The sequence below is a fragment of the Haliotis cracherodii genome, unplaced genomic scaffold (assembly GCF_022045235.1).
Source record: "Haliotis cracherodii isolate W230 unplaced genomic scaffold, xgHalCrac1.p SCAF_14, whole genome shotgun sequence".
Classification (NCBI taxonomy): domain Eukaryota; kingdom Metazoa; phylum Mollusca; class Gastropoda; order Lepetellida; family Haliotidae; genus Haliotis; species Haliotis cracherodii.
This window is the reverse complement of record NW_027266269.1, coordinates 17,375,363-17,519,541: the sequence shown is the minus strand read 5'-3', so window position 1 is coordinate 17,519,541 and position 144,179 is coordinate 17,375,363. Positions and strand designations below refer to the sequence as shown.

Here is a 144,179-nt window from a genome sequence, read left to right as displayed (position 1 = left end):
GGCTCACTGACTTGGTTGATGCATGTCATCGTATCCCAAATGCATGGATCGATGCTCATGATGTCTATCACTGGTTTGTCCGTGTTGTCTGGTCCAGACTCGATTATTTACAGACCGCCGTCATATAGCTGGAATATTGCTCAGTGCGGCGTTAAACAACCAACCAACCATCGATTGTCGCCTAACATGACAAGCGAAGCGGTGGGTATATTTTAAGCAATGCCCAACATAGACATACACAATGCACTGTCCATGGATCATCGTGATTTTAGGCTAGATATATAAATATATTAGTTCGACTTGCTTCAATATATCTTTCCTTTATTACAAATTGAAGCTGCCTGGTTCCTAAAACACTATGGAGTAACTATATACTCCTTTCTGTTAGGTCTGGTTTACCGGTGCATGCATGCATGCATGATGAGTCATATCCGTCTTACCGCTTATATCTTTTAGTTATATATTTATATCTATACATTTATTATAAATTTGCACACCAAACTTCTGAGCTTGCATTACCTGCATCATGTATATGTGATAGGGTTAAGTTAAGGAGGTATTTGAGGTTACCACTAACTTGTATATGTGGGTAGAATGCCATTCTGAAACAATCGTCAATATCCAGCTTGGATATTTCTTAGCATGTTTCAAAGCTTACATTGGTCTGCATCTACAGCATTCTGAAGTATGTAAAATATAATACATCCGATACAAACCCTCTATCGTTATCTATCGTTCTGAGTGATGTATAGTTTATATCCGATATACATACTCCCCCGCGTCTTTCATTTATAATGATGTATATAACATGTCTGATATACAACACCCCGCGTTTCATTCTGAGTAATGTATATTTTATGTCCGATGTACCTGTGTACTTCCCCGTAACATTGTAAAGAAGAATTATAAAACACTTTCATCTTGTGTAATTTTCGCCTCAATCTTCTGGCAAACCATATACAATTAACCCATCGAACTAATTAAAAGAAGTGGAAAGAGCTTGTCTAAATACAGAGGCAAGTGAAATAATTGTTTTGAAATTATATAAATATGATTTCTCACATCTACTCATGTGTGAATTACAAGGATTCCCTTCAGCACAGTTACATTAAATAAATTAATGAGGATACATGTTTTGCATTTCTATTCAGATCGTGGGATTGGAGGAGACCGCACGTTAAATTGGGCCACAAACAACAGAATACGGAAAATTGTGTACAGTTACAAACAAAACAAAATCTAAATGGAATGCATAATGTGTCGGGGCTCTTTTATTAAACGGCCACAATCCGAAATATTTCAGAAACCCCTCGAGTTACCGCTTTTACTTTTGTAATATGGCCGATTCCATGACCACAATGTGATGTAGAAACACATCCTTGATTTCAATTATTGATCTAATTATAACATAATTTGTTAAAAGAAATATCGCACAGACACTGTGACATTTGTGCATAAATGTGAATTGCCGCACAGAAAGGCGTGTGAATATTTGTCTAGTACAAAATAACAAAAAAATAATAATAACTAAAGATGTTTCCAATTTATTGTGAAGAATTTAATGTGCGTTATTTATTTGGAATGGGACATGGAAATATACAAAAGATCATATTCAGTACGGTCCCCCCCAAAATATAAACTAAATCATATTCCGCATATATATCGCCATGTGTTTTAGAGCTAACCGAAAGCATTACCGCAGTAAATGGGGTTTTGCGAAATTGTGGACTGTTTATCCCAGTTCTGGTCGTATCCCAGTTCTGGTCGCTACAAGCGACGCTTACACACAGATCCACTTTCCGAATTACTTATTTATGGTGCATTTGTTTTTATGGTGATCGTTCATTAATGTCATGTGTTTATGTTGCATCAATTATATGTAGGTATGATCGCCGATAATGAAGTAATTAGCCATTTACACTTTGGTCCGTCTTGGCCCGGCCCGGTCCGACTTTTAGGCAATGCCCACACTCAACACCCACAGCGGCGTGATCACAGCTTATAAGAACATCCATAACCACGTAGCTGACGATGCAAGGGCTGTTATTTCCACTTTGGACAGTGCATTTGGCGAAAAGTGCAGAAGTTGGGTTGGAAAATTCGTCCAAGAAAGCGAAAGTACAGACAACTTGATGACAGACTGCAGATAGAGAAGCACCACCTGCAGAATGGCACCAAAACCATTCAACAGTTTGCTGAATCCGTGCACATCATGACATTAAGTAAATAACATGTACATGTAGAATGATTTTGTAAACATAATTGTACATGTAGAATGATTTTGTACTCATAATTGTACATGTAGAATGATTTTGTACACATAATTGTACATGTAGAATGATTTTGTACACATAATTGTGCTTGGATTGTTGTACAATATGTTTTTATTTTGCCAATAATAAATCATTATTTACATTCTTGTGTATGCTTATTTCAATATACTAGTATATTCATTGGCCTATACATGCACTGTGGCATAGTTGGCACTGCAACCCTGATGGTGATACGGCCTAATCCCTTAATCCTTTGTTGTTATAAGATCCAAATTCAAAAGTGGGCACAGTGGGGGTAAACCCTTGCCCTGCAGTGTCCGTTGCTGTAGCAAATCGATTCCGAAAGGTGTAGCATCCGGATGTACCGATCCCGAGCAGGGATGGTCACTCTTGGTTTTCCACTTCTGGGATGATCTTGAGTCAAATTAGTGCGGGGTATATCGATCCCATAGTCGAGATATGGTGCTTTGGTGAACGTTGAGGTGGCAACGGCAGACTGGGACTCCCCTGCTTCCAAACGACCAATGACGATATTTCGGTGACCTGAGTTAATCTTGGCATTTTTCGATCTCTGTTCACGTCAGAAGATTCGTAATGATCTGATGAATTTTGTACGGTCTTTTAGGGCTGCCTACTTAATTTTGAGAACAGATCTGGAATTTTGAAATAAAAAAAGTGCGTGAAATGGATGTTGCCTCAAAGTTTATTTAGCGGTCATAACAGACAAGAGCCCAGTCTCTTGTCACGCTCGACTCGCGCGTTACGGCAGCCCTAATGGACAGTGTCAGACAGCCGAGAAGAAGCCAGAGATTAGTGCCCCTATTAACATTGGTCCTCCTTTGGTCAAACGTTTGTTCCCTCTCTAATGAGTGTGTAGCGCGTTGCCCATGCGTGTAAGGGGAATAAACTTCTAGGCAGTAGTGTACCTGCCATTTTTAAAAATTCCGATAAGTAGACACAATTTTCCCAAAGCGCACATTTTATCTCCAATATAAGTAAGTAAAGACCTTTGCGACCGGTCTCACTCTCCAACCAATGCCCCCACAGACTATCACTCACCCAACAGGCCAACAAACATATAGACATAAACACGGCCAAAATCCAAACCAAAGAACCCACACTGCGAGAATACAAACCGCTACTACCAACACCACCCACAAACAACAACACTCACGCACGCAAAACAGTATACCCAGGCTCCGTATTGGACCAAAATCAGCAAGACGCATACATCGCAAACGAAACAAACGCCCTACACATCCCACAAACCCACACTCCCCGCCTCTCTACCCACAATTACCACATCTACACCCGCAAGAAAAACCCAAAGCAAAGGGCCACCACACAACCAGCACCACTGAACACAAGCCATCACAGCCACAAGGGCAACAACACCCAAAAACCTACAGGCACAGTAAAAAACTAGAAATAACTGCCTTTGTTCTGTAAATCTCACCAAGTTTCAGCTTTCGTCTCTTCCTTTGAGGAATGAGGTTTCACATTTGTAAAATGATCTCTGTTATCTGTCTGTACCATCAACTTAACTGCCCTCACCCACTGCAGTTTTCTCGTCCCATGTTACCAGGGAGGTGACCCACAAGGAGGAATACTAGTGTCTAGTGAGTTGTTCCCAATAGACGTAGCTGGGGAAGGTAGATAAATTCAATGCCGGTGTCGCCAAATATATTCGCCCCCAGAATAAAATCTCCCCCCGGCGAATTTATACCGGTACAGTTCCGCCCCTCTCGAAATAAACTCTCCCCCACCCTACGAAATAAAATCTGCTCCCAGAATATTTCCTCCCCCGGTCGTTTCCGGGGGGAGAATTTGTACGGGGGAGAGTTTATACCGGGACACCGGAACAATCGCATCCGAAAGTGCGAGCGAAATGACAATCGGTATTGGAAGAAAAGGTACATATAATCGACGAGAAAGTGTGAGAATATGCGGGAAAGACCAAATTCAAACCCTCCTGTTCATAAAATGGATGTATCTGGCAATGACGCGGTCGGAATCTATTCAGAGAGTCATCATAATTTAAGTACGGGTAAATATCTATAAAGCATGTAATTTTTCCTAATATAACAACCTTAAAGAGGCTGTACGAAATGTTGATATCTCATATAAGAAATAAACGAGTCGTGGTCTTTGTTTATCGTACAATAAACAACTCCCACTCGCGGTTTGTTTCTTAATTACATGACCATATACACTGACATAATATCACATGTGTATCAGTTGACGAAAACGACATAAGCCGTTCCATCATCACAAGAAACCCTTGCCAACAGTAGCGCCAACTGGAAACAGCACGGAAACACACGGTACAAGTCAAAATAGAGAATTGCATCAGACATCATTTTGGTCATAGATACGTCAAACCTGGAAATGCCGTCTACACGTCCAACACAAAGCCCAAGCCAGGACCCGAATCCTTTGAACCCGCCAAAAATAACCCCCTGAGCACTAAGCTTGCCGAAATCCAAAGTTCTATTAATAACAGACATTTTCCCCTAACCTAAAGTAATCTATACTAGTTCTGAAGTTAATCGTATTTACCCGCATGAATCGCCTTATGTCATTTATTGCCGATAAACAGAATATAACACTTTCTGACAGTAATGTGTGATAAGTCACGCACCAAACCTTTACTCTCGATGTACATGTTGCTCTTACTTAAAACACTATTGGGCTAACAAGATACGTATATTAAAGTGCCATGTTTTCCTGATGTGCTATCATTCTAATTTGAAATGATGACATAAATAGTTACCACTCATCCTTCAATATTTTCAGGGTCGGTTTAATCACAAACATATTTGAATATACAATATACAATACTTACTTATCTTTATACTTAAAAGCATCAGGCTTGTCTGTCATACAGACCCCGAAACAAATATACAGCCCCAAATTTGACAAAATGAAGAAAGTCTCTTGGCTCCTTTTCTTCATATTTTATAACAATTGTTTAACAACTTTTTTTTTTCTGTAAAATATGTTCATCTCAAAGAGTAGATGTTATTCTAGCATCAGGTCTGTGGTACGTTCACTGCATCAGCGTTGACATAAAAACGATATTTACATAATTATATAGATGCATACAGAGGAAATGCTTAGCATTTATCCTTTAAGGAAAAGTGTGGGACTTGCTGAATACATATGTATGTGGACATATATGTATGGACATTTGGATGAATATAAATATACCTCCTTATGGATAGTGATCGTAGATGATTGTAGAAAGTGCATGAAGAAAATGGAATATTTATGTGAGTAATCGGGTAAATACCACGTTTAGCAATATTCAGCCATATTGCGATATTAGTTTCCAACATACAAGACGGACAATGAAAGTATTACTTTAATTTGGACCTGGTTTTCTGGTGTGATGTAACACCCAATAATCTCCTGTAGAAAAAGAGCTAAACACACGAATATAGATCACGAGATGAAACTGATGTATACATCTGGACATATATTTGCGTAGTATTACAACGTTAATTCATCAGTATATATGTATTTTGCGCAAAAGGATATTGTAGGATCGACGCTGACATGCGCATTTAACCTATTCACCAGTACTGTAATATTAATTAATTTGTCTTTTGATACATATCGATAGGAACATGGAGAGTCTGTCTGAAGAAATATAGACATGCTTTGGATCTTTTGGATAGTTGTACTTCACGGTTAGACAAACGCTTAGTCTCTGAAAATGTATTATTTTGGTTAAAACGAGAAACTATATTTAAATTTAAAAGGAGCCCAAGTGAGATGGAAATTTCACCCTGAATCTGTTTAACATCTAGTCTTGTTTCATTTGGGGCTACAGCATTGCAGTAAGGCCTGGGCGGAAGGGAAAATAATATGGTTCAGGGATTGTGAGACAAACTACTTCACGATCTGTATCGCCGTCGTGATGTTTAGAGCTACGAAATTAGAGCCATCTGAGACAGCAACTCGACACCTGTTTGCACCCATCAGATACCAGTCACTACTTCTCTCTCCAAACGAAAAAAATACGAAAAATGTCGGTAGTGTATAATTTTAATCCTTCTAATTTACTATTTAGATACATGATTTAACTTTAAAGTAATTAGATGTATCTCATGTTCAAAAATGTATTGTAGGTATATGTGATGCTTGTACCGTTTTGTCGCCATTGTGTAGAGTTATTATGAATATCAAATACATGTCTGCGACTGGAAATATAGACTTGTAAAAGAGTTCATCAATGTACCATATGCAGTCTAACCCATTTAATTGGCATGTATGGATATATTATCCATTTACTTATAAACACTCATTATGGACATATACAGAATTTCATTGTACCTTATTATTAAAAAAAATCCCCATGAAGATCCAGGTTAGAACAGGCCTTAACATCTCATGCTTGTGTACGAAGGCGACTAACGTAATCGGGTGGTCAGGCTCGCTGACTTGGTTGATGCATGTCATCGTATCCCAATTGCGTAGATCGGTGCTCTTGATGTCAATCACTGGATTGTCTGGCCCAGACTGGATTATTTACAGACCGCCGTCATATAGCTGGTATATTGTAGAGTGCGGTGTATAACAACAAACAATTAAACAAAAACTATTATTAAACACCTTCCAACAATGAGAAATTAAACTTTTAATTTCTACATACTTAGTTTTATTTATAAAATAATTTGATTCATAATTTAATCATTGTGTTGCTTTCTTGTCTGTCATTCAATGCACAGGTTCAAACCCCTAAACTTTTAATATTTGATTTTTCACAAATGATTACGTCAGTGAGTTGCCTCGATCTTTTGTTTGTACTATCACATTTCAATTTATTTAACTCATAATACGAAATTAATAATTCATTTATCACAGTATAGATCATATTCGTATACATCACTATCTGATGTTAGGGGTTTATTGCAGAAATTATAATGAATTCAAAATGTAAAAAGATACACAATTTGCCATGATTTGAAAAGCAATATTTCTCAATTTATAAACTATACAAAGTATAATATAATGATTAGCATGACTGTAACGGACAGTGTTTAAGAAAGAAATATTAGTCGATTAGTCCCATTTTTCAGATATGCCCTTCAGTTGTATTATTGTATATCTCCAGATAGATGTTTACATTGTAGTTCTCATTATTTGTGGATAATTCAAAAAGCAACGTAGAAAATATATTTTCTACCATGACGAAAGCATACAGAATAAACAATGAATCGCAACTGTTCCAAAAAAGAGATTTCAAATCACAATAACATATCTGATATAAACAGAGGTGGTGATGCTTTAATCTCTACATTGTGCCCTTGTTTGTGAGCCATTATTCTATTCAGCAAACAGCCCAACCCCGAAACTCCACAACATATCCGATTACACTGACCTAGCCTGGCCCCAAACGTCAGTTCTCCATGCGATACTGACACCCTGGTACGTCTCCCAAACCATAGAGAATAAATTTAAAACGAATCCAGCTAAAGTCTAGAACGATTTGGCAAGCCCAGATTGCCTCAATTCTATCCATGGAAGTAAGCATTAATAAAACAGTATTGTTTTTGGCTCCTTTAGATTATATTTTGTAGATACATATTTTTAACTACGAAAATTTTACTGACACCGGTACTGTCCCTGTTGAAGCTATTTATAGCTCAAATAAGAATTTCGAATTATCGTTAACTTTGAGGCAATAGAAAAATGTAAGGCGGGATGTTTTGTAGTAAGGTGGTAGACGATGATTATCTATTAATTAATTTTGTATGGCCTAAAGTGGCGACTATGGTGTCGTGTAAAAACATCGGACAATTTCAAATTAGCCGAAATTGGTCTTTGAGAATTTTGTTTTGATGAACATGCTAGCCGTGTATAATATTGCCTCACTAACCTGTGATTATTCCTGTAATTGACAGTGCAGCCGTGAATAGCTGCAATACTGCTGATGTGGCTTTAAGCAATATTTACCCTCTCGCTGACAGTGATATATATTGTTTCCTTACACTTTAATGTTTTCACTATCCATGAACATTCATGTACACAATTTCTTTTGTTAAATTATGTTTAGCATGTTGAGGGTTTTAAGTTAAAGTACATAGAAAATAGCACCAAAGGGAGAGGAGTCTACTCTACTCTACATGGGTCTTTGTGAATGTAAATTAGATAGCATTTTCTAAACGCTACTTGGAGAATGAAGAGCATGAAAGAAGCATGACCAGTGTGCAGGACTACTAATGTGCGCATGCGCTTGACCTTATGATATCACGCAAGCGCACGGACAGCGTCTAAAAAACGAGAACACGAGAACGCGAGATCGCGAGAAAATAAAATGTCGCATTCTCGCGTTCTCGCGATTTTGTGTTTTTGTGGCCTAATTTGACAAGTCGATATTGCGAGATTGCGAGATTTTTCATCATGTCAAAATGTTGCATTCTCGCGTTGTCGATTTTTGACAAAAAGTGCAATGAATCAAAAACACGCATTCTCGTGTTTTTGGCATATTTAGCTCGTTTCCAAAGGTCGAGATCGCGAGAATGCGAGATCGCGAGAATGTCCCTTATATTATTCCATAACTACCTTTAGGAACATATTGTTTATACTCGTCCATGTTTTTGACGGACAATATAATTTACATGCTCGGTTATAGTGAGGATGGGCATCATTGTCTGTTTCCCTTCTTTGTTCAGGTGAACAATTGACTTGTCGTTGCATGTGTTTGTGATGGATGCCACCTGTCTGGCAGAATACGCTAACCTTTTCGCGAACACCCTTTGGATTGCCTGAACCACTTCGGATTTTTATCCCACATCAGTCTGATACACCCTGATATAACTGTTCAAAGTGGTGTTTAATGCGATCACCGTAGTGTGTTACTGCACCTGTCCAAATTTTGTGTAGTGACTGTGATGTTATGTAATATGTAAAATAAAGCATATTCAATTATCGAATTGATTAGAATATACTTGCGTCAGTGTATTTTATTAACGCCCAAAACCGTATTTGTTAAACACATATAATAACAGATCATATACGCGCATGGTGCTTTGACTTACTATTAGCTTTAATGGGCCATTCCGGAATAAAATAGTTCCCCCAAAAGCGAAGAACATCTGTTTTAGTTTGTTTACAAGAAATACGTTTCAAAATATATCCTCATTAGCTGAAAAGGTCTGTTAAGAACTACCCCAGTAAGTCAATCACAATGACAGAGCGTCGTAATACATTACATTTACATCAAGTACAAGACGTCAAAATGGCCGACACGATAAACATGACGGGAGATATTTCCGAAGTTGTTAATTAACCTCAGGCGATTTCAAGCCTTTGTGATCACTGATCAATTTGCCGATCATTGAAAGGTGATTGTAAAGATGTGTCAAATAGATACTAAGGTAATTTCATAGATTGCTGTAGATTGTCACTACGATAGTGTGGATTTTGGGGTTTCATTTCTCTAGTCTTGGTCAAAGGTATTTACAAAAATAAGCATGATGTTTTCATGGGAACATACTAAGGAAGAAAAAATGAAAAAAAAAAGTTTATAAACTCAATATTTTCACCATCTCGACCATGGGCCTGCCCATGGGCGAAGATTGTCCCATTGGCGAGAATATTTTCATTTACACAAAACTCATGTTTTTGTTTCGCAAATACTTAACTTGTATTCCATCAAGTATCATGACACAAAATGTAACTCATTTTAACTTAATTCAACGATTTTATAGCGATATTAAAATAGTTCGCCCATGGGCGAGAAAAAGGTTTGGCCAATGGGCGAGAATATTTTCCATTAAACAAAACTTATGTGTTTGTTTCGCAAATATATTTTAATGCATTCCTTTACGTATCATGACACAAAATTTAACTCATTTTAATTTAATTCAACGATTTTAAAGCGATATTGAAATATTTCGCCCATGGGCGAGAAAAGGGCTTGGCCCATGGGCGAGAATATTTTCCTTTACACAAAACTCATGTTTTTGTTTTGCAAATACATAGATGTATTCCTTCACGTATCATGGCACAAAATGTAACTCATTTTAACTTAATTCAACGATTTTAAAGCGATATTGAAATATTTCGCCCATGGGCGAAAAAAAGGCTTGGCCCATGGGCAGGCCCTTGGGCGAGGATATTTTCCTTTACACAAAACTCATGTTTTTGTTTTGCAAATACATAGATGTATTCCTTCACGTATCATGGCACAAAATGTAACTCATTTTAACTTAATTCAACGATTTTAAAGCGATATTGAAATATTTCGCCCATGGGCGAGAAAGAGGCTTGGCCAATGGGCGAGAATATTTTCCTTTACACAAAACTCATGTTTTTGTTTCGCAAATACTAAACTTGTATTCCATCAAGTATCATGACACAAAATTTAACTCATTTCAATGATTTTATAGTGATATTGAAATATTTCGCCCATGGGCGAGCATATTTTCCTTTGCTCAACAGTTTTAGTTTCGCAAGTACATTAAGGGATTATAAGCATGACACATGATTTAACTCATTTTAACTTAATTCAACTAATTTTTGGCGTTATTAAAATATTTCGCCCATGTTTTCGTCAGTCCCTTTAAAGAATTAACTAATTGTTTACAAAGTATATTGTATCATGTGAAACACACTTTGTATCATTACATCACATTACTATTTTAAAAGGGCCTTTGGTTGGATGTTTCTCCTGTAGAAGTTTTACAAATATCACCTTTTTACATATTGCAACGATCTTTAATGAACCCGGCCTTATCTCTCAAAACGTTTTCACAGTTTATCATACAAATTCATGTGCGTGTACACCAATTTATTGGCATTATTTTTCAACAAATTAAAGTTTAGTTTGTTTCGTTTTCACTTCCCATTTTATGTCTCGTTAGTAGATCACATTGGGAAATTAAGTGACAATAGATATGCAATACACAGTTACACGTGCGCGTATTTTAATGGGGAAAAACCGATTCGTCTTTCATTGCATAACGTCTAGCTGAATATCTCACATTCTAACTAAATCTCGAAATAATTATTTCATTATATGCGGTGCGATGTTTAGAGGCGATTGAGTGAATATTATGACACTAAAACAACTTATAAATGCATTGTCACTTTTGGTACGAAAATGGTAAATGTTCAGAAAAAAACAGCCTTCTTATGATAATTCTCATATTCTCATTAGTACGTTGTATCTAATTACAGTGTCGGCATTATTCACAGGTGATTCTACAATACCTGCTCTCAGTCAATTACGATCTACCACACCACGCGCGAATAAACAGTTATGCAGGTGTTGCTGTGGGCAAATACCTAGCCTGTATATGTATTTTTTTTTTTGTCGATACACGTATTACATATTTTCGTTGATATGTGGATATATTAAGCACAAAGACAAAAAACGGTTTATGAAAGATGAATTAGTGCCTTGATATATTCAACGAGATGTGTATCATCGTTTAAGGGGTCATTCAATAAAACTATGTTAATATACACAATGTCGTCCGGAGAACTACCACCCCACCCTGTCCGTAAGAGTTATGTAATCGGTACACAAATATATTTGATGCGGTGTCAGGGTGGAAGGAGTTTGAATTACGTCCGCCACTGGCCACAGAGGTAATCCTTGATAAAAAAAGTAAATACGTCAACTGGGAATTCAACTGGATGTTACCTTCCTTATATCAGCTAACAGTCCTGTTTGTGAAAATATGTACTAGACATAAGAATTATAGACTAATAAAATCAATTGTAAGACCGCATGGACCATAAAACCGAATTAAATATGTCTTTGTATCACCTCTTGTGTATTAGATGATGGTAATGACCTGAAATGTTTTAGCGTTAGATTAGGAAGGAGAGACATTAAAGAGTTTCATAATACTTGGGAACATGAGCAATAAGATGTAGCAACATAAACATGCATGGAATGGAATAGGGAAAATGGTGAAAACAAATTGAAAAGGATTTTAATACAAAATTATTGAATTAAATAACTTGCCTGAACACAAGGGGTACCCAAACTTGTTTGACAGTTATTCGGGTGTTGTAGACTGTCGAATGGGACTCGTGTGTGTACGTAGGGTACACATATCTATTGCAAGTTTTAGTACTCATACACTTTCTCTTTTTGTGTTGAAATGATTTCTATTTTCGTATGACATGATTTATTTTTTATCTTTGGCTGTTCTGTTTATATATGTTGGAGTAGTTGTCTGTCCCTCATAAATTGACATTGCTGCCTCGGTATTGCATCTCTTGACTACAGGAGATCTACAACATGTAGCGGATCTAACTGCAATTCTTGTTTTAACCAAGCCCGGGTTTGACATTCCAGTAACTGGATTCATGTTGATTGCAAGATATGCATACCTCGTCATAGTGATTGTTGTGAATTCGTCAAAGTTTTGTTTGTTTGTTAGTTGTTGAACGCCGCACTTAGCAATATTTCAGCTATATTACGGCGTTCTGTAAATAATCGAGTCTGGGCCAGACAATCCAGTGATTGACATCATGTGCATCGATCCACGCAATTGGGATACGGTGACATGCATCAACCAGGTCAGCGAACCTGACCACCCGATCACGGTAGTCGCCTCTTACGACAAGCGCTGAATGTTTTTTTGAAGATCTGTTCTTCCCCGGATCTTCACGGGTCCATTGACGCAGGGATTTGCGTAAAGTCTTTCCGACAGCATACAATGCCTACTCAATGTCTCCTCAAAGTAATATAGTATGGTACTTAGAGTACATGTGAGATTATACTCAGGTTAGGGAGATGTTTAATCTATATAACGTGTTATTATTCTACCTTACAATGTATTTAATGAAATGAATGCAAAACAAACTCAACGGTTGAAAGGTTTCATTGAAAAAACTACCCCTGGTCTTACCTAATAAAACAACTGCAACCCGACACAGATCAAACGCAACGTACAAACACAATCATAATCTGGTTAATCTCTATCACTCAACGAGTTGGAGCAGCTTATTCTGCCTACAGTATGACAGTATTGGGCAGCTTAGTAATTAGGAGGTAAGACCAGGCAGGTACACAGGTCACACTTGACTGGTCTGTCCGATGATTAGGTGCTGGAAGACAAGTTATACATGTACATCCCATATGGTGACTGTTTTTCGCTATTGATATTCTAAATTCATTCATAATACCACAACATTTAAGTACGCCTTGAAACTTTACAATCACTTCAATATGTACAACAGATTAAACGAGAACAAATGATATATTGCAGATTATTAAGTCATTGTCTCTTTTATCAGCCGCTACGTTTCTATCGTTTGCATTGTACAAAGAAATATTTTGTCTATCCTTTTGCAGATTTAGCCCCAGAATGTACTCATTCGAATTAGGAATGAATTGCTTATCATGAGTATATATGATACTGTTAAATGTTACTTGTACACTGTAGATGTATTCACTTTAAAGTCGTATACGACCTTCGCGAGCGAGTTATATGATCCAGGTTAATTGGAACGAAGTCTAGAAAGGGTTATAAAGTTTTGTATTTGGTAATGTGTAGGTTTGTTAAATATGATTTGTTTAATCACGTTTATTCAAATTGTAAAAAAACAATTATGCGCTGAAAAATAGAACTGACTTGATGGGAGATATGGCGTTAGCCACCTGAGATTGTCTGGTGGACACGGTTTAACCTTACTGTGCCCTCACCCTGGAGAGAGATATTTGCAGATTTTACGAGCGCTTCAGGCTCTGGCTATTTCGCACTCGGGGCAGACGGTTCTTGTAAAATATAAAATAATGGGAATAAGTATAAACGTCTAGCCCAAAAAACTATAAGTGAAGGGGGATACAGTAATGAGAAGAGAGGTTGAGGTTTTAGTGGCCATAGAGAGCCGAGGAGGGATAAAAAGTTCTACATTAGCCAGGTTTATTTGGGGTATAGTAACTAGGATAGGTAGAGTGACAGAAGTAATCAGTTAAGCTGATGTATAGCTACTAATAATAAGAATAAAATAATTTATAAGGGGGAAAAGGTAATGGATATGTGTAAGTAACCTAAGTTAAAAGCAGGGGCCTAGCGCGGGGGGTGGGTGGTGGGGGCAAGGCTGTGTGTCAGCGTGATTGGTAGTGGGCTTGTTGTTGTCGGCTATGGGTGGATGGCTGGTTAAACGGCTATAAAGATACTATGAATGGATATGTGGGTTTGTGGCGCGGACGTCGGAGTAGACAATCCGCGCTATGGGTTGAGTGCGCGGACGTCATTGTAGACAATCCGCTATAGAATTTTGAGGCGCGGACGTCGTAGAAGACAGCCCGCGCTGAGAATTTCGATCCCGATTCGAATCTAGAGTTTTGCTGTTAATGTTAGAGTTACTTGCTGAGTTTTATAGAAGTCAAACCCTATATAAAGCAGGTTAAGCAATGTTCAAAGTGCCTCAAATACAACCACACTGCTTCCCAATGCACCTACCCTAAAACTAAATGTAAAAAATGCGCACAAACAGACTGCCCAGGCACATGCACACCCTGGTGCATCCACTGCAAATCCACCCAACACACCTCACTTTCAAACCAATGCCCACACAGACACACACTCACCCAGCAGGCCAACAAACACATAAACATAGAAACGGCTAAAATCCAAACACGAAAATTTGCTACACCTGCATCTAAACCACTCCTCCCTACACCACACCCAAACACCATCCCACAAACAAACACCACACCCATAACCGACAGCTCTGTCTGGGACCCCTACCGAGAAACCGCACACACCTCACACACACAAGCAGCCACTCAACCAACCATGAACCCTCCCAAAACATCAACCCCCGCATGCAAAACAAACCTCAAAATGACCACCACAACACGACCCTCATCCAAGCACCCTACAGCCCATATGGCAACAACGCTCTCCCACGCTTGACCCCCTCCCCTCCAACCCACGCCCAACTTTTTCCATATTATTGAATATTTTATTACCTCCCACACACCCCCAGCCAAACCCCCTCCCCCGGCAGCTTTATTAGATTAGGTCCGTAAAAGTTACATTTTTTTGGGTCGCACTTCTTTATTTATTTATTACACTTTTTTTCACCCAATAGTATAAAGTGCTTCCACGTGTGCGAAATACGCTTTGAGTCGGAAAGCGCACGTTAAATCTCCTAGGTACCTAACCTAACCTGCTGAGTTTGTTTGGTAGGGTCTAAATTTTTTCTATTAAGTTGGTGTCCTTGAGAAAGGTGGCTATTTGTAGGTAAGTGGCTGGTGGATTGTCGGGTTTGAATAGCATTGTAATATTGTTGTTGTATTTGGGTGGGAGAGAGTTGTATAGTGTTAGCTGTTGTTGTTTATATTTGCTGCAGGTGGTGAATATGTGTTTTATGTCCTTTATTGTATTGCAGTGAATGCAGTTTGGACTTGTATGTCTGTTTTGCTTATATAGTGTTGCGTTTAAGTTGGTTTGGTTGCTTTGTATTCTGTTTATGACTTTGTCTGCTAAGATGGAGTTTGTGTAGTTTTTGCATTTTGTTGTTGGTTTGGTGAATAGTGTTTTGATCCATTGGGACTTACATTTTTGGATGTTATTGTTAAAATTTTGTTGTATTATATTGTGTTTTATTAGTGTTTTCGTTTCGGTTTTGCTTGTGTGAAATTGTAAAGTGGGTATTTGTTCAGTTGTAGCTATTTTTGCTGTTTGGTCTGCAATTTGGTTTCCTGGTATGCCTGTATGGCTGGGTATCCATACTAATGTTATTGTTTTGTTGGCTGTTTTGAGTTTTATGTGGGTATTTATTATTTGTTTGATTAAGTCGGGTCTGCATTTGGAAGATTTGTCAGTTATTTGTTTTATTGAGTTTAATGAGTCAGAAATGATGATGTTTTTGTTATGGTTTGATGTTTCTGCTTGTTTGTAGGCTTGGAGAATGGCTAATAACTCTGCTGTGTTTGTATGTGTGTAGTTTGCATATTGGTATTTCTTTGTGCTTTGTGTGGGCTGTGTTGTATGGATACCCAGCCCTGTTATTTGGTTTTTACTGTTGTATGATGCATCTGTATAGATGTGTGTATGTTCCGGCAGTTGTCGTGGATATAATTAAGTGATATTGTTCCCTTTTCTATGTTTGTGAGTTTGTTATGCTTGTTGAATATTTTGGCTAGGGGTGTGTCTGTTTCGGTGGTGTGTGTGTGTGTGTGGGGGGGGGGGGGGGGGGGGGGGGAGGTCAAGAATGTATGAGTTGTCTGGGGGGGAGGGAGTTATATGTTTTAGATTGTGTGTTTTAATGAGATTTTGTAGATGTGTTATGAAGGGTGCTATGTTTGTCTTGTTTTTTAACTTTTTTTAGGGTAGCTGGTCTTGAGTTTTTGTATTTATAGAGTATTTCGTTGTAAATGGGGTTTTGTTGTGCCCCAGCCCAGTAACTAAGTATAGATTGATGTCGTTTAAGTTGTATTGATGTAATGCCTGTCATGATTTGGAGTGTATTAAGGGGGGTGCCATTTCTAGTCCCAAGGGCTATCTTGAGGGCCTTATATTGTAATGAATTGAGCTTTTTTTCCAGTTTATCTGTTAAAGAGTGGAGAACGGGAGCGGCATAATCTATTTTTGCTTGAATAAGAGTTTTGTATATGTTTAATAGTGTTTGTTTGTCAGCTCCCCAGTGAGAGCCGCTGATGGCTCTCATTAGATAAATATCTTTTTGGCAGGAGTTGACCACGTTATTGATGTGGGGAGCCCATGTAAGATGTTGGTCAAATGTGACTCCTAGGAATTTTGCTTCTTTTTGGAATTTAATATTTTCTTTAAGAAGTGTAAGTTTGGTTGTTAAATTTGGCATAAAGGGTTTTCTGAAGACAATGCCGATGGTTTTTGGTGTTAATTTTGAACCCCCATTGGGAAGCCCAGTTTTCTAGTTTCGAAAGAGTTGGTTTGATTCTATTTTCAATTTGGTTTATGGATGTTGATGACGACCAAAATGATATATCATCAGCGAATTTTGCTGTGGTGGTATTTTTTGGGGTAGATGGGAATATGTCGTCAATCATTAGATTAAATAGGGTGGGGGACAGGATACTTCCCTGGGGGGTGCCGTTTTCAAGAGTGTGAGGGTCTGATAGGGTGTTGCTTGACTTTACTGTTATGTTTCTGTTATTTAAGAAAGAATGAATGAAATTTAGAATTCTCCCATAAATTGCTTTATTTATTAATTTTTGAATTAGGCCTTGTTGCCAAACCATATCAAATGCTTTAGAAAAATCTATAAAAATGGCCACAGTGTATTGTTTTTGTGCTTGAGCTGTCCTGACATCATGTTCCAAATTTAAAATATGATCTAGGGTCTGTCTGTTTGCTGTATAGCCACTCTGGTCCTCTTTTATAAGGCTATTATTTAGTATTTTATGCTTTAGTCTGTTGTTTATTACTGTTTCCATTATTTTACATAGATGAGATGTGAGAGAGATAGGGCGATAGGAGTCAGGGTCATTTGGGGATTTCCCTGGTTTTAGAATTGGCACCACTAGAGCATTTTTTCATGTTTTGGGGAGGTGGCCAGAAGTCCAAATTTGATTATATAATTGAAGTATTAATTTTTGAATTTTGATGGGGACATGATTGAGAATTTTGTAACTTATATTGTCTAATCCTGTGGCTGGGGCTGTGTTTTTGCTTTTAAAGCGTTTTGAAGTTCGTGGATGTTGATGAGTTTATTTATGGCAAGGTGTGAGAGTGGTGATCTGTTTTGAAATGCAGGTTGAGTGTTTATAGTGTCTTGTATGTGTTTGGAGTGGTTGGCGGAGCTGCTTACGGCCGAAAGATGGGCAGCCATGGCATTAGCCTTTTCTTTGTCTGTTTTAAGTAGGGGAAAGTTGGGCGAGTTGAAAGATTTGGCAATGCCCTTTATTGCTTTAAGTTTATTCCATAGAATTTTTGAATTTTGTTTGCCCATCATCAAGGATGATGTAAAAGTTTGCCAATGGTTTCTTTTTGTTGCCATGATTAGTTCTTTGGTAAGATTTCTTTGTTTATGGGCCAAATGGAGTTTAGTTCGATCATGTTTAGCCTTATTGAGAGCTTTTTTCCTAAGTTTTCTAGATTGAATAATTTCAGGGCTCCACCATGGTACTGTATTATGTGTGGGTTTTATTTTGATTGTAGGAATACATTTAATGGATATGTTGTATAGAGTATTGCTGAGGTTTGTGTTGAAGGTATCGATGTCAGTACTGTGTATGCTGTGTGTGTCTATTTGGTTGCATAATGTGGCGAACTCCTGCCAGTCAGCTTTAGTAAAGTTGAATTTAGTTTGTTTAGGGAAGTCAGAATTGGGATTGGGGTCAGATAGGGGCTTGTTGGGGAGGATATTTATAGAGATTTTTATGGGGAAATGATCAAATAAACTAGAAAACTTCAAGGCCCTAGGCGTATTCCTAATCAAAACAGATCTAATTAAGCGCATCTAAAAATTAATTAATCTACCAATCCAAAATCCAATAAACATACAAACACCCACCTCACCCGGCTCCCTTAGTTCCCTCCTCCACCCACCTCGGCATTTATTCCAAATTTAAAAATTTCAAAAAATCAATATAAGCAACCCCTAAAAGCTCCCTCTTGGGTTGCACACACCACTTTCACCCTTCTCGGAATACACTAAATGGTCCGGCCAGGCCCGTGTGCGAAATACGCTGTAGTCGGAAAGCGCACGTTAAATCTTCTATATCAGTCAGTCAGTCGGGAAATGATGACTACCCCAGGTGTCATTGTGGGGGTCCCATGTGAGTTTTTGGAAGAGTTGGGGGGTGGTAATGGATAGGTCCACTGCAGTGGGAGATTGTAGATGGCTGGTCGGGAATCTTGTGGCTCTATTGTCGTTTAAGCATATGAGATTTTTGGTGTCTAACCATTCTATTATGTATTTTCCGAATCTATCCTGATAATTTCTAGTGCCCCACAGTGGGTGATGTGCATTAAAGTCTCCTAGAATGAGGGTATTTGGGCCTATGAATTTGGAAAGAGTTTCTAAATCTTCAGGGTTAAACGGTTTGGTTTTGGTGTGGTAGCAGTTAATTACAGTTATTTTAGTGTCATTGATGGTGATGTTAGCCGCCAGGACTTCTAGATTAGGAGTGAGGATCGATAATTCTTTGTACTGGATAGTGTTTTTGATAAACAGGCCTAGTCCTCCATGGGGGGGGGGGGGGGGGGGGAGCTGGTTTATTGGGTGGTCTGGCTCTATCTTGTCGAATAAAAGTGTAGCCTGGCAATTTGAAGGCTTTTTTGGGAGATAGTTTTGTTTCTTGTACTGCTATTACATATGGGGCAATTTTGTTTAGGGCGATGAGGGCCTTAAGTTCATGCCCATTAGTATTGAGACCATTACAGTTCCACTGCAAAAACACCATGTTCTGTTTTGTAGATTTGTGGGGATGTTACGGCCAAATGCATGGTGCTATGGGGCTGATTTGGAAGAGGGGTTTGGGATTGATTTAGCTTATTATTTGAGAGCTTTTATGGCAGTTTGGAAGTGGTGATATGGTTTTTGATATAGGTTAGACACCAAGGCTATGTTGTGGATTTTTTGGGGGGTGGGATTTTTGATAAGGAGAACTGCTGACAGGAATTCTATGATCTTGTTTGTGTTGGAGTGTAGTTTTTGTGGGGTGATTGGTTTGGGTGTAGTTGACCTGAGTGGTTGTATTTTCTGGACGAGTAGTGGTTTTCTAGATAAATGTGCTTTGGCTTTGTGTGTTTTGGATTGGATTTGTAGTTGGGTGGCTAGGATTTGTATGGCAGATCTGAAGGGTGTGTGAATGGGGGTTTGGATGGGTTGGGAGGTTGGTTGGGGGGGAGGTAGGATGGACGGGGGGAGGGGTGTGTGGTTGGGTTGGGATATGGGTTGGGGGGGAGGTAGGATGGACGGATGGGGGGTAGGGGGAGGTAGCAGGGGGGTGGTGGCCTTGGGGAGGGTATTGTGTGTTGTGGGTGGGGGTACTGTTGGAGGGGGGCATGCTTGAGTTGAGTTGTCTGTGTGGGGTGGGATGGTGTTTATTGGGTGGGGGAGGGTCTGGTGGGTTGGGACTGGTTGTCACCCTGGTTGTTGTTGTCGTTGTTATAAGGGATTGGGAGCTACAGCTCATTGTATTTTTGGTTACAGTCTGTCTCACTAAAGTGGACTTGTGCAGGTGAACTCTGTTCAATTAGTATATGGAATGCCAGGTCATTACCATCATCTAATACACAAGAGATGATACCAAGACATATTTAATTCGGTTTATGGTCCATGCTGTCTTACAATTGATTTTATTAGTCTATAAATCTTATGTCTAGTACATATTTTCACAAACAGGGCTGTCAGCTGATATAAGGAAGGTAACATCCAGTTGAATTCCCAGTTGATGTATTTACTTTTTTTATCAAATATGAGGACTGTATAGGACATACGTTAATCTCTCAACGACGTTTTTACAATTAATATTTTGAATAAGCCGTTGATATGCCAGTTGTGACAGGGATGATGGTATGGTAGCTGTAGCAGACAGATTGACAGTCGTTGTTACGTGCGTCACTAGGTAATTAGTACGGCATTGATCTTGTTTATTGTTACATGACTTTGAGGATTAGCTCTGTGGCCAGTGGCGGACATAAGTCAAACTCCTTCCACACTGACACCGCATCAAATATATTTGTGTACCGATTACATAACTCTTACGGACAGGGTGGGGTGGTAGTTCACCGGACGACATTGTGTATATTGGGCGGCTCCTTTGATATCTCCTCCAAACATACTTTTATTGAATGACCCATTTAACGATGATACACATCTCGTTGAATATATCAAGGCACTAATTCATCTTTCATAAACTTTTTTTTGTCTTTGTGCTTAATATATCAATATATCCAATATCGATTCACTCAATCGCCTCTAAACATCGCACCGCATATAATGAAATAATTATTTCGAGATTTAGTTAGAATGTGAGATATTCAGCTAGACGTTATGCAATGAAAGACGAATCGGTTTTTCCCCATTAAAATACGCGCACGTGTAACTGTGTATTGCATATCTATTGTCACTTAATTTCCCAATGTGATCTACTAACGAGACATAAAATGGGAAGTGTAAACGAAACAAACTAAACTTTAATTTGTTGAAAAATAATGCCAATAAATTGGTGTACACGCACATGAATTTGTATGATAAACTGTCAAAACGTTTTGAGAGATAAGGCCGGGTTTATTAAAGATCGTTGCAATATGTAAAAAGGTGAAATTTGTAAAACTTCTACAGGGGAAACATCCAACCAAAGGCCCTTTTAAAATAGTAATGTGATGTAATGATACAAAGTGTGTTTCACATGATACAATATACTTTGTAAACAATTAGTTAATTCTTTAAAGGGACTGACGAAAACATGGGCGAAATATTTTAATAACGCCAAAAATTAGTTGAATTAAGTTAAAATGAGTTGAATCATGTGTCATGCTTATAATCCCTTAATGTACTTGCGAAACTAAAACTGTTGAGCAAAGGAAAATATGCTCGCCCATGGGCGAAATATTTCAATATCCCTATAAAATCGTTGAATTAAATCATTGAAATGAGTTAAATTTTGTGTCATGATACTTGATGGAATACAAGTTAAGTATTTGCGAAACAAAAACATGAGTTTTGTGTAAATGAAAATATTCTCGCCCATGGGCGAAATATTTCAATATCGCTTTAAAATCGTTGAATTAAGTTAAAATGGGTTACATTTTGTGTCATGATACTTGATGGAATACAAGTTAACTATTTGCGAAACAAAAACATGAGTTTTGTGTAAAGGAAAATATTCTCGCCCATGGGCCAAGCCTTTTTCTCGCCCGTGGGCGAAATATTTCAATATCGCTTTAAAATCGTTGAATTAAGTTAAAATGAGTTAAATTTTGTGCCATGATACGTTAAGGAATGCATTAAAATATATTTGCGAAACAAACACATAAGTTTTGTTTAATGGAAAATATTCTCGCCCATGGGCCAAACCTTTTTCTCGCCCATGGGCAAACTATTTCAATATCGCTATAAAATCGTTGAATTAAGTTAAATGAGTTAGATTTTGTGTCATGGGCAGGCCCATGGGCGAGATGGTGTAAATATTAATTTTTTAAACTTTTTTTTTTCATTTTTTCTTCCTTAGTATGTTCCCATGAAAACAGCATGCTTATTTTTGTAAACACCTTTGACCGAGACTGGGAAAAGACCGTAGAGTTTCTTGACTTTTGGGTTTCCAGAATTAAAATGGGACGTGTTAGAGTTATTCTCCCGAAATCTATTTCATTCGGAAAATACCGTAAATATCCGGAGAATGGCATCTCAGATAATCAATTGGAGGTACAAAGTTGCAGCTGGTATGTTTCAAATGTGATGCCAACAGTTCGGCAATAAGAAATGTACCTAAAGTGTTATCGGCGCACATTGAATATAATATCATGGGTCTCAGCCAATCAGAATCCGACATTCGCGTGTAAGGCGAGATACATCATATGCCGATTCCAATTTTCAGCGGCCATTTATATTTCTGCACGGTATTCGTCTGTCATATCAAAAGGAATGTGTACCAAACGATGCTTGTATTCAAAAACTGTCTATAGATCAAAAGAGGTACAAATTAAATGTCTGGCATATAGAGCCAATTCATCTTTTCACAAGCAGTAGCGTAACAATGCCTCTTAACTGATACTATTTTCCCCACGCAACTGATGGATTATACATATCAAGAACTTGAATGGCATTTAGAAGTGATACACATAAAAGAGGGAATGTATAGATCACAACGTCTTTGTTATGAAGAACACAAGGTCTCGGGGCATATGCTTACTCCTTCATCAGTTGAATGAATGCTAGGAATACAAAAAGCACAAATATGTACATGTGAAAACAAAACCCCTGCCATCGATATGTCCATTGCCTATTACCAACTCCTGGCTTACACGTGTTTCCATTCGGCTTGTTCCGGAATGGCACGAGTTAGTCACGAATGCAGCAAACCTTGAGTTTATAACCAGTTCCATCCTGGTAGAGTTCGCCTGATTGGAGCTCGGCGCGCTGTGCACAGGACCACGTGTCACCAGGTATCACTCAATAACATTCTAAAGAAATATTCAAGATAATAATGCTTTTAAGGAACCTATCACACCTTCTAGGTAAAACATTATTAGTTTATAATAAATCGATGTACTTGTGGACGATATGAATTAAACTTTACACTCAAAATAGTTTCAAAGACACATGTATACCAGGTCTTGACGCATTCTGCCTGAGGTTATCTTGCCACCCTTGTGCGATTGCAGTTATCTAACATATACCCTGAGTGGCTCATTGATGAAAACTGCTAACCAGTTCTATCGTTTGCGTATTATTATCAAAACTGGACTTTCCAAATTTGGATATATCACATGTCAGACACTCAGCAATGTGCCAGCTATATGACGGCGGTATGTAAATAATCGAGTCTGGTTCAGACATTCCAGTGATTGATATCATGAGTATAGACCCACGCAACTGGGACACGATGACATGCATCTAACAAGTCAGGGAGCCTGACCACCAGATCCCGTGAGTCGCCTCTTCTAGGCCTATTCTAACCCAGATCCCGTGAGTCGCCTCTTCTAGGCCTAGTCTAACCCAGATCCCGTTAGTCGCCTCTTCTAGGCCTAGTCTAACCCAGATCCCGTGAGTCGCCTCTTCTAGGCCTAGTCTAACCCAGATCCCGTTAGTCGCCTCTTCTAGGCCTAGTCTAACCCAGATCCCGTGAGTCGCCTCTTCTAGGCCTAGTCTAACCCAGATCCCGTTAGTCGCCTCTTCTAGGCCTATTCTAACCAAGATCCCGTGAGTCGCCTCTTCTAGGCCTAGTCTAACCCAGATCCCGTGAGTCGCCTCTTCTAGGCCTATTCTAACCCAGATCCCGTTAGTCGCCTCTTCTAGGCCTAGTCTAACCAAGATCTTCACGGAGAAACAAACGTCTAGAACCACACGATTACAACATGACAATTTGGGTTACACATAATCAGTTGATCATGTGGTGATGGACTAAGGTCCATTGTCAGTCACCTCACAGCACTAATTACCTGTTGGCTTCCCTCGTTTCCACCTTTGTTATATCATTACTTTTGTTTTCCTTACATGTACATATGCTAGTATATGCTCTCTGTTTCTTTGCATTTATTCACCTGATGAAGGAGTAAGAATGCACTCCGAAACGTTGTGTTCCTCATAATATAAGTTGACATCCATAAATTATCTTCCTTATGTGTATCACTCCTAAATGCCATTCAAAGACTTGACAGTCGTTCAGTCCATGATAAATTCATTGAAACAAGTCTCCAGATTTTGATGATTGACCGTATTTACCTGACCGTATTTACCTGACTGTATGCAACTGTATGGCCATGTCGACCCTGGCTGCAGTATGACAAACAGCCACAAGTACCGAGTTGCACATGGATAGCACACCTCTTTCTACTGCGTGATATAGGAACAAGAGTTTTCACATCCCCGACAGATAAGAAACCGAGTGTCCAATCGCTATCAGTTACGAGTTATCAACATACACGTGCGTTGGAGCGTTGATTATCCTGTCACTTTACCAAGCAGCCAATGGTATCAACAACGTCGCTGTAGGGTTGAAATAGTGCCGGCGCGACGTTACACCTGAACTCACTGGTATCAACAACGTCGCTATAGGGTTGAAATAGTGCCGGCGCGACGTTACACTTGAACTCACTGGTATCAACAACGTCGCTATAGGGTTGAAATAGTGCCGGCGCGACGTTACACTTGAACTCACTGGTATCAACAACGTCGCTATAGGGTTGAAATAGTGCCGGCGCGACGTTACACTTGAACTCACTGGTATCAACAACGTCGCTGTAGGGTTGAAATAGTGCCGGTTCGACGTTACACTTGAACTCACTGGTATCAACAACGTCGCTGTAGGGTTGAAATAGCGCCGGCGCGACGTTACACTTGAACTCACTGGTATCAACAACGTCGCTATAGGGTTGAAATAGTGCCGGTGCGACGTTACACTTGAACTCACTGGTATCAGCTTCATTTGCCGAGGCCGTAGATATCAAGTTTGGCGACACGTGTCTTGACAAAACTCACAGACTGTTCAGCGCTGTGTACATATTCAAACAATTAAAACAATTAGTCAAGCTTGACTATTATGTCATTTGGTACCAAATCAATCATGCCATTCATGAATCACAGCAACGACCAAATACATCCCCAAAACGCTACAATACAGGACACACACACAATTTACCCATGTTGGGAATCGAACTCGGCCATTCATCTTAACAAGCGAACGTTTTGTCTGCTACGTTACCCCACTCCCAAACATGGCTGGTTGGCAAACTATTCAGATAGGAGTAAAATAATGGCATCGCATACCTGAACGGCGAAGATCGATGTTGGAACTGTCAAGCACGTGTTTGTCTGGCCCCGGCTTGTTCTACAGGACGATGTGATATAGGTGTAATGTTGATTACTATCACAGGAACTTCTTGTTCTGAGGTCTGACTACTGTTCCGAAGGCTCAACAGTCCACTGTTAGCGCAGGCATGTCGACACTGGCGCATACATCAACAGCTGGTGTGGCCGGGCCATATCATAGCGGCCCCAGATGGATGGGCAACACACTCTCTGTATGATGAGTGTCAACAAGTGTCTTGTACACCGACCACTGGATTTCATGTTCACTTGACACAGGCTTAACTGCCAGGCCAAGACACTATACACTTGAACCTTGGATTTGACGTTACTGGGCTGAACCGTTACAAGGCGGAAAACAGTTGCCCAAACACTGCAAACTTTAGACCAAAACACACGTATGATACCCGTAGCATCACCATGGAATTACTATTTCTTGTTTGTATCACCTTTAGCCACCATCAAACATGGGGATAGTTTTTTTCCGACAGTTTATTTATTTTGTCTCAAACCAAATCCTGCTATCCACGATACCCACCGACAACCCCTGACATCAGATTGCCCCTTTTCCTGTAAGGATGTGACTATCATCCCGGTACTCGATATGGATGACATCCAACTATTGTGACCTGCATAGCAAGAATGAGTGAGTGGTTTATTTCAGTTATATTCAGATCACAACAACGCTTGAGTAAAACCCACGAGCACCAGCTTGGCCCTGACAAGCCAAGAATCATAATCACGGCGAATCTGAAATTCGAATCCACGGCCACAGGGTTCTGGCTCGCCAAAGGGACGCAATTCTGCACAGCGAACTGCAGGGCTGTCAGGCGGGAGAGTGTTGTGGCGCCCCATTTGAAAGTTTCCGCGTGACGTGAGGCGAGAGTGTATCTTGGTCGCTTTAAAAGAAAGCCCCAACCAATATGTACCTGGATGATATTGTGCCCGATCTGCCTGGTAGATGTCATAGATTATGTTTACACGAGAGCTTCAGAATATAGTCCATGAATGCCTGAATGTATATGACTGCATATTATTGGAGTGAGTGGGTGAGGTTTAACGCCGCTTTTAGCAATATTCTAGCAATATCACGGCGGGGGATACCAGAAATGGGCTTCACACATCTTACCCATGTGGGGAATCGAACCCGGGTCTTCGGTGTGACGAGCGAACGCTTTAACCACTAGATTACCCTACCGACGCACATATTATTGGACAGTGATCGATTTCTACACATACACTCTTCAAAAAACGAAACGCACAGGTAATATGTAGTTCATTCAACCTGACTGCACAAAACACCCGCTGTATAAATTGGATATATGTTATTTGAAACTGTTGGTGGCCTGATATTCGACAAACGGTATGTCAAAACGCAGCCATTGTCGATTTGCAATGTCTTAAACGGCATTGTTTTCACACGTGTTCAAAATTGTCATGGAGGAAAACAGTAAAGAAAAATGCACGTGCAAATTATGGCATTCGTAACTCGTTGTAGTGGCTATTAAAAGACAAGCATAAGCCAACAATTTGTCATTCAATTGTCCACATTTATCAAGCTCGAAAATCCCGAGACCCTGCGCTGCAGATCGGAACATCGCCATAGGACGTATCCAAAGAGGGGAATAGCAGTCTTCTGTTGCACGCCACTTCAACGTCCACCACAGCACCATTTGTCGCCTTTGGTACCTATACACACAGTTAAATTCCACTGCAGATAGTCCGAGAACCGGCCGACCAAGAGTTACCACCCCTGCACACCATCGCTACATTCGACGTCACCACGTCATCGCAGTGCCACAGATACGGAGACTGCAGGACGCATCCCTGGGTTGAGGAGGATATCGGACCAAACTGTCAGGAACCATCTAAGAATCCGACCCAGAAGACCAGTTATCGTCCCTGATTTGCAACAGATCCATCGATAGCGAAGCTTGCGTTGGTGCCATTTCTTACAGCCTTGGAATTTGAGAAACTGCAGACGAGTGTGGTTTAACGATGAATCACGATTTCTTCTTCACCGGCGAGATGGAAGACAACATGTTTATCGAAATAAGCGTTTTGCCTCACATTGTGTACGTGAATTGAAAAATTCAAATTCGGTGTCTTTGGTCGCAAACCAGTTCGGTACCGTCATGTTGTGGGGGGCCATATCCTACACCACGGGATCTGACTTGGTTGTGGTTCAGGGAAATTTGACAGCATATTGCTACATGAATCAACATCTCATTCCAATCATTGACCGCCAGAGGGAGCTGTTTCAATAGGACAACGTTCCATCGCACACAGTTCGTGTCAGGGTAGACTACTTTTATAATGCCAACATCAACTTTCTGCCCTGGCCGTCGAAATCTCCAGATCTCAACCCAATCGAACACCTCTGGGATGAACTCGATCGACGTGTACGTCACCGTAAGATCACGCCACAGACACTCCCACAACTGGCCAACGCGTTACAAGCAGAATGGCGCAGAATTCCGCAGGACAGAATTCGTACACTTATCTAGTCAGTGCCGAGGTGACGCAGAGCCATGAATGCTGCCCGGGGCGGTCACACGAGATACTGAGTTCAGCGCAACCTTGTGGCCTTATGTGACATGACAAAGTACGATTTTCAATGCCTTTGTACAACGACAACATCGAGCTTCAAAATTTTATATTTGTATCTATGATATTAAATTAATAACATCGACTTCATTAGGTACAATAAATTTACTAATAATCTACCTGCATGTGCGTTTCTTGTTTTTGAAGAGTGTATTTGCAACAACTCTTCTCGTTAAGACAACACCAACGTATCTCATTACGTATACTCATGTGCTTACCACGACCTCACCCCGGCCTCGGTATTCCTGTATGGCGCAGAATCTCACATCCGGGCCCTGGGTCGGGGCGTGTCAGGACAGTGTTTCTGCTAACCCTAGGCACCAACTGTTCATAACGGTATTCACACGTACTTTTGTGATATCGGTTGACCAACTGTTCCTTTAAGTAGACACTGGCTACCTACAATACTCCCTAAGTGTTGGACCGCCTCCGACGTGTCTGAGTGGGGTATTCATGTCAAACTGCGACACGGTATCTCAGTGAGCTGGCACTATAAATCTGCATCAGTCCGGACTAGTACAAGCAGCCACACACACACGCACACGCACGCACACACACACACGCACGCGCGCGCACACTCACACATACACACACACATGCATGCACGTCGCTATATAAGTGCAATAATCTTGGACGCGACGTTGAACCCCACCTCACCTCACCTCACCTCACCTCACCTCACCTCACCTCACCCCACCTCACCCTTAGTGTTGGGTCGTGACGCCATGGCAGACATATATATATATATATATATGGAGCTTCCATGATTGCTAACCTGCTGTGATACACGCTTCATGACCACCTGTTGTGGGTCTGTGTCGTTACACCCAATTCAAATGGCGCATCGGTCGAACCCATCGCGTGGTTAAACCGTGCAACTGTTCCTCGCGGGTTTGTGCAGTCAATGATAATACCTAAAGATAAACACGGCCAAATGAAGCCAACTTTCTTCAAGTCAAGACGTGTGCATACATGACACCATATATGGACATCATGTTACTTGTAAGTCGATTTTATGACACCCTATATGTTTTTCGGAAGTAAAAACAATCAGAAGACGATGACAAACCTCAAAATTAACATGCTTTGCGTATTACAATATAGATCGGTGCTTTTTATAATAGTTTCTGACAAGCCATTAGAACTGTACATGTTCGATCAGAACGACAGCTTGTCAACCATGATGACATCTAATTGAGAACACACAGTTAAGTAAAGCAGACCTGCCATATGTGTAGAGGCCATACTTCAGGCTGGTCCCATTGGCCATGAGATGGGTACAATGTTAAGTAAAGCAGACCTGCCATATGTGTAGAGGCCATACTTCAGGCTGGTCCCATTGGCCATGAGATGGGTACAATGTTAAGTAAAGCAGACCTGCCATATGTGTAGAGGCCATACTTCAGGCTGGTCCCATTGGCCATGAGATGGGTACAATGTTAAGTAAAGCAGACCTGCCATATGTGTAGAGGCCATACTTCAGGCTGGTCCCATTGGCCATGAGATGGGTACAATGTTAAGTAAAGCAGACCTGCCATATGTGTAGAGGCCATACTTCAGGCTGGTCCCATTGGCCATGAGATGGGTACAATGTTAAGTAAAGCAGACCTGCCATATGTGTAGAGGCCATACTTCAGGCTGGTCCCATTGGCCATGAGATGGGTACAATGTTAAGTAAAGCAGACCTGCCATATGTGTAGAGGCCATACTTCAGGCTGGTCCCATTGGCCATGAGATGGGTACAATGTTAAGTAAAGCAGACCTGCCATATGTGTAGAGGCCATACTTCAGGCTGGTCCCATTGGTCATGAGATGGGTACAATGTTAAGTAAAGCAGACCTGCCATATGTGTAGAGGCCATACTTCAGGCTGGTTCCATTGGCCATGAGATGGGTACAATGGCCGCAGCAATCTTTGTTTCTCGGGTAAAAAGCCTTACACTTGGTCTTGCTCAATGTTATGCAAATAGCTGATACGTCTTTTAGCGACTATAGTAACTAGTTCAATTTTGGAGACAAGAAGTGATTATTATAGACTTCAGAAGTAATTTCTCGGCGCTATTTGTATAGTTCTTTATTAAGCAGGAAAATGTTTTTTATTCCAATGTAATTTCAGGACCAAATAGTTATAACTGTCTACAAGTTCGAATTCTTTATCTCCAAATAATCAATTCAATCAATCATCACGTTCGTTGTGTGTTCTGCTATTGCGTTGATCGTGTTGACTGGGTCCAAGTGTGTCCGTGTGTACTTCTGTATGGCCGTGTGTACTTCTGTATGTCCGTGTGTATTTCTGTGTGTCCGTGTGTACTTCTGTATGTCCGTGTGTACTTCTGTGTGTCCGTGTGTACTTCTGTATATCCGTGTGTACTTCTGTGTGTCCGTGTGTACTTCTGTATGTCCGTGTGTACTTCTGTGTGTCAGTGTGTACTTCTGTATGTCCGTGTGTACTTCTGTATGTCCGTGTGTACTTCTGTGTGTCCGTGTGTACTTATGTATGTCCGTGTGTACTTCTGTGTGTCCGTGTGTACTTCTGTATATCCGTGTGTACTTCTATATATCCGTGTGTACTTCTGTATGTCCGTGTGTACTTCTGTATGTCCTCGTGTACTTCTGTATGTCCGTGTGTACTTCTGTGTGTCCGTGTGTACTTCTGTATGTCCGTGTGTACTTCTATATATCCGTGTGTACTTCTGTATGTCCGTGTGTACTTCTGTATGTCCTTGTGTACTTATGTATGTCCGTGTGTACTTCTGTATGTCCGTGTGTGTCCGTGTGTACTTCTGTGTGTCCGTGTGTACTTCTGTTTGTCCGTGTGCACTTCTGTGTGTCCGTGTGTTCTTCTGTATGTCCGTGTGTACTTCTGTATGTCCCTGTGTACTTCGGTGTGTCCGTGTGTATTTCTGTATGTCGTGTGTATTTCTGTATGTCCGTGTGTACTTCTGTATGTCCGTGTGTACATCTGTGTGTCCGTGTGTACTTATGTATGTCCGTGTGTACTTCTGTGTGTCCGTGTGTACTTCTGTGTATCCGTGTGTACTTCTGTGTGTCTGTGTGTACTTCTGTATGTCCGTGTGTACTTCTGTATGTCCGTGTGTACTTCTGTGTGTCCGTGTGTACTTCTGCCAGACGTGTCAAGACGCTGACGTCAGGACAGCTGGGATTTATTTGATGGGCAATGCTTGGGACTAAACGGTCCACTGGACTGCTCATTGACAAGGTCCCATTGTAAACTGGACAGTGCAAGTCTGAATACAGGGGATTAAAGTCAACTATTTCCATATCATTTTGTATCCTCACATTATGTGAAATCGTTCGAAATCTGTTTTCGGTTATATCAAATTCTAATGTCAGAAATTTCCAGTGTGAAACAATGTAATCTGTTTCGTAATCACAGGTTGAAAACTCCGATGGCACATGTTTACACCTAGCTATAAACAGCAGGTGAAGAAATAAGTGGGCCATTTGTTGTTTCAGTAAAACTGGAAAACCAAACAACAAATACTACTTATTTTGTTTTTCGGGTTTGACGAATGGTCAGTCGACTGAGAGAGAGAGAAAAAAAATGTCCTTCTGTGACTGTAGACATTGCGTATAGAGTTGTACTGGATGGAGTGTCGGAGAGGAAGGCTGCACCAGCCCCTGTCTGCCTTCCTGCAGATGGTGAAAGCACTGGGCCCTCGGGGGCATGCCTTTATATCTGAAATCACATTACCTAATCGTCATGGATGTCCAAAACAGGGATGCGTATACACATCATGGTCTCACAGCAAGTGACAGACAGACAGTCCAGTGATTGACATCATGAGTATTGATCAACGCAATGGAGACAAGGATGGGTTGCTGAAGACGTGTTCCTTCACGTGTTCCTTCACAGGGTATTTCACAGTTTGTGCCCATGTGGGGAATCAAACCCGGGCCTTCAGCCTGACGAGCGAACACTTTAACCTTTAGGCTTTCCCATTATTTCCACCGCACCTCTCTCACACGATAGCATATTGGATTTGGGTTAATGATCCAAATACTGGATGTGGGTGAATGATCCAAGTACTGGATGTGGATGAATGATCCAAGTATGGGATGTGGATGAATGATCTAAGTACTGGATGTCGATGAATGATCTAAGTACTGGATGTCGATGAATGATCCAAGTACTTGATGTTGGTGAATGATCAAATCATGGGGACGTGGATGAATGATCCAAGTACTGGACGTGGATGAATGATCCAAGTACTGGATGTGGGTGAATGATCCAAGAATTGGATGTCGAAGATTGATCCAAGTACTTGATGTTGGTGAATGATCCAAGCATGGGGACGTGAATGAATTATCTAAGTACTGTATGTCGATGAATGATCTAAGTACTGGACGTGGGTGAATGATCCAAGTACTGGACGTGGGTGAATGATACAAGTACTGGATGTGGATGAATGATCCAAGTACTGGACGTGGGTGAATGATCCAAGTATTGGATGTGGGTGAATGATCCAAGTACTGGATGAAGATGAATGATCCAAGTATTGGATGTGGATGAATGATCTAAGTACTGGACGTGGGTGAATGATCCAAGTACTGGATATGGGTGAATGATCCAAGTATTGGATGTGGATGAATGATCCAAGTACTGGACGTGGGTGAATGATCCAAGTACTGGATGTGGGTGAATGATCCAAGCATGGGATGTGGATGAGTGATCCAAACACTGGATGTGTGTGAATGATCCAAGTACTGGATGTGGATGAATGATCCAAGTACTTGATGTCGATGAATGATCAAAATATTGGATGTGGATAAATGATCCAAGTATTGGATGTGGGTGAATGATCCAAGTACTGGATGTGGATGAATGATCCAAGTACTTGAAGTCGATAAATGATCAAAATATTGGATGTGGATGAATGATCCAAGTACTGGATGTGTGTGAATGATCCAAGTACTGGATGTGTGTGAATGATCCAAGTACTGGATGTGGATGAATGATCCAAGTACTGGATGTCGATGAATGATCCAAGTATTGGCATGTGGGTGAATGATCCAAGTACTGGACATGGGTGAATGATCCAAGTATTGGGATGTGTGTGAATGATCCAAGGATGGGATGTGGGTGAATGATCCAAGTACTGGATGTCAATGAATGATCCAAGTATGGGATGTTGATGATAATCCAAGTATTGGATGTGGGTGAATGATCAAAGTACTGGACGTGGGCGAATGATCCAAGTTATGGATGTCGATGAATGATCCAAGTACTGGATGTTGATGAATGATCCAAGTACTGGATGTTGATGAATGATCCAAGTACTGGATGTTGGTGAATGATCCAAATATGGGATCTTGATGAATTTGGGTGAGTTATTCAATCCTCGGTGTGGGTGAATGGTCAAAGCGCTGGATGTAAACAATCTGCTGAAAGAATTCCCAACATTTCTGTTGATAACGTGGATAGTCAAGTTCGACTCATATTTATATCAGATTTCAATTATACTGCGAAAACAATACATGATTCTGTGTCGAATAGACACCCGCTGAGTTATGATTAATCAGCACCGATACGTACACATTTAGCATGGGAGCAGCTGGTCGAACAGATGGGGCATGTCCGTTCAGTATTGGACATATAGCCAGTATCTAGCATCTGGTAAATCACTTCCACCGTTTGGAGACCATGTGTTGGATGGGGACACGTTGACGAGTACATATATATTTCTCTCTCCTTCTCATATCATGCTATCTAAACCGACGGCCAAAAGAATATTTACCATAGTTCTGAATCCCTCCAGTTAAATATCAACGAGATCACCATTTAAAATGACAGTCACACAGCATCCGATATTGGCACGAAACTTGCCTTAATTGAGGTAGGGTAGCAAAAACACGCTTTCAACGAAATGGACAAAGGACACACACACACACACACACATCTAAAATCGCTCAAATTCAATGACACATCACTATACAGCGTGTATGACCAGGCCTTACTTCAACACATGCAACAGGATGCATGGGCCTGGATCAGGATGTGGCTGGTGCCGAGCTCGACATGACATCCCGGAGGTGTTCTGTGCACGATATGTCTGGGAAACACGTTGACGTGGTTGGCTGCAATGAAGTTATGTACGATGCTGGTTGTGTGGTGGCAGCTTTTGTAGAAATGGTAGGTCAATCGGACGAAGAATGTCATCCATGTAACGGCGAGCTGTCAAATTTCCGTTAACGAAAACCAGTGAAGTTCCTCTCCAAGCCATAACACCCCTCCCACCATACGACACGACCTCCTGAACGCAGCATGCCGCTGTTCCCAGGGGATCAGAACGACCAGACTGAAGACAAGAGCGGATCTGTCAGATCAGAGTAATATCAACTATTATATGGGGACCTGTTCTGTTTTCAGATTTGTAGGTGTATATGACGTCCAGCTTTTGAGTCCAGGGTCAGCTAGGGTGCCTCATTCAGAGGTTGCGTTGACACAGGGTTAGTAAGATGATAACTGGATAGGACCATTAATACTCATCAAGGCAATGCTCCCGCAGTTAGACATTCCTGATATCATATATACGTTTTTCGCGGACGACCCTTCCCTAGTGTTTGGACAGTTTCAAAGACAAGCCACATCAAGCTTTGACAACTGAAGACTCACGGAATACCACCCATACAGCCAACACTAAAAATGTCTACAATGCTTGGTATATACACTGTACAAAAAAATCCGCAAAAGTGATATCAACAGATTGTAATCGATCATTCCAAACTGGCACACACCATTGTCCCTGGACCAGGATCCATATCGCACACATGGAACAGTAAATGTATAAGGTGAAGGTTATCTGTGCTCAGTATCTTATATGGCCACCATTAGAGTCCAAAACTGACTCGCATCGTCGTCCAATGGAAGCAACCATATCCCGAATTGTGGCCTGGGGAATAAACACTCACTCTTCCTGCAGTGCCTGTGCCAACTGTCGGGGCTTCTGTGGTGTTCAAAGTCGTTGATCCAGTGCATCCCATAAATGTTCGATTGGGTCTAAATCTGGAGACCTGGAGGGCCATGGCAGGACCTGGCGGGTATGTTGTGTTTTGTCAAAGAGGCTGTTGTCAGTCTTGGCGTGTGAGGTCTGGCGTTGTCTTGTTGTAAAATGACGTTCGCTTGTTGCATAACGGGAAGGACGTGTGGCCGAAGAATCTCATCTATGTAATGGTGTGTCGTTAAATTCCCAAGAACTTGCACCAAGTCTGTCCTACCAGTGAAGGAGATGGTTGCCAAGATCATCACACTACCACCACCAAATCTGTCCACTTCAATCTGTCAAGTGGCTGGGTTTTTGCGACTTTTCCATCTTTTCACCAAAGTCCTTTCCTCACAAATCGATCCCAATACATGCAGAAATGACCAATTTATTCTGCGTATATATTGTGTATGGATGCCGGTGTCACGGAATATATTCGCCCCCAGAATATAATCTCCCTCCCGGCGAATTCATTCCGGTACAATTTCGCCCCTCTCGAAATAAACTCTCCCCCACCCTACGAAATCTCTCCCCCCAACCCTCCCTCCCTTCCTGACCAGGACATCACACCCCTACACGCTAAGGTCGGTGAGAAACATTCTCATCAAAGAAAACACACAGTCAAGACTGTAGATTCCCGTCCTCTAGCTACAAATCATGTGATGTATTAAAGGTTGAAGAATTTTGAACTAAACTACTACCCTACTCCAAAAATCTCTTAATAAAATACAACAATGGGCTGACAAATGTGGCTTCTCCCTTAACTCAGAAAAAAACAACAGGAATAGTATTCAAACATAAAAACATGAAACGCGCCTCCCCAATCCTCCAGCTAAAAAACCAAACAATCAAACTTCAAAAACAAACCAAATTCTTAGGACTTATTTTCGATGAACATATCACCTGGGATGCTCACATCCAAAACCTAACAACTAAATGCAGTAAAGACCTAAACACCCTAATATGCCTAACTGGCTCTAACTGGGGAGCCTCCAAAGATACCCTCCTCTCTCTCTTTACATATCACTTATTAGATCAAAACTAGACTATATATACAACCATATACAACACCCTAAACAACTCTCTATCTAAAAAACTGGACTCAATACAATATCAGGTTCTCAAACTAATTACACGCACCCAACATGGCACCTCCTACACTCCACTTCAGGCCTTAACAGGAGAAATGCCACTAAGTCTACGCAGGGAACAGCTAAGCTTAAATTTCTGGGCCGCGTCCCAATCAAACCCTCTAATCCAAAACTTAATAAACCAAAATATCAGCCCCCAAAACCAAGCTCTAGCTCGTAAACACCACTTACTTACCCCAATATCCCAAAGAATAACAAACTACCTCAATGAACACCAAATTAAAAATCTTAAACAAAACTGCAAACAATCAAATATCTTCACCCCTAAACTTAAAATACCCAAAATAGACACAACACTAGCTAGCCAAATAAATAAACAAACCGACCCAAACATAGCTTAAACCACCACACTAGCATACATACACGAAAATTGGCCAAATTGGTGTCACATTTACACGGACGGATCTTCAGATCCGACCTCCAAACACACAGGTTTCGGAGTCCATACCACACAACCAACTAAAACCACACAATCCTTCCGACTCCCAAACAACCAATCAATATTCACGGCAGAACTAATGGGCATGGCCTCAGCCCTCCATAATCAAGAATCCAAAAACCACAAAAAAAAATCCTAATACTTACCGACTCCCTAAGTGGACTGCAAGCCCTCCAAAACAAAAATACCAAAAACCGACCTAAATGAATAAATCTAATACTTAAAAGCTCCAACGACCTAACTAAGGCAGGCAAACAAATAACCTTCTTGTGGATACCCGCCCACGTAGGAATATACGGTAATGAAAACGCCGATAAGGCAGCTAGACTATCCCTCAAAAATCCCAGAAATAAGCTTAAACTTACCCATCTCAAAATCAGAAATTAAAAGCGTAAATAAGCCAAAAATCACAAAAAAATGGCATGACCTATATCTAAACTTAAATAGCCAAATCAAAAAAGTACTCAGCAAACCACCAACCAAACCAAAAATTCTCCATCCATCAAAACAAATCGACAGAGTAATCACTAAACTCCAAACAGGACACACCAACCTAAATAACCACATAATTTTTTTAAAAAAAAACATACTACAGGTAACTGCCCACACTGCAAACAACTAGAAACCCCAGAACACGCACTCATCCACTGCACACACTACCTAACACATCGAACCGCATTACAAACCACCCCCTTCAATCTAAACAAGGCTCTCACTCTAGAAGCAATACTAAACCCACAAAATAAACTAGAAAACTTCAAGGCCTTAGGCGTATTCTTAATCAAAACGGAACTAATAAAACGCATCTAAAAACATAATAACCTACCAAATCAAAATCACATAAACAAACAAACATCCACCATACCCAGCTCCCTTAGTTCTCCTCCCCAACCCCATCGGCATCTATTCCAATCTCAAAATTCCCAAATTCTATATAAGCATCCCCTAAAGCCCCCTCTTGGGTTGCACACACCACTTTCGCCCCTTTCGGAAACACATTAAATGGCCTGGCCGGGCCCGTGTGCGAAATACGCATCAGTCGGAAAGCGCACGTTAAATCTCCAAAGTAAGTAAGTAAGTGAACTAAACTGTCCGAAAGTTTATACCTAAAATTTTGGAATTGGATACAGTGATAAAGTCTTATATCAATATGTAGACTCATAAATATTGGTTTTATGTTTCAACGGAGATATGATATTTTCTTATGAAATATAGCGTACTAGTGTAATTTGCATGCTTTAGCATTCATTGTACCATTCTAAACCATGTGAATGTTGTAATATCAGTCAATCGGGTGGGAAAACACCCCAATCCTCGCTCTATAAAGGACTATGTCAATCATTTTGAAAGTTGAAATGACCCCTGATACTTTATGAATACTTTATGACTTGCTTTGCTTTGCTTTGGAAAATCTGCAATCGAACCGGATGTCGATTTCGTTACCCGATTTTGATTGAGCTGTGCAAAGACCCGTTAGACCAGCCAAAATTTAACTTCGGAATTCCAGCCTAGTTCGGCAAGGAAGAGAACTAGACCTATATTACACACGATTATTGGCAACAGAGGGCGTCTTCTATGTTGTTTCTAATTACTGGCATAAATGATGGACACGTAATCAAACAGATGCGCAGACCGAAAAGCACGGTAATGCAATTAAAAGATCCGAAATGGGCAGGCTGGGTGCCCCTACACCTGCAAGACACTCTTTTTCACTCTATGCAAACCTTACTTCCGAGGCCTTGATGGTGCGTGAACAGAAGGCAACTAGGCGTAATAAATCTCCATGTACATGAAACAGTGCTCATGAGCAATGTTTTGATGTTTAACTTTTGATTTGATCAGTTCTGTTTCTCTGGCCATGTGTATTGCCTGATCCAATTTACAGTAGTAGAAGAAGTATATTTCAGTATAAAAGCCCAAGTACAATCGTATAAACGGCTCCCGCTAATGAATTACAATTCGTTTTGGCATGGTATGTCAACCGTACTTTTTCAACACAACTAAAACTTGCTATCCTTGCCTTCTCCAAAAGTGAAAGGGTTAAAGACATGTACTGCTTCCGTGCCCATGGCATACATGAGGGAATTCAGTTGGACAAGATCAGATTCCTTGTATTGGTGGCGGGACGATACCACATGCATCTCTGTCGCCATGCCGGCCACTCGCTCTGCCTCGCGATGTCACAAATCTCAAGAGAATTAAACTTGGCCATGATTTGCTGTAAAATGTCTAAACCGGCACCTACTTCACTTCTGACACCATGTGATAACACGAGGGGGCTTCAATACTCACGCGTTTAATGTGCGATGTGTATAGCATGACACGTGACACTAGGCTGACACGGGCGCCGGCCGGGGAGCTTTGTTTGAGCTCCGTAACAGGTACCAACCTCATTTAGATTCACTTATTATTTCTCTGAACAACTACAACAACAACAACTACCATATATAATATAATAAAAATTAGATACCTTAACGTAATAATGTGTTCAAATGTACGATGAATCTGGACAGATGTTTCAAAGTGGATATATTTTTAGGTGATAACGTTTTACGCAATTTACACATATTTGGCCAGATATAAGAATTATTTGGGATGTAAAGAAGTCATACCTAAAAAGATAGTGAAATTCGTCTCCAATAGCAGATGAAATGCATAGTGTGCAGACACGGTCTTCTCTCAGTAACCCTCTCCATCGGCCGGTTTCAATGGGCAAATGATGATTAGATGTGCGAAATTGTAAAATTGGCAAGTAAATAGTTATTGGAAGTAATAGACATTTTTCGAATTTTGGTAATTCTTTTTAATGTTGGTAGTATAAACCTTTGGAACTTGATATTCTCGCCACTGTTGAATAAATTGGTCTTTAAGAGTTCTCTCGACCTTTGAAACCAGCCATGAAGCAGAGCAAATAGACGAATTTATGAATACTTTTGACAGTCCGACATCATTAAGCTATCCACTTAAACGATTTTGCGTTTGCATCATAGTCTTTTATCAAATAATTATAGAAAATATTAGATAACTTTGTGGGTCCGTTAAAATTCAAAAGATTATAGCCAGAAGGAAATCATCCGTTTAAACACTTTAATTTTGAGAGGTTCGCTGCCAAGTTCCCCATAAACAATAAAATTGGGTGTTGAATTCCTGAGACCAGTTACTATTTTTTTTAAATCAATTGCATTTTCTCTATTATTTCTAAATTTTCAAAACCCCATATTTCAGAGCAGTAGAGGAATATTGGCACTACCATCACATCAAACGCCTCCAATAAACAGTCTAATGGTAGGATAACATTTGGTGCTCTTTTTATTAGGCAGTACTTGTACATTGCTTTTGTCACGTTTGCTCTTTAGTGATTTCATACAAAACACAAGTTTTTTTTATTTCTGTGAAGATTTATACCTAAATATGTATAATTGTCAACAAACCAGTATCTTTCCCCCAAAATGATACATTGATTTGGTTGATTTGGCTTGGTCCCTCCATAGATTATTATTTTTGTTTTTGAGATATTTACATTAAACAACCATTTTAAGCAATATTGATTGAAGGAATCTAATGATTTTTGTAATCCAGATAGGGCATCGCTAAATATGACTGTATCGTCTGCGTAGAGTAATAGACTAAAATATGTAACCATACTGTGACGTCATTTCCTGATATACAAATCAAATGAGATCCCTTGGCATCCCTGTTTTGTAAGATACGATTCAAGATCTATTAAAAATTTGAAAACAGTAGTGGTAATAGATTTTCGCCCTAACACCCGTTCGTTTAGTAAACTGGTGAATAGTTTTCCGAAACAGCTTAATATCGTAATAGGTCCATACGAATTAGGATCAGATGGGTCGCCTTAATTTTGAAGATGAGTTTTATAATTCCCGAGAGCCACGTTTCAGGGATTACACTGCATGAGAATACAAGATTGAAGAATTCCGTATATAGTGGGGCAAGTACTCCATTGCTATCTATTATATGATCATTCTCGACAAAATCTAGATCGGAAGCCTTATTTCTTTGAAATTTCTTTGCAGCCTTTATAATTTCTTCAGTCGTTATATCATCGTTCAAGATTATACAATCAAACACCAGTGTTGCAGTTGCACATCTTTCTAATTCATCAATTTTGTTTTCATTTAAGTTTTATAAAAATTATAGAAGGGATATATATAAGGAGCTTTCGGATTTGTTTCTTTCTTACATCCTGTTAGGATCTGCCAAAATTCTTTAGGTGAGTGGTAAAGGTTAGGTCGAAAAGTCTTATTTAAATTGTCTGTATATTTACGTCTATTCTTATCCATACATTTCTTGTAAGCCTTTGCTTCTTGATGATATGCCAATTTATTAAATAATGTTTTTGATTTTCTTAAGACGACGTTTTGCTTTATTAAATTTCTTACGGGATCGTCTGCATTCTATTCCGAACCAAGGTTTATTTTTTTCGCGTTGTCTGTATTTAACACTGCTTTCTCTGACTCCGAATGTTGATAATGCAGCGAGTTTGTTTACACTCGACGGGTCGCCGTGACCTTTCCGTGCTTCGTGCACTTTCTCAGTTTATTTATCTGTTTAACATTTATATTCTTTATGTATATATCTGATTTATCAAGGTTGTAATGTTTAGGTTTGTTAGCGGCATTTGTATAGACGCATGGTAGGCCTTTACATGGATTACTTACAGGAGGTTTGACTGCGCTAAGTGTAAAGGTGAGAGGGCAGTGCACGTCTGTGTAGAGGGGTGAGTAGTCAATTATATTAAAATCAGAAAAGAGCGGAAGGCACATCTGCGATACAATAACATTGTCGATAACGCTTTTATCTTTACATGTTGTTTTACATGTCATATAATCATTTCCTGCCATTACCAATAAACAGATTTAATTTTTACAGATTAAATAAGTTTAAAGCAACAGTTTTTTATTCTTGTTTTGTCCTGTGTTGCTCTCACGCGTGGCAACCCAAGTTCATCGAGCACAGATTCAGGGTTAAGTTCTGATCTAATTTCATCCATTACCAAATTACATTCCTCAATGATGTATTCATCAAGAATTTCGTATTCGCATAGATTATTTTTCTGGGCATTAAAGTCCCCAGTTAAGTGATATTCTCACTTTTTCACATAATATTAATTATTGATTGCTCAATTTCATAAAACGTATCGTTTGGAATATACTTTGATCCTTCGGGTGGGATATAAACAGTCCTCAAGTGCAGATCCTGATCAAACTAAATAGTATTTTACATACTTTAGTCAAAAGAATATAATCGCATTCTTCTCCAGCTACGGATATATAATCTCTATATTTACTTTTATATGCTACACCTATACCTCCTGATCGTCTTACAGTACCCAACCTATTCTGAAGAAAAAGAGTATATCCGGGTATATTTAACTCCAAACTGTTTGTTTTCGTTTCTTGAAATCCAATTATATCTCTTTTAGCTATTAAGTCAAGAAATTCCTTATTTCTAAGCATGTCTGAGGCCACATACATTTAGATTTAAGAAATTAAGACTAATATTTTGGTAATGATCAGTACAGTCGACACCATGATCATCATCATCATCATCATCATCATCATCATCATCATTGTCGTCGTCGTCGTCGTCATCATCATCGCCGTCTTCATCAACAACAACATCATGTGCAACAGCATTGGCAGCATTATCACAATTACTAGCAAATTCAGAACCATGATTATATATTATCAAGTACAGATTTGTTTTTCAATAATTTACATGGAATCTTTGCTTCATGGACTGTGTTAAAAATAACTGGGGTACAGTAAAAATATTTTCCCTATCTGAGGAAACATGGTGATTCAAAATATTCCATTGTATCATAAACATTGTGAACACAATCTGTGTTTTCATTTGCCTTGCTTAGTACATTTACATCAAAGTCTTTCTGAGGATTATTTGTTGACAGAGTGTGATCTATGGTATTCAGAATACCAGATACATTGTGGGCATGCTTTGTGTTTTCTGTTGAATTCACTATTACATCTGCACCAGAACAATTGTCAAAATTACATACAGCATGAGCACAATTAATCAGTACGTTTGAAACGTTCACGTTATCGGGTACTTGGTCGAGAACATTACTGTTTACAGTTGTTTGACTTGAGATATTTACCTCAGAATGTGAATAGTTATTTGGGACATCTGTTATTTTATCAGCTGTGATACAAGTGTGATTATCCAAAGCTACTGCAACAAGCATATCATCACATATATTATCAGCATATTTGTGTGCAATTGATTGGGTTAAAACAACATAATCGCCATTATCATTATCATCATCAACATTGACATAAATATCACAATGAATAGTAAACTCTTGTCATGACCTACAGCATTTAAATTATTAGGAACGAATGTGTTTGCCATTGGTTTGCATGAAATACTTTCTTCATGAACTCTGTTAACAGTAACTGGGGTACAGGCGGGAAAGTTCAGGACATCTGTGACATCAATGTTGTAAGGTACATCTGTGTTTGTGTATGTTTGAGTGAAAATATTTACATCAGTAAAATTGTTTACCTTTTCTGAGGAAACATGGTAATTCAAAATATTCACAGAGTCCATTATGTCATAAACATTGTGAACACAATCTGTGTTTTCATTTGCCTTGCTTAGTACATCTACATCAAAGTCTTTTTGAGGATTATTTGTTGACAAACTCTGATCTATGGTTTTCAGAATACCAGATACATTGTGGGCATGCTTTGTGTTTTCTGTTGAATTCACTATTACATGTACCTCAGGGTTATATTGAATATGTCTTTTCAAAATATTTGTTGAGCTTTTATATGGTAGATATATCATTGCTAATTCCCTCTGCATGAACCTCTTGGTTGATACCTGGTGCATTTTGACCATTTAGTTCGGCATCCGTATTTTATCATCTGTGATAGAATCATTAAAATCAGATCATAGTTCTCGCTACCGCTAAACAAAGATCTGAGGACATCCCAATACGGGTCACGTCAGACCGACCTTGCGCGAACTTTGACCGAACAATGGAATGACCAATCAGAAGGCAGCTTTCTCGTGCTTTACGGTACTATTTTCAAATTGGCGACAACGCTTCGAAACATATTTTGACAAATTCTCCGATCAAAAATTTGAAACCTGAACAAAAGAACATTCTGGAATCGCATAGTATGTATTCAGTCGTTTAACCTGTAACTATCGTTCGGAATACGCCGTGTTCAAGTTTTCGAGGATGCATGATAAGAAATCACATACCGACTGTCACTTTCATGTTATGTAAGCGACGCTCTGATTGGTCGGACGAAAGGTCGTTCTGACGTGACCCCAACTGGGATGTCCTCAGATCTTTGTTTAGCGGTAGCGAGAACTAAGGTCTAATTTTAATGAGATTGGAGATTGGGACTGGCTCATTATCATGTTATATACACACACTGACATGTTGTAACCTAGGTCAAACAACCTGGGAGCAAGAATTGTATGATGCTGTTTGAAATCTTGGTAGGGAGGGCATGTTGGGTTGGACCCCAAAAGTTGTGAAATGTAGACAGCAAGGACTGACGCTGCAGGAGTAGAACTGGACACAAGGGGACAGCTGACAGTTGGAAAGTTGAAGTCCTCCCTCTTGTCATACAGTCTTGTCATACAGTCTTGTCATAGTATTGTCATACAGTCTTGTCATACAGTCTTGTCATACAGTCTTGTCATAGTCTTGTCATACAGTCTTGTCATAGTATTGTCATACAGTCTTGTCATACAGTCTTGTCATAGTATTGTCATACAGTCTTGTCATACAGTCTTGTCATACAGTCTTGTCATAGTCTTGTCATACAGTCTTGTCATAGTCTTGCCATACAGTCTTGTCATAGTATTGTCATAGTCTTGTCATACAGTCTTGTCATACAGTCTTGTCATAGTCTTGTCATACAGTCTTGTCATACAGTCTTATCATAGTCTTGTCATACAGTCTTGTCATACAGTCTTGTCATAGTCTTGTCATACAGTCTTGTCATACAGTCTTGTGGAGAGTGTTTTTATAGTTTTAATCTTTAACAATATAAAAACATTTGTCAAACTGACGACCCGTGGAGTTATTGATTAATTTTCACTGACTCATACAGACTGCCCAACAGAGCCGACGGAACCCACGGGACCGACACCTTTAATAGTTGATAGTATAGCAAACATCATTCATATGACTGTGTTCATGAAATGACTTAATGATATATAAACGGTGACAATGTTAAATACAACAAATAACTTCGTTAGATAAATGTGCCCAAAGCACGCATATGTATTATCAACGTTTGGCTTCACTCTAAAACTCCATTCTCGTTTATACTGGATTCAAAAGCTCCAGACAAATCCATTTGTCACTAGACGTGATTAACATAGATGTGGTTGCATCTCAGTCTTCGGGGTTTTAGGACATGTGTTGAAGATTGGGACGGTAGTGAGCAGAGGGGTGCTTGGAGGACACAATGTGAAGTGCTGAAAGTCCTCATTGGTAACATGTATGTACAATTTGGGGATAGGATATTTAGGCAGAAGTGGGCACGCCCATGAGCACTGATTGTGCAGCAGCTCCAGCCTTGGGTGTCTACATTTCACAACTTGTTTGGTACATTTGAGCATATTTAAAGAGCGTCATACCACACTTGCTCAAATGATGTTTGATCAGGGTCACATTCAAAGTCTAAGTAAAGCTTTCAAAACGTGTGAAGGTAGACGTGTGGGGGGCATTTCCAATTGTGATGCATCAGTGACAAAAATAATGTCCGATGCAATTCCCTGAGTTACATTAAAGGTTCCCGTCTTTTTCAGGTGAACAATTAACTTTCCTTTGCATGTTTTTTGTGATGGGTGTCACAATTGGAACAGGATACGTTCATCTTTTCGCAAACACCTAGCAACAGCATGACAGACGAAATATTTACAAACTATTTGACAGTGAATCATAAACACATGCTCATAATGAAGTCGGAATCGTTCATGGATTTCTTCTGAATATGGAAAGGGTTTCGTCGCGTTTATTGTTTAAATTAAAAACCCTATCTTTTTTCTCGGTAGTTCTCACATTTTAAATACACCACCAACCTTTTCTGTTGATTGCCATGTTGCACATAGTCCTTCTTTTTTCTTATCCGACCAAAACCAATACTCAATACCTGGGATCACCTCGAGTATCCAGCCCCAACCTACCTGTGACTATGAGAAGGAAACTTCACGGAGCAGTTGAAGCATGTCTCTGTCCTCGGTTACCTTTCTTTTACCGAGCAATAAGCGAGTTAACGGTGACGTCGTGCACTTCCGCCATAGGCTGTCACTGTGTTGGCAACTAAACAATGTATCCTCAGGGCTGCGATAAACACGTAACCTTCTGAATGGGAAACATTGGGGGGGGGGATCCAGGAATCCAGGTGCAAGGTCTTCAGCAACCCTTGCTTGTTGCAAAAGGCTACTGCGCTTGTCGTAAGAGGCGACTAACGGGATCGGACGGTCAGGTTCGCTGACTTGGTTGATGCAGGTCATCGTAGCCCAATTGCGTAGATCGACACTCATGATGTCAATTACTTGATTGTCTGGTCCAAACTCGATTATTTATATAGCTGGAATATTGCTGAGTGCGGCATTAAACAAACAAACAAATCATTCAGATATATTAGAATGATAATATGTATACGATAATATATTATAACATACTCGAGACATATTTTATGAGTAACAAAGCCGCTATGTTGAAGTGATTAGGAACACGACATGAAATCCATTTGAATACACGACATACATCTCCTTAAGAAAGTATACAAGCAATAGCTAAAATCGAGGAAAGAGGTTTATTGTGTTTCTCCAAAAAACAACTAAACACCATGCCAACATCACTACACTTAGTTAAACAACAAAGGCAAACTAGCCACTGATGCAGTGGACTTAGTCCAGGAGCAGGGGTTAGATGGAGGGCAAGATGCTGAGAAGGATGTCCTCATATTAACTAGAAGTTGGTTTGTTCAAACATGTATATTCATATAGCCACACCGACTATATATGAAATCGTTTAGAGCATCTATGAAAAAGAATACAAGCACACAAGTGAGTGGTGGTGTTGAGTGACGGTGTTGAGTGATGGTGTTGAGTGGTGGTGTTGAGTGGTGGTGTTGAGTGATGGTGTTGAGTGGTGGTGTTGAGTGATGGTGTTGAGTGGTGGTTGGTGTTCAGTGTTGGTGTTGAGTGGTGGTTGGTGTTCAGTGTTGGTGTTGAGTGGTGGTTGGTGTTGAGTGACGGTTGGTGTTGAGCGATGGTGTTGAGTAATGGTTGGTGTTGAGTGGTGGTGTTGAGTGATGGTGTAGAGTGGTGGTTGGTGTTGAGTGGTGGTGGTGGTTGGTGTTGAGTAATGAATGGTGTTGAGTAATGGTTGGTGTTGAGTGGTGGTTGGTGTTGAGTGATGGTTGGTGTTGAGTGATGGTGTTGAGTGATGGTGTTGAGTGGTGGTGTTGAGTGGTGGTGTTGAGTGATGGTGTTGAGTGGTGGTTGGTGTTGAGTGATGGTGTTCAGTGGCGGTTGGCATTGAGTGCTGATGTTGAGTGCTGGTTGGTGTTGAGTGGTGGTTGGTGTTGAGTGATGGTTGGTGTTGAGTGGTGGTTGGCATTGAGTGGTGGTGTTGAGTGGTGGTTTGTGTTGAGTGTTGGTGTTGAGTGATGGTTGGTGTTGAGTGGTTGTGTTGAGTGGTGGTTTGTGTTGAGTGGTGGTGTTGAGTGATGGTTGGTGTTGAGTGGTTGTGTTGAGTGGTGGTTGGTGTTGAGTGGTGGTGTTGAGTGATGGTTGGTGTTGAGTGGTGGTGTTGGGTGGTGGTTATGAATGGATAGGTGGGTTAGTAGTCAAGTCCATGTCAAAGTGAAGTGTTATCACCTTGAAGACAATACGTGGACCAGCATGGAATGCAGGTTGTACAACTATTGATGCCAGTATGTTGACCCGGTAGTACTATCCAGAGACGCTTTCATGTATAAATATACAATGGTGTTCTGGCAGGCATAGTGATCTCGACCCATATCATAACAGAGTAGATCGCAGGACGTTCTTTCGGACGCTTACACACACGTCCACGCGTATCCAGTGAATCTGACCTCATCTGAAATTATTACTACAGACCATTGGCAATTACCCCAATTCCTATGTTCATTGGCATGTTGTAGAAGTGTCAATTTGATAAGGTGGTGCAACACATGGTCGCTGAGTGTGTAGATAGCTGCATTTAGAGGATTTACCCTGACCATGAGCAACCGAACAGCGAATTGATCGGGCTTGATTTCGTAAAACCTGGTTTCTGACCAACTGACTTGTGCAGGCCGTTCATAAACATTTTGTTACGGCAAACAACTGTTCCTTTGTCTGCAAATAACAGGCTGAGACACATTGAAGATATTGATGATCTTCTTGAGCTCTATCAGTTTGAAACATGTCAGTAGCTCTTGAGAGACATATCACCTTGTAGACGACACATGCCCAATCTGATTAGAAATATCGTAAAAAGTGAGTAGAGACACACCCAACTTTTCTAAGTTACTACCGAGATATCTTTGGCCCCACTAAATGCCAAACAGAAAAAAAAATTACAGAAAGCGAAGACCCAACCCTTGCTTGACAATTCCACCACTGTACCCTTCCTATCTAATGTTGGGTGGTGTCGCAACATGTGGTTGAAGTGTTTTCTCATTACGCGAAAGATCCGGGTTTGATTCCCCACATGGGTCAGTGGGTGAAGCCGTAATTTGGTGTCCCCCACTGTGATATTGCTGGAATGCTGCATTGGCCCAAATATTGGCTTTTAGACTGCTGAGACTAGATCACATTAACATCACATCATCAGTCTCCTCTCACATAGTAGGGTATTCAAACAATGGGTAAATCACAAGAAAGCCTCACATCTGCCAGGATTGCTCAGACAGCAAAGCACCCATCTTCTCCTTGATATGCAGACAAGGAGTTTCAATGCTACTCAGAAAATGTATTCTTAGTTTCATAAAAGAAGCAGAAAGTCTGTCTGTTTCTAAAAATTTATCATACAAATTTACAGATGTTGATCATTCATAACCCATTATTTTCAGTGACTCGGCATCTAGTCCAGTTCACTCAGGTCAGCAGTATGTCGCCGGTGTCGCAAGTGAGTAGAGATGATCTTGGCATACTGAGTTCGTCGAAGTAGTTGGTAGGCAAGGGGAAGGAGATGGAGGATGGTGGAGTGAAAGACCTTGCCACCGAAGCTGAACAGGTCCATCCCCAGCTCCAGACCCTCACCGTAGTCGCACTCATCGTTGGCAAACTGCACCAGCGTGATCAGCTCCTGCAGCGGGTCGAAGAACTTGTTCCTCTCCGTCTCCGTCCGTGCCTCCACAATTTTCTTCAGGATCTTCTTCAGGTCACCTGGACAGCAGAAGAAAAGATGTGAGACTGACAAGATTAATGCTAAGTTGGAAAGGCATGCTATTCTAGGGTTGACTGTTGGGGGCATCATAACTATCCACAAGCACTGACATAGTCAACTTCTCCTGCAAGAGTATTATAGAAAACATTTACATTCATACCTGTGTACAGTAAAATTGATAGTGCAGTGATATTTTCATCAGATTTTTGTATATGTCTATACTAAAATCCTTAGGAATAAAATAGTGTTATATATTTATTGTTAAACAGTAAAATAGGAATAAACATAGTTTCTCATTGATACATAAAATAATATTATTGTTTCTCTAAAAGATATTCACAACTACAGAATGTTTTCAAATATTGATAAATCTACAAAAATTCAAGATGGACGTCAATTTGGCAGTTTCAGAGAAGTTTACGGAGGCAAACATGCATTGTGAGAGAGTCTAAGTGCAAGGTCAAACAAGGCCAAAGTATATGACATTTCAAACAACTGTAACATGATATAAGCTATGCACCACTACAACACTAATACCACACTACTGCAAATGTCATCATATTTTAAAGCCCCCTCCTGACTATAAATAGCCCGCAAGGTGGCGGTATTTCAGTTTCGAACAATGACTGACAATGTAAACACAACCGAGTGTCGAGATAAGCCTTTTGAAAACCATATGTAAACAAGATCATCACTGTCCGTCAAACTTTATATCAACTTGAATGACAAACCTTGATAACCACACTAATGGTCACTTGCATTCAACAGTTAGATCTATACCATAAAATAATCAGATTATATTTCTAAAACTTCAATCATTACATAGATTAAACAAGTGGGGCAGCCGGGTAGTCTAGTGGTTAAAGTGTTCGCTTGTCACGCCAAAGACCTGGGTTCAATCCCCGAAATGGGTACAATGTGTGAAGCCCACTTCTGGTGTCCCCCACCATGATATTGCTGGAATATTGCTAAAAGTGGTGTAAAACCATACTCACTCACTTTAAACAAGTGTTTAGGAAGAGACCTAATTTGCAAAACCAGAAGTTGAGCCAATATTGCTTAGCTTGACTACAATATATGAATATGTCAATAGTATCAACATAACAATGCACATAAGCAACTGATAAATGGATAACGAAATATACTAGATGTTTTGACCTACAATAGATAATATTGTACTTACGATAAACAAAACTCCAATACACATATTCCAAGATAAATGTCATTATAGATTTCATTTCTTTCACATAATTTTCACACATAAAAGTTTGAACATTAGATCCACATGTGTCCCATGTATTCTTTGTTCGATGGATTTGGATAAACTTCCCACACATGTTCTAAAATACAATCTGGCATCACTTCCTGTTTTGTCCATGTTGTGTTACGTTGACACTAAGACTGAGTATGATCTATTAACCGGAGTTACATGCGTCAGCCAGCATGGCGTCCACTCGAGTCCCCACACAAATCATGACATCCCCTCATGACGTAATACGCAAACATAGGGGAGCTAACTCTAACCTAGACTGGGTATTTACCCTGAACAGCAATAATGCTACAGTCCACACCAATCCTTCATCTGTTGATACATTTAATATCCGTTTCTTCAAGTCCGAGTATCTACGATCTCTCCAAACACTTTGTCTATTTAGCTCAGTCCAGAAGTATCTGTAGCACTGCTTTCGATTCGACAAATTTCTGCAACATGGTGGCCGCACCATTCCTTAACTGCGATTGCCTGTGCTATGTCTCGCATGGTCGACAAAAGCAGTGTGAACAGACATATTCAGCTTCATCTGGTTCCAAAATGAAATCTGGCCATGACACTGATACACTAATCCCAAGAATCGGCACTGAATTTGTCAAAGTTTCTGTTGCACTGGGAAGAGAGGCGCCATCTTGTTGATTCGAGTTAGCAGTCGGAATGATGTCATCTTGAACTGGAACTTTCTCAACGATAAAGTCATTAATGTCAAAATCGAAATGACCAAATGCTCCCCTGATCAAATTAAGCGTCACATGAAAATGTTTTGTTGCTCATATTGAAGACAAGTGAACTTGCAAAGTTCTTGACATTTGTAATCAGCAATCCAACTCGGATGCGCTCACGAGGTGGGTTGCTAGGACTTCGCTTGGTCAGAAAGGTTGTAGAAAGTAATTAGAAGAAGTCTGCAGTGCAATCTAAAAATACCATGTACAGCATGTTACATAAAAGTATTCACGAAAACATTTTTTTCCTAAAAATGCAAATTAATTTATTTATTCATCCCAAGGTTATAATCCTGAACACGTGGGTTGGTATTTCAAAGGAATCTTGTGATGACCCCTTGAGTGAGGCAGCCAGGCTGTGTGTATTACATTGTTGAAATGACCAGGAAGATTGTTCAGGCATTGACATGGGAAAAAAGGGCATCTGAGAGCAACATTGTTGATGAACATCACACTTGGTATGCCAATCAACAGGGAATCTGGGTCACTGGGACGTTCAAAGTTTCATGGATTGAGTGACTTCGGCATGAGGAGCTTTTAGACAAGTGTGACTTTGCCAAAACACATTGCTAATGGGCAATGAAAACATTTGACAGAAATGACAAAAAACTACTTTCATTACTTGAAAATATTTTTGACCAATACCAAGGTTTTCACGATGACATTTCCAGGTGAAGGCAAGACGAACACAACAAAAAAGAACCACACTGTTGAAATCACGATTGCCGTATATATTGTGAGAAAAGCTATTCATAAACTGCAGATAAACCGTACACCACAGGATAACGATTGGTGCCGTGATACATATTATGTTTTTTTGCTCTTATTCATCAGGATAAACGTATTTCGTTCTAAGCCAGAACTAATTTGTGTTGGACTGGAATAAAAACATAAATTGTGGGCATGCCACAGTATCATTTTTTAAAGATGTGAAGTGACATGGCAGGTAGATTTTGAAACAAAGACCTACGCATTTCTTGAAAAGTCTTGGAATCATTTGATGGATATTTATTACAATGAAAACTGATGTCCTTGTTATTAAATGGCCCATGTGGGTGGGTGTTTACATGACGTCCCCCGTTTACATATTAAAACAATGAAGTTTGTGTGTTAGCATGACCTCATATTGACCTGTCACATCACTCGTATCAGCAGTCCCGACCACAAATGCCCCTTTAGCAAAAATATCTGAGTAATGGACATAAGAAGTTTCACTTTAAAGTAAAGGTTAAATCAAGGTCCAAATTTACAAATCTAAAGCAAATGGAACACACATGTTGAGCCCCACTACTAGCTAGGGCTGCAACGATATAGGAAAGTCACGATACGATACGTATCTCGATATTCTGGTCACGATACGATACATATCTAGATAGGCAATCAGTTCCTGTCATGGTCAAAGGACCACTGACCTCAATCTGACCAAACTGACTTGCGCTCAGTTGGATGGCTTCAGATGAGGGAGCATCCACAGATGAAATGGTGTCAAGGGGGGCAAGGGGGATGCTGCACCGGTAAATACTCCTGGTCTCACAACCAGGGCCTGAAATAACTAACCGCCTGCCCGACTGCCTGTGTGCCTTTCCACCCGCCTGCCCGCCTGCCCGCCCGCCAACCTTCTTCCAAGGTTGAAGTGATGCCTTTTGCTATTGTCATCTTCTGATGACTCTTGTTATTTTTAAGTAGTTGTTTGCATTATTTCAACTGTCTCTTATGTCTGAATGCGGGTACGTAACTTTAAAGATGGGCATGCAACACTGATGCATCACCTGCCCTACTGCCTTGATGGGTTGTAAAACTATTTCAAACACTGCTCACTACAGATGTGTGCCCTGCTACAGTTTACAGCCAAGTACACCACTCTGTTAACATAGGAACAGTAACAGAAAACATGTAATATTTCTCACCTGGAGTTTCTGGTACTGGTCTGTAGCCGATCTCATTCTCATCGACGGGGACGACGATGCCTGCACCATGGAAGCTGTCACAGACCACCTTCTTCTGTCGGCGCTTCATTGCCTTGGTACGTGTGTCCAGAGAGAGTCCCAGCACCCCAGCCTGCTCCCCCAACCTCTGGGACACACCCTCCAGCCACTTACGATCCCCTCCACCCAGCTCCTTCCCCTTCAGTCTCTCCTTCATGTAGAAGCTGAACAGAGCACAAACACCAGCTGAACAGAGCACAAACATCAGCTGAACAGAGCACAAACACCAGCTGAACAGAGCACAAACATCAGCTGAACAAAGCACAAACATCAGCTGAACAAAGCACAAACATCAGTTGAACAGAGCACAAACACCAGCTGAACAGAGCACAAACATCAGCTAAACAAAGCACAAACATCAGCTGAACAGAGCACAAACACCAGCTGAACAGAGCACAAACATCAGCTGAACAGAGCACAAACATCAGCTGAACAGAGCACAAACATCAGCTGAACAAAGCACAAACACCAGCTGAACAGAGCACAAACATCAGCTGAACAAAGCACAAACATCAGCTGAACAGAGCACAAACATCAGCTGAACAAAGCACAAACATCAGCTGAACAGAGCACAAACATCAGCTGAACAGAGCACAAACATTAGTTGAACAAAGCACAAACACCAGCTGAACAGAGCACAAACATCAGTTGAACAGAGCACAAACATCAGCTGAACAGAGCACAAACATCAGTTGAACAGAGCACAAACATCAGTTGAACAGAGCACAAACATCAGCTGAACAGAGCACAAACATCAGTTGAACAGAACACAAACATCAGCTGAACAAAGCACAAACATCAGTTGAACAGAGCACAAACGTCAACTGAACAGAGCACAAACATCAGTTGAACAGAGCACAAACATCAGCTGAACAGAGAACAAACATCAAATACTAATACTTATGTCAAATTGAGCATCATAAGTGTTATAGGTGATAAGTAATCTGAAAATAATACTGCGTGTAAAAAGTGGAAATTTGGATTACTTTATTTCTTTCAAGTTTGGAGAAAATGTGGTCGTCGGATCCATGATGCAAAAAACAAAACCCTGACCTTCCATGGGATTTCTCCACCTGTTCTGGGTGACTGATATTTGGATTTGTCTGAATTAAGGACAAAAAAGAGTTGACAATGGCCGTTAGCTTCATCACTTTCTGTAACCTGCAAGAAGTCTCGTCCCCCTATCAATGAATGTCATGTGTGAAAATAAGACAAACCAATCAGTGTGCGCATTTGACTTCAAGTACTTTGGTCAAAGAATCCCTCAGGAATAATTTTTGATCTTACATATGTCTTGCATTTAAAAAAATACCAAAAATGACATATGAAATGTGAATGTGAATCGTTATGCAACAAGTTGACAATTCTTTTAGCAATGCCCTTTTGTGCTTGTATGGCACGGGTCGCTGTACGGTGTGACCGAGAATTACACGAGTTGGTCACGAGTGGGTTAAATCCATGTTTGTCTGGATAAGTAATCAAGGTACAGAGCTCCAGATAAGCTGCGTATCATCGTAAAATAAGCTTTAAAAATGCAGAAATATGCAGTAAAATAAAACCCAAGCGTATTAAATACGCAACGAACATTACAGATTCGCTACAAAAATATAACTTGTGCGTATCATCAATATATTGTGAAGTATCCCTGCGTATTCGATTAGCAAATCAGCAACTTATCTTGAAATTATAAATGGGCATTCCTTCAACCTTGCCAAACTCCACGATGACAGTTACATCATGATCATTTGCCATCACACTTTCTTGAGGAAGTATTGTGGTATTTTTAAGTCCTATAAAGCTCTCGAACCCTAGTTTGCAGGGACTAGATGAATAGTGTTTTTTAAATATTTAACTTAAATACCCACATGTATAAAAACTAGTGGGTAACAGAAAATTGAATACCTAGATAGAATTACTGATACCCAATGATTTTAAAAAATGCATGGGTAAAATACCCACAACACCAAAAGCTTATCTGGAGCTCTGAGGTAACATACCTGACAGCCGCAAACAGGTTGTCTCCCCTTGGTGTGAGGGTACAGCTTGTCTTGGCAGCATTTGCTGCCAGAAACACTGGCATCTCCTTTGGGTCATCCCTGCAAACAACAACACACATGTCATCCCTGCAAACAACACACACACTCATCCCTGCAAACAACAACACACACATCACCTGTTGTAGCCACGGTGGTACACTGCTAGAATGTCTCACCTGTTGTAGGCATGGTGGTACACTGCTAGAATGGCTCACCTGTTGTAGCCATGGTGGTACACTACTAGAATGGCTCACCTGTTGTTGCCATGGTGGTACACTGCTAGAATGTCTCACCTGTTGTAGCCATGGTGGTACACTGCTAGAATGTCTCACCTGTTGTAGCCACGGTGGTACACTGCTAGAATGGCTCACCTGTTGTAGCCATGGTGGTACACTGCTAAAATGTCTCACCTGTTGTAGCCACGGTGGTACACTGCTAGAATGTCTCACCTGTTGTAGCCATGGTGGTACACTACTAGAATGGCTCACCTGTTGTTGCCATGGTGGTACACTACTAGAATGGCTCACCTGTTGTAGCCATGGTGGTACACTGCTAAAATGTCTCACCTGTTGTAGCCACGGTGGTACACTGCTAGAATGTCTCACCTGTTGTAGCCATGGTGGTACACTGCTAGAATGTCTCACCTGTTGTAGGCATGGTGGTACACTGCTGGAATGTCTCACCTGTTGTAGCCATGGTGGTACACTGCTAGAATGTCTCACCTGTTGTAGCCATGGTGGTACACTGCTAGAATGTCTCACCTGTTGTAGCCATGGTGGTACACTGCTAGAATGGCTCACCTGTTGTTGCCATGGTGGTACACTACTAGAATGTCTCACCCGTTGTAGCCATGGTGGTACACTGCTAGAATGTCTCACCTGTTGTAGCCATGGTGGTACACTGCTAAAATGTCTCACCTGTTGTAGCCATGGTGGTACACTGCTAGAATGTCTCACCTGTTGTAGCCATGGTGGTACACTGCTAGAATGTCTCACCTGTTGTAGCCATGGTGGTACACTGCTAAAATGTCTCACCTGTTGTTGCCATGGTGGTACACTGCTAGAATGTCTCACCTGTTGTAGCCATGGTGGTACACTGCTAGAATGTCTCACCTGTTGTTGCCATGGTGGTACACTGCTAGAATGTCTCACCTGTTGTAGCCATGGTGGTACACTACTAGAATGTCTCACCTGTTGTTGCCATGGTGGTACACTGCTAGAATGTCTCACCTGTTGTTGCCATGGTGGTACACTGCTAGAATGTCTCACCTGTTGTTGCCATGGTGGTACACTGCTAGAATGTCTCACCTGTTGTTGCCATGGTGGTACACTGCTAGAATGTCTCACCTGTTGTTGCCATGGTGGTACACTGCTAGAATGTCTCACCTGTTGTTGCCATGGTGGTACACTACTAGAATGTCTCACCTGTTGTAGCCATGGTGGTACACTACTAGAATGGCTCACCTGTTGTTGCCATGGTGGTACACTGCTAGAATGTCTCACCTGTTGTAGCCATGGTGGTACACTGCTAGAATGTCTCACCTGTTGTTGCCATGGTGGTACACTGCTAGAATGTCTCACCTGTTGTAGCCATGGTGGTACACTGCTGGAATGTCTCGCCTGTTGTAGCCATGGTGGTACACTGCTAGAATGGCTCACCTGTTGTAGCCATGGTGGTACACTGCTAAAATGTCTCACCTGTAGTAGCCGATACGAACTGTGTGTCTCACCTGCAGCAGCCGATGTGGAACTGTGTGTCTCACCTATAGTAGCCGATGTGGAACTGTGTGTCTCACCTATAGTAGCCGATGTGGAACTGTGTGTCTCACCTATAGTAGCCGATGTGGAACTGTGTGTCTCACCTGCAGCAGCCGATGTGGAACTGTGTGTCTCACCTATAGTAGCCGATGTGGAACTGTGTGTCTCACCTATAGTAGCCGATGTGGAACTGTGTGTCTCACCTATAGTAGCCGATGTGGAACTGTGTGTCTCACCTATAGTAGCCGATGTGGAACTGTGTGTCTCACCTATAGTAGCCGATGTGGAACTGTGTGTCATCGTCTCCCCTGATGACAGTGAGGAACTCTGGAGGGTCGTAGTAGTATCGCCAGTGTCGTAGGTAGTTGGGCTTCTTTCCCCGAGAGTTGTGAGTGACGCCTTCATGCTTCCCTGCCATGATGTCGAATGGACCGACCAGCTGGAATCCGAGCACCCTCTTGAACACATCTGTGGGAGAACAGCCTTCACAGTCAGTAGCTTTCAATGGTCTTAACTATTCCACTATTTGTTAGGACCTGTATACACCAGAGCTCCCTCTTGCTTGCCCCGTCCCCTGGTTGTTTACATCTAATTGAAATATTTCACCCCCTGGGTGCCGTTATACAAAACAGCCTTCATGCTGCTAATGCCGTAAGTCTGCATTGGGCTATTGGAGTTATGATGACTAAAGTGCTGAGATCACCTTGTACGACGCCCTGGTCAATTACAGAGATGAGACACTGGAATTCCCATGTCATCCTCTCACCTGTGGGAGCAGCAGAGTCTTCGGCCTTACAGAATTCCCAGAAATCATAGAAGTCCTGCGGCATCTCGACCAGGTACTTGTGTTGGATGTACTGCTTCACGCTCGCCGGCGAGGCGTCCGCATCTTCCTCATCACTCTCACTCACTGGGGGCAAACAAACCATCCATCATCTCGGAGTTCTTGTCATGATATTTGTTTATTTGTTTGCACTCAGCAATATTCCAGCTATATGACGGCGGTCTGTAAATAATCGAGTCTGAACCAGACAATCCAGTGATTGATATCATGATCATCGATCCATGCAATTGGGATCGATGACATGCATCAACCAAGTCAGCGAGCCTAACCACCTGATCCCCTTAGTCGCCTTTTATGACAAGCAGAGTCACCTTTTACAGCAATCTTGTTATGAAGTTTCACAGTCCCTTTGCTCCCCAAACTAACCTACCAGCCCTGTCATGATCTGTGATGAGATCAAGGGAGGCATGATGCACTAGACAATTCAAGACAGTATGCATACCCAGGTTTCGATTCAAGTTTTAATTCTACAGTAGAGTACGTTTAAAACAAACATGATGGTAATGAATTGACGGATATAATGAACTGGCTTATTTTTGTCCTAGCCATTTGCTGTATATATGCTGTATATATGCTGTATACACATGGTATATATGCTAATACCCAACTTCAGTCATAACAAACTAAAATTAGCAGTCCCTTTCAGTTCATTATAACTGTAATATACTGTATATCTATTTTGAAAAGGTTGTATTGAGAAAGATTCCAATAATAGGGTAGTCTTTTGGTTTTAAGCCCTTGTTCTGCAAGTTCTTGATCACTGCACGTTCCCCAAGTTTGTCCATTTTTCAAAAGTCAGAGACACAGAGAAACAATTTGCTCAATTGACTCAAGTTTTAAGTGGATATACATCTATGACATCACGTAATGTCCACGACAAAAGATTTCATGATTATGAAATTCCTTCTTGGCGAGTCTCAGAACTGATCAATCAACCCTTGTACACCGACATATGTACCGGTAGCATGGTTTCAAAGCAAAAGAACGATGACACTGACAGTTTCAACAATCACAAAATATTTTTTCAGTTTGTGACAAAATGTTAACACTTTTGATTTGAGTTTGTTTTAACACTCTCAAACCATAATTTCAGTATAATTGCATAATATTTGTCAAGCTGTGCTGATGTTACTGATTTCCAAAACATTCCCTTAAGTTGCTGGATCAGCCACATGTACCAGTATTGTACCCGACACCTGTATCCTACAAGGAGTCTGTACACCCAGGGAAACAAGGCTGCAATTCTGAAAATATTCAGAAGAGTCTTTTCGTGAGAAAAGTTGTTGTCTATATGTTCCTGTGGCTTATCACAACCCTATCTTTCTGAAAATGATCCCTTTCTCATTTCTGGTGCAGGGAAGGATATTTGCTCTATTCTGCAGCCCAGACCAGTTTTGTTACTGTTAAAGGTATCGTAAGGCTTGTAGAATTCGAAATATTTTGGGGTATTACTATATGTTATGACTATTCGGGGGGGCTAGTAGACACATGTGCCTTACTATCTCTGCAGTATGTGACTTCAGCCTATTGTCCAAAACCCTAATCTAGAAAACAATTTTTGTGTCTTATATGTTCAGCCAAGATAATCCATACATTAATACCAAATCTACTGAAAATGATGCCAAGAGACAATTTCGGGCCAGTAAACTCAAAAGCTTTTGGCATAGGCAATTTCTGCAGCTAGAGTTTACACTGATCTTTTCTGCTAATCTAGTCCTACCATCCTCTTCATCCGCATTGTCCTCATCTGTTTTTTCTTCAGGGACTCCCTTGCTTGTGGTGTCTGGGTCGACATCCGACTTTGTTGGCTTGTCCTTGTTCGGGGTGTCTGGGGCAGCTCTTATCTTCTTTGGCTGATCCTGAATTAGCAAGTCAAACCAAATATACTCAAACAATCACAGTTATGTTCTCGGGGGGGAAGTCTTGAATCGAGGAGGGATAAATATAGTTTGCATGTTTCTAGTTTTATTTTAAAAAGTACATATATTATACATATAGTCAGGGTTAATACATGGTGATTACTAGGCCACTTGGTTGACACGGAGTGGAGACACAAGGGGAGTCCCCATGCACAGATGAGCCCATCATGGTATGTAACCTTGAGGTGTGATGCAAGGAAATTGTACCTTAGTTCATTGGTCAGTCAGACACAGGATGAAAATGAATACTATATCAGAAAGATGAATGTTATATCAGATTAGTAGGCAATCTAGCAGTAATTCTGCACAGCGATAGTACACAGGCTATTTTTAGGTGCCTTATTCCTGGCAAAATTTGGACATATCAAGAGTGATCGTTTATTCCATCTTTTCATTTGCTCTCTTGTACTTCTGTCACAAGACCACATCTTGGTAATCTACACATGCATACACATTTCTATTCCCAAGAGAAAAGGAATCAATAATCTTTGATCTCATAGGTCGACACCTTATCTCAGTAGTCACCCTTCTTATCTCCATTTCATATCTTCCTGAAACTTTGTAGAATTTCGTACAAAATATTAAGTTTATTTGATTTGCATTTGTGCATATGTACGATTTTTAAGAACTCGGGTTATTTCTAATCCTTAGGAAATAGTAAAGTGCTATATTTGGCTTAGAGCTGCCGACTGTGACCCTCCTTTACTGATCGCGCGTTCCTCTTCGATCCTTTGGTGTATTCGTGTTAGGGTGGGATACACCCGCCTCGCCTAAAATCTGACTCACCTAAAAAGATTTTGACCCGACTCGCCCAAATTTTTTTGAGCGAACTACAGTCGTTTTTTGTATTTTGGAATAGGTATGTAACTATTAGAAATACATAGTAATGCATTTTATACACATAATGTACCTAAATGTTAGTGTTGTAGTCTAGGTCCCATTAGCGTAACCGACTGGGCTCTGACTCAACATGAAGCGTATTGAGTGAACGATGTCATGGCGTTGTTTTGATACAATCGGTGATACAATCGGTGTCACTCTCGCTGACATCACATCACTGATTGATTAGTTTGGGCCAAAAAATGAACTGGGTTTGGGTTTGGGTTTGGGTTAGGGTAGGTTACCCCCCAAATTTATCCTTAGCCCTTGGATCCCCTTTACTGATCGTTAGGGTTAGGTACAATACTCTGTGTGTTTGCACGGTAAAGCGTTGGGGGAGTGGCAGGGGAGGCGTCCATGCACTGTTCAGCTTGTAGTGTGCGATTGACAATTGCACGAAAACTAGATTTAGGTATGAGACAACCCACCCCACACCCAGTCTGAGAATCTGGAGTGTCTTCCTCGTCGTCTGCTTTCCTCTTGGGATGACTGTAGGCTTTGATGTGGTCAGCATTCCTTCTGTAGCACTTAGCTCCATATTTACACTTCGGCTTCAACTCTGTCTGCTTTGTTGCCATTTTCGCGGTTTCGCAATCAAATACAGGAAGTGGCTGCCTATGTACCGCACAGTCTCTGGCGTCGGGAAAACACCGAATCGGATTGGCCGAATCCGGATGGCTTCTTTCAGAATCCGCTTTATTACCCACGTGGTGAAGATACAGGTAGTAAGATACTAAATCCGCACGTCACTCGTGTGTCGTACAAGGTTGACCTTGTTTTATTCGTTTCGATTGGATAACTGTGACCTCTGTCACACCGGAACTACTTTTTTCATTCATTAAAAAATCGCGAGACGTCATTCATTTTGCGATTACAAGGCAGAACTGAAGAAATTCATGAGAACGAGAGATATTTACAAACAATTTATTAAACTAAACAAGATAGTCACACGCATCAAATTCAGTTTGCATTCTATATAAGTTATGCATAGAGGTTCTACAAGCATATAATCGAGCTAGATCTATAAATCGATTTTACAATGTACGACTGCCGATCGAGCGCGTCCCTTGAGGGTGACACACCAGACCACTTTCGCAACTTTCAATTTCATTTAACGTAAAAGGACAGGCGTGGTGAAATGAAGTCTGTTTAAACTATCTGGACAGATATCGAGACTTACTTGGGATGATCCGGTTGTGCCATCGGTGTCCCATTTGAAGCGTATTTGTGGCGCTGTTTCGGGAGGCGTTGTTTGTGAATGAACGAACACGACAGCACGACCAGATAACTAAAGTTCGCAGTTCCGATACAAATCATTCGAAAACTCCGTGGAAGTGTGCCTGACTTCTGATTTTGTAGCCCCAAACATCCCAAATGTGAACAATAACATTCCCTATCTCTAGCGTAAAACGCTGTGAGTGGATCGCGGTTGTCTTTTTTTATTCCGTCGGCGACCTTGCCCTTCGATCGTTCGAAGCTGTCACTGACATGCAAGCAGATTTGAGTTTGTTGATTTTCACGTCTTCAATATATGGGTGGTACAGTTAACATGAATGTCTTTGGCGAACACTCTGATTTCCCCCTTCCAAAATGGTACGGACATGATATGATAAAGATAGATAAAGGAAACCGAACCATTTTGATTGCACAGACGGGACCCCGGCAGTGTGACCGACTGTCAGTCCGATATTCAAAGCGCGGCGCTAATGTGACATTTCAAATTTTCATATAGGTGTCCTTCGTATTAACAACATGGCGCTTGAATTACCATAAGTTGAAGACTTTCTTCCAAAAGGATCTTGAGCGTCGGTGCTGGTTTGTTTGCAAACAGAACAGCAGGCGCATGTTGTTATGCATATGCATAAACATGTCAAAGTGCCCATATTTGGTCATATATCAATATTCATGCACAACCAGATTTTGCAACCGGTTTCAGTTTGGTCTGTCAACGAACGAAAGTTGTTATGTATTTACACTTAGATATATATTTGATAAATAAAATACCACACTCATTCTCGCTTTCTCTCGGTCAGATACCATAGAAAGTCCACTCGTTTCGTCAACATGGTATCTCACGAGAATGAGTGTAGTATTGTCTATGTATGTTCCCTCGGCTCGCCAGCAAGTTTAATATCAACCCGCTGGATGCCAAGTTTTTTTTCTGACGCACATTTTACTAAGATCGAAAAAGTGAAGCTTGTGCGATAATTACGCTCACGCGGCACTGGATCTACCCCTGGCTATAAAATTACGCAGAGGTGGAGAATATTAAATTTCCTGTCTGATGGTGTAAATTTAACTGCAAATATTAAACCGGTTTGAAAAATAGACACTGCTATTGTCCGAGAAATTAACCTGCGTTGAAAAACAAGAAATTTCTCCGTTTTTTATCGTACACGGATAAAAGTACTGTGCGACGATTTTTTTTATTTAGCAGCTTTACGGAAACTGTGAGCGAACAAAATAGTGCCTAATATCTAAACATAAATATATATCAAATGAAGTTGTATGCATATGTGTAATGATGTAACTTCAATGCAAAAAATAGCCAGCCGTAAATGACGAAAACTGATTTTCCTCTATGACGTCGCGGCAGAGGTTATGCACGTACAAAGAAAAGGGGGCATAACTCCGCTATGCTTAGCACTAGTTTATTGTAATCAACCACTTGCACAAAGCGATCTTAGCGCTAAGATGATCGTAACTCCCATACTTTAACATAGGCTTACAATAGTCGTAGCGCTAAGATCGCTTTGTGCAATTTGTGGGCCCTGGTCACTTTGTGAGTATTAGCTGTGGGTAAGGACAATACATTTTCGTGGTGTTTTGTTTACAAGGAACCAAACTATTCCAACACAAATATCGATATTGAAACTGTTTACGTTTAGGTATAAAAAAATTTTTTTTATGAAATTGTACTTCATAAAAAAGATGTAATTAATAGCGAAATGGATTACCCTGTCTAACCTATGAATTAGTCCTTAGATTCCAACATTCTCCTGATTGTGTATGTGTAATTTGACTAATGTTGCGCCATTATAATGAAGAACTATCCTAATCTTCAAATGTAATGAATTACTTTTACAAATGACACCCTTCTATTTGACGTCATGGCTGGTTTTATATCTTTCACAACTTCGGAGAAAGACGACACTGGTATTTTGTTTATTAGATATCTCCCCTAATTTTGGATAATGGTATGGAGGGGCGGTCGGGTAGTCTAGTGGTTAAAGCGATCGCTCGTCACGCCGAAGACCCGGGCTCGATTTCCGACATGGGTACAATGTGTGAAGCCTTTTTCTGGTGTCCCCCGCCGTGATATTGCTGGAATGTTGCTAAAAGCGGTGTAAAACCATACTTACTCACTCGTGGTATGGAACATGCCGAAGTGTTTTAACGGAATCTGAGGCTTTTTCGACATAACATAAAATGACTGCTTTTACCATGTAAATATTGCCTTGAATAGATAAACAATTAGCTAGTTTACCGTGTATTTTTGGACAAGACACGCACCTGTTTGGCATCAATTTTACGTTATCAAATACTAAAAAGAATAGTTCAAAACAAACAAAGTATATTCAATATTTGACATGTATTTGTTCATTATTCTGTGATTGTTTCCCTTCATCTTGTCTCAGAATTATATAATAAAAGATGCGAAGAAAGCTCTATTGGAATAGAATTATCAGGATAATCGTATAAGGTTCGACCAACGAGGTACATGGCACGGGTTATATTTTTATACTTTTTACAATACTTGGAGAAATAAAGTGAACAGTTTAATATACTGTGATCACAATATTTAAAAATAGATGACCCCATTGATTATATAATGCAAAACGATAGGAATGATTCGTTAATCCTTTAACTAACGCTCACCTGGAGAATCGTTAGACATCTCTGTTCTGAATATCAAGCGACATAAAAAAAACAATTCAAAGACCAAGACAATTCTTCCAGAAATGTGTGCATATATTTTAACGAAAAATATTATCATATAATTTTGTTTAAGTAATACAGATCTATTCAGATTTAGAAATAAAATAAAATGAAACGGTTATTCATGAGCGTTTATGAAATGAACGTATAATATTGACTATGAATTTCCCGAGAAATACGTACATGTTGCAGTTTTACATTTACATTTGTCCAAATTAAAGAAATATCGCATACGACACTATAAACTACGCGGATTCATACAGTTTGCTCATCGGTCTTTCGATTCATACCTCAATGAAGCAACAAAAATACACAGTCAATCCTTAAAGGAACCTTCATAGAGTGAGGGCCATAAGGATGTTTGACCCTCATTCTATGAAGGTTCATACTCCGATGATTAAATTTTCGTTGTGTTCATTGAAATTCCTGAATTCTGATTAGCGGAATAGTCACCTGTTATTGCATTCATTTCCCAATGAATGTAAAATATTAAGCCACGCCCACCGAGACGGACTACTTTTATTACTACGGAATGTCTGGGAATCCCAATATTACAGTCGAGGGAATTCCCTTTCTGTTCAATATGAAAACGAAACTTGTTATAGCGTTTATGGTAATAAGTAGATACAGACAATAACAATCAACATGTCATCAAAGAGATAATTATTGATATTTGCTAGTTATATTGGATTTATGCAAATGATTGAGTATTCTACATGCATCCTTGGGTCTACCCCAATGTAGAAGTTCAAATCACTCAAATGTGTCATCAGAGACCAACAGTGTATTGATATTCTACGTCTAGCCATGAAACTTTGCGGCCATCTTGGAATTTTGGGCAATCAGGGGGTTCTGGTGACGGAGTGTTAAAGTGTTAACTAAACTTCAGTGAGTTAGTGTGCCAAGCTATATGCATATAAGTCCTCGCACACTGTTTTAGAGTTAAAAGATTCAACAGTGTAAACACACATGTAGGAAACTTGTCGGCCATCTTGAATTTTTGTAGATTTGTCAATAGTCGACATCATTCAGTAGTTGTGAATATCTTTTTAGAAACATAATATGGCTATTTCGCAATACAACACATGTTGTTGTTTTTTTACACGCCCACAATGTCAGTAGCCAATCAACGGGGAGTAGGATCAAAACAAAGTTCACGGGACCTGTCAATCAAGGCAAAAGGCGGGGAGAACTGCAACAGTCGGAATGTAACGAGCCGGAACATATATGTCCGGGAGAAGGCGGCTGTTTCAAATGACATTGTCAGTTACAGCCAGATTCGAACATTACTTCCCTTAGTACGGGAAGACACAGTTGGAAAAGTGCTAGTCAGAAATGAAACCGGAAGACATGAAAGTTGAACCGAGGCGAGCGGGGAAAAAGGCGAGCGAGCCTGCACGTTTGCTGTTTCATTCCTTCTCGGCCTTCGGTCTCAAAGGGTTGTTTGGACAATGAATTTATGTATGAATTTAGCTAAATGCTCTGTGCATAACGATACACGAAAGGAAAGGTAAAGGGAATTCCTTCGACTGTAATATTTGGATTCCATGACATTTCGTAGTAATAAAAGTAGTCGGCTTCGGTGGGCGTGGCCTAATGCAATAACACGTGACTATTTCAGCTAATCAGAATTTCAGTGAACACAAGGACAATTTAAGTATACACTAATGAACGTCAATTTCGCGGTCAGGTGACCGAACATATCTCATTAAAATCAGACCGAAGTTCTCGCTACCGCTAAACAAAGATCTGAAGACATCCCATTAGGGGTCACGTCAGAACGACCTTTCATCCGACCAATCAGTCCGTCGCTTACCAGATTATGAAAGTGACAGTCGGAAAGGCATTTCTAATCATGCAATCTCGAAAACTTTAACACTGGGTATTCGGCACGATAGTTACGGGTTTGACGACTGAATCCTTACAATCTAGACAATCTATTAGCCATTCAAGAATGTTTTTTTTGTTCAGGTTTCAAATTTGTAATCGAGAATTTGTCAAATTATGTTTCGAAGCGTAGTCGCCAGTTTGAAATTTGTGCCGTAAAGCACGAGAAAGCTGCCTTCTGATTTGTCATTCCATTGATCGGTCAAAGTTCGCGAAAGGTCGGTCTGACGTGACCCGTAATGGGATGTCCTCAGATCTTTGTTTAGCGGTAGCGAGAACTGATATCTGATTTTAATGAGATTGGTGACCGACCTCTCGTCAAATTGAAAAAAAACCCGTATATCTTTCAAACTTCAAATTAAAAAAATTATACGACAATGAACAGATCTAACCTGTCAATCAAAACTGGCGCATGCGTGCTGTAGGCTTCACGATCCATCTGTCGCCACAATCTTCCATGAGACCTACGTCTGCTCAAAGGTGAGAATTTGCACGAATTTCAGCAGGTTATATTGCTGAAAGGGGACACATGAGACAGCCGTCACACGCTGATAACCTATCACAGTGATCTGATTTCTGTCAGTGCAGCTCGAAATCGAACCATTATTTCAGTCTGATCGAAATTGCTGTCTGCTCTTAGATGTTATTAATTTTGTTACAGGTTTTTGAATATGCATTTAGTTTCAAAATCACAAAAATCCACAACCTATCTGATATTGCAAATTACTCGTGCAGTCATATTTTTTTAACGTGAAAAGTTACTCATTGTCAATGGTCTTCTTTCATGCAAATATTTCAATTAATTCAACCAAGTTATGATAAAATCATGCTTTGAATATTTTAGTAAAAAAAACACAAGTATTTAAACAAAGTTTCAAAGTCATTTTAATAATTTACTGGAAAAATTAGCAAAATTCTTTTAAGATCACGGCTTCCTTAAGTAAACATGGAAAAGAAATGATATAGATAATAATCTAATACAGTAATTGATAAATATTCTACTTGGTAGAAATTGAGCTTGTTGGCTCTTGCTATGACACATTTCTATTAACATGACATATTTATAAAACAAGATAATGTTGAAAGCCATTACCAGTATCATAACACACACAATACCTATTTGAAGACACTGCCTCTAAGTTTACAAATTCCTTTGTATCTCTTTGTCACTCTCTAGTCAGGCATTAACCTGGGTGCCTGAACAATTCTGTAACAGAATAAACTTTGTAAGTTTTATGAATTTCATATAACCTTTGATGAATATTGAAATATACTCACCCAGAGGTGATGTAATTCCTTAGAGAAAACCATTAGCCAGATTCTGAGGCGGTTGTCCATATATGATGATTGAGCTCGAGCTAGTGTTTATCAAGGATGTTGGTTATGTAAATATTGTTCTAGATTTGGTTATGGTTATGTTGAAAATGGCTTTTATATTTACTTATGATTGGCTGGAGACAGATGGCTTTAGGACGTTCTCATGCTTAGATAGGACATCATCAAGTTATTACACATCTGTAGGACATTATCAAGTTATTACACATCTGTAGGGCATTATCAAGTTATTACACAGCTGTAGGATATTATCAAGTTATTACACATCTTTATTACACATCTGTAGGACATTATCAAGTTATTACACATCTGTAGGACATTTAGGATGACAAGCAGTCAGAAAATTAACCGATCTGATGTCCTTGTTGTATGAAGGGCTTGTGTTGATTTAAGGAACATTGGTTTTGTTCACACTTGAATTTATTAACCATACTTGTTTTACAATACCTAAGGAATTCCAGCTATTTCATGAATTCCAGAGAGTCCAGCTACCTTAGAGTGAGTGAGTGAGTGAGTATGGTTTTACACCGCTTTTAGCAATATTCCAGCAATATCACGGCGGGGGACACCAGAAATGGGCTTCACACATTGTACCCATGTCGGGAATCGAACCCGGGTCTTCGGCGTGAAGAGCGAACGCTTTAACCACTAGGCTACCCGACCGCCCCCCAGCTACCTTAGAAATGCAATTGTTATTTCAAGTTTATAAATCATACTTGCATGTGGTTTCTGATGCAGTAAAACAATTATTACTTCCTACTCATTAACTGTCATGATGGCTTTGTAAGCTTTGAACTTAAGAGATATTCTTGTATATAATGTACATGTAAAGTATACTCAACAACAAAAGTTCCTGTGACACCAATATTTTAGTGTATTTTTCAAACAAGTAAAGTTTGGTTTTCAATAATGTAGTACATGTATGGAATCAAGTCACAAAAACGCAGCTGCTACAGAAAAGCATACATTCCATGCAAAAGTTGACTTTAATGCAAGCCCATGCATTTCTCTACCCAAGAATGGGTATAAAAACATGTGCGTTAACGGGATTCCATATGCATTGTTTAGCATCGTGCTGACAACAACCATCCAGAAAAACAACAAAATTACGCAATTATTCAACATTACGAAATGCCATGCCTGTCCGAAAATGAGCGTCTGCGAGCCATTGGTATGCTTGAAGCAGGATCGAGTCAACGTGATGTTGCAAGACGACGAATGCAGTCAGAGACCATCCCCGGAGTGGCAGGCCACGCGTAACCAATAATCGACAAGACAACTGGATTCGAACAACACACCTACGAAATCGATTCCAGCCAGCAACAGTGACTGCAAGAAACGAAATCGATCCCAGCCAGCAACAGTGACTGCAAGAAACATCCCTGGCCTTCGACGAATATCATCACAAACCGTACGTCGTCGCCTTCAGATGTGCAGGGATTGTCGCCAGAAGACCCGCCAGACGTCCCATTTTGACAGGAAACCTCCGTCAAGCACGTCTACAGTGGTGCAGACAGCGTCTACGCTGGACGGCAAAGCAGTGGGGACAAGTTCTATTCACCGACGAGTCTCGTTTTCACCTCAGCCACAGCGATGGACGGATTCGAGTGTACCGACGTCGAGGTGAATGGGGGGTGGGGGGGGTGGGGGGTGGGCAGTGTTATGGTATGGGGTCTGATTACAGCAAGACAGAGGACCCGTTTGATAGTGGTAGAGGGAAATTTTCAATGGACAGCGCTACAACGACGAGATCATCGGCCCTGTTGTTCTACCGTTTTTGCGTCGTCATGGCCCAGGCATTACCTTTCAACATGACAACGCCCGGCCTCATATTGCTCGACTTGTTCAGGAATCTCTTCAACAAAACAGCGCGAATGTCATCCCCTGGCCGGCTCGCTCCCCTGATCTCTTGCCAATCGAGCACATGTGCGATGAGATGGATCGGCGCCTTCGACGTCAACCACGTGTTCCACAGACACTCCAGGAACTTCGAAACATGATCCATGCAGATATGGACAGATATCCTACAAGACTTTGTGCGACGTCTGGTCCATTCCATGAGACGAAGATGTGTTGTTTGGATCGCAACCAGAGGCGGACACACACGCTATTGATTTGTAAATTGACATTTTGGCATGTTCATGTTTTTTTATGAAATCACGCATTTTCTGAAGTCAGTATGGCAAATTAAACCATTTGAACATATACAGGAGTCTTTTATCTGTTTTAAACCAAAATTGTTTCAGATTTGGTAAAAAACATAACTTTGCATTAAATCTTATTCAATGTCACAGAAACTTTTGTTGTTCAGTGTACATTGTGATATATTAAACTTTCCTAAATGTAGATGTATTATAACATTGTATATACATATTGAAACTTTTGTTACAAGAAATGGGAAGTTTACTGTCAGATTCTAAAACAAAACAATAGTTCATGTTATGATTCAGTTGTTTAAACAGTTCTTTAATTTATATTGATTAAAACCACTAACTCTATGCCTTTCAGATTCTTGGTTTTAATGCTTGCACCATATACATGTTCACAACGTAGGCAAAAACTGACATTCATATAATTATATATACAAATGATTTGTAACGGGCACGCGTACATGTGTTGACAGTTTCCGTCACATAACGATGAACAGGAAAAGTCAAAATGCAATTACCCTGTCCACGGATGTGTAATGAATTATTGCCTAAACGATCGGTACCAAAATAGGTTAGTTCCCACGAAGTAGAAAATTTGAGGGGTTTGAAAATAGAGTGGCCGTACAGCAAGGTAATGTGTTCAAGGTCACGTGATATCCGACAACAGGCAGACAGTGTCATTACAAGCACTTGTGTTATGTTAAAACACGAAGTACTAGAACATTGAAATGAGTAAATGATGATTTAAACACAATTTTATTTCCTAAACCGGGATTGGCAATACAACAATCAATACAAGAGTTGGCAATACCTGTCAGTGCTACACATAAATGTACAATACATAACAAATACATAACCGGAAGGTCAAAACTCAATATTCTCCCCTAAGTTGTTTCAATACAATACAGAAACATTGGTTACCATAACAATTTTGAGTTTTGAGTTTTGAGAAAGAACTTGTACACGACCTATGAAGAGAACAAACGAGTCTTGCCACGTACAGAAGAGCACAGCACAATCATAGGCGAGATATTAAAAGCCACGGCTGCTTGAAAGAGTCCCCTTACCAGCACTATCTTCTGAAGAAAAACGAAATACTTTGACGTGCCGTGAAGTACAGAAACTTATGAGACAACACCAACAAAGCAGGTTACTTTAAAGAGACATTTGACGTCATCAGAAGAGAGCATGTTGTTACTGGTGGGGGAGACAAGGCGGCCAAGGAAGCCAACAAGAAGTGCGCAAACACAGGACTCCCTATCTCTGTACAAATCTGTGTGTACCGAGCGCCATGCCAGCAACAGAGCCCAATAACAACATGACAACAAGTTAACCATATTGTCAGCGTTGAGCTGTGGAGCTCGGGTAACCTTACAGATACACCTTACTGTAAAGATACACCTTACTGTACAGATACACCTCACTGTATAGATACACCTCACTGTATAGATACACCTCACTGTATAGATGCACCTTACTGTATAGATACACCTTACTGTATAGATACATCTTACTGTGTAGATACACATCACTTTATAGATACAACTTACTGTATAGATAAACCTTACTGTATAGATACACCTTACTTTATAGATACACCTTAATGTATAGATACACCTTACTGTATAGATACACTCTACTGTATAGATACACCTTACTGTATAGATACACCTTACTGTATAGATACACCTTACTGTGTAGATACACCTTACTGTATAGATACACCTTACTGTGTAGATACACCTTGGTGTATAGATACATCTTACTGTATAGATACACCTTACTGTATAGATACACCTTACTGTATAGATACACCTTACTGTATAGATACATCTTACTGTATAGATACACCTTACTGTATAGATACACTCTACTGTATAGATACACCTTACTGTATAGATACACCTTACTGTATAGATACACCTTACTGTGTAGATACACCTTACTGTATAGATACACCTTACTGTATAGATACACCTTACTGTATAGATACACCTTACTGTATAGATACATCTTACTGTATAGATACACCTCACTGTATAGATACAATTCACTGTATAGATACACCTTACTGTATAGATACACCTTACTGTATAGATACACCTTACTGTATAGATAAACCTTACTGTATAGATACACCTTACTGTATAGATACCCCCCGAAAAATATAAATCTTTCAGGGAATATCTCTAAAAACTTGTTGGATCAGGAATATGTATAAGACCCAAACATTGTTGGGGTCATTTACAGTGACGGAGTACATTAGACATGACACACGTTCCCTGAAAGTGTTGTAGATTGTGCAGGTTCCCTGTGAGATACGCACCTTGTAACGTGCACACCGGTGTCATGTAACACCCGAACATGACATTTAGATTATGATTATGAATACACAAGTCTTGAAATACTCCTTAATGTCTCTTTTTTAGGAATACACGACTCTTTTTGCATATCATAGATTCACCTGTGGTCCTTGTACATTGTAACGTAAAAGTAAATTATTGCATAAATCTTGTTCGCCCCAAACGCTGTTAAGTAGACACGATTCTCACATTTTTACTTTTCCCCTATAAACATGGTTTCCGCCTCTGTATAACCTATATTTAAAAGAAGCACGGCAATAAGTCTCAGGTATTCTGAGACAGCAACTGTCACTCAACTGTCACATTGACGTATGTGCCACAATACACCGCTCGCCGTCCTCGGACTTCGCTGTGGGTACAGCGGCCGTCACTCAGGCAGACCCATTAAAGATCCGAAAAGTCTGCATTTCTTACATTCTGAAAAAGAGGAGATTACCTGGGGTTTTTAATCATCTTTAGTATCTTAAGACAATTTACAAAAACAAAATCCTACAACACTACAGTGGTAAAACGGCATTATAACTTTATTGTTTTGAAATTAAATCGTTTCCTGACCAAGTAAAAACACATTTCACACTCTTGAAGCGTGTGTGTCTGTGTGTGTGAGCGCGTGCGCCTGTGCGTGTGTGGATATCTGTTTCTGTGCGTGTGTCTGTGTGCGTGTGGAAGTGCATGTGTGTATGTGTGTGTTGGTGCCTGTCTTGTGTGTGTGTGTGTGTGTGCGTGTGTGTGCGTGTGGAAGTGCATGTGTGTATGTGTGTGTTGGTGTGTTTGTGTGTGAGCGTGTGGAAGTGCATGTGTGTATGTGTGTGTTGGTGCCTGTCTTGTGTGTATGTGTGTTAGTGTTTGTGCGTATGCGTCCACATTGCGGTGAAACAGGTACAAACCGCCGTTGCCATTAGTGTCGAAACACCGGTACATTGTTTCTGTGTCGGAAATAGTGAAACCTGATATATAATATTTCAGGACATTTTGGGCCGGTGTACATAATGCTTAAACTTATTAATGCCAAACCCCGTCAGTTTTAATGAGACATGGTTGTACCTCTTTATGGCGCGTGACAAGCATGAAGCATATACAACCCTCATTTGACAGATACACCAATAAACATACATTTAAGTACAGTAACATAAATAGTTTTTCAATCCTTCTGAAAATGTCATGTTCATGTACGTGTTTATTTCCTCTAAAGAAGCGTTTTGTTATACGAACTATATGCGGCGGGATCTGGCGTTACACGGTTTACAGTGGGTTCATGCAATATCACTACTCCACTGTAGTAGGAAGCCGAGTGAACGCTATGGGACGACTTATTGCATACATTGTCACAGGAAACAAGGAGTATTATCATAATTATCACAGTTGCAAAATACATCGTTACATGTTCTGCAAGACGCACCTCACATTCAATGTATCAGTCTAGTGTGTAGATCTGACACCGGAGTCTGACATCTGCCCTGTTTTGCAAGACGCACCTTATATTCAATACAACAATCTTGTTGCTAAATTACGTTGCAGAAATATAACATGCAGGCAGTGTTGAGAGACTTCCGGATCCGGTTACAGCGACACGCCCTGCAGCTTTTCTTACAGAGTGTTGTGGCATTTGGGATTTCAATACGGCTCTTGAACAATGGGGTTTGGGAACTGTTCTTGAAGGACAAGATGGTTGCATGTAGTGATTTGACAAACTAGTTTTGAGCAACTGAAGCGGAAGCTGTTTGGCGATATACGAACTATATACTTCGATACGATACCTGTAAGTTTTTATGTTTGAAACCTCAATCTATCGCGTTCGAATTCGAATCATATTTTCAGTTATGGAATCTAAGTTTGAAACCTCTGAATTGAAACACGCGGTTCTTCTCCTAAATGAATGAAGAACCATGACGGACCTTATATAGAAGGAGAATACGAATAGACAATCTAACCCGAGTGTCCTTTGATATCAACACAACTCGATAAGATTTTAAAACTCCGGGGCTTGCAAACATCTTTCAGCCGTCGGTTCCAAATGAGATATCTTGATATTAATGAATGTTTAATAAAACTTTCATAATTTATCTGAAATCATATTTGTTTTCTACGATTCATGTTATTTGGAAATACCCAACATGCCACTATGAGATTTTCTGCTCCAAGGGATTCAATATTGTAAGTTCAGAATCTATAGAATATGTGAAAACGTTGATTCCACGATGTCAACCAGAGACATCATCGGCGTGAGTCTATTGTAAGAAAGACATTACATAACCATCTATGAGCAATATAATTTGCAATGATTTGAAACAATGCGTTCATAGGACGTTACGTTGCTTTGGGTCTTTCCGCAAACAATGAAAACAATCGAACCATTAGAATGAACTAGCCAATCAGTGTGAACCGAAAATGAGGCAAAACTTTTATTGCTTAGTGAGAAATACTGAAACTAAGACTACCTATCCTAGTGCCCCTTAAATACTATATCTGTTGTCAAGGTGTCGGGAAGTCAGTACACATGTTCGTAGTTTGGTTTAAGCGTTCAGCTCATGAATTATATAATTATAGACTCTGCTGCGGCTTCAAACAACAAACAAATGAAACACAATAAAGAGTAATAGTATTCAGCTTTGACAAATACAATGAGTATTACATTGCCGAGTGACAATAACGAAATTCCGAGTGTAGAATGAATTGTTTTGTCAAACCCAAATACACCTTACGTTTTGAACTTCCGACCTTTTGTCACTGTTCGTCAATAAGAGGCCTCAGAGGTTACTGCTTGGGGTAACCTATTGTTTGCTCTTTACTCCGATACCTTGGTTGGATGTTCTACCTAGGTCACTGTGAAAAGCTCTGATGTGGCTGGAATGTTGCTAAAGTCTGACCTACTGTCATATGCTGTGCATGTGTCAATGAGTGAACTGTCTGTTATGCTCAGCACACCTTCTTAGTCCTACTCGCATTCTGTGAAAATATCGACAAACGTCATAATACACAGAACTTCTTATTCTGCTGCACAATGGATCCCCATCAACAGAGTAGGAATTTCAAAATCATTTAAAAGGAATTGTTCAGGTATTCACATTTACCAATCTATCTGCGTTACATAATTTTAATAAGCAAGTCGATTACAAAAAACTAGAATGAAGATATTTCCTTACAATTATAGTTTCTGGTAGAGACGCCGGTAACTGACGGAATGTTTACCCTCGTTGAGGTTTGTTTGGGAAGCAGCTTCACTGTTAGAATTCACTTCTAGTAATAACAAAATTGAGCAATAAGATATACCCCTTCTAGGGATATCGTTCCGCAAGGGTATTCTATGGGCAACACAGGTCTTCCCCAGTATTAACTGCGTATTTCGAGAATATTGCCTGGGGTGTCAAACAAAATTCACTCTCTGGAGATTTCTGGGTAATACGTTCGAGCTTGTCGGAAGAGGCAAACAGAATGGTGATTTGTTGGAAGCAATGTATGTCGTGCCACACCGACTGTGTTGACTGCAACAGTCAACTCTCGGATACCTGACAGTAATATAGCTGCAGTGATAGACCTCAATGACCCCCCACCCAAACCCCCCATCCCACCCCGGGCCAGAATGTGTCCCGAGCACCCCACACATCGAACACGAATTGGGTACCCGTGAACTGGTCTTCAGGAACCCTTCGTAGATAGATGCTCATGATGCCAATTACTCTATTGTCTGGTCCAGACTCGATTATCAATAGTATTCAAAGACCGCCGTCATATAGCTGGGATATTGCCCTTATGTAATTAAAATAGGTTACCGACCGGAAGGGCAAACCATACCTGACATAATTTGTTATAAGCCTCAGCATTGTTTACACAATAACGCCAGCGTGAGCCGAGAGCAGGGGACGGGGGGATGAAGGACTGGAATATATCAACAAGCTGACGTTTACTTCAAGAAAGGACATAAACACATGGCTTTATAAATGAGAGGCGAGCTGACAGGAATTCCCATAAAAGCCTCCAAAGCCATCATCAAGAACACCAACCGTCGTCCGGACCACAACAAAATTATTGCGCAGCCATTTTGAAATTTTGAAATTTGAACCGGACTGAAGTCGGTTGTGTTCATTCGCTGCTGCGGAATGTTGTTATTGCTGTTTTCTCTTGTGACGCTGATTCATGTTGTTGTGCCCCATGGGAGGATAATAGACCCCCCGGGGAGATCGACCATGTGGAGGTATGGCTTCGACACACCCCAAAACTACGACGACAATGCCCTTTTCTGCGGCGGTCGCGCGGTAAGTAGACAGTCAACCGTTGACAAACACATGTATGTATACATACAGCAGGAATGGTGCAAACTGATGCCACTACGGTATTGATTTCCTATTTGTATGAAGATATTCATGAGGCTGCCAACCCTCTTTTTGGTACGCGGGATTCGGGTTGTATTTAGAGGGTATTCAGGACGCGGGACGCAAATACAATCGTAGTGAGTACGCAGATACAACATTCAAACATGAATAATGGTGTACACTCTTCAAAAAGAGAAATGCAAAGGTTCAGTGAACCTGACTACACAAAAAACACGGTATATATTATGGATATATGTTAATGGAAAATTAAAATTGGTTGCCTGATATTAGAGAAACGGTGCGTCAAAACGCAGCCATTGTCGATTTGCAATGTCTTAAATGTTACACACTTGTTAAAAAATGTCATGAAGGAAAACAGTAAAGCAAAATTCACGTGCAAGTTATGGCATTCGTAACTCGTGGTAGTGGCTATAAAATCACAAGCATAAGCTAATAATTTGTCATTCAGTTGTCAACATGTTTGAAGTTCGAAAATGTGGAGACTCAGCGCTGGCGATCGGAACATCGCCATAGGACGTATCCAAAGAGGTGAATCGCAGTCTTCTGTTGCACGCCACTTTAACGTCCATCTAAGAACCATTTGCCGCCGTTGGGACCGATACACACAGTTCAGTTCTACTGCAGACCGTCCGAGAACCGGCCGACCAAGAGTTACCACCCCTGCACAGGATCGCTACATTGGACTGTTCCACCTACGTCATCGCAATGCCACAGATATGGAGGCTGCAGAACGCATCCCTGGTTTGAGAAGGATATCGGACCAGACTCGCAGGAACCAACTCCGCGAGACTTGAATCCGACCATCGACAGCGACGCTTGCGTTGGTGCCATACCGAACAGCCTTGGAATTTGAGAAACTGCAGACGAGTGTGGTTTAGCGACGAATCACGATTTCTTCTTCACCGGCGAGATGGAAGACAACATGTTTATCGTCGTCGAAATGAACGTTTTGCCCCGAATTGTGTACGTGAATCGGGGGGGCAGACCACGAGATCTGACTTGGTTGTGGATCAGGAAATCTGAGAGCAAATCGCTACATCGCTACATGAATCAAATTCTTCAACCTCACCTTCTTCCAATCATTGACCACCAGAGGTAGCTGTTTCAACAGGACAACTATGCACCGCACACAGTTCGTGTCACGGTCAACTACCTTCATAATGCCAACATCAACGTTTTGCCCTTCGGATCAATCGAACACCTCTGGGATGAACTCAATCGACATGTACGTCAACGTCAGAACACGTCGCAGGCACTCCCACAACTGGTCAACGCGTAACAAGCAGAATGGTGCAGAATTCAGCAGGACAGAATTCATGCACTTATCCAGTCAGTGCCGAGGAGATGCAGAGCCGCGATTGCTGCCCGGGGTGGTCACACGAGATACTCAAAGCCTTTGTACAATGACAACATGTGACTATCGAACTTCAAAAGTTCATATTTGTATCTATGATATTAAATTAAATATATCGACTTTATTAGGTACAATAGATTTACTAAAAATCATTCTGTGCGTTTCTTTTCTTTTTTGAAAAGTGTACGTTACAATGACTTTTATATATTGTATTTTTTTTCGATGAATGTTTTTAGAAATTTATCTTTAAATTGCACCCTTTACTCAATGCTTTTGAGCTTTGTGTTAAACAGTATTCGGGATTACAGGGGTGAGCGATGAGATTCAGCGTGCAAACTTAGATGGTATTGGGAATCAGGTTTAAATGATGAGATTCAGAGTGCAAACTTAATTGGTATTGGGGATCAGGGTTTTAATGATGAGATTCAGAGTGCAAACTTAGATGGTATTGGGGATCAGGGTTAAATGGTGAGATTCAGAGTGCAAACCTAGATGTTTTTTGGGGATCAGGGTTGAATGATGAGATTCAGAGTGCAAACTTAGATGGTATTGGGGATCAGGGTTGAATGATGAGATTCAGAGTGCAAACTTAGATGGTATTGGGGATCAGGGTTGAATGATGAGATTCAGAGTGCAAACCTAGATGGTATTGGGGATCAGGTTTAAATGATGAGATTCAGAGTGCAAACCTAGATGGTATTGGGGATCAGGGTTGAGCGATGAGATTCAGAGTGCAAACCTAGATGGTATTTGAAATAAGGGTTAAATGATGAGAATCAGAGTGCAAACCTAGATGGTATTGGGGATCAGGGTTGAATGATGAGATTCAGAGTGCAAACTTAGATGGTATTTGAGATAAGGGTTAAATGATGAGAATCAGAGTGCAAACCTAAATGGTATTGGGGATCAGGGTTGAATGATGAGATTCAGAGTGCAAACCTAGATGGTTTTGGGGATCAGGGTTGAATGATGATATTCAGAGTGCAAACTTAGATGGTATTGGGGATAAGGGTTGAATGATGAGATTCAGAGTGCAAACTTAGATGGTATTGGGGATCAGGGTTAAATGGCGAAATTCAGAGTTCAAACTTAGATGGTATTGGGGATCAGGGTTGAATGATGAGATTCAGAGTTCAAACCTAGATGGTATTGGGGATCAGGGTTGAATGATGAGATTCAGACTGCAAACTTAGATGGTATTGGGGATCAGGGTTAAATGATGAGATTCAGAGTGCAAACCTAGATATTTTTTGGGGATCAGGGTTGAATGATGAGATTCAGAGTGCAAACGTAGATGGTATTGGGGATCAGGGTTGAATGATGAGATTCAGAGTGCAAACTTAGATGGTATTGGGGATCAGGGTTGAATGATGAGATTCAGAGTGCAAACCTAGATGGTATTGGGGATCAGGTTTAAATGATGAGATTCAGAGTGCAAACCTAGATGGTATTGGGGATCAGGGTTGAGCGATGAGATTCAGAGTGCAAACCTAGATGGTATTTGAGATAAGGGTTAAATGATGAGAATCAGAGTGCAAACCTAGATGGTATTGGGGATCAGGGTTGAATGATGAGATTCAGAGTGCAAACTTAGATGGTATTGGGGATAAGGGTTGAATGATGAGATTCAGAGTGCAAACTTAGATGGTATTGGGGATCAGGGTTAAATGATGAGATTCAGAGTGCAAACCTAGATATTTTTTGGGGATCAGGGTTGAATGATGAGATTCAGAGTGCAAACGTAGATGGTATTGGGGATCAGGGTTGAATGATGAGATTCAGAGTGCAAACTTAGATGGTATTGGGGATCAGGGTTGAATGATGAGATTCAGAGTGCAAACCTAGATGGTATTGGGGATCAGGTTTAAATGATGAGATTCAGAGTGCAAACCTAGATGGTATTGGGGATCAGGGTTGAGCGATGAGATTCAGAGTGCAAACCTAAATGGTATTTGAGATAAGGGTTAAATGATGAGAATCAGAGTGCAAACCTAGATGGTATTGGGGATCAGGGTTGAATGATGAGATTCAGAGTGCAAACTTAGATGGTATTGGGGATAAGGGTTGAATGATGAGATTCAGAGTGCAAACTTAGATGGTTTTGGGGATCAGGGTTGAATGATGATATTCAGAGTGCAAACTTAGATGGTATTGGGGATCAGGGTTGAATGATGAGATTCAGAGTGCAAACCTAGATGGTTTTGGGGATCAGGGTTGAATGATGAGATTCAGAGTGCAAACTTAGATGGTATTGGGGATCAGGGTTAAATGGCGAGATTCAGAGTTCAAACTTAGATGGTATTGGGGATCAGGGTTGAATGATGAGATTCAGAGTTCAAACCTAGATGGTATTGGGGATCAGGGTTGAATGATGAGATTCAGAGTGCAAACTTAGTTGGTATTGGGGATCAGGGTTAAATGATGAGATTTAGAGTGCAAACCTAGATGGTATTGGGGATCAGGGTTGAGCGATGAGATTCAGAGTTCAAACCTAGATGGTATTGGGGATCAGGGTTGAATGATGAGATTCAGAGTGCATACTTAGATGGTATTGGGGATCAGGGTTGAATGATGAGATTCAGAGTTCAAACCTAGATGGTATTGGGGATCAGGGTTGAGCGATGAGAAACACCACTGCATACATATATTTAACGTATTTGTTGACATCACCATGTTTTCAGAATGCACACAATCTCCCATGCTGATCGAGTTCTTAATATTGTTTCATGTCTTAACATTTTCCCTAATCGTCACAGTTGTGTAGTTATTGAGAAGCGATATAATCCTTGTATATCACCAGGTGAACAAAGAGAAATATGTTTCGACAAAAACTAACAAGCAAATCCAGAAGAAAGAAAATACGTATTCAGTTTTCAGGCTCGGCTATGCGTGTTTTACTTCTAACAGTGAATATTCATGGTATCGGGGAGTGTGTGTATTCTGACAGGTGGGGCTTTATAAGCTATTCTTTATTAACCTGTCCCTCTCCTGTATGTTGCCTCACACGCAGTATAAGCCATTTAACCATCTGTCTTTCTATAAAAGACATACACCATCTTGGTCCGCAACTCGAACATCCTGTCAGAATAACAAAAATGAAACTAGCCCTTGACACGTTGGCTTCAGAATGTTTCGTACATTCCTGTACTGTGTTACTGGAAGAAAGCAACATACGTCGGTATTTCAGAAATTATATTCTAAAGATAAAAATGAAATATATTTTAATAACGATGTGTTTGTTTCTTTGTTGTTTAACGCCGCACTCAGGAATATTCCAGCTATATGACGGCGGTCTGTATAATAATCGAATCTGGACCAGACTGTGATTGACATCATGAGCATGGATCCACGCCATTGGGATAAGATGACATGCATCAACCAGCGAGCCTGACCAACCGATCCCGTTCGTCGCCTCTTAGAAAACAAGCACACTCGCCTTTTATGGCAAGCATGGGTTGCTGAAGATCTATTCTACCCCGGATCTTCTCGGGTCTTAATAATGCTGTGTTTCAAGTGAAGAGTTTACATTATATTACTGACTACTGCGACAAAAGACACGCACTCGATCCCTGATGTGTAAACATTTACAATATCTATACACACACGAGATAGATCTTATTTACCACAGTTATCTATTAAATGTTTCTTTAAAGCAAACAACAATTCATTCAAATACAAGTCCCATGTTTATAAGGCGAGTTCTGTTTGAGGTGGAGACTGACACACATGTATGTTGACAATGCCCATGACTGGTGCTCGTGACGCCATGCAGCCAGATAACCATGTGTGCTGCCATGTTGAACCTTTCAGGCTTTGTGTGTGAAAAGTCGCTGACAGATATCAACTACTTAGGAGGTGGGTGTCATTATCCAGAGGTTGTACGACTTTTGGAATACTCTTAGAAATTACCTTTACATTAACTGCACAGAGACATTCCCATCACCAGGCCATGTTTTTATGTGAACACAACTTGAATGTAACGCTGGACCACCTCCTTCTGGGTAATACATGCTGCTTACTGCACATGCGTAGTTGCGTAGTGTACATACTTTCACTTTGGTGACACAAGACATTATAGATATTATGCTATTGCTGTTCGCGGATCATGTTGCTCTGGTATCCTACTATGTGGTAGGCTTGCAGAAACAGCTTAATGTATTGCATTTCTCTTGTATGAAATGGGGTTTATATGTAAACCTTGAGAAAACCAATGTTATTGTTTTTTAGAAATGGTGGAGTTGTATCGAAGCATGAAAATTGGATATATGGTGATAAATATTTAAAAAATGCAAGTTATTACAAGTATTTAGGACTATTAATGTCCTCAAGACTAAATTGGTCCAAGGCTTGTAAGACCTTAGCATTTCAGGCATGTAAGGCAATGTTTCCTGTTTATAAATTATTCAAGGAAAACAAATATATCTCATTTTCAAGACTAAGTTCGATAGTTGATGGTACAGTTCTACCTATTTTGTTATACGGCTCGGGAATAGGGGGCATTACATATTTTGAATCCATTGAAAATGTTCACATTTTGTATTTTAACCAATTTTATGCTTTGGTAAATATGCTTCAAATAAGGAAGTGCTTGGTGAAACTGGTCGCTGTAGTATATATGTACATAGCCAGCTGCGTGTTGGTAAATATTGGATAAAAGTATTAAGAATGGATGCCAACGGGTTACCATTTCAATGTTACTAAATGCTAAAGCAATTAGATGGTGAAGGGAAAACGAATAAAACATGGCACCAACACGTTTCCACGCTTTCTCAAGCATAAAGCTGGTACTTAATCATTGTTACAACCAGAAACATATTTAGGTATATTACAAGATAAAGCCCTGTTTAGAGCTTTTTGTAAACTTAGAATTTCTCTCCTTAAATTCCTTGTCAATGAATATCGTAGAACCAAGGATAGGGATTTTGTAAATTTTATATGTACCAACTGTACCAACCAGGACATTGTAGACGAGTTTCATGTTCTCTTTTTTTGTGAAATATAATTAAAAATAACGTTGAGATTACAGTTTCTATCTAATTTAGATATAACACACAAAGACGATCAACCTAAGATCAACTTGTTGAGGAAGGAAGATGTTATCAAATCTTTAGCAATGTATCTAAAACAGGTGAATATATGTTATGCTATGTTCAAGATCACGTTGATTTGTATGTATCTGTTAAAACTGAACTGTACTATGGGCCATGTGGCCTTGCATACTGAATAAACTGTCTTACTATCTGTCAGACTTTCAGGAAACACCTAGGACAGGGAAGACCTGTTGTTTTCAGCGGTGCAGTTCGCTGTGTTCCTGGTTTCGAATCCCAGATGTGCCATGATCATGTCTGATGGTTTGTTATGTTTGTTGTTTAACGCCCTCAGCAAGATTCCAGCTATATGACGGCAGTCTGTAATTGATCTAGTCTGGACCAGACAATCCAGTGATTGAGATTCACACAATTGGGATTCGATGACATGCATCAAACCAAATCAGCTAGCTTCACAACCCGATCCCGTTGTTCGCCTCTTATGATAAGCAGAGTCGCTACTTGCGGAAGTCGAACTTCCAGATTTCCTCCACAGTAAACTGCCTCACTCAGATGTGCATAGGCATAACTTGTACAGGGGCCGCTAAACACTATAATGACATGTTCCGCACCTATTTTTACAATTGGCACCTCCTCACTAAAACTGGAAGTTTGTATATAATGTTGGAGGCGAAGTCAATGTAACAACTATTTAGGTGTACGTGGGTTTGTTTGGTTGTGTGGAGAGAATGATGTGATGCGTTGGCAGGTAGCGCAGTCTAACCTGAAAGCAAATCACCACAATCAAGCATATTGTTTTTGTCTCTATCAGCTCATCTTTTTGGAGTTGTGAAAGTCTATAATATATGTCACCATGCCTTCCATGTTGAGCCGACACAGCGACCAACCCGTAGTTTGACGCTGTGTATTCAGCTATTCAACTTATCAATATTACACCTTGTACAACGTCATGCAAACTTATACAAGGTTATACAATGATCAGCAGGTCGCCGTTTCGCCACTAGGTTTGTCAGCGCTGTGGGTTTCACCAAAGCGGTAAACGTCTGACACCTGCAGCACTTCTGGCTTTCCACCACATAAAGATGACTTGCAGTGATATAACTGGAATAATGTTCAAAGCGGCGTCAGACCAAACTCACCCGACTATTGCCGATTTAAAGAGAGACACGGTTACATACATCAGGCGAGGAGTGCACGGGATTTAACTAATGGAAAGGTCTTCTTCCCTACGCGTGCCGTGATATAACTGGAATAATGTTCAAAGCGGCGTCAGACCAAACTCACCCGACTATTGCCGATTTAAAGAGAGACACGGTTACATACATCAGGCGAGGAGTGCAGGGGATTTAACTAATGGAAAGGTCTTCTTCCCTACGCGTGTACATGCTTCAAGACCTTTTTTCTGCGAAATATTGACAATATGACCTGTCCGGCCGGCATCCTGTAGCTCGAATTGCAAACAGGCCAGCTGTGTCTCATCAAACATTATGACGTCAAGACTCGATTAATTACAGACCTCCGCCACATAGCTGGAATATTGCTGAGTGCGGAGTTAAACAATAAACAACAAACAAATTTTGTTTCTTAACGTATCAACGTGTTGTTTCAGCACCAGTGGGAGCATATGAACGGCCTGTGTGGGCTGTGCGGTGATCCCTATGACCAACGACCTCGACCTCACGAAGCTGGCGGCAAATACGCCAAGGGCATCGTGACCGAGACCTTTCTCCAAGGGCAGATAATCAACGTAAAGATCGAGGTGACTGCTAATCACGGTGGCGTCTTTGCGTTCCGCCTGTGCCCCCTACTCTGGTACATGGGCGAGGCCAATGAGCCGTGCTTTGAGCGGAACCAACTTCGACTTGTCGACGGGAGCAGCAAGTTCATCATCCCTCCCCCCGCTGTAGCCCGGGTGTACTCCATCCCCCTAGTGCTCCCACAGGGCGTCATCTGTACCAGGTGCGTCATCCAGTGGACGTGGACGACAGGTGAGGAGCAACAGTAGATAATTACCATCACTTTGGGCTTCATTTGTCACATTACAAAGTGTTCCAGATACAAGTTCCAGAAATTACCAGAAACAATCCCCTACAGAAGATGGAAATTGTCCACCCCTAAACACGTGATGTGCTCTCCAATCATTAACATCTTTAGACTGTACCACATAATAAACTGAAGTCCTTTGCTCTACGACCAGTCTTCAAATCAGCGCCCGCCTTAAGGAATGATCCTCCATACCTAATGAAATACACTGACAATGTGGACACATTCAAATCCAGGCTTAAAACACATGTATTTTGATCTGTATAAGTCCCTGTTTTCACTCACTTGTATACATCAAGTATGTACGTTTCACTTATATTCACCTTGTAACGACTTGAGCATATCCCACGGCGTTGAATAACACATATATACAAATACATTATCATTATAATAATGTTCTGAAAAAGGTGTGTTGGATTAAGAAACAAAGTTTGTAAAGATAAAAATCATGTTTTGAAGCAATGATCGAAATCATATCCTGTCTGTAACTGTAGGCTACTCCTCCCTATGTGTGTGAATGTGTCGGTGCTGGGAACACTTACTGCTGCAAGATGTCTCACGGATTTATTTCTCTCAGTATTTTATAACGACTGTTTCAGCCAACTCGTGGGGTTGTGACGACAACACAGAGTGCTGCATTGGGTGTGGTCCCCAGGAGCAGTTTGTCAACTGCGCAGACATCGCCATCATCCCCGTCAGACAGGGCCAACGATTCCGACCCCCGATGCCAGTAAAGCCACCCCCTACCCGTGTGGTTCAGAGGGACAAGAAGATCGTGGTCTACGGCTCCGACGGTAAACCTGTGCCCACCCCAGGGGCCGCAAGTCGACCAATCGACACCAAGCCAGCCCCAGTCAACAGTCAGTACCTACAATGGCAAAATCCTAGTTCAGGGCCTCAACCGGCGAGAATCCCGTCGCAGCCTTACAGACCTCCGAGGCCTGCTCTACCGCACGTGTATAACTCGTATGTCCCCAAACAGCCTCAGATACAAGCGTTTCAAACTGGTTTGTCAAATCAATACATGGAACCATCTTACAGTTCAAGAACAGTCCCCAAACCCAAGCCTCAGCCCCGCCCTCAGCCTGTCTCACCCCCAGTGTACAATGCATACATCCCCAAACCGCAAACAGTTACGTCGCGTCAAACCGGTTCAAATCCTCACGTGGGGCAACCTTATAGTTCACGAGCCGTATCGAACCTCCAAATGTCTCCACCCCCTGAAAGAAGAACCCCAACGGGACCTGTCGCTGAAAGTGGATACGGAAGTCCTAAGGCAGCATCCGTGTCCGATGTGCCTAGTACCCTTTTAAGCCAACTTGCATCTCTCATGAAGAGTGGAAAACCGCCAAGCTGCCATCCTAAATTCCAATCTCTCAACGTTGATTGCAACAGAAACTGTGCGCCGAGTGGGAATCACTGTCTCGCTAGGAAACCCTCCGAGTCTCTCAACACTGCCTGCATGTTACTGTGCTCCGTCGCCATGTGACACCTGCAGGGTGTACCAGTAGAATTATATTTGTGTGTTTATGACAATGATGGATCAAGTACGTCAGCATTTGTCTTGTGATGAATGTTAACCACTGTTCTTATATGTGTATGTATATATTTCCGGAAAGTATTTTAGCAGCAAGACTGATGCATTGAGCGTGAGCGTGTCAGATCGACACACAAGACTGCTGTGTGGAATGTGAGGCTCGTCTTGCAGGACAGAACACATGTCAGACTCCTGTGTCAGATCTACACGCAAGACTGCTGTGTGGAATGTGAGGCTCGTCTTGCAGGACAGAACACATGTCAGACTCCTGTGTCAGATCTACACACAAGACTGGTGTGTGGAATGTGAGGTGCGTCTTGCAGAACAGAACATAGGTCAGACTCCTGTGTCAGATCTACACACAAGACTGATTAGTGGAATGTGAGGTGCGTCTTGCAGAACAGAACATAGGTCAGACTCCTGTGTCAGATCTACATCACAAGACTGATTCTACAGGTTTTTCATCTCCTTAAGCCCATCTAGTCGAGTATGCCTCGACATCGGCATCCGTAATGATTTTTAGCTGTGATCCCAATTGGCAGGAGGTTGCTCGGGATGTTTTGGTCCATATTTGAATAAATGACGATGGCTGTTTTTGTCAACAATATGTGATTATGGTTGGTAGTAGTATGATAAGTCTTTGCAGACACAAGTAGTGGAATTTACATCATGAGCGGTCAAGTCCACGTTCCGCAACACTTTCCTATGATTGAACAACCTGGATGAAATGGTTGGTGGTTCCTAAAATGTTTTGGAAAACTGATTTTGGTATGAGAATGTAACTTAAATTTAAGGCATCAATTTAATTATCAATTCCAAACCATGTTGAGATGTATTTACCAACTGATAATTATGTTAGCAATCCTTGTTTCATGTGACAATTTATGCGGCATGTAGTCCAAACGTCTTCACTCGGACAACGCACTGCCAGGTGATACAGTGGAGAAGTGACATTACATTAATTCACTGTAAACCGTGTCACGCCAGATCCCGCCGCATATAGTTTGTATACAATGGCGGTCATTTTTGAAGACAAATTGTTTTGTACCTAACAGGAATTAAAGAAGTCATGGAAACATTAGACGTTTGGCACTTAATCACGTTAACACTTCTTTGTTAACTCTGCGTAAATACTGGACAATATCAGTTTATGATCACTAGCCTTAGCCAACTCATGGCAAAACTATAGTGCTGTTGACAATTTTGAAGGTGTGGAAAATATGAAAAATACGACTTGAAATGAAATACGAATAACAAAAATTCGAAACAGACTGTAACATTCTCTCTCTGTCCAACTGTATGTATGTTAGGCTAGTAACACCAGGAAATGACTGTAACATGCTCCCCCTCTCACCTGTCTACCTGCATGCACGCGTGGTTAGTAACACCAGGAAAGGACTGTAACATTCTCTCCCTCTCACCTATCTACCTGCATGCACGCGTGGTTAGTAACACCAGGAAAGGACTGTAACATTCTCTCCCTCTCACCTATCTACCTGCATGCACGCGTGGTTAGTAACACCAGGAAAGGACTGTAACATTCTCTCCCTCTCACCTGTCCAGCTGCACGCACGTGTCGCAGGTAACACAAGGACATGACTGTAACATGCTTTCCCTCTCAACTGTCCTTCTGCATATAGTGTATTCCTGCAGTGTGTTATGGTACGATATACAACGACCACGATTTCTTAAATAAAGAGACATTGAGGGGTATATAAGACTTTTATAATCATAATCTAAAACATAATCTAATGTCACCGTTGTGCACATTGCAGGATGTATCAGTTACAGGGGATATGTAACGATCAACCGAAGACTAGGTCTCTACTTCATGATCAGCCTATGTAGAGGTCTTTTGTTTCATGATCAACCGATGTCTAGTTCTCTACTTCATGATCAACCGATGTCTAGTTCTCTACTTCATGATCAACCGATGTCTAGGTCTCTACTTCATGATCAACCGATGTCTAGTTCTCTACTTCATGATCAACCGATGTCTAGGTCTCTACTTCCTGATCAACCGATGTCTAGTTCTCTACTTCATGATCAACCGATGTCTAGTTCTCTACTTCATGATCAACCGATGTCTAGTTCTCTACTTCATGATCAACCGATGTCTAGTTCTCTACTTCATGATCAACCGATGTCTAGGTCTCTACTTCATGATCAACCGATGTCTAGTTCTCTACTTCATGATCAACCGATGTCTAGTTCTCTACTTCATGATCAACCGATGTCTAGTTCTCTACTTCATGATCAACCGATGTCTAGTTCTCTACTTCATGATCAACCGATGTCTAGTTCTCTACTTCATGATCAACCGATGTCTAGTTCTCTACTTCATGATCAACCGATGTCTAGTTCTCTACTTCATGATCAACCGATGTCCAGGTCACATATGTGTTTTACGTTTACGCCTCCATAAACGTAAAGTAATATTGAAGTTAATTCCTGTGAATAAATAAGTCAACAATAATTACTTCACAGACTGTTTATTTAATCATTTACATAGTAAACCTGTAGACGACACGATATCGGTGACATTGTTCATCGCAATAATGCAACATAAACCCTGTCCTCGCTGCAATCAGCCAATCAGAAAACAGTACTAATCTATTTCAGGTCTATGGTAACGTAAACGCAAAACAAAATTACTTGGTTAGCAAATCCAATTTCACTGAATCACATGCAGTTATATAGTCCAGAAAGTTCTTTTCCCCTTCTCGCTGATCCTGTCAACCAGTTTCAGTAATACAATAACATCGAGCCATTAAGTACGAGAGGTTGGTGGCCCTTCTTTCAATGCAGGTTTCTGTAGTTCACCTTACTAAAACATTTGAGCATTAACCATTCAGCCAAGTGATTAAAATACAACCCTCGCTACAACACCATGTCGGACCCTGTGTTTGTAGTAAAACTACTGGTAAGCCGGGATGCGTTGAGTTGGGACCTGACAAGTAACCTCGTACTAGCGCGTACCATTGTGAAGAATCGGTAGTACGATGGATCTGTGCGCGCCCTGTCTTGGCTTACATCGAGTTCTAGTGGGAGTTCAGTAGCACATAATAGTACGTGCTGATGTACCCGATTACTGAGAAAACGGTGACAGTAAATGTTGTTTGTTTGTTGTTCAACGCCGCACTCAGCAATATTCCAGCTGTATAACGGAGGTCTGTAAGTAATCGAGTCTGGACCTGACAATCCAGTGATTGACAACATGAACACCGATCAACGCAATTGGGATCGATGACATGCACCAACCAAGTCAGCGAGTCTGACCACCCGATCCCATTAGTCGCCTTTTACGGCAAGCATGGGTTGCTGAAGACCTATTCTACCCCCGGATCTTCACGGGCCGGTGACTATGTCCATATATAACACAGTTGAGAAGTATCGTGACAATGAAGAGAATTCATTTGCTGTAAAAAGGGAACACTTTTTTTACCCCAAAGAGCAACAATGATGTTATGCCATACCTCAACTGATTGTGAAGGTTGAGACCTTGACGATAGGTTGACTCCGTGACATATTCTTAAATTAACCCAATGTGATTTGTTTGATTGTTTGTTGTTTAACGCCGCACTCAGCAATATTCCAGCTATATGACGGCGGTCCTTAAACTATCGAGTCTGGACCAGACAATCAAGTGATTGCCGTCATGAACATCGACCCATGCAATTGGGATGCATCAAGACAGACGCGCCTTACAAGCGCCTTACAAGCGCCTTACAAGCATAGTCGGTTCTCTCGGCAAGCATGGGTTCATGAAGACCTATTCTAACCAAGATCTTCACGGGGTTGTTCCCATGTGCATGTTTCTGGGTCTTCAGCATACTGTCAACATAATAGTGCTAGCTGGATGTATAAGATAACTGAATAATCATTGCACTAGTATTGCATAATATCTAGATACAGAAACCGCATCAGAATGTGAACACTTGTGGCCTCCTAATAATCTTATGAGCAACACGTGGGTCCACGGGGGCATAGTAAATTTCATCGTCATGACCTGCACGTGTACAACATGCGTACACCCTCTCTACCTGTAACAAACCAAGTATGTTTCCTAACTTGTGTGCACCGCTTACTTGTGTTTGTTGGTTGGTTCAACTCATCCTGGCTTACCAGTAGTAACCTGGCGGATGTTTAGAACAATAAAGAAAGGACAAGGCTGCAGCTTGGACATACATACACAATGTGACAACTAGCGCTCCAGCAGCACCAGACAGTGATACGCCTTGTACAGGGTAACAACATGCATGGCACAAAACATATACTATGTATACAATAGCCCTCCAACTGCCGGGAATTACACATTATCCGTCCCCAGTGAATTATCATTGTAAGTTTCCGAGTTTTGACGATAACCGGTATGTTTTTCATATTTTATTTTTCTTCCGGATCACAACTTGAGACATCGGCTCAGTTACTCTGCTGTTGGGACGACGCCGTGGTCATTGTGTCACGAACAATGGCGCGCGCGATGTTCAATTATTTGCGACGTCATGTCGCTATGGAACAGTTTTTATAGTGCTAATTATACTAACTGACAGTAACCTTGCAACATATCCCCGCACGATGAGTCAAACATATCAACAGCCGAGGAAAAGAAAGTATAAACACATGTTTGATGGTGGCTAAGAATGAAACAAAGAAGAAATGTTTTTTCGAAGGGAAATATTTGATACGGATATCAATAGCTTAATTTACAAATTCGGAAATGTCTCCCGTCACGTTTATCACGTGGGCCATTTTTACGTCCTGGGCCCCATTTACCAAGCGATCCTAGTGGTAAGTCGTACTGTAGCAGTGATATACTACCTACAAAAGAATAGGGAACTAATGATTTAGCTATCGTTGAGGGGTACATTTGCATTACCCTGGCATTGCATCTGAACGCCACATACAATCATGTATGAGCAGCAGGTCCCAAACTGCATGCGCCTATTTGGGAACACATCAGTAATGCAATTTAGATACCTGGGCGTGGCAGGCCTAAAACCGCTCACCTAGACTTGATCGTCCTGTTACAGTAATTGCAACATCTACCGTTAAAAACATCTATGTGCAGCCGCGTGAAAGCAAGGCGTTTAGAAACCCTGATAGCTTACTACAAGCGGCAAAGGCTGATGGCGTTACACAATGTTTACAGACGATTCAAGATTTTGCCTCCGATTCTCAGATGGCAGAAAACGTTGTTGGCAACGTAGCGGCGAGCGGTATGCCAGGTCAACAATTCTTGACCATGAATGGTATGGGGGCGGTAGCGTTAAGTTATGGGAGTTCTATCACACATGAAAGGCTAACTGATTTGGTTATCGCGAATGGACTTTTGACGAAATTTTAAGCCATTGTTCTATTCGCTGGAATTGAACTGCATGATGACAATGACAACGTGCCCAGATCGTCACCGATAATCTCAGACGAGAAGGCACCCGGATATTGGACTGGCCGGCTGAGTCCCATGACCTGTCCTCAACAGAGCCTCTGTGGGATGTCCTCGGCTGGAGAGCTACGCCGGAGACACAGACCCCGCCAACGTGGCCCAGCATGGGGGAGTTCTTCAAGCGAAATGGCGGCAATACCAAGGGCAACCATACGCACGTTAATTAACTGTATGTCATCAAGGTGTCGCGCAGGTATCGCCCAACATTGTGGACACACCAAATGTTGATCTACGCGCGCGAAATAAATTTTACAGACATTTATCGTCATTACACCCTCACCATTATTTTCTCAGTTCCCCAACTTTTGGTCGGTGGTATATACAGTTGAACCTCGCCGTATATACAGTTGAACCTCGCCGTATATACAGTTGAACCTCGCCGTACATACAACGGAAGCTGTAGTTCTGTACCAGTGTAGGAGATGGCTGCCCACATCATCACATCTTTCACGAATCGCAACATTCCCGCAAGGTCCTGCCATAGCCCTCCAGGTCTCCAGATTTATACCCAATCGAACATTTATGGGATGCACTGGATCAGCGACATCGAGCACGTCGTCAGCAACAGCCACACAACCCCCAACAGTTGGCACAAGTACTGCAGGCAGAGTAGGTGAACATTCCCCAGGCCACAATTCGGGATCTGATTGCTTCCATGGAACGACGATGCCAGTCAGTTTTGGACGCTTATGGTGGCCATAAAAGATATTGATAACAGATGACCTTGAAAATCTACTGTTCCATGTGTGCCATATGGAACCTCGGTCAATGATAATGTCTGCCAATTTCTAAAAATCGATTAGCATCTGTTGACTATTTATATGATATATATTATATACATCTAAAATCACGTTTGCGTGTAGTTTTTTTGGCAGAGTATATGACCACATTGTCAGACCAACGTACACATTTCATCTTCATACACGCGTTTCCTCTTTTCTTGTAGGATTGTATACATTACGCCGACAGATAGGAGATATTATGTTCGAACTATCTTGTTGGGCGTTAGTGGACTTCCAACAAAACATACGCATAACATCTTTTCGAAATTTCTGTCCAGATGCACAGTATAGAAAAAAGTTGCTAGAGTGATTCAGATGCATCAGCAGCTCGGACACTGTAAAAAAGAGCTGAAATTTGGACATCGCCGCGTTGTCGTGGCCCCTGCTGTTCCAAAACACTGATGCTATGATGCTGACGTTCATGGGAAGCTTGCACAACAATAAGGCGAAGGACACACTGAGGAGCATCCCTGTCAGGCAGGAGTAGGTGTGCACGGAAGATGCTTTCCGTCTTCTCAGGCAGACTTTTTGAAGAATGGCCCTTTGCTTGGCTGTCCGTCGAACTTTTGAGATGATAAGTACATTGAAGATGCTGATGATTAAGAATGGGAGCAGGCAGTACGTGGCAGCATCCACCCAGGGCCAAATCACGGTGATGAGATATTCATTGCCTGCCACGGCGCCACACACTGGGCGAGGGTAAGAGTCTTGTTCTTCTATCAGGCCAACCGTCCAAAGAAAGTGGATGTTTAAACTGAGAAACATGGCATACAATCCACCAATAATCTTTCTCGCACGGGCAACACTGTAAAGGCCTAGAACTTTCAGTGGATAGTACACTACAAGAAACCTCTCTATGGTGACAGCAACCACTATCCATGTAGATATATTGCTGCAGAAATAGCCCAACATAACCATGATTTTACAAAGCCAGTTAGCCTGAAAACTTAAATCAAAGCCAGTTAGTTCATTGAACCACCTAGGTAGTAGTCCAACCCACAGGACCATAGTGTCTGCCACGGCCAGGGACTTGAGGAACGTGTAGGTGGATGAACGTTGGTTTCCCTTTTGACGCATGATGAAGAAGGACATGAAATTACCACAGATGCCGAGTATAAAGAGTACTGGCGGGATGTACAACATCAGTATCTTATGAGCACGGTATTCAGGGTATTTTAAAAGCGGTTGTAATGTTTCCCAACTGCCGGCAATGTCAAATAATTCATCCTCACTTTTATTTCCAATGGCAGCAAGTAGAAGCAGTTTCTCCTCTCGAGGCAGGTGGTCAATAATGCCAAACAGTGTTTGTGTCGAAATATTCAAGAAGGCTCCCATCCCGCTTGTCCAATCGAAATTGTCCCCCAAGTAGAATCTGCAAAACAAATAGTCAAATTAGCAAAGTCAAAGTCAGGTATTATTTATGAATCAAAACAAACTTTACTGTCTGATATCTTCTTGCCCCGAATGTCAAGTCAAGTCTATATTTCGTATGAAGTCAGTCCACTGGCCCATTAACATGATACTTACATGCATACATACACCAAACGTCAACACATCATGGGAAACCTGCGTAACTATCTGCCTTTTATCAATACGATTTTCCTTAAGCAGTTTTTCACAATAGAAGCATTTGAAACTTACTCAGGGTTGGATATTGACAGTACATTTTCGGTAAGTAGTATTCTATGAGGTCAACATAATAGTTACAGATTAAGACATAGTGCTGTACCAGGTTTACATACAGGTGGGGTTGGTTTGAAATGGGATTGAACGTCGCGTCCAAGATTATTGCACTTATATAGCGACGTGCATGCACGTGTATGTATGTGTGTGGCTGCTTGTACAAGTACGGGCTGATGCCGATTTATAGTGCTAGCTCACTGAGATACCATGCCGCAGTTTAACATGAATACCCCACTCAGACACAGTATACTGACTCCGAGCCGACCAGTCCTTGTTTTAGCTCCTTAATGCCGAGCGCCAGACAAGGGTAACACAAGTACCATCTTTTAACCTCTTTTGGTATGACGCGGCCGGGGATCGTATCCCGAACCTTCCGCTCTCCGGGCGGACGCTCTACCACTAGACCACGGAGGCGGTTGTTTACATACAGGACACTCGTAGTGTTACGATGTTTCTTGTCTGATAGATATTTTTCAGGTTCTTTGAACACTCTCAACAACCTGTACCCGGAAGTATTGCTCAAGGTGCTATTTCAGGAGGGAAAATACATATTTATAATGATCTTTAAGATACCTTAAGGAAAGCTACTTTATCACCAACTGATGAGATAGCCACACAAGACCAAATCCGCATGAGAACAACAAATAATGAATATGTGACACATAATTAGTATGTTCAGAATTATCATAATATAAAAGCATAATGTAATCCTTTTTTCAGTATCCTACCACCATGCATCGCTATTATTTTCAGCCAATACTTAACAGTTCTACATAGAGCGTTTCTGGTGACCGGGTAGCCTGGTAGTTAAAGCGTTCGCTCGTCACGCAAAGACCCGGGTTAGATTCCCGACATGGATACAATGTGTGAAGCCCATTTCTGGTGTCCCACGCCGGGATATTGCTAGAATATTCCTAAAAACGGCGTAAAACCATACTCACTCACTCACACATAGAGCATTTACATTCAAAGGGTAACGTCCGCATTCATCATAGTCAATAACATTTCGTGTCTGGGGTCCAACATTTAGAAATGTCTTGCATGCCATTAAAGGTACATATTCTATCTTGGCATATCGTTGTAGACCCCCAACTCGTATAAGAAGCGTATAGCAGAATCGGTTGTATATGTGTATCGACAAGGCCACGTCTGCTTAAATAGACAGTTACTGTATTAGAGCTCATTTTTCTCTTGCAGCTAAGTCTTCAATGTATTTATTCTTTTTTAGAGTAATAGAGAAAATAATTTCTAAAGATTTATATGCATTTATCGATAACATTTTCTTCTCTTAATAAAACCACACTTATTTTGCCGATAAGCAACCACCTCTTCTAAATACAACAATTGTTGTCTTTTCTAAATCGACTGCTAGACCTCACACGTCTGCTCTGATTCAAGAATGTGAAGTTGCTTCTGTAGTCCTGGTACTGCGTCAGATGCCAGAATGACGTCATCAGCAAACATAAACAAATGTCCGGAAACAACTGCACTCCATATTTGCCTTTTCTTAAAATTTTGACATGAAAAATGAATATAACAATTGACTTAGTTTGCTGCCTTGCCTATGTCCAACTGGACATTGATCTGTACAACCATTAATACATCTTACACGCTTTTACTGATTTACTATGAAGTTTGTCCATTTAAACCAGGTAAATACAAGCACTGCCAAAGCTACATGAATTAAACGAGATTTATTTCACAAAAATACAATGAAAGCAATCTAAAGTTTCTGAATTATTGCCGTACAAAGTAAATGTATGATCTACAGTGGAATATCCCTGTCTGAACCAAGCCTGGATCTCTGGTATTTCTTCTTCATAGAATACAGTTTTATACGAGGGAAATACATCAGACTCGAATAACTTTGACTTTACAAGAAAAGGCATAGTAGTATTTACATAATGCTTTGACATATCAATCATCATATTATCATTTCCATACGTTTTGCCGAGTGATACAATGCTAAAATAATTTCTGCTACTGTTATACGTGATTCAAGTATACACAGATCAACATAATCAAATAGCAAATGATCATTGACAATATAATCATTAATACTTACTTCACATGAGTATCACCAGTGTTAATATATTCAGGAATCATTGATATTGGACTGATTATCAGATCGTCTCGGTTCTTTCCAAAATCTACAGGCGTCTTTAACTGATAGATGAATCTTTGTTCTTTCCCTTCTCCGTTAAGCTTGTCTGCTAACAATATATATACATTTTTTTGTATGGCAGTAGATACGTTTATGTTCACCTCATCTATCAATCTGATTTGTCTCAGACAGTTTCTTGCTTCTTCCCTAACATGTTTACAATAAGCCCACAGACACCGACTGTTCCTCGGGGTGCTCTGCTGAGTAGGTGCCTGTGGCTTGTTCATGTGTCACGCGAGTTACTAATTGCCGCAAATTACGAGGTCAAAGTCCCTTTTTTCCTTTAAAACATTGTAATTTCTTGTGTCTAGATATTTCAGGTTAGGTTTAACATGCCAACTTATGTATGTAGCCATATTAATAATACCACAAGAACTTCTAAAAGTGAGAATTAAATATTTCAGTTTTCGTTTTCATATTTCATCAGGATTCATATTGTGTATATTTGTATCGCGTGTTAAATGTTAAAGGTGTTATCCATTACTTGTGTCTACTTAGTCATCCGTCAACTTCTAAGTAATTCCTATCAAACTGTTGTTGTGTTTGAACCAGCTGCAACATAAAACGTCGAACCGATGGGTGAGACATGCACACAAAACATAAATACTTGCTTAGTCTGATACCGACATGAGGAATGTTTGAGGTGTTTAGTTAATAAATTCTCTACAAACAAGAACACACCACCGGATAATCTCCCTCCTTCAGCAAGCTAATGTGTATTAGCAATATCAACATCATAAGCTGAAAGCTGGGAATGGATGGCGCTTGAGCAAGAAAAGTTTCGACAAGGCATATAATTTCAATTTCTTTCAGAAGAGTTCTCGTCGACATGTTTAATAATATACTTACAATATTCCCACGTAAAACATGTTAAAATGAGAAGGAGAGGTGGGTATCCCTGTAACTGCTACATGCTCTCGTTAAGGATCACGGCCAGGCCGTATCCCTATTGCTGTCCATGAGGGTACCGGTACCATGTGGGGAAGTTGATGTTTCTGACGCAAGTGTTGGAGGAGACACATGTTCGCTTCGATCAGTACTTGATCCGAGAACGTTGGATGCTTGATACAGTCATGCCACGGGAAAATTTCTCTTTAGTCTTACACCTACCTAACCACCACCATTATTTCCAGGCTTAGTTATTAACTGTCAATTTTTATTTAAGGCTATGCGACCTTTTGTCCTGAGGTCAGTTATCGTGTCTCTTTTCGGTTTAGTCAAATCGTTTGCAAAACCATTGTTACTGTTCCACAGTAATATTTTCGTCAGTAAAGTCAAACCTGGCAATTAATGGGCTAGGCTTATCCCATTCACATCCTTGCCATCGATCCAATGCGTTAGGAAAAGGTCATTATTTTACCAAAACTTTCTTTTGACATGATCATTGAGAATGTTGATTACTTACTGTTTCAGGCATACCATTAAACTCAACGTTGCCACACCTAAACGCTTCTAGTCTATCGCTCTCTCTGCCTTGCTTGGATACCTCACTTATCACATCTTCAGGTTTATGGATGAGTGCATCGATATCACTGTATATCGTCATTTGTTCATGACTAATTCTCACAACATCTCTATTCATACTAGACATACATACATACATACACACATAGATACATACATTTCAGATGGAGGAGAAAACCATGTAGACGTCTGCCTGGTGTCAAGTGGAGCAGTGTCCTGATGGAGGAGAAAACCATGTAGACGTCTGCCTGGTGTCAAGTGGAACAGTTTCCTGATGGAGGAGAACATCATGTAGACGTCTGCCTGGTGTCAAGTGGAGCAGTTTCCTGATGGATGAGGACACCATGTAGACGTCTGCCTGGTGTCAAGTGGAGCAGTTTCAGATGGAGGAGAACACCATGTAGACGTCTGCCTGGTGTCAAGTGGAGCAGTTTCCTGATGGAGGAGAACACCATGTAGACGTCTGCCTGGTGTCAAGTGGAGCAGTGTCCTGATGGAGGAGAAAACCATGTAGCCGTCTGCCTGGTGTCAAGTGGTACAGTGTCCTGATGGAGGAGAACACCATGTAGACGTCTGCCTGGTGTCAAGTGGAGCAGTGTCCTGGTGGAGGAGAACACCATGTAAACATCTGCCTGGTGTCAAGTGGAGCATTTTCCTGATGGATGAGAACACCATGTAGACGTCTGCCTGGTGTCAAGTGGAGCAGTGTCCTGATGGAGGAGAACACCATGTAGACGTCTGCCTGGTGTCAAGTGGAGCAGTGTCCTGGTGGAGGAGAACGCCATGTAGATGTCTGCTCGGATCTGGGGTTGCTTTGAACTTATTGGTTTGGGGAGATGATGGATCCAGGCCCAATCATGTTACTAGCCAAAGCTCCTGGCTTGATCGCACATATGGTTAGCAGTGCATCAGCCCTGGTGACCCACGTAGCCCTCGGTTCATTCGATAGCATTCTAGGAACCCTCCTTCAACAAAATAATTACGGATAGGTTCATGAAGTATGTTCTACTGACCCCTACGAGAGGCCTGGTATTTTTCAGATATTTTATTGTGTGTTTCACACTTAAGTATCCGGGCCGGATCCAAACTGGGAAGGTATCAGGAAGGTTTCCGAAAAACGGAAACCTACACTTTTTTTGCTGCCCCTTGGGTCGCTGCTAACTCATGGAGTACAATGCGCCAATTGTTCAGTGCCAGGTTCGACGTCATCAATGTCTTTTTTGGGTGATGGCGGTGGATCGACCAGAACGATGGTCCTGTTCGTAACTTTCTCTACAATCCTGATGAACCTCCCCATAAACAACATTTCATCTTTCGTGCTTGGTATTTTTACCTTCTTGGGTAAAAAAGTTGATGACTCTGGTTTGTCTATTTAAATGCTCTAGAATAGGGTACCTCAGACTTGAGGTCACTGGACTTCAGCTCGCCACATTGTGGATGATGAATCAACAAATACAGATTAAAAAAAAAGCGACAAAAGAAAGTATAGGTTGTAATTTTCGTAAACACAGCGATAACTAGTGGAAAGTGGGTATTGGGAATATGACTGCCCAGGAACAGGTACCACAAAACACCTCACCCGAACGCGCCACCTTTGACGGCGCTCGTGCGGTGACAAAAAAATTGTGAAACAGGTTTCCCGCCTATGGCATTTAAACTGCACGTGCAAGTTAGCTGTATAAATACGTTCGTCTGCAGGGTATAACCACACGTGATGAAAGCACACACAAGAAATGCCACGACTGTCACAGGAGCAGAGAGAGAGAGAGTCATCGGTATGGCCGAAATGGGGGCAACACATGTCCAAAATGACAAAAGGTTTGGTTGTATACCATTGACAGTAGCCAGGCTGATTCATCGGTGCAGGCAGACCGGGAGGACACAGGACAGGCCTAGAACCGGACGACCCCGAGTGACAACACCACTGGAAGACGGTCAGATACGGCTCATTCACCTGCGAAACAGATTCGTAACGGCGACGGCGACGGCGACGGCAGCAACAGCGTTGGGACATCCCATTAGCCAACAGTGCTACGACGACTTCGTGCTGCTGGAATCCGAGCGTATCGTTCTTTCCGAGGAATGGTACTGACTGCTCAACATCGACGCCTGAGACTGCGATGGGCGAGGCAGGTTGGACGCTGGCAAGTGAGAAATTGGCGTCGAGTGCTGTTTACTGATGAAAGTCGGTTTAACTTGTTTCGAAATGACGGCAGAGAACGAGTTTGGCCCCGGCGTGTATTCGAGAGTTCCATCCATTCGGCGGGGGAAGTGTCATGGTGTGGGGCGGTGTTTGTGGAGATCAGAAGACTGATTTGATGATTATACAGGGAAACCTGAACGCTGTGCAGTACAGAGAACAAGTGTTGCAGCCAGTTGTGCTTCCGTTCTTACAAAACCAACAGCAGGGGACATTGTTTCAACACGACAATGCCAGGCCCCATACTGCAAGACTGACTCGGAACTTTTTAAACCAGCAGGACGTTGACGTTTTGCCCTGGGCTGCCCACTCACCCGATATGAATCCTATTGAACATCTGTGGGACCATCTTGACAGACAGATTAGAGCACGATATCAGCCTCCCGTCAACAGACAAGAATTGCAGCAGGCCCTGAAAGACGAGTGGCAACGGATTCCAGTCCACGTCATCAGAAGACTGACGTCATCGATGAGGCGGCGTATCACAGCATGCAGCATTGAGGCAGCTGGAGGCCATACACACTATTGAAATCAACTGTGTCGACAATGAACTTGTAGTGTAGTGTAGTTGGTGACATTTCAGATAACTTTTAAAAATGAAATTTCTTACCCCACCATTGTTTACCTTGAGCTTACATTTCCTGTGATTGCACAATTTCATTTAAACTGTGGTTGATCAGTCATTTGTTACCCCTCCCTAGATTATATTATAATTCATAACAAAACCTCTTCTTGTTATTTTTTTATCGATCATGGAACTCGACCTATACTTTCTTTTGCCGCCCAGTATACTATGTCACACGTCAGCATCCCCACAACAGACTCGACACAGTCGTATTCAACCTTTTACTTAGCCAACACATTTATAAGGTAGGGTAGGACATGCGTATTCGCTTCACGACAATCTGCGTCATCACTGATTTTCAGTAATCTGTTTCTATAAATGTCAGGGCTATTTTGCCTTTTACGCCTAATGATATCCGTGCCGGCAGATACTCGGAACTGGTGATCCTCTGTTCATAACCAACACGACCTTAAAGAGAAAAACTTGCACATGTGGTATTTGAAGCGGTATATGTCCTCGTTCGAGATGCACACACTAAGTATAACCGCTCACAGTCACCTGACTGCCAACCCTTACCCGGATTGTAACCACGTGATCAAATCTCAGTGATGTTTATCGATTGAAAGATGGAGTCTTGAAGAGCGCACTTAGCAATTTTGTCATTACTGTAAGGAATAATCCTTACCACTGGCATGGCTTGTTTCCATTTTGTAAGTATTAGAACATATGCTTGGTGAGGACATAGAAGTGTCATCGGAATACTGAAATCAGCTTTCATTGTGATACATTTGTTATGTATCCCACTAAATGAGAAATGGACAGAAGTCAAGAACAGTAACATTCCGAAACGACAGTCAAATGAGATTGGTACACGTCTTTTCAACTTCACATGCTTATGGCACATACCTGAGTTCTTCAGTGCGTGGTGTCAGTGTGCTCGCCAGGTTCAGGGAATCATCAAATGAAACAAATTCACACTTGTGCCTGACATAACTGATACATATCACCATGGTTACCGTGACACTGTTTTCCCGAGCCAAACATTCACAAGACTCACAGCAGTACAATGTGCAAAGTGTCGACAGTTTACTAACTTATTGGTATCCTGAAGTAAGTCAGCAACTTAATCGGGGTATATGTGTGTAGGGGAGGACGAGGGGAGGATATGTGTGTGTGTGTGTGTGTGTGTGTGTGTGTGTGTGTGTGTGTGTGTGTGTGTGTGTGTGTGTGTGTGTCTCTCTCTCTCTCTCTCTCTCTCTCTCTCTCTCTCTCTCTCTCTCTCTCTCTCTCTCTCTCTCTCTCTCTCTCTCTCTCTCTCTCTCTCTCTCTCTCTCTCTCCCAGCAAGGTATGACTGCATGTTTTAACTGTGGCCAGCAAGGTAGGGCTGTATGTTTTAACTGTTACCAATGGGAGTATGACTGTATGTTTTAACTGTGACCAGAGAGGTGTAGATGTATGTTTTAACTCTGACCAGTAAGGTATGGCTGTATGTTTTAACTGTTACCAATTGGAGTATGGCTGTATGTTTTAACTGTGACCAGTAAGGTATGACTGTATGTTTTAACTGTGACCAGTAAGGTATGGCTGTATGTTTTAACTGTTACCAATGGGAGTATGACTGTATGTTTTAACTGTTACCAATGGGAGTATGACTGTATGTTTTAACTTTGACCAGTAAGGTATGGCTGTATGTTTTAACTGTGACCAGTAAGGTATGGCTGTATGTTTTAACTGTTACCAATGGGAGTATGACTGTATGTTTTAACTGTGACCAGTAAGGTATGACTGTATGTTTTAACTGTGACCAGCAAGGTATGGCTGTATGTTTTAACCGTTACCAATGGGAGTATGGCTGTATGTTTTAACTGTGACCAGTAAGGTATGACTGTATGTTTTAACTGTGACCAGTAAGGTATGGCTGTATGTTTTAACTGTTACCAATGGGAGTATGACTGTATGTTTTAACTGTGACCAGTAAGGTATGACTGTATGTTTTAACTGTGACCAGCAAGGTATGGCTGTATGTTTTAACTTTGACCAGTAAGGTATGGCTGTATGTTTAAACTGTTACCAATGGGAGTATGGCTGTATGTTTTAACTGTGACCAGCAAGGTATGGCTGTATGTTTTAACTGTGACCAGTAAGGTATGGCTGTATGTTTTAACTGTTACCAATGGGAGAATGGCTGTATGTTTTAATTGTTACCAGAGAGGTGTTTATGTATGTTTTCACTGTGACCAGCAAGGTATGGCTGTATGTTTTAACTGTGACCAGCAAGGTATGGCTGTATGTTTTAACTGTGACCAGTAAGGTATGGCTGTATGTTTTAACTGTTACCAATGGGAGAATGGCTGTATGTTTTAATTGTTACCAGAGAGGTGTCTATGTATGTTTAACTGTGACCAGCAAGGTATGGCTGTATGTTTTAACTGTGACCAGTAAGGTATGGCTGTATGTTTTAACTGTGACCAGCAAGGTATGGCTGTATGTTTTAACTGTGACCAGTAAGGTATGGCTGTATGTTTTCACTGTGACCAGCAAGGTATGGCTGTATGTTTTAACTGTGACCAGTAAGGTATGGCTGTATGTTTTAACTGTGACCAGTAAGGTATGGCTGTATGTTTTCACTGTGACCAGCAAGGTATGGCTGTATGTTTTAACTGTTACCAATGGGAGTATGACTGTATGTTTTAACTGTGACCAGTAAGGTATGGCTGTATGTTTTAACTGTGACCAGTAAGGTATGGCTGTATGTTTTAACCGTCTTATGTTTTCCTTTTAACACTTGTTTTAGTTTTGCTTATTGGTTGTTTATCACCGCACTCAGCGATATTCCACCTGTATGAAGGTTGTTTGTACATAATCGAATCTCGACCAGACAATCCAGTGATTAACTTTATGGGCATCGATTTAAGCAAGTAGGATACGATGACAAGCGTCAACCAAGTCAGCGAGCTTCAACATCCGATCCCGTGCATACGACAAGCATAGTCGCCATTTACGGCAAGTATGGGTTGCTGAAGAATTCTAGCCCGAATTCTAGTTAAACTATTGTAGATAAAACATGTTTCGTCATTGAAATCCAAAGTGTATTTTTTCGGTTCATTGAGGTATGAATCGAAAAACCGATGTGCAAACTTTTGTAAGAATACTCGGATTCATACAGTTTGCACAATGCGTTTTCCATTCATGCCTCAATTAACCAAAAATAAATACACAGTCAATCCTCAAGTAAAATAAAACTAATATCTATTCGTTTATATTGGTAACCAAGGTTACGTTAGCAATTGTCCGTCTGTTAGCGCCTCCGTGAGGCAGCTGCAGGTCTAAGGGGGGGGGGGGGGGGGGGGGGGGAGGGCCAGTCACACCTGCAATCTACGTGGTGAGTGAGTCATGCATGTTGCCCTGAGCCCACTGACGTGTGTTTCAAATTGTTCATACGTACACTGCATAGTGTGTGAGAAACAGAGTGGCGAACACAGCAATACAACTTCCTATGACGAAGGCACTACGTGGTATTTACGAAAATCCAGACTATCAATTCGTCACATCAGTACATCGATCCACACAATTCGGATATGATTACATGCATCAAGTATGTAAGTAATAAGACGTAGAATATACTAGACAGGGGTGTTCTGTGGTGTAAGTAATAAGACGTACAATATACAAGACAGGGATGTACTGTGGTGTAAGTAATAAGTAGAATATACAAGACAGAGATGTTCTGTGGTGTAAGTAATAAGTAGAATATACTAGACAGAGGTGTGCTGTGGTGTAAGTAATGAGACGTAGAATATACAAGACAGAGGTGTTCTGTGGTGTAAGTAATAAGTAGAATATACTAGACAGAGGTGTGCTGTGGTGTAAGTAATGAGACGTAGAATATACAAGACAGAGATGTTCTGTGGCGTAAGTACCCAGACGTAGAATATACAAGACAGAGGTGTTCTGTGGTGTAAGTAATAACACGTAGAATATACTAGACAGAGGTGTTCTGTGGTGTAAGTAATAAGACGTAGAATATACACGACAGAGGTGTACTGTGGTGTAAGTAATAAGACGTAGAATATACAAGACAGAGGTGTTCTGTGGTGTAAGTTATAAGACATAGAATATACAAGACAGAGGTGTTCTGTGGTGTAAGTTATAAGACATAGAATATACAAGACAGAGGTGTACTGTGGTGTAAGTAATAAGACGTAGAATGTACAAGACAGAGGTGTTCTTTGGTGTAAGTAATAAGACGTAGAATATACTAGACAGAGGTGTTCTTTGGTGTAAGTAATGAGACGTAGAATATACAAGACAGAGGTGTTCTGTGGTGTAAGTAATGAGACGTAGAATATACTAGACAGAGGTGTTCTTTGGTGTAAGTAATGAGACGTAGAATATACAAGACAGAGGTGTTCTGTGGTGTAAGTAATGAGACGTAGAATATACAAGACAGAGGTGTTCTGTGGTGTAGGTAATAGGTAGAATATACTAGACAGAGGTGTACTGTGGTGTAAGTAATAAGACGTAGAATATACAAGACAGAGATGTTCTGTGGTGTAAGTAATAAGACGTAGAATATACAAGACAGAGGTGTTCTGTGATGTAAGTAATAAGACGTAGAACATACTAGACAGAGGTGTATTGTGGTGTAAGTAATAAGGCGTAGAACATACAAGACAGAGGTGTACTGTAGTGTAAGCTATAGGTAGAATATACACGACAGAGGTGTTCTATGGTGTAAGTAATGAGACGTAGATTTACAATACAGAGGTGTTATTTGGTGTAAGTAATGAGACGTAGAATATACAAGACAGAGGTGTTCTGTGGTGTAAGTAATGAGACGTAGAATATACTAGACAGAGGTGTTCTTTGGTGTAAGTAATGAGACGTAGAATATACAAGACAGAGGTGTTCTGTGGTGTAGGTAATAGGTAGAATATACTAGACAGAGGTGTTCTGTGGTGTAAGTAATACGACGTAGAATATACAAGACAGAGATGTTCTGTGGTGTAAGTAATAAGACGTAGAATATACAATACAGAGGTGTACTGTGATGTAAGTAATAAGACGTAGAACATACTAGACAGAGGTGTTCTGTGGTGTAAGTAATACGACGTAGAATATACAAGACAGAGATGTTCTGTGGTGTAAGTAATAAGACGTAGAATATACAATACAGAGGTGTACTGTGATGTAAGTAATAAGACGTAGAACATACTAGACAGAGGTGTATTGTGGTGTAAGTAATAAGACGTAGAACATACAAGACAGAGGTGTACTGTAGTGTAAGCTATAGGTAGAATATACAAGACAGAGATGTACTGTGGTGTAAGTAATAAGACGTAGAATATACAAGACAGAGGTGTTCTGTGGTGTAAGTAATAAGACGTAGAATATACTAGACAGAGGTGTTCTGTGATGTAAGTAATAAGACGTAGAACATACAAGACAGGGGTGTACTGTGGTGTAAGTAATAAGACGTAGAACATACAAGACAGAGGTGTACTGTGGTGTAAGTAATAAGACGTAGAATATACAAGACAGAGATGTTCTGTGGTGTAAGTAATGAGACGTAGAGCATACAAGACAGGGGTTTTCTGTGGTGTAAGTAATAAGACGTAGAATATACAAGACAGAGGTGTACTGTAGTGTAAGTTATAGGTAGAATATACACGACAGAGGTGTTCTGTGGTGTAAGTAATGAGACGTAGAGCATACAAGACAGGGGTTTTCTGTGGTGTAAGTAATTAGACGTACAATATACAAGACAGAGATGTTCTGTGGTGTAAGTAATAAGACGTAGAATATACAAGACAGAGATGTTCTGTGGTGTAAGTAATGAGACGTAGAGCATACAAGACAGGGGTTTTCTGTGGTGTAAGTAATAAGACGTAGAATATACAAGACAGAGGTGTACTGTAGTGTAAGTTATAGGTAGAATATACACGACAGAGGTGTTCTGTGGTGTAAGTAATAAGTAGAATATTCAAGACAGAGGTGTTCTGTGGTGTAGGTTATCAGTAGAATATACAAGACAGAGGTGTTCTGTGGTGTAAGTAATAAGACGTAGAATATACAAGACAGAGGTGTTCTGTGGTGTAAGTAATGAGACGTACAATATACAAGACAGAGGTGTTCTGTGGTGTAAGTAATAAGACGTAGAATATACAAGACAGGGGTGTTCTGTGGTGTAAGTAATAAGTAGAATATACAAGACAAAGGTGTTCTGTGGTGTAAGTAATGAGACGTAGAACATACAAGACAGAGGTGTTGTGTGGTGTAAGTAATAAGACGTAGAATATACACGACAGAGGTATTCTGTGGTGTAAGTAATAAGACGTAGAATATACACGACAGAGGTGTTCTGTGGTGTAAGTAATAAGACGTAGAATATACACGACAGAGGTGTTCTGTGGTGTAAGTAATAAGACGTAGAATATACACGACAGAGGTATTCTGTGGTGTAAGTAATACGACGTAGAATATACAAGACAGAGGTGTTCTGTGGTGTAAGTAATAAGACGTAGAATATACGGTAAGACTTCTGCCCATATCCCTTCTCAAAAATATGTATAATTAAAAGGTTTGGGCGTCAATGCATACATATATAACTATTGGAGATTGAATTCGGGTGGAAGTCTTTCCTTAGTTTTAATGTCATCCCTTGCAATCTGGCTTACACTCATTGTAAACCCTACTGTGAGGAGATACTCATACTTCTATACTTCTAAATTTGTATTTGGTGTTTCAAACGCCTAATGTTCTAAGACCGAATACAAGAAATGAAAGTTTTTATTACGGATGACAGAAATCGAACCTGTAACTATGGAATACTACAAGGGACATTGTCGCGTTGTCGCAATGTCGCGCTGGTATAGATTACTGCATATTTTAATATTTTAACAAAGCGCGACAACGCAAAAATGCGACAAATGGCAAAATGTCGCGTTGTCGCAAAGTCGCGCTTTGGTTAATTTTGAGACTTTTCGCTTGTCCAATTTTACATGTCATGAATCCAGTTGGTCCACGATGCACGCTTTGATCGAATTCCTTTTAAACCACGACACTTTCTTTGTATTGTTTGACTATGATGTCGCGTATCCTTGACGACGCTATCATCAGGTGGACTGAGGCCGTGAAGATGGTTTAAAACGGTTTATTCTCTGTAAAAGATATGAATGGAATCAATATCAATTGATGTTCAGTCGAGGGAGCAAGAAGGTCTTCCCTTGCCAGTGGTGTGACAAAACGTGGCATTTGAAAGTGTCCACGTCACACCCCAGGTATCTGCTCGAGACTGCTGGTAAGACAACCAGCAGGAAGTGTGAGAGATGAAGCGTACGTAAAAGGAAACAGAGATAACTCGTGGAATATTAAAATAACTTTAATAAGGCGCCATTAGGTATCTGTATGATTTCTTATCATTTATGTGGTGAGACGCTTTACAAGTTAGACAAACCACTTCTCGGGATCACTTGAGATTGTACGGCACCCTCGATACGTTCCCTCCCGTCAGGGTTTACAGTCTCGAGTAATCCCTGGGAGAAGTGGTTTCTCCTTCATATAAACTGTCTGCCTGTTATACATGCTCCAGCCGCACCCCCTTCAAGGGTTTCATTGTTTCGAGCAAGAACATCATCACACCCTTATTGAAGAAGATATAAAGGGATATAAAGACCACTATCGGTGCTGTTGGCATGCGTGTCATGGAGTCACCTGGCTGTAACATATATATATGTGGCCATGTCAGTGTTGGAAATAGACATCAGCCCGTAGGCCCGAGGCCGACATATTTGTTTTCGGGCTTTTATATTCAGTATGTCCTTATTGCAGTTTATTGTAAGCTATAAACATGGTAAATAAATCCTAGCACTGAGATTACTTCATGAAACTTGGTGAAACAAAATAACCTGGGACACTGCTTCGACAACTGGTCCATATCGGACATGTCAAAGAGCAAAAGAAAGACGTTTAAGGCAAATTGTAAATTTATTGAATAAAGTAATAAATAAAATCAACAAGCATATTTCTAAATATTATCAAACTTACATCTAAGGTAATTACTAGTTCCATCTTTTCGTGCGACCGTGTAATGTAAGTCGAACTGACATCTCGGCATTTGTCGCCTAAAGTGCTAGGCTCGGACACGATGCTTTATACCAAAATATATGCTTGAAAAATCTTTGTGACATGTCGTTACCTAGCACGATGTCCACAAAGTTCCATATTTTAAATAAAGGTCGCGATTTCCTGTTTAATAAGTTCACAATAACACAATTTAATCAAAGACTTTCGTCTTAATCTGCAATATATCATACGGTCTCCATTGATTTAATTTTATTGGCTGCCTTAGGTCATGTGCTTGATTTTGAATATTCTTATATTAGATTATGGCAATAGCATCATTAGAAACAATTTTCTATCCAATAAAATCGCATCTTACAACTGCGAAAATACTATTGGCGATGTTACCAGAGATGCTGACCAGAGATTTCTAACGAAACCAAACATCGAACAAATCTTTGCACGTGTAATTTATGCAAAGCTTCCAACACGGAGTTTTTTCTCGGTATTTTCTCATGTCACTGAGCGGAAAACCACTATTATCCGGATGATAGATCGTACTTAAAATTCTTTTTATAATCATTTTCCAACTACTTTAACGATGGATACTAAACAGAATAAGCTGGTGGATAGCTCTATCATGAAATCTTGATATCGCCGAAAATCGCCCTAATTTTCACGGCCTTGGGGGTTAATCTGGGCGTTATGAATGTGTTAGCTTAAATTTTTATCAAAAGGGAACTAAGTTAAGTTATCAATGCTTTATTTGAATAATGTGATTAACACAACGTTCATATTTATAAACAGTAGGATTAGACCTTTCAAATGGTGGATGACATGTAGTAGCAAATATGTTTTACCAGCTGATAATTTCCTTGATAAATGTAGGCTTCATCTATCACCACATAGGGGGCATGGTTGGCCCAGTCGTCTAAGGCGCCGCTTTTCCCTGTGCAGAGATGCGTCCCTTGGGCACGCCAGAAACCTATGATTGTGGTTTCGAATCCCGGTTCGCCCCGATTATGTTTTTTAGATAAGTCAGCATCAAACCCCTCCTCGTGGGTTTCATCGAAGTGGTAAACGTCTGAGACCTGCATCACTTCGGGCTTTCCTCCCACATTAAGCTGACACGCCATGATATAATTGTAATGCTGTTAAAAGCGGCGTTAAACCCAACTCACTCGCTATCACCACATAGTTTCTGGGAACTCGGTCTGATAGCAGTAAAAGCTTCTGGTTGACTGGTTGTGTTTCGTAATTAATAATGCAAGAGTGTGTCTCCTTGCTTCAGCTTAAATGTTTGTGTCTACAGTTTTTCCATTGGGCCTACAGTTATTTTTTTAAATGTGCTGGCCATCAAGGCTCTCGTTTTTCTCTGCTCAGTACCCAGCACTGCATGTTATTGTGTGCCATGTGTGCTATTTCAGAAACTCAAACCTTCTTTCCACGTGAAAAGAAGTAACGTGTGCTCCAGCTGGTAGGACTGATGATGAAGATGGAGTGCTGGACTGGCGAACGTTATAAAATAATCACCATCTCGGCAAATACATTTCACAGTCAGTTTCTGCCTGGCAGTTTGTGTTCCCTCTAGTTCAGGTTAAATGTGTGGAGGTTTTTGTTTCCATGAGAGATATAAAGCTGTTTGAAAAGGAAGAACAATTTGAGGTGTGATTTCTTTCACACATTTAGACCAGTCCCCCTGATTTGTTGTCATGATCTGGCTGCTGTGCACACAGCTGGAAGATGGATGTGTCTGTAATCTGGTCCATTACTCAAACTCAGTTTCAGGTGCAGTTTTAAATACACGTATAAGGTCGTAGTAGACGTTCAGTACATATGGGAAGCCACAGTCCAGACGGAAGCCACAGGTAGCCGGTCATTTAGGGCGGGTATCCCACGTGCTGCTTTGTTGACACAGTGACGTGTGTTTACCCAACCTCTGCCCCTGCCTAGCTGTGACGCCGTCTACCCGCTGATAAGCAACCACCGCGGTCCTACCTACCCGAGTCCCATATCTCGCCACCCGACCACCCGAAGCTGACAGCGTCTCTCTCCACTCCTTTCTCCGGACAAGCATCATGACGACGGTGACATCGGTCGTGGCTGCTGTATTGGTACTGATGACCATCGCCCATGGAACACCTGTCCTGTCGAGGGGTATGTAACACTGTGTGAAGGGTCTGACCACCGGTCAAAACATGTGTAATGGTATTGAGAAACATCTGCCTAGGGGGCAATAGGGTCGGAGACGTTGGTATTGTGTGTTAACGGAGTTGTTGTTGTACTATCTATTGCCTCAGCTGTGAAATACAGATTGGCCTCGCGATCGAGTCAAGTGGGTTCAACTCTGCTATTGTGTATCTGAACGTTGTACCTGTGTGAACGCTCCGCGCCGACATGCAGTCCTCGACTGTGATATGGGATACCCGGGCTGTGCTACCACCAAAACCTAGCTAGCCACTGGTTATTATTGGGTTATGGATGCGCCTGCTTCTAGTTCTGAAAATGAAGGAAGATTGGAAATGAATATAACCTGTTTCTGCTGACCATCTACACACTTGTGGGTCGATACGGTGACGTTTGTCTCACTCTCTACAGATTAATGGTAGGACAAGGATGAACAGGGTGTGGGAGGGTTTGGGGTGAAAACTAAAGACAAATATACTACCAACAAATAATAAGGGAACTATTGATTTGAATTTCGCCATCGTTGAGGTGAGCGTTTACTATACCACAGCGTTGCATCTAAACGCAACATCAAATCAACAATGAAATTTAACATCATGCATGAACGTGCACACAGAAGCCAAAGTCAGTGCGCCAAGAGGGGAACTCACAATCTGTAACTAAACTGAGCTGAGCACACGCTTAAAGAGTCTCGGAGATAGTTTGTTTATTTGTTGTTTAACGCCGCACTATTCCAGCTACATGACGGCGGTCTGTAAATAATCGAGTCTGGACCAGACAATCCAGTGATTGATGCCAAGTGCATCGATACACGCAAATGGGATACGATGACATACATCAACCAAGTCAGCGAACCTGACCACCCGATCCCGTTAGTCGTCTCTTACAAGTATAGTCGCTCAAAGACAGCATCTCAATGAACAGATAAAATGGTTAATTGTGGGTTCGATAAAGTGGAGGCGCTGCGAGGACGTCAAGTTGCCCGAAAGTTGGCAAATCAAGTTGGTAATTTCTCGACTGTGGGCCAAGTACCGTCAAACGGTAGGGGTTGCAGTAAGACAAGGACGTGGTAGGCATAAAAACGACACCCAGACAGGATCGTCTCATTACATTAATTGTACAACGCAATAGATTCTAATCTGCCGCTGTTATCAATAGAGAATTCCGTACGATAACAGGAAGGCGAATTGCAATGTTTACCGCTGAAAACCGGCCCTATGCCCCCCGCCTAAAAGCAAGGCGTCCTGTAGAGGGTGTGACTCTAACAGCATACCATAAGCGGCAAAAATTGGGCTCGGCTGGGCAACACCAGGGACGGACTGTGCGCCAAGGGCGTTTCACACCATATTTACAGACGATTCAAGGTTTTGCCTCCGATTCACAGATGGAAGAAAACGTTGTTGGCGACGTAGCGGCGAGCGGCATGCCCGGGCAACAATTCTTGACCATAATCGGTTTTGAGGCCGTAGTGCCATGGTGTGGGGCGGTATCAGACACCCAGGCATCTGTAAACATGGTCTTGTCGTTGCTCAATTCGCTAGAATTATCATTAAGCATCTGTATATATAAAGCATCTGTGGGATGTCCTCGGGCGAAGAGTGCACGCCAGAGACCCAGCACCTGCCAACGTGGGTCAGCTTTGGGTAAGTATTCGGGTGGAACATTACCAAGGGCAACCATGCGCAATTTAATCAACAGGAAATAGAAATAGAAAGTTAATTTGGTCTTACGGCTGATGAGTCGAGTGTTACCTAGTAATCGAGTAAACAGGTGAACTAAACTTGGAAACATGTAAAATATACCTGGGTCCCTGGTACGGAATCGTCACCATTTTACTTGTTGTCGTTATACCCGGCGTCAATACTATTCAACCGGACAGACGGGATATCTGCGCCTGTGTGGCGGCGGTTGTGTATTCAGGTCTACAACACCATCGGACGATAGTGAGGAACTTCATCCACACCGACCGTTTCCACTGTACTCTTAATCCGGTCCTGACAAGACGCTGAACACACTGATCAGCCAGTGCACTGTACCGACTGATCACCAGGACCACTGTACCCACTGATCACCCAGTCCACTGTACCGACTGATCAACCAGTCCACTGTACCCACTGATCACCCAGTCCACTGTACCCACTGATCAACCAGTCCACTGTACCCACTGATCACCAGGTCCACTGTACCCACTGATCACCAGATCCACTGTACCCACTGATCACCCAGTCCACTGTACCCACTGATCACCAAGTCCACTGTACCGACTGATCACCAGGTCCACTGTACCCACTGATCACCCAGTCCACTGTACCCACTGATCACCCAGTCCACTGTACCCACTGATCAACCAGTCCACTGTACCCACTGATCAACCAGTCCACTGTTCCGACTGATCAACCAGTCCACTGTACCCACTGATCACCCAGTCCACTGTACCCACTGATCACCCAGTCCACTGTACCCACTGATCAACCAGTCCACTGTACCCACTGATCAACCAGTCCACTGTACCCACTGATCACCCAGTCCACTGTACCCACTGATCAACCAGTCCACTGTTCCGACTGATCACCCAGTCCACTGTACCCACTGATCAACCAGTCCACTGTACCCACTGATCACCCAGTCCACTGTACCCACTGATCACCCAGTCCACTGTACCCACTGATCAACCAGTCCACTGTTCCGACTGATCACCCAGTCCACTGTACCCACTGATCAACAAGTCCACTGTACCCACTGATCACCCAGTGCACTGTACCCACTGATCACCCAGTCCACTGTACCCACTGATCAACCAGTCCACTGTACTCACTGATCACCCAGTGCACTGTACCCACTGATCACCCAGTGCACTGTACCCACTGATCACCCAGTCCACTGTACCCACTGATCACCCAGTCCACTGTACCCACTGATCACCCAGTCCACTGTACCCACTGATCACCCAGTCCACTGTACCCACTGATCACCCAGTCCACTGTACCCACTGATCACCCAGTCCACTGTACCCACTGATCAACAAGTCCACTGTACCCACTGATCACCCAGTCCACTGTACCCACTGATCAACCAGTCCACTGTACCCACTGATCAACCAGTCCACTGTACCCACTGATCACCCAGTCCACTGTACCCACTGATCACCCAGTCCACTGTACCCACTGATCACCCAGTCCACTGTACCCACTGATCACCCAGTCCACTGTACCGACTGATCACCCAGTCCACTGTACCCACTGATCACCCAGTCCACTGTACCCACTGATCAACCAGTCCGGTGTACCCACTGATCAACCAGTCCACTGTACCGACTGATCACCCAGTGCACTGTACCCACTGATCACCCAGTCCACTGTACCCACTGATCACCCAGTCCACTGTACCCACTGATCACCCAGTCCACTGTACCCACTGATCACCCAGTCCACTGTACCCACTGATCACCCAGTCCACTGTACCCACTGATCACCCAGTCCACTGTACCCACTGATCACCCAGTCCACTGTACCCACTGATCACCAGGTCCACTGTACCCACTGATCACCCAGTCCACTGTACCCACTGATCACCCAGTCACAACCAGACAGGTGACTACCCACTGATCACCCAGTCCACTGTACCCACTGATCACCCAGTCCACTGTACCGACTGATCACCCAGTCCACTGTACCGACTGATCACCCAGTGCACTGTACCCACTGATCACCCAGTGCACTGTACCCACTGATCACCCAGTGCACTGTACCCACTGATCACCCAGTGCACTGTACCCACTGATCACCCAGTCCACTGTACCCACTGATCACCCAGTCCACTGTACCCACTGATCACCCAGTCCACTGTACCCACTGATCAACAAGTCCACTGTACCCACTGATCACCCAGTCCACTGTACCCACTGATCACCCAGTCCACTGTACCCACTGATCAACAAGTCCACTGTACCGACTGATCACCCAGTCCACTGTACCGACTGATCACCCAGTGCACTGTACCCACTGATCACCCAGTGCACTGTACCCACTGATCACCCAGTGCACTGTACCCACTGATCACCCAGTGCACTGTACCCACTGATCACCCAGTCCACTGTACCCACTGATCACCCAGTCCCATCCAAAGTCGGGCAAAATGTGGTTATTTTGGGCAACAGAGCCAGTATTGTGAACACCCTCGTTGACCGCGTCCCTGCCCTCAGACAATTACTGCCCCTGATTGATATATGGGGAGACTTCCGCTAGATTCTACTAACGTGACAGAATGATAAATGGCTGAATCTAGAAACCTTCACCTACAAAACGTGGTTGCGCACAGGCGAGGCGTAATCTGTTTAGGTCTGGGTGCGTTGTGTGAAGGTGTGATCCAGGCAGGTTGGGAGGTGCGTTGAGTGAAGTGTGCTCCAGGCAGATAGAGGTGCGGTGTGTGAAGGTGTGCTCCAGGCAGGTAGGGGGGTGCGTTGTGTGAAAGTGTGCTCCAGGCAGGTAGGGGGGTGCGGTGTGTGAAGGTGTGCTCCAGGCAGGTAGGGGGGTGCGTTGTGTGAAAGTGTGCTCCAGGCAGGTAGGTGGGTGCGGTGTGTGAAGGTGTGCTCTAGGCAGGTAGGGGGGTTCGGTGTGTGAAGGTGTGCTCTAGGCAGGTAGGGGGGTGCGTTGTGTGAAGGTGTGCTCCAGGCAGGTAGGGGGGTGCGTTGTGTGAAAGTGTGCTCCAGGCAGGTAGGGGGGTGCGTTGTGTGAAGGTGTGCTCCAGGCAGGTAGGGGGGTGCGTTGTGTGAAGGTGTGCTCCAGGCAGGTAGGGGGGTGCGTTGTGTGAAGGTGTGCTCTAGGCAGGCAGGGGGGTACGTTGTGTGAAGGTGTGCTCCAGGCAGGTAGGGGGGTGCGTTGTGTGAATGTGTGCTCCAGGCAGGTAGGGGGGTGCGTTATGTGAAGGTGTGCTCTAGGCAGGTCCGGGTGTGTTGTGTGAAGGTGTGCTCTAGGCAGGTCCGGGTGCGTTATGTGAAGGTGTGCTCTAGGCAGGTCCGGGTGCGTTATGTGAAGGTGTGCTCTAGGCAGGTCCGGGTGCGGTGTGTGAAGGTGTGCTCCAGGAAGGTAGAGGTGCGTTGTGTGCAGGTGTGCTCTAGGCAGGTCCGGGTGTGTTATGTGAAGGTGTGCTCTAGGCAGGCCCGGGTGTGTTATGTGAAGGTGTGCTCTAGGCAGGTCTGGGTGTGTTATGTGAAGGTGTGCTCTAGGCAGGTCCGGGTGTGTTATGTGAAGGTGTGCTCTAGGCAGGTCCGGGTGCGTTATGTGAAGGTGTGCTCTAGGCAGGTCCGGGTGTGTTATGTTAAGGTGTGCTCTAGGCAGGTCCAGGTGCGTTATATGAAGGTGTGCTCTAGGCAGGTCCGGGTGCGTTATATGAAGGTGTGCTCTCGGTAGGTAGAGGGGTGTGAGGTGTGCAGGAGTATTTTATAGGCAGGTAGAGGGGTGGGAGGTGTGCAGGTGTACTCCAAAAAGGTGATTGCGACATCACAGCTAATTCTCCTGTTCCCGTATACTATTTCGTTATTCAAAGATATATCGGATCTGACGATGTTTGGTCACACGGTCTGCAAGCATCAAGTTCACTCAACTATTAAATATGCTCTGTCCGTGATAAGAATACGATTACACACACAAACATGCGTATACGTCGTATGTAGGGCATGCTCCACCCCGGAGAACAAACGTAAATCACTGTGCCACGCCCTCCTTTTGTGATCTCCGGCAGTCCATACACGGAGGTCACATCTCTTAAATGCTTTAGCACAGGTTACACACTATATTTTACACATTCTTGTGTAATAGTTGTTTACTTCATGTTTGTATTTCCATAAGCATGTCGTTAATCCGATCCCCTTCCACGATGACCTCTCATCCCGTGAGACATATCAACACGCCCAAGATTCTCTCACACTACTTACCTCCCTTTGTGAGCGTGACATTCAGCAAGAGATCTGTATCAACTGATGGCTGTTTACTTAACTCCCAGCTAAGTTGTGTTGTGGCTTCCTGAATGTATCGGCACTTCCACACACAGATTAAACACGGTTAACATCGTCATCACAGATACTTCATGCCATGCATCACAAACTCGGAGCACACGCATCACGATGGAGTCTCAGCAGCTCTTTAATATACTTGTATTATTGCCTCCTTGACTGAGCTTGGACTGGCAGTGACTGCCGACAGAGGTGAGGCACAACTTGGATAAGTTGGGTGAGGTGAAATTGGGCTTAACGTCGCGTTGGAGATATTTTTATTGGACTTGTATTGCGATATATAGGAGTGTGAGTGCGCGTGCGTGTGTTTGTGTCCACTAGACCACGCAGGTGGTCTCACGACTTGGTTAGCGACATGAATCATGTTATTATGCCTCAAAGTGAGATTGACCAATCAGAGAGCAGATCTACTGACCCAACATGAGACCGTATACCGTCAGTAACAGCCATCTTTTGGATTTTCAAACGCACACCTCACATATTTCACATGATAATTCTGGTTCAAAACTTCGTTGAAATTCGTTCAACACTGTTTTGTGTATTTACTAGAATATCATTAATAGTGATGTGCATGACAATAATTCAAAAATAATCACGTTCGTGGCTTTATTGATAAAGATTATAGTTAAAACTTTCCACAAGGTTTGGCCTCTAAACCGTAAATACGATGTCAAGTTAGGTTAGCAGAAAAAAAGCTCTGAGACGAAAGTTCCCATACTTTAACATAGAGCTAAGACAGCCGTAGCGCTGAGACGATGGTAACTCCCATACTTTAACATAGAGCTAAGACAGCCGTAGCGCTGAGACGATGGTAACTCCAACACTTTAACATAGACCAAAGACAGTCGTAGCACTGAGACGATGGTAACTCCCATACTTTAACGTAGACCAAAGACAGTCGTAGCGCCGAGACGATAGTAACTCCCATACTTTAACATAGAGCTAAGACAGCCGTAGCGCTGAGACGATGGTAACTCCCATACTTTAACATACACCAAAGACAGTCGTAGCGCTTAGACGATGGTAACTCCAACACTTTAACATAGACCAAAGACAGCCGTAGCGCCGAGACGATAGTAACTCCCATACTTTAACATAGAGCTAAGACAGTCGTAGCGCTTAGACGATCCTAACTCCCATACTTTAACATAGAGCTAAGACAGCCGTAGCGCTGAGACGACAGTAACTCCCATACTTTAACATAGACCAAAGACAGTCGAAGCGCTGAGACGACGGTAACTCCCATACTTTAACATAGAGCTAAGACAGTCGTAGCGCTTAGACGATCCTAACTCCCATACTTTAACATAGAGCTAAGACAGTCGTAGCGCCGAGACGATCCTAACTCCCATACTTTAACATAGAGCTAAGACAGTCGTAGCGCTTAGACGATCCTAACTCCCATACTTTAACATAGAGCTAAGACAGTCGTAGCGATGAGACGATCCTAACTCCCATACTTTAACATAGAGCTAAGACAGCCGTAGCGCTTAGACGATCCTAACTCCCATACTTTAACATAGAGCTAAGACAGTCGTAGCGCTTAGACGATCCTAACTCCCATACTTTAACATAGAGCTAAGACAGTCGTAGCGATGAGACGATCCTAACTCCCATACTTTAACATAGAGCTAAGACAGCCGTAGCGCTTAGACGATCCTAACTCCCATACTTTAACATAGAGCTAAGACAGTCGTAGCGATGAGACGATCCTAACTCCCATACTTTAACATAGAGCTAAGACAGCCGTAGCGCTGAGACGATGGTAACTCCAACACTTTAACATAGACAAAAGACAGCCGTAGCGCTGAGACGATGGTAACTCCAACACTTTAACATAGACCAAAGACAGTCGTAGCACTGAGACGACAGTAACTCCAACACTTTAACATAGACCAAAGACAGCCGTAGCGCTGAGACGATGGTAACTCCAACACTTTAACATAGACCAAAGACAGTCGTAGCGCTGAGACGATGGTAACTCCCATACTTTAACATAGAGCTAAGACAGCCGTAGCGCTGAGACGACAGTAACTCCCATACTTTAACATAGAGCTAAGACAGCCGTAGCGCTGAGACGATGGTAACTCCAACACTTTAACATAGAGCTAAGACAGTCGTAGCGCTGAGACGATGGTAACTCCAACACTTTAACATAGACAAAAGACAGTCGTAGCGCTGAGACGATAGTAACTCCAACACTTTAACATAGAGCTAAGACAGTCGTAGCGCTGAGACGATAGTAACTCCAACACTTTAACATAGAGCTAAGACAGCCGTAGCGCTGAGACGATGGTAACTCCAACACTTTAACATAGACCAAAGACAGTCGTAGCGCTGAGACGATGGTAACTCCCATACTTTAACATAGAGCTAAGACAGCCGTAGCGCTGAGACCCTTGTAGTTGTGTGTGAAATATTGTACCTATATGTGTAGGATAATCCTAATCTCCTGGACTGATACACGCTGACAGCGGCACGTGGCCGGCTCAGTCAAACTCTCTAGGGTCCATCAGGCTGTTTATGTTTGTTTGGGGTTCGAGGCTAGTTCCCAACAAATTGGCAAACATTTAAAATATATATGCATTGGCTAAATGTACGCATATATTAGTGTTTTAACTAAGAATTGTACATGAATAGACTATAAGGTTTCGTCGAGATTCACTACTGTTATCAATGTGAACTTAAGCGTCCGACAACGATGTGTTATATTTCTCCACATACACACACTTGTCTCACCCAGGCAACGTAATATATGCTCATGTTAAATTTAGCATTACATGAATTATTTAAAGGAATATTTAGCTTAGATCTAGCCCGTTTTAACATTGTTTACGTCAACATAACCACCTGTGTCTGTCACACATTTCATCACGGTTATCACTTTTTTTCCGTAGTGAGGAGATATCGATTTTACTCTCCATAATCATCTTGCAAGTTTCAAGTTGGCGTTTATATTAGTTGGGTGAGTTCTCAACAACATGCAAGGGTGTTGGAATTAGTCATCGCTTGATTACAGACATTAGATGCTTCTAGTCCACACACCCTGTGCGACTTGGGCCACATTCTCCCCACACAGAGCGACACGGCGTGCATCTGGCATGGCGGGGGCTCACAACGATCCTGTAGTCCGTAGAACGATCTATATACTTCTGTCACATATTGCAGCTGAAACTAGGTATCAGTCAGACAAACCCACCAGTGAAGCAATCTGACATGACTGGTGTTTGGGGGATGAATCATGACAACCTCACATGACTGGTGTTTGTGGAATGAATCATGACAACCTCACATGACTGGTGTTTGTGGGATGAATCATGATAACCTCACATGGCTGGTGTTTGGGGGATGAATCATGACAACCTCACATGACTGGTGTTTGTGGAATGAATCATGACAACCTCACATGACTGGTGTTTGTGGGATGAATCATGATAACCTCACATGACTGGTGTTTGTGGGATGAATCATGACAACCTCACATGACTGGTGTTTGGGGGATGAATCATGACAACCTCACATGACTGGTGTTTGGGGGATGAATCATGATAACCTCACATGACTGGTGTTTGGGGGATGAATCATGATAACCTCACATGACTGGTGTTTGGGGGATGAATCATGACAACCTCACATGACTGGTGTTTGGGGGATGGAGCATGATAACCTCACATGACTGGTGTTTGGGGGATGGAGCATGACAACTTTAAGCATTTTGTTCAGATTAAGTTTGGTCGATGGATCACGAATCTGAGCTTGTTTCATAATGAAAAGTGAAGCGCCGTAAAATATTCCATTTCCGCCAGTGAAACAAGACATTAATGCATCACAAATACTCCATGAATCCATAAAAAATATGTGTACTTGACCAGTATGGTACCCCCAGTACTTGACCAGTATATTACCCCCAGTAATTGCCCAGTATGTAACCCCCAGTACTTGACCAGTATGTTACCCCCAGTACTTGACCAGTATGTAACCCCCAGTACTTGAACAGTATGATACTCTCAGTACTTGACCAGTATGTAACCCCCAGTACTTGAACAGTATGATACTCTCAGTACTTGACCAGTATGTTACCCCTAGTACTTGACCAGTATGTAACCCCCAGTACTTGAACAGTATGATACTCTCAGTACTTGACCAGTATGTTACCCCCAGTACTTGACCAGTATGTTCCCCCAGTACTTGAACAGTATGTTACTCTCAGTACTTGAACAGTATGTTACTCCCAATACTTGACCAGTATGTTACTCTCAGAACATGACCAGTATATTACCCCCAGGACATGACCAGTATATTACCCCATTACATCACCAGCATGTTACCCCTAGCTTATGACCAGTATGTTACCCCCAGGACATGACCAGTTTATTACCCCCAGGACATGACCATCATATTACCCCTAGGACATGACCAGTATAATACCCCATTACATGACTAGTATGTTACCCCATTACATGACCAGTATGTTACCCCTAGGTCATGACCAGTATGTTACCCCCAGGACATGACCAGTATATTACCCCAAGGACATTAACCAGTATGTTACCCCATTACATGACCAGTATGTTACCCTCAGGACATGACCAGTATGTTACCCCTAGGTCATGACCAGTATGTTACCCCCAGGACATGACCAGTATATTACCCCCAGGACATGACCAGTATATTACCCCCAGGACATGACCAGTATATTACCCCAAGGACATTAACCAGTATGTTACCCCATTACATGACCAGTATGTTACCCCTAGGTCATGACCAGTATGTTACCCCTAGGTCATGACCAGTATGTTACCCCCAGGACATGACCAGTATATTACCCCAAGGACATTAACCAGTATGTTACCCCATTACATGACCAGTATGTTACCCTCAGGACATGACCAGTATGTTACCCCTAGGTCATGACCAGTATGTTACCCTCAGGACATGACCAGTATAATACCCCATTACATGACCAGTATGTTACCCCATTACATGACCAGTATGTTACCCCTAGGTCATGACCAGTATGTTACCCCATTACATGACCAGTATGTTACCCTCAGGACATGACCAGTATGTTACCCTCAGGACATGACCAGTATGTTACCCCCAGGACATGACCAGTATATTACCCCCAGGACATGACCAGTATATTACCCCCAGGACATGACCAGTATATTACCCCCAGGACATGACTAGTATATTGCCCCCAGGACATGACCAGTATATTACCCCCAGGACATGACCAGTATATTACCCCCAGGACATGACCAGTATATTACCCCAATTACATGACCAGTATATTACCCCCAGGACATGACCAGTATACTACCCCCAGGACATGACCAGTATATTACCCCTAGGACATGATCAGTATATTACCCCCAGGACATGACCAGTATATTACCCCCAGGACATGACCAGTATATTACCCCCAGGACATGACCAGTATATTACCCCTAGGACATGATCAGTATATTACCCCCAGGACATGACCAGTATATTACCCCCAGGACATGACCAGTACATTACCCCCAGGACATGACCAGTATATTACCCCCAGGACATGGCCAGTATGGTACTCCCCAGTATTTGACAAGTATGTACCCCCAGGCCAGTACCCCCAGGACATTTCCAGTATATTATCCCCAATACTTGACCGATATATTACCCCCAGTACTTGATCGATATGTTACCCCCAGTACTTGACTAAAAATATTACCCCCAATACTTGACCATTATATTACCCCCAGTACTTGACCATTATATTACCCCCAGTATTTTGACCGGTATTTCTCTTTCAATTTCAGCAAAGCGAGTTGATACACATGCAGGGAAGGTATGTGACAACAGTTTATTATCATAGACATGGCACATGCGCAATGTAGTGCACTATGACATTCATGTCATATTATCTGGATAATGTCTCGATGATTAAACAGACGATTTGTAATAACACATTACGTGTATACATCGAGAGTTGTAATAACACATTGCATGTACACACTGAGAGTTGTAATAAAACAGTACATGTACACACTGAGAGTTGTAATAACATATTACATGTATACACTGAGAGTTGTAATAACACAATACATGTACACACTGAGAGTTGTAATAACATATTACATGTATACACTGAGAGTTGTAATAACACAGTACATGTACACACTGAGAGTTGTAATAACATATCACGTGTATACACTGAGAGTTTAAATAACACATTGCACCTACACACTCAGAGTTGTTATAACACATTACATCTACACACTGAGAGTTGTTATAACACATTACATCTACACACTGAGAGTTGTAATAACACATTACATCTACACACTGAGAGTTGTAATAACACATTACATCTACACACTGAGAGTTGTTATAACACATTACATCTACACAGTCAGAGTTGTTATTACACATTACATCTACACACTGAGAGTTGTAATAACACATTACGTGTATACACTGAGAGTTGTAATAACACATTACGTGTATACACTGAGAGTTGTAATAACACATTACATCTACACACTGAGAGTTGTTATAACACATTACATCTACACACTGAGAGTTGTAATAACACATTACATCTACACACTGAGAGTTGTAATAACACATTACATCTACACACTGAGAGTTGTAATAACACATTACGTGTACACACTGAGAGTTGTAATAACACATTACATCTACACACTGAGAGTTGTAATAACACATTACATCTACACACTGAGAGTTGTAATAACACATTACGTGTACACACTGAGAGTTGTAATAACACATTACATCTACACACTGAGAGTTGGATCAACACATTACATCTACACACTGAGAGTTGTAATAACACATTACATGTACACACTGAGAGTTCTAATAACACATTACATCTACACATCGGGAGTTGTTATTACACATTACATCTACACACTGAGAGTTGTAATAACACATTACGTGTATACACTGAGAGTTGTAATAACACATTGCATGTACACACTGAGAGTTGTAATAACACATTACATCTACACACTCAGAGTTGTTATAACACATTGTATCTACACACTCAGAGTTGTTATAACACATTACGTGTACACACTGAGAGTTGTAATAACACATTACATCTACACACTGAGAGTTGTAATAACACATTACATCTACACACCGGGAGTTGTTATTACACATTACATGTACACACTGAGAGTTGTAATAACACATTACATGTACACACTGAGAGTTGTAATAACACATTACATCTACACACTGAGAGTTGTAATAACACATTACATCTACACACTGAGAGTTGTAATAACACATTACATCTACACACTGAGAGTTGTAATAACACATTACGTGTACACACTGAGAGTTGTAATAACACATTACATCTACACACTGAGAGTTGTAATAACACATTACATCTACACACTGAGAGTTGTTATAACACATTACGTGTTTACACTGAGAGTTGTAATAACACATTACATCTACACACTGAGAGTTGTAATAACACATTACATCTACACACTGAGAGTTGTAATAACACATTACGTGTACACACTGAGAGTTGTAATAACACATTACATCTACACACTGAGAGTTGTAATAACACGTTACATCTACACACTCAGAGTTGTAATAACACATTACATCTACACACTGAGAGTTGTAATAACACATTACGTGTACACACTGAGAGTTGTAATAACACATTACATCTACACACTGAGAGTTGTAATAACACATTACATCTACACACTGAGAGTTGTAATAACACATTACGTGTACACACTGAGAGTTGTAATAACACATTACATCTACACACTGAGAGTTGGATCAACACATTACATCTACACACTGAGAGTTGTAATAACACATTACATGTACACACTGAGAGTTGTAATAACACATTACATCTACACATCGGGAGTTGTTATTACACATTACATCTACACACTGAGAGTTGTAATAACACATTACGTGTATACACTGAGAGTTGTAATAACACATTACATCTACACACTCAGAGTTGTTATAACACATTGTATCTACACACTCAGAGTTGTTATAACACATTACATGTATACACTGAGAGTTGTTATAACACATTACGTGTATACACTGAGAGTTGTAATAACACATTACATCTACACACTGAGAGTTGTAATAACACATTACATGTACACACTGAGAGTTGTAATAACACATTACATCTACACACCGGGAGTTGTTATTACACATTACATGTACACACTGAGAGTTGTAATAACACATTACATCTACACACTGAGAGTTGTAATAAAACATTACATGTATACACTGAGAGTTGTAATAAAACATTGCATCTACACACTGAGAGTTGTTATAACACATTACATCTACACACTGAGAGTTGTAATAACATATTACATGTACACACTGAGAGTTGTAATAACACATTACATTATACACTGAGAGTTGTGATTACATATTACATGCACACACTGAGAGTTATTATAACACATTACATCTACACACTGAGAGTTGTAATAACACATTGCATGTACACACTGAGAGTTGTAATAACACATTACGTGTTTACACTGAGAGTTGTAATAACACATTGCATCTACACACTGAGAGTTGTAATAACACATTACGTGTACACACTGAGAGTTGTTATTACACATTACATGTACACACTGAGAGTTGTAATAACACATTACATCTACACACTGAGAGTTGTAATAAAACATTACATGTATACACTGAGAGTTGTAATAAAACATTGCATCTACACACTGAGAGTTGTTATAACACATTACATCTACACACTGAGAGTTGTAATAACATATTACATGTACACACTGAGAGTTGTAATAACACATTACATTATACACTGAGAGTTGTGATTACATATTACATGTACACACTGAGAGTTGTAATAACACATTGCATGTACACACTGAGAGTTGTAATAACACATTACGTGTATACACTGAGAGTTGTAATAACACATTGCATCTACACACTGAGAGTTGTAATAACACATTGCATTATACACTGAGAGTTGTAATAACAGATTACATTATACACTGAGAGTTGTAATAACACAGTACATGTACACACTGAGAGTTGTAATAACACATTACGTGTATACACTGAGAGTTGTAATAACACATTGCATCTACACACTGATAGTATTTATAACACGTTACATCTACACACTGACAGTTGTAATAACACATTACATCTACACACTGAGAGTTGTAATAACACATTACGTGTACACACTGAGAGTTGTTATAACACATTACATGTAAACACTGAGAGTTGTAATAACACATTACATGTAAACACTGAGAGTTGTAATAACACATTACATCTACACACTGAGAGTTGTAATAACACATTACGTGTACACACTGAGAGTTGTAATAACACATTACGTGTACACACTGAGAGTTGTTATAACACATTACATGTACACACTGAGAGTTGTTATAACACATTACGTGTACACACTGAGAGTTGTAATAACACATTACATGTAAACACTGAGAGTTGTAATAACACATTACGTGTATACACTGAGAGTTGTAATAACACATTACATGTATACACTGAGAGTTGTAATAACAGATTACATCTACACACTGAGAGTTGTAATAACACATTACATGTACACACTGAGAGTTGTTATAACACATTACGTGTACACACTGAGAGTTGTAATAACACATTACATGTAAACACTGAGAGTTGTAATAACACATTACATGTACACACTGAGAGTTGTTATAACACATTACATGTACACACTGAGAGTTGTTATAACACATTACGTGTACACACTGAGAGTTGTAATAACACATTACATGTAAACACTGAGAGTTGTAATAACACATTACGTGTATACACTGAGAGTTGTAATAACACATTACATGTATACACTCAGGGTTGTTATAACACATTACATCTACACACTGAGAGTTGTAATAACACATTACATCTACACACTGAGAGTTGTAATAACACATTACGTGTACACACTGAGAGTTGTTATAACACATTACGTGTACACACTGAGAGTTGTAATAACACATTACATGTACACACTGAGAGTTGTAATAACACATTACGTGTACACACTGAGAGTTGTAATAACACATTACGTGTACACACTGAGAGTTGTAATAACACATTACATCTACACACCGGGAGTTGTTATTACACATTACATGTACACACTGAGAGTTGTTATAACACATTACATCTACACACTGAGAGTTGTAATAACACATTACATCTACACACTGAGAGTTGTAATAACACATTACATCTACACACTGAGAGTTGTAATAACACATTACGTGTATACATCGAGAGTTGTAATAACACTTTACGTGTATACACTGAGTGTTGTTATAACACATTACATCTACACACTGAGAGTTGTTATAACACATAACGTGTATACACTGAGAGTTGTAATAACACATTGCATCTACACACTGATAGTATTTATAACACGTTACATCTACACACTGAGAGTTGTAATAACATATTACATCTACACACTGAGAGTTGTTATAACACATTACATCTACACAGTCAGAGTTGTTATAACACATTACATCTACACACTGAGAGTTGTAATAACACATTACGTGTATACACTGAGAGTTGAAATAACACATTACATCTACACACTGAGAGTTGTAATAACATATTACATCTACACACTGAGAGTTGTAATAACACATTACATCTACACACTGAGAGTTGTAATAACACATTACGTGTATACACTGAGAGTTGAAATAACACATTACATGTACACACTGAGAGTTGTAATAACATATTACATGTACACACTGAGAGTTGAAATAACACATTACATGTACACACTGAGAGTTGTTATAACACATTACATCTACACACTGAGAGTTGTAATAACATATTACATCTACACACTGAGAGTTGTAATAACACATAACATCTATACACTGAGAGTTGTAATAACACATTACATGTAATGATGATGATGATGATGATGATGATGATGATGTGACTCTTTTACTTGTTTCAGGTGAAAGAATTGAGACAAAAGGTACTTAACAGTGTTTTAATTGAAAATATATAGCATAAATTACACTTCTTTCTGTCAGATTTATCAAATAATTGAAAATTTGATAATCTACCTATAAGAGATCAAAGCACTCTCTTAATTCCGAATTTACTTACTAAGCTTATTATCACCTTTATTTCAGTTGTTGCAGTTGCAAGAAATGGTAAGTGAGAGAATGAGAGAATGGTGTTTTATGCCGTATTTAATATATATAAAAAGTCACGACTTTCATTCAACAAATCAGGCAAACCAGTCCTTCACAGCGTCAGCAACGATCCACATTCGGGGCCCTTGGGCATAAACTCAGCCCGGTGCCCATCTACTCACCCTACGCAAGAGGGGACAGGAAGTGGCAAGAATGGGCAGGCGGGGTCAGGAAGGGGCAGGCAGGGACAGGAGGGCGCAGGGGGGGGGGGGCAGGAAGGAGCTTGAAGGGGCAGGCGGTGAAAGTAAGGAGCGGGATGGGGCATGAGGTGCCTGGAAGGGAAGGGCAGGCATGGTCAAGAAGGGGCAGAAAGGGGCAGATAGGGCCAGAAAGGGGCAGGAAGGGGCAGGAAGAGGCAGGAAGGGGCAGGCGGGGCAGGAAGGGACAGGTAGGGGCAGGCGGGGACAGGAAGGGGCAGGAAGGGGCAGGAAGGGGCAGGTGGGGCCAGGAAGGGACAGGGACAGGGGCCTGGAAGGGGCAGGCATGATCAGGAAGGAGCAGAAAGAGGCAGGTGGGCCCAGGAAGGGGCAAGCGGGGTCAGGAAGGGACCAGGAAGAGGCAGGAGGGACCAGGCGGGAGCAGGAGGAGACAGGAAGGAGCAGATGGGGCCAGAAAGTGCCAGAAAGGGGCGGGAAGGGGCAGGCGGGGACAGAAATGGGCAGGGTGGACAGAAAGGGGCAGGCAGGGACAGGCAGGGACAGGTTGGGGTTGGGATGTCCAGGAAGGGGCAGGCGGGACCAGGAAGGGTCAGGAGGAGTCAGGAAGTGACCTGACTCACCTGACTCTTTTACATGCCATCTGACTTGCGCTTACACTTTGTTGTATCATATCGATGTAAAAGGGTTGGCGTACATGTTGGTTGTTGCTGATTGTAGTTAGAAGATATCAACAACGGCAAAGAAAAGGACGATGTTGACAATACTTTAAAAACATCATCGCCTGTGGCAATTGGCTCAAAGATCGAGAGAAACAGTCGTGAACCAATGAGAAGCGAGTATGACGACCAGGCTCCAACCAGACAAGACAAAGTGAAGTTGCTTGCCACCAGATTGGTGGACGGAGACAGGAAAACACTGAAGGTGATTCATTTTTCTTTCAAATTATTCAAACTGATACATTGGAGGGGTACAATGTTACGTCAGACAGGAAGGGGGTGTTACACGGGTACAATGTTACGTTAGACAGGAAGGGGTTGTTACACGGGTACAATGTTACGTCAGACAGGAAGGGGTTGTTACACGGGTACAATGTTACGTCAGACAGGAAGGGGTTGTTACACGGGTACAATGTTACGTCAGACAGGAAGGGGGTGTTACACGGGTACAATGTTACGTCAGACAGGAAAGGGTTGTTACACGGGTACAATGTTACGTCAGACAGGAAGGGGGTGTTACACGGGTACAATGTTACGTCAGACAGGAAGGGGTTGTTACACGGGTACAATGTTACGTCAGACAGGAAGGGGGTGTTACACGGGTACAATGTTACGTCAGACAAGAAGGGGTTGTTACACGGGTACAATGTTACGTCAGACAGGAAGGGGTTGTTACACGGGTACAATGTTACGTCAGACAGGAAGGGGTTGTTACATGGGTACAATGTTACGTCAGACAGGAAGGGGTTGTTACACGGGTACAATGTTACGTCAGACAAGAAGGGGTTGTTACACGGGTACAATGTTACGTCAGAGAGGAAGGGGTTGTTATATGGGTACACTGTTACGTCAGACAGGAAGGGGTTGTAACATGGGTACAATGTTAAGTCAGACAAGAAGGGGTTGTTACATGGGTACAATGTTACGTCAGACAGGAAGGGGGTGTTATACGGGTACACTGTTACGTCAGACAGGAAGGGGGTGTTACATGGGTACAATGTTAAGTCAGACAGGAAGGGGGTGTTACACGGGTACAATGTTAAGTCAGACAGGAAGGGGTTGTTACATGGGTACAATGTTACGTCAGACAGGAAGGGGTTGTTACACGGGTACAATGTTAAGTCAGACAGGAAGGGGTTATTACACGGGTACAATGTTACGTCAGACAGGAAGGGGTTGTTACATGGGTACAATGTTACGTCAGACAGGAAGGGGGTGTTACACGGGTACAACGTTACGTCAGACAGGAAGGGGTTGTTACACGGGTACAATGTTAAGTCAGACAGGAAGGGTTTGTTACACGGGTACAATGTTACGTCAGACAGGAAAGGGTGTTATACGGGTACACTGTTACGTCAGACAGGAAGGGGGTGTTACATGGGTACAATGTTAAGTCAGACAGGAAGGGGTTGTTACATGGGTACAATGTTAAGTCAGACAGGAAGGGGTTGTTACACGGGTACAATGTTAAGTCAGACAGGAAGGGGTTGTTACACGGGTACAATGTTACGTCAGACAGGAAGGGGGTGTTACACGGGTACAATGTTACGTCAGACAAGAAGGGGTTGTTACACGGGTACAATGTTAAGTCAGAGAGGAAGGGGTTGTTACACGGGTACAATGATACATCAGACAGGAAGGGGTTGTTACATGGGTACAATGTTACGTCAGACAGGAAGGGGTTGTTACATGGGTACAATGTTACGTCAGACAGGAAGGGGTTGTTACACGGGTACAATGTTAAGTTAGACAGGAAGGTGGTGTTACACGGGTAGAGATCATCAGACGGAGATAGGGCAGGTGTGTTACACGGGTACATATCATCAGACAGAGACAGGAAGGGTGTGTTACACTGGTACGTATCATCAGACAGAGACAGGATGGTGTGTTAAACGGGTACATATCATCAGACAGAGACCGGAAGGTGTGTGTGACACGGGTAGAGGTGATCAGACGGCGACCTGAAGGGTGTGTTAAACGGGTACGTATCATCAGACAGAGACAGGAAGGGTGTGTTAAACAGGTACGTATCATCAGACAGAGACAGGAAGGGTGTGTTAAACGGGTACGTACCATCAGACAGAGACAGGAAGGGTGTGTTAAACAGGTACGTATCATCAGACAGAGACAGGAAGGGTGTGTTAAACGGGTACGTATCATCAGACATGGACAGGAAGGGTGTGTTAAACAGGTACGTATCATCAGACAGAGACAGGAAGGGTGTGTTAAACAGGTACGTATCATCAGACAGAGACAGGAAGGGTGTGTTAAACGGGTACGTATCATCAGACATGGACAGGAAGGGTGTGTTAAACAGGTACGTATCATCAGACAGGGACAGGAAGGGTGTGTTAAACGGGTACGTATCATCAGACAGAGACAGGAAGGGTGTGTTAAACGGGTACATATCATCAGATAGAGACCGGAAGGGGGGCGTGACACGGGTAGAGGTCATCAGACGGAGAGAGGGAAGGTGTGTTACACGGGTATATAAAACGTTATCACAGACATTTATTCATGTTTACTTTACCTTTGGTGTTGCTTGATTGTGTCCCAGATGCTGGAGAACACTTTGGCACACGTCCGATCTCAGGAGGAGGCGGGGGCACAGCAGGACGAGGACATTGCAGCAGGAGGTAGGACACCCGATATGAAGCGACTGGCCAGTTGGGGGCGTGGGGGGGGGGGGGGGGGGGGGGGGGGGGGGGGGGGCGATGTACGATTTCAGTTTTGGCTGAAGCCAATTTGCAAATTTGCAGTATTTTTTTAGGAAATCAATATATTTGACACCACACAAACGCACACATTTTGCCTGATTCTTTTCACGTAATTCTTTAAAAGATGAGTTAGGGTTCCACGAGGAGGTAGTAGCCGACAACGTGGACACACGTCAAGAGGGAAGCGACACGGGAGCTGACACGGATGTTGAAAGGGACATCATGACTTTGTTAAGGCGGTACAAACAACGTGCATCACAAGACAGTAAGTGGTAACTTCCAAAACTGGCGTAAGTATCGTCGTTACTATCATTATGACGGTAGATGGATGCGGGTGGTAGAAAAGTTGGGGGAGAGGGGTACGTGTGGAAGGAAATGATGAATGTACAAGAGAGGTTGGGAAGGCGAGTGTTGCTGGTGGAATGTTGTGATCGGTAGGAGAGTTGGAAGGGGGGGGGGGGGGGGGGGGGGGGGGGGGGGCGCAGCGGAAGAGATGGTAGAGACCCGTGAAGATAAGATCCGGGTAAGCATAGATCATCAGCATCCCATGCTTGTTGTAAAAGGCGACTATTCTTGTCGTAAGAGGCGATAAACGGGATCAGGTGTTCAGACTCGCCTGTAACATATTCATGACACATGGTGAGACACATGTAACTGATTCATGAAACATGGTGTGTCACCTGTAAAAGTTTCATGACACGTCGTGTGACACCTGTAACGGATTCATGACACATGGTGTGACACCTGTAACAGATTCATGGCACGTGGTGTGACACCTGTAACTGATTCATTAAACATGGTGTGTCACCTGCAACACATTCATGACACGTGGTGTGACACCTGTAACAGATTCATGGCACGTGGTGTGACACCTGTAACTGATTCATTAAACATGGTGTGACACCTGTAACAGATTTATAACACTTGTTGTGACACCTGTAACAGATTCATGAAACATGGTGTGACACCTGTAACAGATTAATAAAAGGTGTTGTGACACCTGTAACAGATTCATGACACATGGTGTGACACCTGTAACATATTCATGACACATGGTGTGACACCTGTAACAGATTATAACACGTGTTGTGACACCTGTAACAGATTCATGACACATGGTGTGACACCTGTAATAGATTTATAATACGTGTTGTGACACCTGTAACATATTCATGACACATGGTGTGACACCTGTAACAGATTCATGACACATGGTGTGACACCTGTAACAGATTCATGACACATGGTGTGACACCTGTAACATATTCATGATACATGGTGTGTCACCTGTTACAGATTCATGGCACATGGATTGACACCTGTAACAGATTCATGACACACGGTGTGACACCTGTAACAGATTCATGACACATGGTGTGACACCTGTAACAGATTCATGACACGTAATTCCTGTAACGCGTTCTGTATTGCAGTATTGCCGAGGTCTCGCTCCCAGCAGGTGATCGAGGAGGGCCATTTTGGGGATTTCCGGCATGAAGGTAAAATGACTGACTGTGTTGCTTCGTACAGATATAGTGAATCGTTGCTTAATACATCAAGTAATATTTGGTCTGGTCCAGGCAATATTATATGTCGCCGTGGGATACATTGCCTTGATATTGTAACAGCTGATATGTGAATTCGTTCACACAAACAAATTGGCTTAACTGTTTCACTGTTTGGGGCTGACCCTTGCACGTGTATTTTTTCTCACTTTGTCCAGTGAACAATTATTGTTTGTGTTAAACTTTCTCCGGTATTTTCTCAAACAAATTATTTTAATTTAAATGGTCGGTCCGTTACACATTGCGATAATCAAGCATACTGCAATAATCAAGCATACTGCGATTATCAAGCATACTGCAATAATCAAGCATACTGCAATAATCAAGCATACTGCGATAATCAAGCATACTGCGATAGTCAAGCATACCGCGATAATCAAGCATACTGCGATAATCAAGCATACTGCGATAATCAAGCATACTGCGATAATCAAGTATACTGCGATAATCAAGTATACTGCGATAATCAAGTATACTGCGATAATCAAGTATACTGCGATAATCAAGCACCATTATTGGTACGTTTATGTACACCGATGTTTCTGACACACACTGCTGAGTGCAGCATAAAACATCTGTCACTCAGGCGCTCCTCACTGTCGTATGGCTAAGTCTGTGTCGCAGTCCCTGAACCATATTATGTTCCCTTCCGCCCAGCCCTTTCCTCAGTGCAAAAGCCCAAAAGCAAGTCCAGACTAAGCATGAGTCTATGGCATGGCCTCTAATGTTCCAGTGCTACATGCGGTAGAGGACCGGCTGTTGAAGGACATCCAGATGGCCCTGCACAGCGGCTTCACGGTCAAGGACATCATACAAGATCTGGAATCCCCAGGTTGGTACATGTGTTCCACACTCTTCATACACCCAAGTCTTACCACATGCATCCAAGACCTTGTTCTAACATCCAAGTCGTGTAACACCAAGCAGACACATTCTTCATACACCCAAGTCTTACCACACGCATCCAAGACCTTGTTCTAACATCCAAGTCGTGTAACACCAAGCAGACACATTCTTCATACACCCAAGTCTTACCACACGCATCCAAGACCTTGTTCTAACATCCAAGTCGTGTAGCACCAAGCAGACACATTCTTCATACACCCAAGTCTTACCACACGCATCCAAGACCTTGTTCTAACATCCAAGTCGTGTAACACCAAGCAGACACATTCTTCATACACCCAAGTCTTACCACACGCATCCAAGACCTTGTTCTAACATCCAAGTCGTGTAACACCAAGCAGACACATTCTTCATACACCCAAGTCTTACCACACGCATCCAAGACCTTGTTCTAACATCCAAGTCGTGTAACACCAAGCAGACACATTCTTCATACACCCAAGTCTTACCACACGCATCCAAGACCTTGTTCTTACATCCAAGTCGTGTAACACCAAGCAGACACATTGTTCATACACCCAAGTCTTACCACACGCATCCAAGACCTTGTTCTAACATCCAAGTCGTGTAACACCAAGTAGACACATTCTTCATACACCCAAGTCTTACCACATGCATCCAAGACCTTGTTCTAACATCCAAGTCGTGTAACACCAAGCAGACACATTCTTCATATAACCAAATCCTTCAACACGCAACAGACATTTTGTTCTTACACACAAGTCTTATAAAACTCAGCGAACACATTGTATATACACACAAGTCTTTAAACACCAGTAGGGCACATTGTTCTTACATAAAAGTCTTGTAACACGCAGAGAACACATTGTTACTACACACAAGTCTTTAAACACCAGTCGGGCACATTGTTCTTACATACAAGTCTTGTAACACCAGTCGAGCACATTGTTCTTACACACAAGTCTTTAAACACCAGTCGGGCACATTGTTCTTACACACAAGTCTTACAACACGCAGCAGACACATTGTGAGTCTTTGTTTTCTTCTTGAAATTATTTTGTTTTAATTTTTATTTTTTCAGATGAAGAGTGGGGCGACACCAAAAAACGTGAGATTGAACGAGAGTTGGACACGCTGAAGAGTTTGAGACGAACAGACTAAATGTACATCGATGAGATCAGAACTATGCATTTACTGTGCATCGCCACTCAACTAGCTCGCCTGTTACTTGTATTCGCCAGATACTTGTATTCGCCAGATACTTGTACTCGCCTGTTACTTGTACTCGACTGTTACTTGTACTCGCCTGTTACTTGTACTCGCCAGATACTTGTATTCGCCTGTTACTTGTACTCGACTATTACTTGTATTCGCCAGATACTTGTACTTGCCTGTTACTTGTACTCGACTGTTACATGTACTCGCCTGTTACTTGTACTCGCCAGATACTTGTACTCGCCAGATACTTGTATTCGCCTGTTACTTGTACTCGACTGTTACTTGTACTCGCCTGTTACTTGTACTCGCCAGATACTTGTACTCGCCTGTTACTTGTACTCGACTGTTACTTGTACTCGCCTGTTACTTGTACTCGCCAGATACTTGTACTCGCCTTTTACTTGTATTCGCCAGATACTTGTACTCGACTGTTACATGTACTCGCCTGTTACTTGTACTCGCCAGATACTTGTATTCGCCAGATACTTGTACTCGCCTTTTACTTGTATTCGCCAGATACTTGTACTCGCCTGTTACTTGTACTCGACTGTTACATGTACTCGCCTGTTACTTGTACTCGCCAGATACTTGTACTCGCCAGATACTTGTATTCGCCTGTTACTTGTACTCGACTGTTACTTGTACTCGCCTGTTACTTGTACTCACCAGATACTTGTACTCGCCTGTTACTTGTACTCGCCTGTTACTTGTACTCGTCAGATACTTGTACTCGCCAGATACTTGTACTCGTCAGTTCTAGCCTGTTACTTGTACGCCATACTCTGCCTGATGACCTATCATTGCTCAGTTAAACTCGAATCAATCGTCGTGATTGTCATTCTTTTAGATACGAATGATTGTATCATTAGATCTCCGCTTAAATTTCTAGAAAATAGAAATATAATTATTGTTAATGGACCAAATATATTTACACATACTAACTGCGCTTAGTCTATTGAACAGGAGTATGTTACTGTCAAATACAATTGGTTATATGTGTATCAGTATTGACCATTAGAGGTACGAATGTGTTATTTGACTAGTAATGCGGTGATACTTGGCCCAGCAATCATTCATAAGTGGTTGATGAATATCAGTGTGTAAGACCAGTGTCAACCAATGATGTTTCACTTCGGATGTACATAACAAAAACGTTCAGCTTTAGTTGAGACATGATATGCACATTCATCAAATAGGTGTCGTCATGGAAACATTCACGATAATGTTGCTAATTATTATCATCATTTTTGTTTTTCATAGTTTCACTAAATTGTCAATATTTATACGAACTCATTCAATGTGTATTTTGTTCATGCAAATTACGTTTGTTGTCGATTGCATTTGATTAAAACCAACTTTGTTAATACGTGTCTTCGATCTTCGTGTATGAAAAGGAATCCAACTGCTTGATAGAGGGATCGGTTGATTGTCTGCTTGATAGATTGAGTGTATTTTTATGACGGAGAAGCCAGCAATTACACTTACGTATTACGACGTCTTAGAAATATGCAAGCGTGTCAAGAAAAACCTGTAATTGATGTGATGTATCAGCCAGCATGGTACACAGGTACACAGGTACACAGGTACACCACCCTTCCAACTCACCCTGGCCCGGTCTCACCACAATTATCTCAGTCCAGGGGGATGTGACGTGGTAATTACGTCTGCTTGGCAACCATAACTAGGCTGTGTAAGCAGTAAGTTGTAAGTTGCAGATTTGCGTAACTCACCACCGATCTTGACGTCACAGGTAGTCTTATTATGCCTCAAAGTGAGATTGACCAATCAGAGATCAGATCTACTGACCCCCCACATGAGACCGTATACCGTCAGTAAAAATCCAAAATGGTTGATACTGGCCTAATATGAGACCGTATACCGTCAGTAACAGCCATCTTCGATTTTCCAACACCCACCTCACATATTTCACATGGAAATTCTGGTACCGAAATTCGTTACTTGACACTGTTTTGTGTATTACTGTCATTAATTGTGATGTGCAAGGACATTAATCTGTTTTTTAAGTTGACGTTCGTGACTTTATTGATAAAGATTATAGTTAAAATTTTCAACAAGGTTTCGCCTCTAAGGTTTGAAGAGTAGTCTCCCTTTGACCCTTCACGTCAACGTACGGTTTGGTTTCAGAGACAAGTTTTCATTTTGACATGACACATGCGATATGGATACCAGAGAGTGTAAACTTTTCGGCATAATAAATTCGTTATGGTGTCTTTAGTTGCCGTATACGGTGTCAAATTAAGTTAGCAAAAACATATGTTTCCTCTATCCTAATTTGACAATACTGATGCCTAACACGGCAACTAAAGACACCATAACTAACATTACACAGTTGCACGTGATGTAATGCTTGTAATCAGTTCAAAGCGTTCTGACGTCACTGACGCCATGACGCATACACCAAATAACACCAGCCCCTTTATTGAAGTGGGGTTTGAATCATGGATGCAGAATTCCTGTTGAGATGTCAGCCATTAATCTTCTATGGCCTAGTGTATACTGCGTCATTAAATGTTGTGTGACAGATCTAGTGTAGACTGCATCATTGAATGTTGTGTGACAGATCTAGTGTATACTGCATCATTAAATGTTGTGTGACAGATCTAGTGTAGACTGCATCATTAAATGTTGTGTGACAGGTCTAGTGTAGACTGCATCATTAAATGTTGTGTGACAGATCTAGTGTATACTGCATCATTAAATGCTGTGTGACAGATCTAGTGTATACTGCATCACTGAATGTTGTGTGACAGATCTAGTGTATACTGCATCACTTAATGTTGTGTGACAGATCTAGTGTATACTGTGTCATTAAATGTTGTGTGACAGATCTAGTGTATACTGCATCATTGAATCTCGTGTGACAGATCTAGAGTATACTGCATCTTTGAATGTTGTGTGATAGATCTACTGTAGACTGCATCATTGAATGTTGTGTGACAGATCTAGTGTATACTGCATCATTAAATGCTGTGTGACAGATCTAGTGTATACTGCATAATTAAATGTTGTGTGACAGGTCTAGTGTATACTGCATCATTACATGTTGTGTGACAGGTCTAGTGTATACTGCATCATTGAATGTTGTGTGACAGATCTAGTGTATACTGCATCATTAAATGTTGTGTGACAGGTCTAGTGTATACTGCATCATTAAATGTTGTGTGACAGATCTAGTGTATACTGCATCTTTGAATGTTGTGTGACAGATCTATGGTATACTGCATCTTTGAATGTTGTCTGACAGATCTACTATAGACTGCATCATTGAATGTTGTGTGACAGATCTACTGTAGACTGCATCATTGAATGTTGTGTGACAGATCTAGTGTAGACTGCATCATTGAATGTTGTGTGTCAGCACATGATGATACAACGTCACGCACGTTTCCTACAACATTGTGGAACATCGTTCACGCAACACTCATAGACGTATTTTCTCAAATACACATTCTAACACATTTTAACACTGAAGCGTAAACGCATCCCTCGGCTTAGCATTCTCTTGTTTCGAATACATACGGTTCTAAATGCATTGTATCGAATAATCTTTAATTCTTTAGGATTTGAAAATAATATTCTTTTTCCTCGGATACTTTTGGTTAATTGTCTTCGTTGGACCTATATTCCACAGCATGTTTCCTTGTCTTAGCCACTAAGCGCCCTGCACACAGGTTCTGTGCCCGGGGGTGGGAGGTCCACGTCTCCCTGTGTCAGTCGTTGTCTACTGGGGAGTGAGGTGTCGCCTTGTACACAGGTTCTGTGCCCGGGGGTGGGAGGCCCACGTCTCCCTGTGTCAGTCGTTGTCTACTGGGGAGTGAGGTGTCGCCTTGTACACAGGTTCTTTGTCCGGTGGTGGGAGGCCCACGTCTCCCTGTGTCAGTCGTTGTCTACTGGGGAGTGAGGTGTCGCCTTGTAAACAGGTTCTGTGTCCGGTGGTGGGAGGCCCACGTCTCCCTGTGTCAGTCGTTGTCTACTGGGGAGTGAGGTGTCGCCTTGTACACAGGTTCTGTGCCCGGGGGTGGGAGGCCCACGTTTCCCTGTGTCAATCTGAGGCCTTCGCTAATGGCTTCCGGGAATATATGATATACCAAATCGCAGTATCAACCTACATTTAATCTGTTACATATAAACATTTACATACCGAATTAACACTGATTTACAATTATATTGATACCGATGTGTGCTTGTACGAAAGCATAATGGTGCCAATTTGGTAGCATATTTTTTTCAAATCGAAATTTATTTATTTTTTAATTATTCGTTTATGTTTTTCAAATATCGATTTTTTTCTCGTTACTTCGAGTTTTTTTCTCGTAATGTCGATTATCTTTTCGAATGTTTTAGTTTTTTTCTGGTTGTTTTCAGTTCTTTCTCTAAAGAACTCGAGTTTCGAGAAAATAATTGAAATAACGAGAACTTTTTATTTAAAAACAATAACATTATGGTACCAAAGTGGCACCATGAGGCTTTCGTGTGATTGTGGCTCTCCTTTTACTTTCTCGACGCTTAAAGCAAGGATTGTACGTACGCATCCTTGTATTTGCATCGGGTGCAGCACTGAGACCACATTGAGTGAGTGAGTAAGTGCGTTGGGTTTAACGCCGCTTTTAACAGTATTCCAGTTATATCACGGCGTGTCAGCTTAATGTGGGAGGAAAGCCCGAAGTGATGCAGGTCTAAGACGTTTACCACTTCGGTAAAACCCACGAGCACGGGTATGGTGCTGACAAACCTAGAAACATAATCGGGGCGAACCGGGATTCGAACCCACAATGATAGGTTTCTGGCGTGTCCAAGGGACGCAACTCTGCACAGCGAATCGCGGCGCCTTAGACGACTGGGCCACTACAGTCTGGCCACAGCCAAACAACCCCCGGGGGGAGGACTGACAGGCGTGGCTCACGTGGTTGTCCTGGATACCACAAGCGGACACAAACAGGTGCTCATTCATCAATAACCTCCGTATGTGCTGAGAGCTGTTTTAGGGTTTCGCATTTTCGCATAGATTACCGTGGACATGAAAGAATGACAAAACATAACACAGATTTCGCAGGGATTTTACATGTCGATCTTTTTAAAATATAAATATGGAAAATACCGCGTGCAGCACAGAAACAGCGAGGGTGCATGACCGGCCAATCCTGCGGTAAGTGAATGAGCGTTGGCATAGCAGTTTTGACCAGAGTGAATGAGTGAGTATGGTTTAGTGTCGCTCTTAGCAATATTCCAGCAGTATCACGTGGGGGACACCAGAAATGGGCTTCACACATTGTGCCCATGTTGGGAATCGAACCCGGGCCTTCGGCGTGACGAGCGAACGCTTTAACCATTAGGCTACCCGACCGCCTCCAGTCTTGACCAGATAAACCAGTGGTTGATATCATGAACATCGTCCCACAGTCAGCCAAGTCAGGGCACCTGAACACCCGATGGGGGAGCCTATTCTAACCGGGTGTTTTCCATATCAAAATAATTGTACCGAATGCACTGTGAAAGAAGAGTAGGTCATATCAATGCAACAGTTGGCAAGTTAGCTATTACCCACAGTTAAGTAAGTCACATCATGCAACAGTTAGCAGGTTAGCTATTACCCACAGTTAAGTAAGTCACATCATGCAACAGTTAGCAGGTTAGCTATTACCCACAGTCAAGTAGGTCACATCATGCAACAGTTAGCAGGTTAGCTATTACCCACAGTTAAGTAGGTCATATCAATGCAACAGTTAGCAGGTTAGCTATTACCCACAGTTAAGTAGGTCATATCAATGCAACAGTTAGCAGGTTAGCTATTACCCACTGTCAAGTAAGTCACATCATGCAACAGTTAGCAGGTTAGCTATTACCCACAGTTAAGTAGGTCACATCATGCAACAGTTAGCAGGTTAGCTATTACCCACAGTTAAGTAGGTCACATCATGCAACAGTTAGCAGGTTAGCTATTACCCACAGTTAAGTAGGTCACATCATGCAACAGTTAGCAGGTTAGCTATTACCCACAGTTAAGTAGGTCACATCAATGCAACAGTTAGCAGGTTAGCTATTACCCACAGTTAAGTAAGTCACATCATGCAACAGTTAGCAGGTTAGCTATTACCCACAGTTAAGTAGGTCACATCATGCAACAGTTAGCAGGTTAGCTATTACCCACAGTTAAGTAAGTCACATCATGCAACAGTTAGCAGGTTAGCTATTACCCACAGTTAAGTAGGTCACATCATGCAACAGTTAGCAGGTTAGCTATTACCCACAGTTAAGTAGGTCACATCAATGCAACAGTTAGCAGGTTAGCTATTACCCACAGTTAAGTAAGTCACATCATGCAACAGTTAGCAGGTTAGCTATTACCCACAGTTAAGTAAGTCACATCATGCAACAGTTAGCAGGTTAGCTATTACCCACAGTTAAGTAGGTCACATCAATGCAACAGTTAGCAAGTTAGCTATTACCCACAGTTAAGTAGGTCATATCATGCAACAGTTAGCAGGTTAGCTATTACCCACAGTTAAGTAGGTCACATCAATGCAACAGTTAGCAGGTTAGCTATTACCCACAGTTAAGTAAGTCACATCATGCAACAGTTAGCAGGTTAGCTATTACCCACAGTTAAGTAGGTCACATCATGCAACAGTTAGCAGGTTAGCTATTACCCACAGTTAAGTAAGTCACATCATGCAACAGTTAGCAGGTTAGCTATTACCCACAGTTAAGTAGGTCACATCATGCAACAGTTAGCAGGTTAGCTATTACCCACAGTTAAGTAAGTCACATCATGCAACAGTTAGCAGGTTAGCTATTACCCACAGTTAAGTAGGTCACATCATGCAACAGTTAGCAGGTTAGCTATTACCCACAGTTAAGTAGGTCACATCATGCAACAGTTAGCAGGTTAGCTATTACCCACAGTTAAGTAGGTCACATCATGCAACAGTTAGCAGGTTAGCTATTACCCACAGTTAAGTAGGTCACATCAATGCAACAGTTAGCAGGTTAGCTATTACCCACAGTTAAGTAGGTCACATCATGCAACAGTTAGCAGGTTAGCTATTACCCACAGTTAAGTAGGTCACATCAATGCAACAGTTAGCAGGTTAGCTATTACCCACAGTTAAGTAGGTCACATCATGCAACAGTTAGCAGGTTAGCTATTACCCACAGTTAAGTAGGTCACATCAATGCAACAGTTAGCAGGTTAGCTATTACCCACGTGATCTGAAACCTCTGATTACCATCCATACTCGGAAGCTTGAAGACTGCGTGCTGTAAACCCTGCTGCATGATGCGGCGAGACGGACTGTGGACTGACCATCTATCTGACCAGGCTCCTTGGCTTAATGACCATGTCCAGCCAGCATCTGGACAGTATAATTAATGCCCTCTGTGAGATGTTGTAGCTATTGATCCGGGTGCCAGGCCATTGTTGTATTGAGCTTCTAGTACACTTGAGTTGGCACAGACCGACAGCGTTGTGTGAATGACGTCATTCCGATCTACTGGAACTGCGGTTTGACGAACACAATGCATCACAACATGGAGGACACTGGGGAATCGAGACATTTTGACTATGGCTTAGCTCCATTGTATTGCATGACAACAAAATTAATTCGTCGGGAAAAAGAATACGATATTGATCTTGTTTGATATAATCATGCTACCAAATCTGTCCCAGACGACCCGTGAAGATTCGGGGTCTTCAGCAACTCATGCTTGCCGTAAAAGGCGACTATGCTTGTCGTAAAAGGCGACTAACGGGATCGTGTGGTCAGGCTCGCTGACATGGTTGATGCATGTCATCGTATCCCAGTTGCGCGGATCGATGCTCAAAACGCCAATCACTGGATTGCCTGGTCCAGACTCGATTATTTACAGACGAAAATAATTTTCGTTCGAAATTCAGGTAAGTGATTATAGGGCACTTTTGATCTAGTACTGACTTACTCTGGTCGTATAAACCTAAACGTAGTAACTAAGGTTTCTAATATTCAGTTTTTCCTAGTAATCCGTGGATAACCCACTTTCCCATGATTGTCTAGTTTTGGGGGAATTTTAGAATTTCATTGCTCAGTCTAAGTGGCTGAAGCATTAGTCTATGAGACCAGTTTCATTTTCAGACGTTCTCATCTGTTTCATTGTCCAAGTGACATATTTTTGGAATAGGACCCTGTGTTTATTTCCCGAGGTTATTCACTCATAAGTTCAGTTAATTAACTCATGTGTTAATTGGTCGGAACCGACTTAATTGGCTGTCTAAGCATCTTGACTATATCTTGTCAAAAAGCTGTTTAAGCTACTCACATTTTATTACTGTCTTACAGTTAATTA

At 41.5% G+C, this 144,179-nt stretch overlaps 5 protein-coding genes across 5 annotated transcripts; 3 read left to right on the top strand and 2 right to left on the bottom strand.

Moving 5' to 3' along the window:
* Window positions 1-48,964: 48,964 nt before the first annotated feature.
* Window positions 48,965-61,402, bottom strand: LOC139460596 (histone PARylation factor 1-like). The gene is made up of 7 exons (XM_071242064.1): window positions 61,174-61,402; window positions 59,668-59,806; window positions 57,870-58,013; window positions 57,373-57,571; window positions 55,308-55,406; window positions 53,233-53,474; window positions 48,965-49,332 (listed from the first exon to the last, which is right to left on the bottom strand). The coding sequence occupies exons 1-7, from the start codon at window positions 61,321-61,323 to the stop codon at window positions 49,028-49,030; spliced, it is 1,278 nt and encodes a 425-aa protein (XP_071098165.1). The 5' UTR covers window positions 61,324-61,402; the 3' UTR covers window positions 48,965-49,027.
* A 15,114-nt stretch (window positions 61,403-76,516) lies between these two features.
* LOC139460595 (uncharacterized) lies at window positions 76,517-86,684 on the top strand. Its single transcript, XM_071242063.1, has 3 exons — window positions 76,517-76,672; window positions 84,762-85,140; window positions 85,795-86,684. Exons 1-3 carry the CDS (start codon window positions 76,517-76,519, stop codon window positions 86,682-86,684), a joined length of 1,425 nt encoding a protein of 474 aa, XP_071098164.1.
* A 1,910-nt stretch (window positions 86,685-88,594) lies between these two features.
* Window positions 88,595-92,345, top strand: LOC139460251 (uncharacterized). Its single transcript, XM_071241758.1, has 2 exons — window positions 88,595-89,123; window positions 92,215-92,345. The coding sequence occupies exons 1-2, from the start codon at window positions 88,595-88,597 to the stop codon at window positions 92,343-92,345; spliced, it is 660 nt and encodes a 219-aa protein (XP_071097859.1).
* Window positions 92,346-93,095: 750 nt separating this feature from the next.
* On the bottom strand, window positions 93,096-94,295 carry LOC139460250 (probable G-protein coupled receptor 139). Its single transcript, XM_071241757.1, has one exon. It carries the CDS (start codon window positions 94,293-94,295, stop codon window positions 93,096-93,098), a length of 1,200 nt encoding a protein of 399 aa, XP_071097858.1.
* Window positions 94,296-111,033: 16,738 nt separating this feature from the next.
* LOC139460594 (uncharacterized) lies at window positions 111,034-137,203 on the top strand. Its single transcript, XM_071242061.1, has 10 exons — window positions 111,034-111,255; window positions 123,097-123,125; window positions 128,355-128,375; window positions 128,536-128,556; window positions 129,474-129,677; window positions 132,030-132,108; window positions 132,314-132,454; window positions 133,623-133,688; window positions 134,488-134,586; window positions 135,703-137,203. The coding sequence occupies exons 1-10, from the start codon at window positions 111,177-111,179 to the stop codon at window positions 135,780-135,782; spliced, it is 819 nt and encodes a 272-aa protein (XP_071098162.1). The 5' UTR covers window positions 111,034-111,176; the 3' UTR covers window positions 135,783-137,203.
* Window positions 137,204-144,179: the final 6,976 nt, after the last annotated feature.

What these genes read in the sequence shown, in the direction of transcription:
- LOC139460596 (XM_071242064.1), bottom strand. Translation starts at nt 61,323, where the DNA reads ATGGCAACAAAGCAGACAGAGTTGAAGCCGAAGTGTAAATATGGAGCT. An exon ending in AGACTCTGCTGCTCCCACAG is followed by an intron (nt 57,572 to 57,869) that starts GTGAGAGGATGA and finishes GTTCTCCCACAG; the next exon opens with ATGTGTTCAAGAGGGTGCTC. An exon ending in TTCCACATCGGCTACTATAG is followed by an intron (nt 55,407 to 57,372) that starts GTGAGACACACA and finishes TGTTGTTTGCAG; the next exon opens with GGATGACCCAAAGGAGATGC.
- LOC139460595 (XM_071242063.1), top strand. Translation starts at nt 76,517, where the DNA reads ATGTTGTTATTGCTGTTTTCTCTTGTGACGCTGATTCATGTTGTTGTG. An exon ending in TTTTCTGCGGCGGTCGCGCG is followed by an intron (nt 76,673 to 84,761) that starts GTAAGTAGACAG and finishes GTGTTGTTTCAG; the next exon opens with CACCAGTGGGAGCATATGAA. An exon ending in CCAGTGGACGTGGACGACAG is followed by an intron (nt 85,141 to 85,794) that starts GTGAGGAGCAAC and finishes CGACTGTTTCAG; the next exon opens with CCAACTCGTGGGGTTGTGAC.
- LOC139460251 (XM_071241758.1), top strand. Translation starts at nt 88,595, where the DNA reads ATGATCAACCGATGTCTAGTTCTCTACTTCATGATCAACCGATGTCTA. An exon ending in CATGATCAACCGATGTCCAG is followed by an intron (nt 89,124 to 92,214) that starts GTCACATATGTG and finishes TGTCCTCAACAG; the next exon opens with AGCCTCTGTGGGATGTCCTC.
- LOC139460250 (XM_071241757.1), bottom strand. Translation starts at nt 94,295, where the DNA reads ATGGGAGCCTTCTTGAATATTTCGACACAAACACTGTTTGGCATTATT.
- LOC139460594 (XM_071242061.1), top strand. Translation starts at nt 111,177, where the DNA reads ATGACGACGGTGACATCGGTCGTGGCTGCTGTATTGGTACTGATGACC. An exon ending in TTGATACACATGCAGGGAAG is followed by an intron (nt 123,126 to 128,354) that starts GTATGTGACAAC and finishes TACTTGTTTCAG; the next exon opens with GTGAAAGAATTGAGACAAAA. An exon ending in CGAGGACATTGCAGCAGGAG is followed by an intron (nt 132,109 to 132,313) that starts GTAGGACACCCG and finishes ATTCTTTAAAAG; the next exon opens with ATGAGTTAGGGTTCCACGAG.